At 43.0% G+C, this 144179-nt stretch overlaps 2 protein-coding genes and 1 non-coding gene across 3 annotated transcripts; all 3 read right to left on the bottom strand.

Annotated features, from left to right (window-relative positions):
• Positions 1-2384: 2384 nt before the first annotated feature.
• On the bottom strand, positions 2385-2456 carry TRNAC-ACA (transfer RNA cysteine (anticodon ACA)). Its single transcript has one exon. It is a non-coding gene; the product is annotated as a tRNA-Cys (tRNA).
• Positions 2457-36287: 33831 nt separating this feature from the next.
• EDEM1 (ER degradation enhancing alpha-mannosidase like protein 1) lies at positions 36288-63553 on the bottom strand. The gene is made up of 12 exons (XM_052639970.1): positions 62955-63553; positions 57509-57581; positions 54274-54377; positions 52903-53074; positions 51694-51877; positions 50440-50614; positions 48374-48494; positions 47740-47910; positions 45659-45732; positions 44673-44769; positions 42380-42583; positions 36288-40066 (listed from the first exon to the last, which is right to left on the bottom strand). The coding sequence occupies exons 1-12, from the start codon at positions 63464-63466 to the stop codon at positions 39977-39979; spliced, it is 1977 nt and encodes a 658-aa protein (XP_052495930.1). The 5' UTR covers positions 63467-63553; the 3' UTR covers positions 36288-39976.
• Positions 63554-72519: 8966 nt separating this feature from the next.
• ARL8B (ADP ribosylation factor like GTPase 8B) lies at positions 72520-123144 on the bottom strand. Its single transcript, XM_052638658.1, has 7 exons — positions 122857-123144; positions 84573-84653; positions 83151-83224; positions 82425-82518; positions 78925-78992; positions 78560-78630; positions 72520-73507 (listed from the first exon to the last, which is right to left on the bottom strand). The coding sequence occupies exons 1-7, from the start codon at positions 122977-122979 to the stop codon at positions 73458-73460; spliced, it is 561 nt and encodes a 186-aa protein (XP_052494618.1). The 5' UTR covers positions 122980-123144; the 3' UTR covers positions 72520-73457.
• Between the last annotated feature and the right edge of the window lie 21035 nt (positions 123145-144179).

Below are 144179 nucleotides of genomic sequence, written 5' to 3'. Positions count from 1 at the left end.
GGGAATGGACGTGCGAACACAGGAGGGGAAGGAGAGGGTGGGATGAACTGGGAGACTGGGATTGACATCTATACCCTGACATGTGCCAAACAGATGGCTAGTGAGAGCCTGCTGTGTAGCACTTGGGGCTCAGCCTGATGCTCTGTGATGACCTAGAGCAGTGGGACGGGGCTGGGAGAGGGGTCCAGGAGGGGAGGGATATATGTCTACACATAGCTGATTCACTTCCTTGTGCAGTAGAAACGAAACATTGTAAAGCAAATATCCTCCAATAAAGTAAATAAATAAGAAAATTAAAACAAAAGGTGTTTAAGGAACTCTCTTCTTAAACTGGCAAAGGAATCTAGCCAAAGACAGTTTTCGTGACCATGCTACCAATTCTCCTCTACCTCCCAGATCCCCTGCTTAGAGGAGAGGTCTGAGTGGCCCCTTTGTGCCCTCAAGTGACCCAGACCCAGGACAGTACTAGCCCTTGAGTTAAGAGGCAGAGCTTGGCCTGACAGAAGGTCAGACTCACACACACATCCCAGGGAAAGTTAAAGTGTGCTGAGTGCTGTCACAGAACTGTGTGCACGATGTTCTCTAAAGAAGAGGAAATTGGGAAGGCTGCTCCAAGGAGGTTACCCTGGTGGAAGGATGAATACCTGTTAAATGAATGGGACTGGGGATGGGTTTAGGAAAAAACCCAAGAATATGTATGAAAACAAGAAGAGGCAGTCAAAAATATCTGGGATTAAAAAAAAAACAAACAAATAACCTTTAAATACCATTCACAGGGAACTAGTTATAAATGATAAAATAAGCTACACAGTGGAATACTACACAGATACAAAAAATGAATGCAATAGAATTAGATATGCTAATATAAGATAATCTCCAAGATACAGTATTTAAGAAAAAAAAGCAAAGTACAGAGCCCTGTGAATTGTATAATCCCACTAGTGCTAAAGAAAAAAACAGGGCATGGGAGGTGAGAAGACTGTGCCTACACACACATTCATAAAACCTTCGCCTAAGTAAGAATACTTCTGGAAATAAAAATGAAATACACTGGAAAGAGTGATTGAGGATACGAGGCAAGAGAAAGAATGTCTTACAACGTGTTTTTCATATTGAGATGCTAATGCGTGCATATTAATTCTTTGTTTAAAAAATGGATTAAGTATTTTTAATTAATTTTTATTGGAGTATAGTTGATTTACAATGTTGTGTTAGTTTCTGTTGTACAACAAATTAAATCAGCTATACATACACACATGCCCACTCTTTTTTAGATTCTTTCCCCATATAGCTCATTACAGAGTACTGAGTAGAGTCTCCTGTGCTATATACTACGATCTTATTAATTATCTATTTTATATATAGCAGTGAGTATATATCAATCCCAAGCTGCCAATTTATCCCTCCTGTCTTCTTCCCTCTTGGCAACCATAAATTTGTTTTCTACATCTGTGACTCGATTTCAAAGTATTTTAAATGTCTGCTGTTAGAGATCAAATAAAGGGAAAACAAATGCCACGTAACAAATTGTTCCTCCTTCTTAGAAAGTGTCCCATCACTAGGGGGCCCAAATAGAACCTTGACTACTGCCAGGCCAGATGATGCAGACAGGGAATGAGGGGGATTCAAGTATTGATATTAGCTGGATGAGATGCCCTTCTCGGTACCAAAGCGCCAGGAGGCTCTCAGACTCTACATGTGAACATCTATAGGCAGAGCTTGCATCACTGAATTCAATGAAAGGAGCCCATCATCAGTACTCCATGAAGTCACTGAGTCCATAACTTATTAGAATGTCGACCTTCTGAAAGTCTGCAAATAAACAATAAAGCCGCACTTAACCAAGATTTAAATATATTTGTGTCAACAAACACACTGTGGGTCAGAATCACTACTTTCAACACTGTCAGGCAGCATCTACTATAAATATTTTTTCTCGCGTAGGCTACTCCTTGGTTCTGTTGAAAATGGCTTGCCCATTGCCCCTGACCACCTCACTCCAGCCCAGGGAGCAGTCATCTTCTCCTTATGCTCACCAGGGCGGCACAGCCTTTGTGATATGATCATTTAGCTTTCCCGGGAAATTTCCTTTGAGCTCCTCATTGTTGGAAAAGAGATTTTCTCCACTGCCTGAAACCCACTGGTGGGTGTAATTCAAGGTATTATGCCTCAGGGAAGAACATTAATAAAATTTGGAAACAATGAAGAAACTGTGGGTTCCGAGTGAATCAGTATGTGATTAGCAGCCCACATTGAAGTGAAGTCGCTCAGTCGTGTCCGACTCTTTGGGACCCCATGGACTGTAGCCTACCAGGCTCCTCCGTCCATGGGATTTTCCAGGCAAGAGTACTGGAGTGGGGTGCCATTTCCTTCTCCAGGGGATCTTCCCAACCCAGGGATCGAACCCGGGTCTCCTGCATTGTAGGCAGACTCTTTACCATCTGAGACACCCGGGAAGCCCCAGCAGCCCACATTATCAGATTTAAAATATGAACACGAGAGCGCCCTGTGGCTAACCTGCAAGGTTAAAATACCAATCCCAGCACCCCGTCCCCTGCCCTGGGCTGTGGCAGCAAATACTATCTCCAAAGGCCTTATGTCAGTGTCATTAATTTACTGGTTGTATTTCCTGTCTATCGGGAACTTCAGTTTTTCATAAAACTATAAATTGATGAATGTGAGATCACTGACTCAATGGACATGAATTTGAACAAACTCCAGGAGATAGTGAAGGACAGGGAAGCCTGGTGTGCTACAGTTCATGGAGTCACAAAAAGTTAGAAACGATTTAGCAGCTGAACAGCAACAATGCGGTAAAGTCCCTAAAGCGACACCAAAGGCATGGGGGTTTCATGAGTACATTTCATGATCAATGAAATGTTTCTTGAGCAACTACCATATACAGCATACATTCAGGGATACGTAGTTGATGTTTCATCAAAATAAGTCATTGTTCTATGTGATATTTCTCTAACTATGGGCTTCTCACACTTTCTACCCTAGTGGAAATGGTCTCCTATCTTTCAAGACTCTACTCCTCCTTCAAGGCACAACTGAATCCTGCCTCTTTCAACAGTATCCCTGATTCCCTGATATCCTTCTCCTTTGAGACCCCATAGTGCTTTGTATGCTCTCGAGAGTATATTCCATGAATGTCATGATGTAATAGTTCCCTGTATTTATTCCTTATTCTCCTTCCCAGAGGGGAGGATCCTGATTGCTTGATCAGGATCTCTGCCCATGCTGTGCCCAGCACAGAGCCTTGGAAACAGCAAGCTCTCAAAATTTTTCAAGTAAAGAAGAGAAATTATCGGACTTCCTTGATAGTCCAGTGGTTAAGAATCCGTCCATCAACGTAGGGGACAAAAGGTTTGATCCCTGGCCCAGGAAGATCCCACATGCTGTGGGGAAACTAAGCCCATGTGTTGCAACTCCTGAGCCTGCACTCTAGAGCCCGTGCTCTGCAACAATGGAAGCCACTCCTATGAGACACCCACGCACCACAACAACAAGTAGCCCCTGCTCACCTCCCCACTAGACAAAGCCCTTCCACAGCAACAAAAATAGATATTTTTTAAAAATTTAACTGTCAGAAAACTAAAGAAAAAGAAAGAAATTACCATGAGATGTTTGTAGAGAACTGAATAGTGGCCCCCAAAATACATGTCTGCCTAGAACCTGGGAATGTGCTTATTTGGGAGAAGGGTCTTTGCAAATAAGTGAAGGATCTCAAGACAAAATCACCCTGCATTAACCACATGAGCCCTAATCCAACGACACAAATTCTTCTAACAGACAGAAATGAAGGCTGAGATGCAGAAGAGGAGGAGGCCCTGCGGAGGCCCCGTGAACACACAGGCAGGAGCCGGAGTGACACTCAGACAAACCAAAGAATGCTTGGAGCCACCAAAGCTGAACGAGGCCAGGGAGAATCCTTTCCAAGAACTGTTTGGAGAGAATGTGACCCTGCCAACACCTTGATCTCTAACTTCTATCTTAAAAAACTGAGAGAATCCATTTCTTTTGTTTTAAGACTCCAAGCTTCTGGTAATTCGCTACAACAGTAATAGGAAGTGAATAGAGATAGAGTTTCTGGCTTTAAAGCAAATAGTTGGAGGGAAAACACTGGCAGACTTTATACAAGGATATCCACACATAAAAAGACAACAGTAAAATCCAAGGTTACTAGGTGCTACATAAGTTGCACAGATTTCAGATACAGGTATTCATTCATTCTGTAAAAATCAGTTAATCACCTGTTATGCTCCAGGCTCTGAGAACACAGCAGTGAGCAAGGTGGGACTGCTCCCAGCCTCACGGAGACTGGGAAGAAACTGCAAAACCCAACAGCCCCGCCAAACCCAGGCAGGTGATAGAAAGCAATAACATAGTGTGACTGGATCTTTCATTCAGTTTACCACTTATGATAAAACAGGGAAACAAACACTTCTTTACTTTAAAAAAAAAATAGCAGCACGACCATGATGATAAATTACAGCAACACTCAGGTTTCATTTGGTGATACAGTAGGGGGAAGTGGGGACTGTGGCAAACTAGAGACACACCCCTGCTAAAGGACAACTTCCTCTCCAATCCCAACTACTGTCATATAGAAATGGCAGCTCAGTGTTAGGATTCCTATTTTTAAGAGAAATCAGAAATCTAGGTTTTTGACTGCCTTGTCCTTTGAATGAAGGCTCAAACATTTAAAAAATGACAAACTGGAAAAGAGACTAGTACACAGAATCAAGCCATTATGCCTCTAGCACCTTTGGCTCAGATATTAAATGAATTCAAAAGAAGACTAGCTCTCTCTGAATTGTACCAATCAAAGAATGCACAGAACCTGGAAGACCTGAGATGAACCCTGAGAAGTAGGAATGTTCTTCACAAAGAGGGAGAATACTCCAGTCTAGGGGAGTTTCTCATTGAATGTGAAGCTATAATCAAAGATCATCAAGGTATTTCCAACCCCCAGCTGGGTCATAAAGATAGGGATGCATGGGAATGTTGCCAGATAAAGAAGACACAGATGTATAAAAGGTTTTTTAAAAAAAAAGCTAGTAAAGAGAAATAAAAGAGCCTTCCTCTTTAAACTCTATGCTTATGTAGATCACGTGGAAGAGAAGAGGTTCCTGAATCTTTTCAAGCTCACACATATTCAGAGGAAAAAAAAAAAAAATTCCTGATGATCATTTTATAGGAATTCTAAAATTCAGAGACATCTTGGAGAGAGAAGGAAAAAGAGGAGAGTGATTGACAAAGCTAAAGATCATGTGTACATTCATTTATTTATAGTGTGGAGCATCCGCTAAGAGCCAGGAGTTATTTTAGGAGCTGAGGATGGAGCCCTGAATAAAGTAGGCAAACCCGCATCTTAAGGGAGACTCTATCCCAGTGAAGGAAGACAGGTATCAAATAAACGTGTAAATACATAATGTGTCACTTGCGCCAGCCATGGGACTCTCTGGGGAAGAGTTTCAGACAGAGGGAACAGTGAGTGCAAAGGTCCTGGGGTGAGACTGACAGCCGCATGTTTGAGGAATCATGTAGGGGGCAGAATTCTCCTCCCTTCCCTGATTACTCCCATGACTATTCATTGGGTTGGCCAAAAAGTTCATTCGGGTTTTTCCATAACATCTTACTAAAAAAGCCAAATTAATTTATGGCCAGCCCAGTATGTTAAAGTAATTCTGCCACTGACATTAAGATTACTGATCAAAAACATTACTAATCATTTGGCCTTCACTGAGGTTTATCCAAGTGGACCTAACCTAATCTTATGAATATTCCAGAAGCAGAGAGTCTTCTCTGGCTGGATGCAGGAGGGGGAGTCAGAGAGATTCAGCGCATGACAAGGATCCAAGGTACCCTTGCTGGCTTGGAGACGGAGGAAACCATGGGGCAAGGAATCTGGGTGGCCTCCAGGAGCTAAGAGTGCCTCTTCCTTGACAGCCAGCAAGGAAGCTGGGACCTCAGTCCTACAACCACAAGGAACGGAATTCTGCCAGTAAGTAGAATGAATTGTGGAGTAAACTTTTCCCCAGAGCCCCCAGACAGAAATCCAGCACACAAGCTGATTTTAGCCTAAGCTGCAAATGTGGTTGAGCCCACTTGTAGTTCTGATCTACAAAAATGTGAACTAACAACGCATGGCATGGGTGTTGGGGGTTTGAGGTGCTACCATTGTAGTAACTGATGCTGCTGCAACAGAAATCCAACAGAAACAGCAAGGGCAGGAGCAGAGTTAGCAAACAGTACTGCTGAGAAGATGAAATCTGAGAGAGAGCCAGAGGCTAGAAAATCCAAAGCTTTGTGCGCGTTGGTTAGTCCACTACATTTCAGGCAAAGAAGGGGCACAGGTTGGAGGGTTTAAACAGAGGAAACATGACCTTGACTTGATCCTGAGAGTTCAGTACTGCTTGATGAACTGATACCCAGAGAAAGAATTCCACTGATAGAGTTCCCGAGGAGCTCCAGAGGCACTGGTACATCCTGGATTATAAAATATTCAGAAGAAGCCAGCAAAACAAATGGAGAACAAGCAGACAGTGTGGGAGATGGAGCATATCAAAAACAGCATTTAAGATATGCCAGCAACCGAGAAGAGTGAATCCATCAAGAGAGATTACATGAGGCAGCCTGAAACGCAACCACGCTTCCCACTTTGCTCAGTTCCCACGTGCACTGGAGAAAATGCTTTTGGTCCACACATTTCTCGAACAGACATATCTGTGCTATATAGATTCAGCCTCAGGAATATCTCAAGCTTTCCCCTATGCCACTCTGGTAAAAGATTAATGTATGATTAAACCTGATGATTAGCCATGGCCAGGAATTTGATAGCTAATAGTCAGAGCCTTGGGGGAGGGCACCTTTTATTAGCAGTCGAGTGCCTTGCAGCAACTGCCTGCCAGAGGGAACTGGGGGATTGGAAAGATGACTAAGGAGCCCCATGGTGGGAAAAATTAAACCATAGACCCATGAGATAATAACAGCAATAGAGAGACAGGCAAAGCTTCCCACGCACACTCACCAAGTCAGAAATACCTCAGGTATAATTAAACCCTTCTCCAGAATTTAGCACCTTTTTGTTAGAAGAATCTTTACTTGCAGTTTTCAGCATTCTGTTGCCTTGGCAGAAACCCTATCTCTTGACATTTGAGAGGTTTCTGTACCCTTTTTCCAAAGAACAGCACTGGCGAGGATGCTTTTGAAAATATGGTTTGTAGCCATGGATGACTTTACCATTGAGTTGTGTGTATACTCCCATCCCACCTGACCCCAGGCACAATCTGTTCATTCCCTCTATCTGCCTTCTCTGCTTTCGCACCCGCATTTCACCACAATCCTGGGACTGACCAGGCCTTCGGGACCTGATTGTAGCAGGGTGCCATGAGATCTTCATGTCTCATGGAGCTTGGGATGAATGCCTTTGTGTGTCCCCTGTCAGGACTGGCAACTTGTCCTCAACCCTGGCTCCTGGGAGGCGTGGTTTCCTAAAGCAGGCTGAGCTTCCTCAATCTGGGGATGGCGACTTATGCTGTCTTGACTCGTGTCTGATCAGTTTTATTCCCACTGCCAACTTACCCTGCATTTCTATTCTTGGCTATATTTGCTTTCTCCTGGCTACCTGCTCTCCCTGTTCAAGATCCATGTGTCAGCTACAAACTGGCTCTTGCCAAGAGCATTTGCCAGCAACTGAGCAACAACAAGGGCATTTGCCATCTGCCTCTGAGGAAACTGAACCCTGGGCTGCTGCAGCTGCTGACCTTCCACACCCACTGAGGGGAATTCAGGGTAGAGAGTGAGGCAACTCTGCTCCAGGGAAACTGGTGGAAGAGGTCTAGACAGACTTAAATGTTTCCAGGAACTGATTTCATGGTCCCAATCCTTGCATCTCTTCATAACTAGAAAAGCACTAAATCCCTTTCTGGTAACATCAGCTCCCCATGACTAGCAGAAAAACTTTTGTAAAGTAAACACTTGATTCCATTGAACGCCACCCTCACCAAATTCTATTTTTCTTTTAATTGAAGGATAATTGCTTTATAGTATCTTATGGTTGTCTGTCAGACATCAACAAGAATCAGCCATAGGTAAACCCATGTCCCCTCCCTCTTGAACCTCCCTCCCATCTCCCACCCCATCCCACCCTTCTAGATAGTCACAGAGCCCCTGTTTGAGTTCCCTGAGTCATACAGTAAATTCCCATATACTGACCTTTGCCACTACCTCTTTGGGGCAGTTTATCGGAGCTATCTGACGTGCTGTCTCCCGGGCTGCAGTGTTCATTTAGCCCTAAATCAAACTGAACTCGCAACTCTTACACTGTGCATCTTTTTAGTTGACATACATTGGGTCAGAGCCTAATGCTACTGAAATCAACTGTAACTGGGAATTCTCTAAATTATGAAAACTCACCTTTCAATCACAAAGGGGGGTTGTGATGATTTGGAAGATAACACCTATAAAGCATCATGCAGGCGGTTGGCACATGATACTAGCTGAACAAACCTGAGCTGTGTTTAGCAGGAAAGCTGGTAAAGGGGTGAGAAACATAAGGATGAAACTCAGAGACAGTGTTCCGGGAGGAGAGGAACCTTAGGCTGTGCAAACAGAATCTCAGAATCCTGCTTACATGCATGGGGCTGTCCTGGTGGCTCATTGGTAAAGAATCCACCTGCAATGCAGGAGATGCAGGTTCAGTCCCTGGGTTGGGACGATCCCCTGGAGGAGGATGTGGCAACCCACTCCAGTATTCTTGCCTGGAAAATCCCATGGACAGAGGAGTCTGGTGGGCTACCGTCCATTGGGTCACTAAAGAGTTGGACAAGACTTAATGACGAAACAACTTACATGCAGAAGGCCATGTGTAGTAGACCCAGTCTCATGAGCATGGGTTCAGTCCTATAGCCACAGAAACAGAGATTGTGGCCCTTGGGAGTTTACTTAAAGCCATACAAGGGTGAGCACTCTGTGTTTGAAAATTCTAGGGATGGAAAACTCACTTGAACCCTGTTTTAGTGTTCTGTGTGACAGTGATGACAATTACAATGTCTTTACTCAGTGACTATGTATTGAGTGTGCCATGTGGTAGATGCAGAAGGCAATAGGGAGATAAGCAGTCACTATGCACCCACCATAAAGAAGTTACTACAGCCCAAAGGGTGGTGTGAGTAGCCGGAAGGTGTCTTTCAGATACAATGATCCCAGAAGGTCTTCTTGAGAAGGCAACATGGGAATGGAGATTTGAGGCAAATGAGAATTTATCAAGCAACAACACGACTTCCCTGGTGGTCCAGCGGCTAAGACTCTGCACTGCCAGTGAAGGGGGGTCAGGTTTGATCCCTGGTCAGGAAACTAGACCCCATATGCCACGAGTGAAGATCCCACATGCTGCCACAAAGATTGAAGGTCCCACATGGCACAATTAAGACCCAGTACAGTCAAATAAATATTTATTTAAAAAAAAAAAAAGCAATGGATGGGAGTAAGGGAGAAGGAGGATCTCAGATGGGAAAATGGCAGTAATCTTTTACTGGGTTCTGAGTTGCTATATGCCAGCCCCAGACATGTCACTGCATGTGACCCCGAAACTCTGAAAGAAAGGTGCATTTTTCTCTCGAGGAGATAACTGAGGCTCCAAGAGCTCAAGTCCATCACCCAAGGCAAGTGGCAGCACTGACTGCTACCGCATCACATCAGCATCTAGCTCTGATGCACAGCCTGGTTTTGGAAACCCTGGTCCAGAGCAAGGCATGGACCAGACTATTAAGAACAGAAAGATGAGGCTTCTGGGCCAGGGGGAAGGCCAGAGGCCACCATGATTGATTTCAAATAATTTTCTTAGAGAGAAGTAATGATAGGCATCATGTTCCAAGTGATGCCTTTGTGCCAGATACCACACTAAGCCTTCCACAAGCACGATTCATGGTCTCCTCCCAACACCCCCTAAGAGGAAGCCCTGTACTCTCTGCTATGTGGATGAACAAAGGGAGGTGACACCCCCCTCCCTAACTTCTCCCCTTCTCCCTCTGCACCATGTCCCACACAGACCCAAGCAGAAGCCAAGATTTCGACCTGGAAATAGGGACTGCAGAGGTGAGGGATATGGTGGAACTTTCAACCATGTCATATGAACAATGAATTAAAACTAGCTTAACCTGGAGAAGTTGTTTTTCTGAAATTCTCTCACTTTTTCAATGATCTAACAGATGTTGGCAATTTGATCTGTGGTTCTTCTGCCTTTTCTAAATCCAGCTTGAACATCTGGAAGTTCACGGTTACATACTATTGAAACCTGGCTTAGAGAATTTTGAACATTACTTTGCTAGCATGTGAGGTGAGTGCAATCGTGCAGTAGTTTGAGCATTCTTTGGAATTGCCTTTCTTTGGAATTGGAATGAAAACTGACCTTCTCCAGTCCTGTGGCCACTTCTGAGTTTTCCAAACTTGCTGGAATATTGAATGCAGCACTTTTAACAGCATCCTCTTTTAGGATTTGAAAGAGCTCAACTGGAATTCCATCACTTCCACTATCTTTGTTTATAGTGATGCCTCCTAAAGCCCATTTGACTTCACATTCCAGGATGTCTGGCTCTAGTTAAGTGATCACACCACTGTGGTTATCTAGGTCATGAAGATCTTTTTTGTATAGTTCTTCTGTGTATTCTTGCCTCCTCTTCTTAATGTCTTCTGCCAAAGCCTTTGACTGTGTGGATCACAATAAACTGTGGAAAATTCTGAAAGAGATGGGAATACAGACCACCTGACCTGCCTCCTGAGAAATCTGTATGCAGGTCAAGAAGCAACAGTTAGAACTGGACATGGAACAACAGACTGATTCCAAATCGGAAAAGGGGTACATGAAGGCTGCATATTGTCACCCTGCTTATTTAACTTCTATGCAGAGTACATCATGAGAAATGCTGGGCTAGAAGAAGCACAAGCTGGAATCAAGATTGCCAGGAGAAATATCAATAACCTCAGATAGGCAGATGACACCACCCTTATGGCAGAAAGCAAAGAAGTACTAAAGAGCCTCTTGATGAAAGTGAAAGAGGAGAGTGAAAAAGTTGGCTTAAAACTCAACATTCAGAAAACTAAAATCAAGGCATCTGATCCCATCACTTCATGGAAAATAGATGGAGAAACAATGGAAACATTGACAGACTTTATTTTGGGGGGCTCCAAAATCACTGCAGATGGTGACTGCAGTCATCAAATTAAAAGATGCTTGCTCCTTGGAAGAAAAGTTATTACCAATCCAGATAGCATGTTAAAAAGCAGAGACATTACTTTGCTGACAAAGGTCCGTCTAGTCAAAGCTATGGTTTTTCCAGTAGTTATGTATGGATGTGAGAGTTGGACTAGAAAGAAAGCTGAGCACCGAAGAATTGATGCTTTTGAACTGTGTTGTTGAAGACTATTGAGAGTTGCTTGAACAGCAAGGTGATCCAACCAGTCCATCCTAAAGGAAATCAGTCCTGAATATTCATTGGAAGGACTGATGCTGAAGCTCCAATACTTTGACCACCTGATGCAAAAAACTGACTCATTTGAAAAGACCCTGGTTCTGGGAAAGATTGAAGGCAGGAAGAGAAGAGGCCAAAAGAAGATGAGGTGGTTGCATGGCATCACTGACTCAGTGAACATGAGTTTGAGCAAGCTCCAGGAGTCGGTGATGGACAGGGAAGCCTGGCGTGCTGCAGTCCATGCGGTCACAAAGAGTCGGACACGACTGAGTGACTGAAGTGAACTAAACCTGGAGAAAAGAAGAATGCAAGAGATGCTCACATCAGGGATACGAAAGTCTTTCACTTATGGAAGCTGGACTAGATTTGTTGACCCCAGAATACAGAACTCAAGTCACTGGGTGCACTGGAAGTTCCAGTACACCATCCAGCTCCCCTTACCAGAGCCCTCATCTCACGCCCAGGTGGGTGGGACTATTGGCTGCCAGGGTCTCACGGTAGCACCCTTTGGGGGAAAATACCCACTGCCAATGGTCCCACAAAGCCACTGAGTGTATGCTGTGTCCCAGCCACACGATTTGGACCCAAGTTTTTTTTTTATTTTTCATTGGAGGATAATTGCTTTACAATTTTGTATTGGTTTCTGCCATACATCAACATCAATCACCATAGGTATACATATGTCCCCACCCTCTTGAAGTTCACTTCCACCTCCCACCCCATCTCACCCCTCTAGGTCATCACAGAGCACCAGTTTGAGCTCCGTGCCTCATTCAGCAAATTCCCACTGGCCATTTTACATATGGTAGTGTGTATGTTTCCATGCTACTCTCTTCATTCATCCCACCCTCTCCTTCCCCCACTGTGTCCACTGTCTTCTCTAGGTCTACATCTTCTTTCTTGTCCAGCTGGACACCAGTTTTCACATACACAATGACCATCGTAAATCCAGCCCCGCCGCCCCACCCATCCCCGCCATTCCCCCACAGTTCACTTTAAAATTTGGAAAACTCAGCAGTGGCCACAGGACTAGAAAAGGTCAGTTTTCATTCCAATCCCAAAGAAAGGCAATGCCAAAGAATGCTCAAACTACCGCACAATTGTACTCATCTCACATGCTAGTAAAGTAATGCTCAAAATTCTCCAAGCCAGGCTGCAGTAATACGTGCACCGTGAACACCCTGATGTTCAAGCTGGATGTAGAAAAGGCAGAGAAACCAGAGATCAAATTGCCAACATCCGCTGGATCATGGAAAAAGCAAGAGAGTTCCAGAAAAACATCTATTTCTGCTTTATTGACTATGCCAAAGCCTTTGACTGTGTGGATCACAATAAACTGTGGAAAATTCTGAGAGAGATGGGAATACCAGACCACCTAACCTGCCTCTTGAGAAATCTGTATGCAGGTCAGGAAGCAACACTTAGAACTGGACATGGAACAACAGACTGGTTCCAAATAGGAGAAGGAATACGTCAAGGCTATATATTGTCACCCTGCTTATTTAACTTCTATGCAGAATACATCATGAGAAACGCTGGACTGGAAGAAACACAAGCTGGAATCAAGATTGCCAGGAGAAATATCAATAACCTCAGATATGCAGATGACACCACCCTTATTGCAGAAAGTGAAGAGGAGCTAAAAAACCTCTTGATGAAAGTGAAAGAGGAGAGCGAAAAAGTTGGCTTAAAGCTCAACATTCAGAAAACTAAGATCATGGCATCCAGTCCCATCACTTCATGGGAAATAGATGGGGAAACAGTAGAAACAGTGTCAGACTTTATTTTTGGGGGCTCCAAAATCACTGCAGATGGTGACTGCAGCCATGAAATTAAAAGACTCTTACTCCTTGGAAGGAAAGTTATGATCAACCTAGATAGCATATTCAAAAGCAGAGACTTTACTCTGCCGACTAAAGTCCGTCTAGTCAAGGCTATGGTTTTTCCTGTGGTCATGTATGGATGTGAGAGTTGAACTGTGAAGAAGGCTAAGCACCGAAGAATTGATGCTTTTAAAGTGTGGTGTTGGAGAAGACTCTTGAGAGTCCCTTGGACTGCAAGGAGCTCCAACCAGTCCATTCTGAAGGAGATCAGCCCTGGGATTTCTTTGGAAGGAATGATGCTAAAGTTGAAGCTCCAGTACTTTGGCCACCTCATGTGAAGAGCTGACTCATTGGAAAAGACTCTGATGCTGGGAGGGATTGGGGGCAGGAGGAGAAGGGGATGACCGAGGATGAGATGGCTGGATGGTATCACTGACTCGATGGACACGAACCTGAGCGAACTCCAGGAGATGGTGATGGACAAGGAGGCCTGGCGTGCTGCGATTCATGGGGTCGCAAAGAGTCGGACACAACTGAGCGACTGAACTGAACTGAACTAACTGAACAGTGTAAAAGACTGCAACTTAGAGATGAACAGATGCCCTACTATCCTGATTTTCTCCAGCAGATAGACACAAAACCCAAAAAAGGACACACCAAACATAGCACCTGGGAAATAAAGGATCTGGAGTTTCTCCCTGTTGGTAATATTTTTACATCCCTGAGGCTTTCCTTCACTTGGATAATTTACAGGTCAATGGTTTCCTTTCTCTTCACACACCTCATGTTTGCCTCCTCACTTTAATCAGGGAAAGATGGAGGCAAAAGCAAAGATGTCTGGCTACAGCAAAAAGCAGTGGTGAAAAGCACTTAGACCAAGATCAAATATTTATGGTGTGGCAAACTAGCTAACTGATTATGATATCAAAGGATAATAAATCATTTTTTAAAAAGGAGAAAAAGCAATCAATTGAACAGTATAATTTGCCTTTCATCAGGTGCTGATTTCTTTTTTCTGGTGTTCATCTAACAATGATCGTTTCTGACTTTCTTTTGTCTCGTTTAAAAATACATTTCATGTCCCTCCCCCAAGGCAGTCAGATGTGCAGTGTTTTAAACGAGGTTTTGTGAAGGAGACATCGAATTTTATATTTTGTACCCCTGTGAAAAGGAACACATGTAGTTCTCTGTAGCCCCTGTCTCTTTTTCAGCGGTTCCTGCTGTTGTTACATGATTGAAAAATTGATTGAACTCAGAGACCAGAGCACTTCAAAGAACAGCCATGTTCAAACTACAGATTTCAGCAAATGAGACTTATGCAAAATTAACAGTAGTCAAATAGCCAGTATTTCTCATCTGTAGCTCCCGCTACCCCCTCTACCAAGCCCAAGTGGGCAGCAGGTAATAAATGTAGGTAACAAAAGAAATGTAGAGAACAGGTAATGTAGATAACAAAAGAAAAATGATAATGAATAATCGGACATCTCTGCCGTCAATGTTTTCTAAAAATCTGCTCTTTCAGTATTTTAAACAATACCACCATCTCGTTACATTTTTAAAAAATTTTATCACTTCAATTATAAATTCTTCAACAAGGTCATACTTAGAAAATAAATTGCCTGAAGGGTTATCATAAGACTGTTAATTTCCAGTGAAAATAACCTGATTCTTACAGAAAGCTTAGTACATGTGGAATTTGTTTTTCTGATTTTTAAAAATGTATTTATAGAAGCTTTGCTGCTGCTGCTAAGTCGCTTCAGTCACGTCCGACTCTGTGCGACCCCATAGACAGCAGCCCACCAGGCTCCGCTGTCCCTGGGATTCTCCAGGCAAGAACACTGAAGTGGGTCGCCATTTCCCTCTCCAATGCATGAAAGTGAAAAGTGAAAGTGAAGTCGCTCAGTCGTGTCCGACTGTTAGCGACCCCATGGAAGGCAGCCCACCAGACTCCTCCATCCATGGGATTTTCCAGGCAAGAGTACTGGAGTGAGGTGCCATTGCCTTCTCCATATAAAAGCTTTATCAAGATTTAATTCACATACCACATAATTCATCCATTTTAAGTATATGATTCAATGATTTTTATTAATATCAGAGTTGATTTTTTTTTTTAAGTAACCTGTCTTGAGTACTTCTGTTGTTTTTTAATTTGTCTTTTTAGAGAGACTGCCCTAAAGAATTTTTAACCTCATGAACTCTGAACTCAAAGAATCAAATACTGCTTTTCTCCCACCTTGTGGCTTCTTTGTAAATTTTTATTATTACTTTTGGAAGAATTCTGAAGCCCTCTATGCCTAATGTCAGTACAGAAGTAGTTTAATTAGATTATGAAGAAAAGAAGACATCTTCACTCTGAAAAGCATAGCTGGGCTTTGCTACCAGAAAATAAAATTTTTGTTTCCCTCAGTTTCCCTTACAGATATTTCTGAGCTCAGCTCATTGCAGGCTGATCTCTGTGACTTCACATTTGCTCAAGGCAGGTGATTTACCAGTAGTAGCACCAACATAAATTAATGAAGCAAAAATCTTTATAAAATATCAATGAACCAAGGTTCACTTTACACACTGTGCTGCCTATTATGTGTGTGTGTGTGTGTGTGATTTGCATACACGTATCACACACACATTCAGTCATTCAAAGCATGGCTCATAAGTCTGATTGTGTTATGGTTTCCTTTTATAAGAAAGAATTAAACATGAACACTTACTGTTCATTCAATTCCTATACATCATTCCTTCTCACTCTAGACTTCCTGCACCTCTTAGAGGGGTGGTATCCATGAACCTGTGTTTTAAACAAACTTTCCAGGTGACTCTGATGGCCCAACATTGGGAAATCAAGGATCCTCTGCCATATACTGAAGACAAGATAGTCATAGCAAGCAGTGAATGGCTTCATGGCTGATACTCAGGGAGATTGATACACTGGAGTTGCATCCCAAACTGCTATTGTCTGAAAGTGTGTTTCCTACCAAAACTCAAATGTTGAAATCCTAACTCTGAAAGCAATGGTATTAGGAGGTGGAGTCTTTGGCTGTCAGTTAGGACATGAGGGTGGGGCCCTCATGAATGGGATTAGTGCCCTTATAAGAGAACCCAGAGAGGCCCCTCACTGCTTCCACCACGTGAGAATGCAGTGAGAAGACACCACCTATGGACCAGGAAGAGAACTCCCACCAGAACCCAACCGCTCTGGTACCTGATCTCAGATTTCTAGCTGCCAGACCTATGAGAAATAAGTTTCTGTTGTTTATGTGCCATCCAACTGTGGTAGTTTGTGACAGCCACCCCCAAAGACTAAGACACCAACACAACTTCAGGAAATTGAGAGCACCATCAGGTAACATGGACACCTGTCCAATTCACACTGGAAGCTGTCACCCCTCTTTTAGCCTGGCCCTCTGCCACTGGACTTCTAAGAGAGATGAAAAAGTGCATTTGTCAAAGACAACCTGTGACTCTCCAACCTGGAAACCAGGCAGGCTTGCAGGTTCTTCAACCGCAGAGCAGAATTGATGCTGATGGCTCTGGAGGCTGGGTCATCACAGATGAGGGTGCCCCTGCCCCAGGTCTACCTACCCCGAGGCTCCCATGCTCTGAGGAAGCCACACCAGTTCCAGGCACCACACATGTGCAGGAATAAGCATTCAGCAGAGTCCAGGCCCTGTAGTTCCATCACCACCAAACTGATTTTTCCCAGCTGAGATTCCAACATCCTGGAACACCAGTGTGCCATAGAAAGGGGACTATACCTTGTCTGCTTTCCTGACACACAGAATCCATGGGTATAAATCACTATGTGTAACAGCAATTTATTACACATCAGAGGGCCTGGAGCAAAGGAACAGAATACCAAGTGACCTATGAACATGATGAGAGCCAACAAATTCTATCAACGCCTGGAGAACAGGGTGTTGTCAGCCAGGCCAAGCACATTGTCCTAAAATAACCAGATTTGGGCTGCTTTCCTCTCTGGTCTAAACAGTACTTCAAGACCATGGGATCACTCCCAGACAGAACTGCAGGACAGAAAGAATTAGCAAGCAGCAATAATGGCTTTGCTCTCTCGTGTTGGCTGCCAGAAGCCCTGTGAAGGTATATCTGGATATGCCCTGCTGCCGGGAGCCAGCGTGAGGAACTCCGCCCATGGCAAAGGTCATGAGGAAGGAGGCTTGGCATACGCAAAGGCGTGATCAAGCCTCAGGAAACCCCCTGTTCCCCAGCATCTAACCCCAAAACCAGAGTCTGTTTTATGCTCTCACCTACACCTCTGACTTTACGGGGGGCTCTCCCCCATAACCGTTTCTCTTGGAGAAGGAGTAAACGTGCAGCTCCAAGGCAATAAAAATTCTTGTTCGTGACAAGAGTGTTTCAGCTTATGGACTCCTCTGAAGGTTATCTAGCCCGCCTGTATAGGTTCGTCCGGCCACATGTGATTGTTTACAGCCTCCCAACCTGAGAGGCATGAGATGTTTTAGACTTACTAAAGGCAAATTCTTTTGGGGAGTTAGAAGTTATTAGTATAATGGGTTGGTTAGGAATTATATTGGTGAAGGGTTTTTCATTTGTTGTGTCAATAATTGCTGCTAATACCCTGCTCTGGGTGGGACAAGGATGTCTCAGGTCAAACCTCTCTGCTGACAGACTAGCTTGTGTGACAGGATTATCCATATTCCTGCCACTACCACATGATTGTTTACTACCCCTCAACCATAAACAGCACAGAGAGTTTTGGAGTATTTTGAGAGTCTTAATTAGCACAGGGCTTTTTCTTCTTGTTGAGTCAATGATTGCCGCCAGGCCTCCATATCCTTAGGCACCTGGGAATATATTAATCAATGTATTTGGAATATAGCAAAGGAAATATAGTAGTTTTTGATGTTAGCAATACTAGACTTTTTGAGTTAATGGATTTTCTCTTTTGTAATAGATCACTGTACTTTGTTATAAATCACTGTGTCCTTGCTATGTAAAAATGTAACTTTATCATATTTTAAGACTAAATAGATCTTAAGGGGAGCATTGATGAAAGGATTTTCATTTGTTGGGCTGATGTTTGCTGCTAAATCTCCATGTTCCCTACCTTTATAATGAATATAACTAACATATAGGAAAAATAAGTATTAAACTTAAAGCATATAGGAGAAATAAGTATTAACCTTTAAGACTAATCATGTTAACCTTGGGTTAAATAAATTCTTTTCTTGATTGTAACTCACGACACCCTCACCCTATAGGAATGTAACTTTATTTGGAGGGTGGTGCCTGGTTTAAGAAAAAACACCCTTGGAAAAAATAAGTTTTTTGGTTATCAGAAAGAAAGGATCATAAAATGTCAGCAGGTCTCACTCATGGCCAGAAGATGATGTACCTTTTTTATACATTTATGTGAAGCACCTGACTTTGATAAAGGTCAGGACTGCTGACTCCCGCGTGACTCTATATTCATCCCTATGTGTAACAAAAGGTGTATAAGCAAACCCCAAAATAAAGAAATCGGATCAGTTTCTGGAAAGACTGATTCCCCCATGTTGCTTCTTTCTTGCTCCCGTTTTTCTGGCTGAATTCCCATCTGGAGCATGGATGCTATTCCACGTAATCCAAGTTATTCAGCCTCTTTTTCTCCACTAATCTTCCTACTACACTATCCATTTCTAATCTCTCTATATCTGTGATTAAATATGTATTTTTCCAAAGACGCCGACTCCGTCCCCACCTTCAAATCACCCTGGATCCACCGGGGCTGGACCCCGGCACCCTGCTCCATGGGGAGAGTATGGTTTCCTCAATGGTCTGAACATCAACAGACCTCAGGGCTTGCTGACCCCGCACAGCAAGGAGTGGGACAGGAATTCTTGCAGGCACAAAGGGTAACCTGATGCCTTTTACTGTTTTCCCCTGGGAAGAAATTGTGAGGCTGTGGAGCTACCCAGGCACTGCTCTCTGGGGCCTTTTTTGAGGATATAAACACAAGCTTTATATGTATAGTAGCACACTACCAATAGTCCTACCAATGAATACTCAAGGTTGCCATCATTTAACCCCTGCCAGATGGACTGGGATAAACCATTCCTCCTTAGCAGCCCCCAAAATAGCAAGACTGTTCCCCTCTTTCACAGAAGTAAACAGCTCTAAACAATTTTCTACCACTGTGCTGAGAACTGAGTATTGATCTTCCTCCCTCTCACATAAAATACCTGTCCCGAATCTTCCCTGGTGGCTCAGTGCTAAAGAATCAGCCTGCCGATGCAAGAGACTCAAGTTCGATCCCTGGGTTGGGAAGATCTCCAGAAGGAAATGGCAACCCACTCCAGTATTCTTCCCAGGAAGACCCCATGGACATAGGAGCCCGGTGAGCTGTCGTCCATAGGGTTGCAAAAGGGTCGGACACAATTTAGCGACTAACCAACAGCAACAATCTAAGGACAGCAACTACGTTTTTTGAGTTTCTGATCTATTCTCTCCCCTGCTCGTTCTGTTGAAATCACAGGGAAAGAATTCTGGGGTAGATTAACGATGTCTGAAAAGGATGGGAGAACAAAGACATAGACCATTGATTTGCTATCCTGCATCTATTTTAAAACAGGATTACTACAAAAATCACCACAAAAGTCAGTCATAAACGAGAAGGGAAAATGTAACAAATGCTTAATTGTTTTAAAATATTGTTCTTTTTACCCCAACACTCAAGGAAAGAAAAAAATGTGCAAACTGTGTCCATTTTAGTACACTCCCAGATCCTGCTACTGATTCTAGTGGGATTAGAGTTAATAAACCTCTGAGATGGAAGATTGAGTTGAAGTTGCTGGCAATCCCACTTCATATCATTACAGATAATATGTACTCACCAAAAGTAACTGTATTATTCTTCTGACATCTTTTGTCTAATTCAGAAACGGGCAGTTCTAGCCATGAGACATGTATGCTGCATGCCAATATATTCAGAAGCCGGGCAAACCCCTCAGTGCTGGTTGTGCATGAAATAGGATGTGTGCTTGGCTCTGCTCTGTTTTAGGGGCACCTGCAGGTCAAGAACAGCCTAGAATTGCAGACCTCAGCCCCTGAGCACTCGGTCTCCAGAGTGAGCAACAGACTGGCCGTGCTTTAGGCAAGGAACTTCAGGAGCCCTGGATGTTGTGCATGCGTGCTTCCTCACTCGTGCATGTGTGCAGTTGTGTCCAACTCTTTGTGACCCATGGACTGTAGCCCACCAGGTCCCTCTGTACATGGGATTCTCCAGGCAAGAGTACTGGAGTGGGTTGCCATTTCCCCCTCCAAGAGATCTTCCTGACCCAGGGATCGAACCTGGGTCTCTTGCACTGCCAGCAGATTCTTTACCACCTGAGCTACCAGGGACGCTCTTGACCTGGATGCTAGATGAGTGCTTTCCAGCAACACTTTCTGTGGCAATGATGTTCTATAATCTGCCTATCAAATAAGATACCCCCATGTGCTTATGGAGCAATCATTGTGTGGCTAACGCCACTAAGAAATATTAATACATTAAAATTTTTAATATAAATTTAAGTAGCCTCAGTGTGAGTTTGATCTAGTCATTTAATTTCTCCAGCCCTCAGTTTTACAGACCTCCCAAATCCATCTACTTCTCTCCATCTCTCTGCCAGCCCTCTCCTCCTCTAATGCAAACTATTCTGGCTGTTCCTACCCAGGATAGACACTATGGCCTTTTTACCAAGTTCAAGCTCGCTCTGCTTGCTGTTCAACAGGTCAGTGACTCTTAGAGAAGAGGTGTTGAGGCAAGGAAAGTGACTTTATTTGGAAAGCCAGCTGACCAAGATGACAGGCTAGTGTCTGAAAATAATCATTGGAATCTGGATGCCAGATTCTCTTACAGATCAGAGGTGGGGGAGGGATGGGGGATGGAGAGAAAGCTGGGTAAAAAGGCCATCAGTCCTGTAAACATCTCCTAGAATGGCAAGCCTCAGGCAGGAGATGTGTTAATTTCTTCCTTCCAGCCATCCGCAGGTGGACAGAATTCTGAACAAAGGCATTTGAGTTTAACAGTCAGGCAAAGGGGCAGGATTCTCTAAGGCAAACCATTCTGTATGATTATAATAACAAAAGCAACGAAAAGCAAGTCAAAGAAACTGTTCCAACGTGGAGTCAGAATTGGTTTCCCAACAGCGTAATTAATCTCCTTGCTGACTGTGGATGGTGAACACTAATAAAAATAAAAATTGAACTAAAAAATATCTGTCAATGGCTTCTCAATGTTTTCCAAATGAAGTACAATCATCAAATTGGCCAGCTGATAAAGTCCTGTGCGGTTTGCTCTGGCCAGCTGATAAAGTCCTGTGCGGTTTGCTCTGTCCTACTTTCCCAAAATCTCACGTTGAGGCCCTTTTCACCTGGGTTTCAGCCAATCTGACCTGTCTTTGTCCCTTAAAACTCTATACTCCTGCCTGCCCCAGAGCTTTTGTACATTCTTCCTTTCCCATTCCTTGCCCTCCCTCACCTTCCCCCTCGCTCTCTGCCATATTCACCCTTGCGCATCCTTTAAAACTCAACTCAAGCAGTACTTCTCCAGGAAAGCCTCCAAGACTTTGGTTTCAGCCATGCCCAGACTTCTGGGATCTTAGTTCCTCTACGAGGGATCGAACCCAGGCTCTTGGCAGTGACAGTGCAGAGTCCTAACCACTAGACCACCAGGAAAATCCCCAGGAAGGACTTTTTTAAACCCAAGCAACACAGACTCAGCAAGGTGATAGCAAGGGGCACTGCAGCATCCGCCCAGCCCAGCTCTCCCTTCCCTGGGAGGGGCCCCTCCCCTGCCACCCTGCCCTCCCCACCACCTCACCCCTGAGAGTGTTGGCTGCTAGAGGCGCACAGCTGCCCTTTTTCCGATAATTGCCCTCAGGTGGCAGGAATTAGCTAATAGAAGGAGGCCCTCAGAAAAGAGGCTGCTATCTACATAATAAGCACTAGATATCATGAATACTTCATGGAAACAAAACCACCAACAGGGCAAAATGGTTCCTGGAGGGAGGCAAAAAAAAAAAATCTTATTTTTATGCATAAAACCCAACTATATCTACAGTACATAAACAGGTATCTAGTCTATCTGTGGCATTAAAATTTCATTGTGAGGGGTTGGAGAGGATTAGGGGAAAATGTCTAAGAGGCACCTTGTGTGCATGCTCAGTCCTGTCTTACTCTTTGTGACCCTATGGAGTGTAGCCGGGCCAGGCTTCTCTGTCCATGGGATTCTCCTTGGCGGGGTGGGGTTGGGGGGGGGGGGGTAGTGGGGATGGGGGGTGGGCGGTGGGAGGAAGAGGCAGGGAGGGCAGGGGCAATAATGCAAAAAAAAAAAGTTGAAGAATGCTGCCCTAGATGGATGCTAACTATGGGGTGATGATGTTTACTTGCTAATTCATGTCTGACTGCAACCCCATGGACAGCAGACCTCTAGGCTTCTGTCCATGGGATTTCCCAGGCAAGAATACTGGAGTGGGTTGCCATTTCCTTTTCCAGGGGATCTTCCTGACCCAGGGATTGAACCTGCATTTTCTACATTGCAGGTGGATTCTTTACCATGGAGCTACCTGAGAAGCCAACTATGGTACCTGTGGGTTCCAAATGGCCTCTTCTGTAGCTCTGGCAGATTCCAGTCTAAGGACTGGTCAGTCCAGACTGCTCTTCCAGCACCCCCACAGCGGAAGGCAATGCTTCCAGCCTCCTCTTGTTAGCAGCTCATTTACACCTGGACAAGCCTGGTGATTCTTCTCCCCTACCTCCCTCACCCATGCTTTGCATATTATTAAAATCAAATCATCTTGACGTCTGGGCTGAGAGACTTTTACTTCTTTCCTCATTGAAATCTATTTTGAAACTGATGGATGTGTGAAGAACATATGCAATGTAGATTAGCCTCAGAATGACTGATTTTTTCATAATTCTGAGAAAAAGAGAAATTATTGCCCTTAGAAGGTGTCATCTATCTGCATACAATTTGGGTTAGAAAGAAAACGTCCGTCCTTATCAGGACGTTATTATATAGCTCTCAACCCAGCACCAGGAAACAGTGTAATTTGAGACAATGAATATCATCAATGCCATGAATTCCACGTAATTGTATTTCATTGAGAAAAAGAAGAATGTGTCTCCTTGCGCGTCTTCGGGTGGGGAGAGGCGGGGAAGAGAGAAGGACTGCACTGTACCATCTGGACTGTCAGAATAGAGATGAAAAATAGCATAGCCACTCACCCGGCCACGGGGAATGCAGTCACATGTTCAGAAATGCAAAATATGAACACAATTAAGCTAAGGTAAGAAGAAATCAGCCTGACAGCTAATTATTCTCTGCAACCCAGCCTGCCCTGACTGAGCTCCTACTGTGGGCCAAGGGCTGTGGCAGCTGCCCGGTAATTTCACTGCCCTGGTTGAATTCCTTCCACCAGTCCTTGTAAACAGAAGAAGTCGAGACTCAACCAGCCTGCAAGTTAAGTGACAGAGCCAGGATTTGAACCCTGTCTCCCAAGTTTGATATTATAACTCAAGGGACTGGAAGAGGCTCTAGATGAATAAGTAAAGAACTGGCTCGTCAAGCTGAAAAGTCTAGGGGTAAATGCTTCGGGCATGGCGGGATCTAACCACAGTGATCAGGCTCAAATGACACGATCAGGATACTCGCTGCCTCTCAGCTCCACTTTCTCTGTGTGGGCTTTTTTCTCAGGACAGTTCATCCTGTGTGGCAGCCTCTGAAAACCCCAAGCCTAGAATCCTCACAGCTCAGTAACTTCAGTCATTATTAAAAGTGGTTTTTACATTTCTTTCTCTCTGCGCTAGTTTCTAGGAAAAGCCTCAAGACCCAGTCTCTTTAGGGCCGCTTGGAACCTGTTGCTGAAGCCATCACTGTTGGTGGGGGCAGGACAGGAAGATGAATGCTCTGACTGGCCAGACTTTGGTCACGTGCCCACCCAACCCCCAAACTGTTATGCCCGAAGTCCGAGTCCCCAAAACTGAGAGAACTAAGACGTCCACGGCAATGCAAAAGCATAAAGGGGTTTATTGCTAGCTCGAGCTAGGGCTCCCACCGGCACCGACGCAGCGGCTATAGGGAGGGAGCCCCGAGTCTTGGGCTGCACTGCTTTTATAGGGAATTTATTCAGGTAAAAGGGTACAAAAGGGGGTGTTCAGGCAAGAGGACAACTGATTGGCCACTTTAGGGGGTGTTTAAGTTGACAGATAACTGGTTGGTCACTTCCATCCATAGGATTTGTGTGTATACTCTTGATTGGTTTTTACTTCCAAGGTAAATCACAAGCTCCTGAACGTAAAGTCAGAAGGTTTAGCCTAGGGGCCAATTGGCTCGTGTACAGTGGGGCTAGGTTAGGTAATCTGAGGGTTGATTGGCTATGGGTAATGGGCTCAGGTTGGGTAACGTCCAAAGTTCTTTTGCCCGGGACCTTGCGGGATAGAATTCTTTTACAAAATGGAGTAGCTCAGGCCCTTCATCCTAGGGTGAGTGGGACCCTCCTAGGGGGTAGTCTCCCGGAATCATGACCCAGGTTTACAAGAATTCAAAACCTAGGCCTAGTGCAACCTGTCAAGCCTGCCATGGCTCCAGTCTGGTTCCCCAACACAAACCGTGGGTGAATCTTTTAAAAAGTGTAACAGTGAAGATCAAGGTGTCCTTCCTAGAACAAGGATTAAGAGGGCAGCAATGCACAGTCCTCACCTCCCCCACTCAAAATTCTATCCTCTTAGCCTATCCTTAAAGCTCCTGCCATGTGCTAACACTATAGTGTAAATTGGCTTATTTCTGCAAAGGCACATTCTTATCAGCATATCCTGGGTACCCAGAAGAGCACCTGGTACATAAGAGCTGTGGAATATTTGCTCAGGAAAAGTATGAATCAATCAAAAACACCAAACCTGCCTCTCAACTAAAGGGTTTATGTGATGGGGCCTCTTCAACGGGAGACTAAATGATCAGCACCCCCACCAAGTGCTTAACAAATGCTCAGCACCTGTGCATCCAGGCAAGCAGAGAAGAAGCCCCCACTCCCATGTCTCCAGCAGCCAGCAGAGGGATGGGAACACCTGCCCCAGAGGGTTGGGAGGAAGCCCCACTGGCCACCCCATCCCCCCCAGGAGGGGGATCTGCCACTCACTAAACAATCCCTGAGGCTTCATCATTGACCAGAGACATATTGTTACTTGAACATTTTTGACCAGAGATGGATCAATACGTTCTTAGAGAATGATATAATTAACATCACTCTGCAAAGTTGTTAGACCTTAAAACTGATCAAGCCTTTATTATATGAAACTTTCCATTGTCATTATCATTCACATTTTGCTCTGTTATGCTTTTGTTACAACCTTGTATATATTATACACATGTTTATTACCATAAAATTTTCAAAAATGACACATCACAAAATTTCTCATTTCTAAAGGAGCCCCTCCCCCCAACACGAAGATCCACTTTGTCAACTGCCAGGTAAAATAAATGAAAATATTCTAGAGGAAATAGTACCCACAGAACTTCAGAAAAAAGTGCTGCCCGTAAGTGTAGCCTGCTCTTCCACAGACTGGGAAAGCACAGTGAAACATGGTGTATCTGTAATAGCCTGTTCTGCAGACAGTTGCCTGCTATACAGCCTGCTGCTAAGTCGCTCCAGTCGTGTCCGACTCTGGGCGACCCCATAGACGGCAGCCCACCAGGCTCCCCCGTCCCCGGGATTCTCCAGGCAAGAACACTGGAGTGGGCTGCCATTTCCCTCTCCAATGCATGAAAGTGCAAAGGGAAAGCGAAGTCGCCCAGTCGTGTCTGACTCTCAGTGACCCCATGGACTGCAACCTACCAGGCTCCTCCATCCATGGGATTCTCCAGGCAAGAGTACTGGAGTGGGGTGCCATTTACAGCCTATCACCCTCTAACAAAACACTGGATGCTTTAGTAAGACATACAGCGACTCAAACGCATTAGGTGCAAAAAAGTTGTTGATAGTTATTCAAACGCGGTGTTTCCATATTCACGGACATAACAAATCACCAGCCACAGGCATGGTGGTGCCTGTGTTAGTTTTGATTTAAAAAAAAAAAAAAAAAATCCCCTGGTCAGCAATATGTGAAAGCACAGACTGCAGAATCCACCCCCAGGAGATCCTATTCCATAAATCCTCGGGGAGGCCCAAGAATTGGCACTCTGTGTAAGTTCCCAGGTGCTGCTTCTTCTTCAGGAACCAGTTCAAGAACCGAGCTTTTCTGCAGTGAAATTTTAATGCTAATAGTATTTCCAGTGTTTGGTCAGCAGCTACTGAGTGCCCTAGGGGTTCACGGGGTGGTACAGCAGGGAGTTGGCTAGAAAAGACAAATTTGCTCATTTTAATCAGTCCCTAAAAGGAAGCCTAAGATGCAGGAGAAGCTTGCTCTCCTGCAGAGATGCCCACCCCCGCAGCTGACTTCTAGACTCATTCTCAAACTGTGGTCCTCTGACCACTGACCTCATGACCCCCCGAAGATGACTGTCTAAAAGTAGCTTCCGAGTCAGGAATATGTTTAGGAATCATACCAGGAGATATTTTTAAGGTGCACAGAAAGAGATTTACTGTGAGGGATTGGCCTCACCTGGTTATGGAAGCTGAGACATCACAGGACCTGTCAGCCACAAGACAGGGGTGCGGGAGGCCGGTGGGGTAGCTCCAGTCCAAGTTCTAAGGCCCGAGAACCAGGGCAGCCAGTGGTGTACGTCCCTGAAGATGACTTATAAAACCCAAGAAACAGCAGCACTAAGGCCCAAGGCAGAGAAAGATGATGACTTTACCCTGCAGACAGCGAATTTTGTTTCTCTGCCCTTTTATGTTAATCGGGCCTGCTGTGGACTGGATGACACCTGCCCATATTCGTGAGGGTGACCTGGATGGCTCAGCCAGGTACCAGGGCTGGAGGTGACAAGAGGACCCATGGTCCAGCCATGCTTTCCTGAGGGACATCTCCACAGAGGCCTGGCCCAGCATCTCCAAATTCAACAGGTTCTTATTTAAATAGGAGACCCACTGCATCAAGGACTGCTGGGTGGTACTTGAATGTAACTAGTCAGTAATAAGAATTCCCTGAGTTCTCTTAGAATCAGGCCGTACAACCATAGAAACAGCTGATACACGAAAAAGCTGAAAAAAGGAAAGGACTCATTAAGCAGAGGCATCCACAGCATGCCAGGCCCTTTACACACACAATTGCTTGAATCCCTGCCAGACCCTATGAGATGGGTATAATTAGCCCCCTTTTACAGATCTGAAGATACTAAGGGTCAGAGACGTTTACTAACAACAGCTAGCCCAGATAAGAAGCCAGAATCAAACTCACTGTATTGATTCCAAATACTGCCCTCTGTCTGCCAAGTGGGATAATGGAAACAAGGCAGGCAGTAACAAGCAGGAGGCTCAAGGACTCAGAAGCTTCTAGCATCCAGAGTGAAGACTGCTGAGAGACTGTGAAGGGGGACAGACGGAGGAAGTGGCGGTCTGGGAAACTCCCTGGACACTGAGACCCACCCCCATCCCAAGCTTTCCGCAGAACAACGTACCTGACCAATTTCATATCAAGCTGAAAGCAACTTCCCGAGATGAAAGTCAAACCACCCATCTGAACCCTGAGGAAGGCCTGGGGTGGAAGTTTCCACAGTTCCACGGTTCTTACTTCCCCTTGTTCTGAAGTGTCATCCCCTGACTCTGACTCATGGTGTTTCCCCAGTTTCACTGTCTGGAAAACAGCAACCCCAAGACACGTAGCCCTGTGAGTCTTAACTGAATTATATATGAAAAAGCGTGATCCTGAGAGGAAGTCCTACAGAGATGCCCAGTGTCATCATTGTCATTCATATGTCAATGAGCAGAGCATGCCAAGAATTTGATATAAGCTTCCCAAGGACCATGAAATTACATTTTTGCACACTGTGTTTAAAACATGCCAAACACTATTTTTTTTTTTCCTGTACCACTGGTGGCTAAGACTGTATATTTTTAAGACACCATAAGGAAAAGTGAAGCAAGAGTGGTCTCTTGTGGAAGTAAACAGTATGTACAAGAATTTATAGAATGTGAATCACAGGGGGTGGTGTTTCAGAAGCGAATTGGTGGGAAATGGCCAATTTTCAGAGCGGGTGGTTTTTGAAGGTGTAGACCTGAAATCTGAGCCTACTTGGGATTCTTTCCTTGAGGCCATGAAAATTTGGTTCCTCCTGTTGGCCGCCAGCCTTCCCCCTCCACACCCCTCCATCAGCCAGGTGAGTCTGAAGCAGGTATTCCAGAGATATGCTCTGAGATTCAGCCTTCCAGTGAGTTTCACTGGCTTTGCTTGGGGCATGCAACTGCATTTTCTTCAAACATTACTGTCGAAGTGGGGCCACGCTACTAAAGGCTTTCCTTCCTGGATACCCACTCAAAACGGGGCTGCACAACACGGATGGACCTAGAAATTGTCTTACTGAGTGACATTAAGTCAGACAGAGGAAGTGAAATATTATATGATACCACTTGTATACAGAATCTGAAAAAAAAAGTGATACAAATGAACTTACAAAAGAGAGACAGGCAAAAAATAAACCTATGATTACTAGGGAGAAGGGTGGAGCCGGGAGAGAGACTTTGGGATTGTCATGTACACACTAATGTTTTTTACATGGACAGGAACCTGCTGCACAGCACAGGGAACTCAGCTCCCTGCTCTGTGACGACCTAGATGTATGGGATGTGGGGAGAGAGGTTCAAGAGGGAGGGAATATGTGTATAACGAAAGCTGATTCATTTCATTGTACTGCAGAAACTAACAACATTGTAAAGCAACTAGCTCCAATTAAAAAAAAAAAATACATACCTCATAGTTTGTTTTTTTTTTTAAGGACCTACTGTATAGCACAGGGAACTTTGTTCAATGTTATGTACAATCTAACTGGGAAAAGAATTTGAAAAAGAATGCTACCCGTATAACTGAATTACTTTGCTGTACACCTGAAATGGACACAGCATTGTTAATCAGCTATATTCTAATATAAAATCAAAAGATTTTTTTAAAAAAACCTGGGCTGCAAGCCATCGGCAGCCCCTCGTCTTGGTTTGTGTCCAGGAAAGACAAGGAAGGACTAAGGCTGGCACAGGAGGAACAAAAGTCAGAGGCTGGGAGGAGCCTCAAAATGCTTGGGAGATTTCTCAACAAAGGATGCACGTTGTTTTCTGTCCCCCTATTTTGATGAACATTTTGCCACTTTTTTTAGGCTGTGCCAGAACTGGATGATGACTTGTGTTTCAAGATTTGGGAAGCCAATTTCACATACAATGAGTTTCTCTATTATGAAATTCGACATAAACAGAGATCATCTAAAAGATGCCAACCATACAAAGAATAAAAGGTGGGCATTCGTGCAGCCAAGAACGAGCCCAAACTAAGAACGAACATTGCCAGGATGCCCATGTGCCTCTCCAGGCACACCCACTCCAGGGATGAGCCCCAGGCTAACTTTTATGACGATCATCTTACTTTTCTTTGTAGCTCTCACATGTGTATTTCTAAGCCTACATTTATCTTGAGTTGCCCTTGAGCTGCATATAAATGGACCTGTTGTGACTCGCTTCTCTGCTCTGTAATATTCCATTGTACAAATTGACTCCTTTTGATGAACATTTGGGTTGTTTTCCATTTTAGCACACAAAACTGCTGAGAACAGTCTCACCGTTTTTGTTTAGTCACCAAGTCTTATCTGACTCTTTTGTGACCCCATGGACTATAGCCCACCAGGCTCCTCTGTCCATGGGGTTTCCCAGGAAAGATACTGGAGTGGGTTGCCATTTCTTTCTCTGGGGATCTTCCCAACCCAGTGATGGAACTCGCGTCTCCTGCACTGGCAGGCAGGTTCTTTACCACTGAGCCCGCAGGGAAGCCCCCAAGAGTGTCATACCATCGCCTGATTCCCTCCAGACTGGAAGTTGGGCGCACATTTTCTGTAAATGGGAAGATAGTAAATATATGGAACTTTACAAGCCAGACAGTCCCTGTCTCTCCCAGCTGTCCAACTCTGCCATTGTATCATAAAAGCAACCATGACCAGATGTCAACAAATAACATGACTGTGCTGCAAAACTTGAAACAGCAGCAGATGGCAGGCTGGATTTGGGCTATAGTCCAATAGTTTGCTGACTTCTGCTAAAGATGGCCTGCTGAGGAGTGGAAACACTGGGGCCGCCCCATTGCACAGCTCCATGGCAACCAGAGTGCACACTGCACATCCTGCTGTAGCCCAGGCTGCTGAGCCAAGGGCATGTGCACCTGACTGCCGCGTGAGGCCAAACTCTTCCCCGAAGTGGTTTTGCAAGTCTGCATACCCACCAGTGGAGAAAGATGCCCCCTTCACTCACATTCCCACCATCCTTGGTATCAGTCATTTTTGGTGAATTTACAGGTAATACAGTAGCTTGGGTTTGCATTTCACTAGTAAGTGGCTGAGTCCTAATTTCATGCACTTCTGACAGCCACCTTACTCTTCTGTAAACTGAAGATGAGTCCTTTTTCCTTGGGCACTTGAGTGGCAGAAGTCCTGAGCTGCTGTATCTCCCTCTCGTCCCTGTGCCCAAACCAGGCTTACACACTGCAGAGGCAATGATGTTGATACTTCAAATGATGTCTTAGATGTTTAAAGCTTTCCTACTGAGGAGAGACAGGTGACCAAGACTGGTGATTGAGGAACTTCCCTGGTGGTTCAGCGGCTAAGACTCTCGGCTCTCAGTGCAGGGGGCTTGGCTTTGCTTTCTGGTCAGACAACCAGATCCTACATGCTGCAACTAAGACCTGGCACAGCCAAAAAGAAAAAAAAATACTGGTGGTTGAGGCTGAGGCCATTTGGTGGGGGAAAGGGACAAAGATAGATCATATTAGAACCCTGAGCCCTATGAAGAAGGCAGCATAAGCAGCTGTCTAAGTGGTTTCCAGGGGACCCTGGATCTTATAAAACTGGCTTGGCTGTGGGATGTGGAAAGTTAGGATGTATGTGCAAGTGGAGAGTCCCTATTACCACGCCTCCTTCACCAAAGCTTCAAGTTCTGGGTTGTCTGTCTTTATGCGGGTTCATCTGTATCACATATTATTTTAAAAGAATTCATAAGCTCATGTGAAAGACTATAGACCATTATTCAATATTCGTCAACTTACAGAAAGCCAATCTGAGAAACAGCCCCCCAGTGGATACACAGTCATCCCCTGGTATCTGCAGGAGATTGGTTATGCAAAACCAAAGGATGCTCAAGTCCCTTCTGTAACTATTCATATTGAAGTTGTCCCTCCATATCTGTGGATGCAGAACACCAACTGGTATGATATAGCTAGGGTTTGAGATCTGGGTGCCGAGACCACCCACTGGCTGGGTGACCTTGGGCTGATGTTCCACTTCTCTGGAACTATTTCCTAATGTGAAGAATGGGAGTAACGATGGGCCTTCTCTCATTGGCTTAGTATTGGTGTTAAATGAGATAATACATGGGAAAAGCCAGCTACGTTTCAGGGAAAGAGCAAAAGCAGTAAAGGCAGGTTGGTGCTGTCTTAGTAGTTTTTTTTTAAATGCAATCAGAAATATAGTGGACTATCCCTTAAATAAATCCATGCAAACTCTTCTGCCTCAGGACCACTTGTCTTCTATTGAAGAAGTAGACTTGGTTTGACTAGATAAGGAGAGGTCAAGAGCCCAGCGACTTTCCCTTGGCTCTGGCTGCCAGGAAGCTGAGAGTCCATGACCAGAGGGTAGAGGGGATGTGTTAGGAAAGGGGTACATGAATGTGAGCCACAAAATGTGCACACTAAAGTGAAAGTCATTCAGTCATGTCCGACTCTTTGAGACCCTATGGACTATATAGTCCATGGAATTCTCCAGGCCAGAATACTGGAGTGGGTAGCCATTCCCTTCTCTAGCAGATCTTCCCGACCTAGGAATCGGACTGGGGTCTTCTACATTGTAGGCGGATTCTTTAACAGCTGAGCTACCAAGCAAGCCCCATGCACATATTAATGTAAGTGTAAATACAGACAGTAGTCAAAGAATATGTAACCAAAATATGTATGAATGAAAGAGATCAATCAGGTGACTTTAATTAAAACATTATTTTATGAATTTTGTTATTTATTCGTTTTTAATAGTTGTGATTTGCTGTGATGTCTTTTCTCATCCTAAATACATGTTCACTTTTAGATTCACTTTTATAATTTTATGTTCTTCTTCTTAAAGGGGTGGCTCTAGAACTCGGATCAACCCCGGCAAGACAAGGAAAAGTTGAGTGTCCTTCCTACTAGAAGATTTTCCAAGGGATAAGGCTGCAGGGAAAGCTCTCAAGCTGTGGTCCTTACATTGGCAGCATCAGTCTTACCTGGAAACTTGTCAGCAATGCAGATTCTCAGGTCTCACCCCAGGCCTAGTGAATTCTACACTGTGAGGTGCAGCCCAGTGACCTGTGTTTTCATACATTCCAGGTGAACTGGAGGCACTCTGAAGCCTGCAACCCATTGACTCCAAGGGAATCAATTTCCAGATCCTCAAGGTAAAAACACACATTTGTACTTTTACCTAAAATGGACCAGCTTGAGACCTGATGTATGATCTACCATCTCTCAACACCCACAGTTCCGTCTTCTACCTTATCAGAGGGCACGCCTCTCACAAACCCAGAATCCACTACTCTGGGTGCACAGCCATGGTGTGTTTTTATTCTGGGGCACCAAAGGGTTCCTTTCTGTTGGGCTTCCCTGATAGCTCAGTTGGTAAAGAATCTGCCTGCAATGCAGGAGATCCCGGTTTGATTCCTGGGTCAGGAAGCTCTGCTGGTGAAGGGACAGGCTACCTACTCCAGTATTCCTGGGCTTCCCTGATGGCTCACCTGGGAAAGAATCTGCCTGCCATGCAGGAGACCTGGGTTCGATCCCTGGGATGGGACGATCCCCTGGAGAAAGGAACGGCTACCCAACCCACTCCAGTATTCTGGCCTGGAGAACTCCATGGACTGTATAGTCCATGGGGTCGCAAAGAGTCGGACATGACTGAGTGACTTTCACTTCAAAGGGTCCAGGTGAAATATTTTTCATGTAGCAACCTGCCTTTTCCCTTCCTCCTTGTTGGCAAACAATGCCTTGCTCCAGAGGTTGTCTCCATACATTTCATTCCTGCAGCAAACTAGAGCACAATCTCCTGCCAGCATCTCTCCACCTTAGAACCCGGAGGGCAGATGACTATTACTGGACATGCATTACCACATCTATTAGGACTGAAAAATAAAGCCAGACTTTTCCGGTGAGCAAATAAGCCACAGTGCCAATTAGCTTGAAAACAAGGATCAACTTAGCCAACTAGATTAAATGATGCATGTATTTTTCTAAATTGGATGTGTTAAGCCTGCAGCTTCAAGGTTCTGATGAAAACATATTTAAGGGAGGTCATAAGATAAAGGCACTTATTCTTAAAAATGTATTACCAGAGATATGTTGCATTGAATATTATTTCTAAATTTCCCAGCACTCTTGAGTATTTCAGGTTATACAGAGTGCCTCTAAATTGAAAAATAACAGATACAAAGAATAATCATTTGATAAATTTTGGAAGGCCTTTCTGAAATACATACCACAAAGTGCAAAAGTAAATGACTCTTAATAACTGAACAAAGCTTTTTGCAAGTCAGTGGTTTCCAATTCTCTGCTTGCAACAAAACTGAAAGAAAGCCCAATTAATTTGTCCACAAATGAATTCTTAAAGATAAGTCCTCATCATAAAGTATTGGGTAATTTTTTGGCAATATTGCTAAGTTCAAATAATTAAGGTATCTATATCCACAGATATTTATATGTAAGAGCTATAAAAATTCTTTGTATTCCTATCCACTTATTTCTGTGAAGGAAGTTACACCTATGAAAATAAGAAAAAAGATGATAACTGATACTGAAATTCATCTCATTCTGTGGTGATGTTCCAATGGTGTTCATCCAGATACATGCAATTCAACTAGAGAAGGGAAAAAAAAAAAACCTGTTATGTAATCAAAGGAAATTTTTTTCAACAAAATCCTATCCCATTCATATAGTAATTGTAATGTTAGCTCAATCCTGAAAAAAATGTTTTTAATACTTAGAGCTTTATGATCATAGAAGATGTTTTAAAATTCCTATTTAGCAAACTATAATATATTTTGTGGCACACTTTGTGTGCACAGCAAAACTTATAAAGGATTGAAATATGTTCAATCAGTATAAAATTCTGTGGTGGAAAAGAAATAAAGAAGAACATGTTTGAATGTACTTTTATTTTCAAATATTTTGGCCACGCAGGACAGTATGTGGGATCTTTGTTCCCTGACCAGGGATTGAACCTGCATCCCCTGTAGTAGAATGGTAGGTAACAAACTTCAATGGTTTTTAGATTTAAATAAATATATTTAAAAGAGTAACTTTCAGTGTTGTTTTAAAACATCCCTAAAAAATCAATTTAAGGTGGCTCAGATAGGCTTTCCAAGGACAGAAGCCAGATCTTGGCTTCCATTCGGTCTTCTCGCTAAGCAGGTGTCAAGCTTTGCAAACAAGCGGGAAGTTTCCTTCAAGAATTTGACCAGCCTGCCATGGAAGCTGCCCTTAGCCCTGCTCCACTCAGAGCAGGGTTTCCTCAGTGTTTCCCATGATGCAAGAAACCCTGGCCTTGGAAAGGTGGACACTTAAGGAAGACCAAGCTCTTCCAGGAGGGCATTTCTGTCATGTGGAGGCAGTACAGACCCCAAAGTGGCCACATCGCCTCCTCACACATCCCCTGCTCAGGCACAGAGGTTATTCTGAGCTGTGGGGCAAGACTCTGGGCCAGGCCTCTCCAGAGGAAAATGAGGAAAACATATTCCTCCCTGGGATCCCTGTTTAAAGGCTGTAGGACTGGTCCTTGGTACCAAATCTGATTTGGTCATGATTATACTAAACATGCACACAGAGCCTGTCACGTGCTAACCCACTCAGTCCACCCTATGCATATGGATTATCATCATCATCCGTGTCACGGATGGGAAAACTGAAACCAAGATGATATAACTTGCATAACTGGGCGCAAAGCTCATCAGTGGTAGAGCTAGGACTTACCTCAAATGGTGTGGATCTGAGGTCCAAACCTCACCTTGATGCTCTGCAGTGGCATCCACACAGGACACTCTAGTCCACTCGCTCCATGGCGGGCCGAGGACTCAGGCTCCCAGGGCTCAGCCTCTTGGAGAGGGAAGGCGGGGCCGAGGTGGGATCCATGGTTCTTCAGCTGTCCGCAGGTGCACTGGGCCGGCCTCGGCTTGTTAGGCAGACTAACCCATGGGACTTCATAAACATCTACCCTGCCTTACAGGGGCATGCGTTCTGGTATCAGCAGGCACTTTCCATCTCGAGACTACCCTTTACCCTGTAGCAATTCATGATTTTTACAAAGGCCCATCAAAATTGCCACGACACAGAACAGCGTTGGCAGGATCTCACAGGGGCCAAATCAGCAACCTCTTCTAGACACTGTCATGACTCAGGCAGCAGTAGGCACAGGGGCCACCCCTCCGAAACCCTCCTGGCTCGTGCTTCCTCTGGACCGTGAATCCCATCTTAACCTGTAAGAAGTTGGGAGAAAGGAACTGCCGTGCTTAAGGTAACAGAGACAACTGCTTCCAGGCTCTAGAAAGACTCGGATAAATGACAGCAAGAACTGCAAGTGAGTCAGTGCCTGGGAGAAAGAGGCCAAGGTAAAGAGGGTAGAGACAGAACAAAGGTCACCAAAAGTGGCTCTGACCCACATGTGAAGGACGGTTAAGTCATGGCGTGGCAGACAAACTGGAGTGGTATTAGTCAGGGCTGAGCTGTAAAAAAAACAAAATAAAGTTTTTATTCATCCACTTTTATGTTTCCCTTAAAGACTTAGCTCCCCATGTTAGCCCTCTATATAATGTGCATATGTAAGTACATAAAAGAGAAATGAAATGACAACTCAAAAAAAAAAAAAAGAATTCTTTTAATAAAAATTACTCATAAAAATCCTAATAAATTTCCAAGAGCAAGATATTTCTTAGTACATTTATAAAAGAACATTTGGTCCTTTTACAAAAAGCTCCCTTTTAATTTAAATACATTTCTTATTTACAGATTACACATAAAATATCATCTATAGTTGCAAAGCATATTGCACATTACAGACAGAAGCATTTGTGTATTTCAATAGGTTTTCCCAGAGATTCCAACTCTAGATTTTTGTCCTTTTGTAAAAACAGATTTACCTTTCTTGGGCATAATAAATAAAAAATACAGCTTGTGTTTTGCTATTTAAAACTAAAAATACCTTTCAAAATATTATTTCTCTGCCTCTCAGAAAGAGGGAAGGGGGTAATGAATCGGGAAGGTCCACAGGTACTTGACATTCTCGCCAGATTCACATCCAGATTCAAGTTGGGAACACAACCCTGAGCCCTGTAAAACCTGGAGACACAGCCCAGACACCCCCCTCTTCTCACTTTCACAAGAGTCCCTGCCCTGCAGGAACAGGCACTAGAGAAGGAGCTGGATGTCTGGGAATGCAAAAGGAAAGAAAGATAAAATTTTTTTTTTCCCTAAAGTTCCTGTTCAGCCATTGTAGGGCTAGGGCAATCATCCAGCCCGACCTGTTAACCAGCATTCAATTTGAAATCAGCAAAAGAGAAAGACCTCTGGAAAAAGGAATGTCTGATACTGCGTCTGTGAAACCCAAAGCAAAGGATGACAGTTTGCAATCATTCAATCAAGTGAACTAAGAAAATGGCTGAGGGGTGTTTTTCTTTGGTGGGGGACACGGCATGGAGGTAAGAGAGGAATTCAGCTGAGACCTTCAGACTGCACCATGGCACTTATCCAGCCAGAGAGCTAGAGACTAACTTCCACCTGAACAGACACCATCCTGGAGCATAACTACCTAGAAAACTACTGAAGTGTGTGTTCTTGCCCTGTGACCCAGGACAGCCTCAGAACCTGGGGATGCAGAAGCTCTGAAGGACAGACTTGAACATGGAAGCTGATTTTCACCCAGGCCAGGACAATCAGAGAGCTAGCAAACACTTCCCTCATCACCTCCTCCAGGAAACAGAATCTCTCAGTTATACCATCTCAACCCACGAGGCCTGCCCTGGAATGATTTAGAACTCTGGGGGGATAGATTTCAACTCAACCCACAAAGGTAGCTGTAAGGTAGCTTCCCACAAAGGTTTGGCAAAACCATTTTCACTGAGTCAACTAAAACGGAGTCTTTAGACACTAGCTGCACATGGGAATACAAGGATGGTGTGGGCTGTTCCAAAGTATGGAATGCTTGGGATCAGGGTGTTCCCAGGGCAAGTCACAGAGCAAGGGACTTCCCCTGACACTCCTCTCCTCAGCCCTCCCCTCCCTGACATCTTCCAACACAGAATAGAAGGAACAGCAAAAACCCTGCAGGATACATCACAGTTGTCGACATTCTGATCTTCAAAAAGAAAGCAAGATTCGAATGTGGCTCAGAGAACCTTCTCTTGTAACTAGCAAGAAATGGCATTCTGGCATCTATTCACTGAGGGCAACCTGAAAGCTTGGCAACCAGGGTGAGAATGAGCCCCTCACCCTTGGACTCACAACCGGTACAAGTCCAGGGCCTGGAAACTGAGACGGAACATGTCTTTTGTCAACCTGTGGCCCTGAGATGCTTCTGAAACACTCAGGCCCTGGCCCCTGGTCCAGAGTGGGAGGGACGATGGGATGCCTGAGCCCACAGGAGGGGGTCGTGGGGGTGTGATCACATCACCACGTGATCACAGAGGACCCACTTTCTCCCCTGAGGTGCCCCATTCTCCCAAGAGGCTCACTGATAGGCCCACCTTGGCTTACCTGGAGAAAAGGCACAGGGCCACTTGTGCATGTGTGTGTATTTAAATGGATATTTTGGTTTCAATGAAGCAATGAAACACTGAAAATATATTGGATATTCTCAAAGAAAATTTTCTATTCAGTAGGTGAGACACTGTGATAAACAGAATGCTTCTAAAATGAACAAAAAATGTAAAATCAGAAGCATTTGATGTGGGTTTTTTTTTCCTTTAAACAATTTGCACAGTAAATGTTAAAAAGACAGGCATTGATTACTGTGACATTTATTACTGAAAATCCCTTTTCTAGAAATCTCAAAGAATTGAATTATATATCCATTTTAAAAAACAGTAACACAAGTTTTCAAGAAGAATAAAACTCTTCTCTTTTGAAAGGAAATGCAATGGCTTACACAGCCCTCTCTTCTAGCTTTAAAAAGACTAAAATAAAATCATTTGAAGTGTGCCAGCAGTAACAAGGGCACCACACAGGACAGGTGAAGTTGGAGGTTTTGAAGAGACTTCCTACCCTCTCTACAGAGATTCGTTTCAACCTCTGACGCTACAGGAAAGCCAAGTTCAGGGTTCAAGCCCACCTCTGCTTTCTCTGAGCACTCTGCACAAGTTCAAAGAGACATAGTCCATTCTTGCTAAGGAAATAATGACAACAAAGAAAAGAGGCGCTTTAGCACGACTTCCTTCGTATATATGCTTGCTTAAAATAGCAGGCTGAAAGGCAAGGATGGGCCAAGAAGTTTTCAGAATCTACCTACCTGATACCCTGTCCCATCCCGCTTTCACTGTGGTCTCACCATGGCAATACGAAACAAGCCTGCTAAAACCATAGCAGCAGCTGTGACATCCAGTGGCCCAAACAAAAATATAAGGCACTAATCGAAAGCCTGTATTACACAAAGAAACGGCTCAAGGACACCAGGAAGTCATCTGGTCGTTTCTTTCTCCCTGACTTGGCTAATTGGCACTAGACACAGGAAACAAAAACAAAACAATCCCAACCCAAACGCAGTCAAAACTGAGAATCCTTGGTTGGCAGATACAAGACTCAGATGATCACAGGTATTTTTCTCTCCCTAAAAGGCACCTGGTTCTGAAACCGTGGGAGATCCTCAGGTAAGCTCATGGGAAACAGAGACCACCACCTGGAAGACCTACTTGTTAGGCTCTTGAATGGTGATGTGACAACCTAAGAGGCTGCCTGTTAGAATTCGGCTCCCTTTGTGAGCAGATAATCTTGTCACTGTGACAATCACACGGGGCACAGACATATAACTGGATTTTTCCCCACGAGACTGACAGTCACAGGGAGGAGACCTGGGAAGGAGCCCAGTGATCCAGAGAGAGGATAACTAAACAGAATAAACAGAGCGGTCAGGGGAGCCGCAGGGCCTGTTGCACAGAAATTCATTCACAGTCCTCCGGTGGAGAGGTAGTCAGGCTGCAGTCACACGAGCGCGGGCAGAGGAGACTCGACTCGACAGACCCCGAAGCAGGAAGCTCTGAGGATCCAGCCAAAGACACCCTGTCCACGGTGCACATCGTGAGAGGCCAACGTCTACGTACCTTTCCACTTCAAAGTATATCCTTAAGACAAACAGGGCATTTTATTGAACAGAAGAGAAACACTAAAGTGTGCAAGGATCTACCAGATGTGTGCGGGGAGCTGGAAAGAAATTCCTACACCATCGTGGATGGCCAGACTTCCATCCTCCTCCACTTCAGGTTGGGTCTCAGCCTGGCCCGGGGTTCAGCTGTTTGGGGTCCGGTTTCAGATGGAGACCACACGAGGGAGGGCAGATCAAATCAAGCCCACCATCTGGTCAATCTGCCGCATGTAGATGCTCTTCAGGGGCAGGGCGTATCGCCTCTCATCAGGGACCCGATTGCACTGGAAAGAAAATCAATGCAGTACCATTTGAATGAGTTAGAACCCTGTGTGTTAATCCCTCAGAAGGGGTGACCAGATGACCTCCCCTGGGGTTTCTCATCCCGGCACTGTGGACTCTTTGGGCCTATCCTGGGCACTGCAGGATGGTTAACAGCATCCCTGGGCCTCTGCGCCTATATGCCCCTCACCCCTAACCCCCAGCTGTGACAACCAATGTCCCCCGACACTGCCCGATGTCCTTTGAGGAGCACAGGTACCTCCAGTTTAGGACCACTGATGTAATTTACAGATGAAGATGCGGAGACCCAGGGAAACTAAAGACATGCACCCAGGGACTTCCCTGGAGGTTAGGACTCCACGCTTCCACTGTAGGGGGCACAGGTTCGATCCCTGCTCAGGAAACTAAGACCCCACATGCTGCAAGGTGTGGTCAAAAAAATAAAGACATACACGCGTGCAAGTACAGGTGGTTCGGACTAAAAGCTGTATTCCTTGGGTGTTTAATCGATCCAGAACTGCAAAAAGAAAACAAACTTTGGCTATTTGAAACCTGTTGCTTTTCTGAGTTTACATGATTAAGAGTGCTAAGCTTTCTTCTCCCTCTCTCTCAGAGGGGACCTAAGTTTGAGAGCCAAATGTGCTGTATGGAAGCAGTTTCCACATACATTCATGCCCCTCCTCAGAAAAACACTTTCCTGCTGCTCTTACTGGAACTCGCTTGCCCAGGGCCTCATCTCTGCAAGATCCAGACTGATGGGTCCTTCAGGTGGTCCCCACCCTCCCTCCCAGCTCCTGCTTTTTGTAGGAGCTGTGCCTTCTGCCTGTCCCTCTGAAACCTCCCCCTTATCATTCCAGCAGCGACTGAGAATCAAGCTCCCGAGTGAAGCCCTCCTTGGCTTGCCAGCAGGCTAATTCCTCCGTCTTCCATGTCCCAACAGCACTTCACACAGCCTCCTACTGACGAGCATTCGGGGGGGCAGATCTCCGTCTGCACCAGACCCTGAGCCCAACCAGCACTAGGACCACAATGACTGACCCACATCCCCGGCGCCTGGCACGACAGGATCTGGTTTGTGAAGTGAGCATCTCCTTCAGTCCAAGTCTGGGTTCCACCATGTGCTCTGCCGTGTGACCTGAACCTTTCAGTGCCTCGCTGCTTCCATCAGCAGACACACTGACTACCTACCCCTCCCAGGGCTGCTATGAGAATTTCTCATACTTAATTTCAGCACTTTGATTGGTGCTCAGCACATGCGAACTCTATAAATGCTGACTCTGATGGTTACTTTTCCTTCTGCCCTTCCCTTTCCTTCTCAGTTATATTTTATTCATTTAACCTACACTCCATGGCCTAATGGAAATTTCAAGAACTTTGCTCTGCTCTGGCCTGTTGATTTAGTTCAGAGACTGATAATAAAGACCTTCAATGAGTCACGAAAGGAAAAAGTACAGTCTGGGATGAGAGGGCATGCCCTAACCCAGGTAGCCTGGGGGGAGGTGGCAGGACTCTTGGCAACTGAGGCTCTTCCTGAGGAGGAAGCTGGCATACGATGCATTGTGAGATCATGAGGTTTGCTCTATCACTGGATGCAGCGCCCACATCCAGACCATCCTTTTGGGCTCAAATCAACACAACTACCTTTGGCTGAAAGGAAAGACTTGAGGATTTGTTTCCAAACCTTCCTCACTGCTCTCGGGGATAGTCCAAGCATGCCCAGTTGAGCAGCGGCCCCCAACCTTTAAGTGAGGCCAGATACGTCTTGCACTTTAAGAATTTTTTTGGCTCCACCACATGGCATGTGGGATCTTAGTTCCCTGACAGCTGGTCAACCATGCACCCTGCATTGGGGGAGCAGAGTCGTAACCACTGGACCTCCAGGGACGTCCTGACCAAAGGGACGCTATGCACAGGCTCCCTGGCCCTCGGGCTCCTGGTGGGGCCGGCCCATGAGAAGTTCCAGCGGATCAGAAGCGCTGTGTTCACTTTGCCAGGCCCCTCCCCACACAGTCACAGAAGCCCGCCCAGAGCAGCGGCTCCTGCCCAGAGGCCGCCCTGGGCACAGGCTTCTCTGCATCAGGGTTCCCGTGACCACCCTGTCTGCCAGCACCTCAGCCCGGGGCACTGGCGGGCGGCTGCCCCCACGGTGTCCTTACACCCTGACGGCACCTCAGAAACGGCCCCCTGCTGAAACTTCTCAAATTACCCAAGCTGCAGGTGCCAGGAATATTCTGTCAGGACCCCTGAATGACAACATGATGAGTAGTGTTTTCTCTTCCTCCACGGACAAATCACCCCCGGAGACAGCAACTTACATTGGAGCTGGAGTTGATGACGTTCAGCTCCTGAGGTTTAGGCCTGTGCCCAGACTTTCCCACTTGGTCCGGCCCTCCCTCTTCAGAGAAGAACTCCTTCCAAGGTGACTCCCGGAGATGTTCGTCAACAGATATAATGTGTCCCTCAGTGGTAAACATGTATCTGGTTCCAGATTTGTGTACTGGGTTCTCCTCATCAAAGAGCTAGTGGGGGAAAAAAAAAACAGATACAATCGTAGCATGTTTGGAATTAATTCACAGGGGTGAGTCCAGACTACTTAGAGATAAGAATTTGCTAAGCTCTCAGACCAACCCAGGCTGTGAAGTGTGCATGTTAAGTGGCTTCAGTCAGTGTGACTCTTTGTGACCCTATGACTGGAAGCCAGCCCCGCTCCTCTGTCCATGGAATTTTCCAGCCAAGAATACTGGAGTAGATTGCCATGCCCTCTTCCAGGAGATCTTCCTGACTCAGGGATCAAACCCGCGTCTCTTATGTCTCCTGCACTGGCAGGCAGATTGTTTACCACTAGCAGCACCTGGGAAGCCCGTGGGGCAGAATCACCAGTTATGTTTAAGTTCAGATGCCTGAACTTCCCTGACCCCACCTAGGCCTAGAGGTTAGAAAGCCCAGGGCTAAGGCCCCAGTGACATTAGTCTGTATAGGCCCCAGATAATGCTCCTCACCCTGCTCCCCTGAGAGTTCAAGTGCTGGGACTCAGGAACTGGCCCCCACCTCAGGCCTAACCTGTAAAAACTCCATAGAGAAGGAGGTACATGGCTTATTCTTCACTGGATCCCCAGGGTCTGGCCCTGACACACATTCCTACATGGGCTCTGTGGGAACAGGGCACCCAAGGCAGTCCCTTCCTTCAGCAATGGGCATGGGGGTGAAGAAGGGTGCAGCAAGGGCATCTAGAAAGAAGACCTAGCCTAGTAGGGACAGGTCAGACTGGGAGAAAGCAGGTGTGCAAAAAATGACAAACGAGACAAAATGGGACAGATCTCTTCCAGATGGGAAAAAACCTTACAGGCATCTCAAGTATTGTACAAATGAGAAAAAAACACTCAGCAGGAGCGAAGGAGAAGAACAGGGCCAGCCCAGGTTCTCCCCCTCCCCCCATGACCAGACCAAGTTCTTTCCCTTCAAACGCCCTGGGGGTCTCCTTCATTCATTCGCTCCAGGATTTGCCCTGTGAACATCCTAGACGCCAAGGCTGAAGGACGGGATGTCTGGAAGAACCATCTGAGCCACTTGGCAGAATGACAGACTCCTGGGACTGCTTCTGAAGCTTCCAACTCAACATAGCTCTAATCTTAACAGGGTGACTCCAACCCAGCTGCCCCTGGGCTTGGAAACCACTGAACTAGATATGGGGAACCTATCACCACTGATGGCTATCCCCATGCTGTTTCCCAACCAGGACGTCCCGACCTTTGGAGCCTGGAGAGCAAGAAAGCAGCCTCAAGCCCTGGTGCAAATGCCTCACACGTCCACAGCTGAGTAGCCAAGTGGAAAGAGCACTGGACAAGGAGTCAGGACTGGTTGCTCAAGCCTCGGCTCTGCCACGTCACCACCCCCAAAACCCAAGCAAGACCCCTGACCTCCCTCCAGAGATGGCAGATCCCAAGGGGAAGAATGAACACCGACCAGATGATCCCAAAGGTTTCTTCTAGATCCAAAAGTTCAGCTCTACCCAAACAGGTGGGCATGTGTGTCTGGACAGAGAGCTGGCTGGGCTGTGGGTCTCATGGGAACACACATGTCAGGGAAAATGAGATCTGAGACCCTGCTCTTTTCCTCAGAGGAGCCTTCCGACCCCCAGGCTCACAACGGTCCTCTAAGAACTGCTGTCTGCACTCCACACGCTGCATGACGCTAGGTCTCCCTGTGTGTGTGTGTGTGTGTTCTGGGCAGTACTTCCTCCACGAGGCCAGGAACCACAGAGGACACATCAATGTGCTTTTGTTCTGACAGGGTGGCACCCCTGGGCCAGCGAGATGCCCAGCACGGAGCAGTGCCTGCTCATGTATGTTAGATGGAAGGCAAAAGGCATGCCCGCTTGCTGTATAGCACAGGGATATGCTCTGTGATGACCTACAGGGTGGGATCGGGGTGGGGAGGTAGGAGATTCCAGAGGGAGGGGACATACGTATACTTATGGCTGATTCATGTTGTTGTACAGCAGAAACTAACACAACATTGTAAAGCAATTATCTTCCCATTAAAAAAAAAGAAGGCAGGCCTGCTTTCAGCAGAATGAAACACTCTGGGTCAATCTCACAGCACACGTACCAGATACAAGTATTTACAGGTCTCGCTGAGGAAGAAGCTCTCCATCCGGTCCTCCTTGGACTTGTCGATGACATGATGCAGCGTAGCGTAGCCACACCTACGAAACAATCGACTCATCAGTCCCACAATGCTCCCTCCCACCTGCTTGTTCATTTAAGAGGCAGAAGCCATCTATTAACAGAATAACCAAATGATCAACCGCCACAGGGGAAAATAAAATAGGGTGGGTTTAAAGGCTACCTTTTTTGTAGCCTCAACTGACTGACTGCAAATTCGTTAAAAAATGGTCTGGCAGCCAAATCATCAGGTGAATGGTGGGGAAAGGGGTACAAGGGTGGTGGAGAGTGTTTGCCAAAAGCGTGACAAGACACCAAGAAAACTGATTGGCAACAAATTCCAAAGGACTGATTTACATTTCCTGTCCCAAGATTTATAGACTGACTTCTCATTCGGATGGTTTAAAACAGCATTTTCTAAGAAAATATTTATTTTCTAGGTTTATTTATTACTAGGTTAAGAAAAGCAGGTCACAAAATTTAGTTTTTATATACATATACACACATTACAGACATATATAAATGTATAAAAAAGAGTGTCGGACTCTATACTTAAATGCTAATGGTAGTTATCTCTGCACATGGAGATCACAGTGATAATATTCTACTTCTATATTTTCTATACTCCCTAAACTTTTTAGTATATGTATTTTTTGTATAACAAGGAAATAAGTTACTTAAAAAGAGCCCATAGAGTCCCCTGGAACTCTACAGGAACAAAGGCGAAAAACAATTTTTTGTGAATTAAAAGAATTTTTTAAATTCACACTATAATGGGCAGGTTCTACTACACAAAAAGTAAGGAATCTCCCTGCAAAATTAACATTAAAGGTCTGTTCTAAAAAGTAAAACACAAAATAGAATATTATTACCCCAGAACGACTCAAAATAAGTGGTCAACAGGAAGAGGAAGGAACTTAGGAAACTAACTTGACTTTTGTGTACTTTTCCAGACTCTGCAGAATGTCCATTCCTACATGGAGGTAGAAGGGATTCTTGGTTGCCTAGAGAGAACATGAGAGAATGTGATCCAGCGGGGCCTGGGACACGCCATCCACACACACGGTGCTGCCTGCAGGGCTTCCCCGAGGAAGCGCAGTCACTTTATCCTGCAGGGTCTTGCACGTTAAAGGACTAAGGTATACTGTGAATTCTGGTCAAAGTGCACCTCCAACCTGCTTAACTTGAATGTCAGACTGGAGATGGCAAGAAGGCCTGCTTCCAGGGCAGATCAACCCCCTGCCTTCGGCTCTCCTGATCCCCACCATGACACAGTACTGCATCTAAGGACAAATCCAGTTTCTGTGTTGTCTCAGAACTCTTCAGAAACATCAGCCGCGAGCACAGGAAAACAGGACTTTGCCTCCATTCCACACGCAGCGCTGGGAAGAACTGCCGGACAAGACTTCTGAAGCATCTGCAGGGGCCTCCACGCTCTCTGTTCTCTAATCGCCCCCAGGACGCAGACCCGGGGCTGCTGCCTCTTCTGTCACAGGCTCACAGACCGTTTTGTGAGGGGAAGAGGAACTCTCTGGGAGGACTAGACCTTCCTCCCAAAACTACGTTAAAAGTTGGGGGAAATCTACAGTCCATTCCCAGGGCCAACCCCGCAGCAGCAGCAGAAGCAAATGACCACAAAGTCCCTGTCTCTGGATTAGGAGAGTGCAGGGAGAGGGCAAGGTGGTAAAGCCGAAGATTTCTTTGGCTTCTAAGAAAATAGGCAATGTGAGGAAGAAGCTGCAAGAGGAAAGAAACAGTGACAGAAGCCAAGAGCCTAAACCCAAGGGCAACAGACCTCAGCTTAAGGGGAGGCCTCAGACGGTGCCGAGTCACCCCTGCAGCGTGAGTGGCCTGACTCGGCCCTGAGTCCAGGGAGGCAGAGTCACAGGCTGGCTCCTCCTCTGACAGGTTACCTACAACTCACGAGGTCTCTCTATCCCCATGAGGTCAATTACCAGCTGCACAGGATTTCTCCCTCTTGTAGAAGCAAATGGCAAGGATTTGGTGGTTTTTTTTTTTAAAAAAAATTATTGAATAAATCTAAACTACAACACTGGGAATTCTTCAGTGGTCCAGTGGTTAAGAATCCACCTTCCAATGCAGGGACATGGGTCTGATCCTGGGTCAGGAAACTAAGATCCCACATGCCACGGGGTAACTAAGTCCATGTGCCACAAGCACTGAGCCTGCACACTCTGGAGTCCATGCTCTGCAACGAGAGAAGCCCACGCACCACAAGAAAGACCCAGTGCAGTCAATATAAAAAAATAAAAATAAACTACAACACTAATCCTGCTAGCAGAGCTCGTAAGATCTCCTTGCAAGGGCCTGCCCACTACGCACATCATTATACGGCTGCTGAACACACGGAGGGCCAGCCTCTCAGAAAGTGAGCAGCTCTGGTGCTGTATTTGCAAATGGCTGACAGCTCTCGGTGTGTACATATGCACGGCGTGCACAGAGGTATAAGTATCTGCCTTAAACTGTGGGGGAGAAGATTCTTCAGTTAAAGTGACATTTCCTCCGGCATTCAAGTAATCTCACAAAAGAGAAAGACTGTTGTTTTTTTTTTGTAAGGATTAAACAAAAATAGGTATTCAGATGAATCCCAGGTGATTCCCTTTCCAGCTAAGAAACAGACTTCGTTCATCTGAATAATTTACACAGCCCAGGGTCCCACAGTACATGAGGACAGAAATGCATCCCCCCAGGAGAGTTCTTTGGTCCAGTATATTTGGAAAACAGTGAGTACTAAATCTGCCTCTTGGCTGTTTTAAGGATGGGGGAAACAAGTCCTGGAGTGAAGACAGGCGCCAGCTTTGCAGAATGTGGGTCACACGTGTATGTGACCATGGATGCCTTCCCTGTCCTGTGGAACCACAGTTTACACTCCGCGCTCACCAGGCTCTGGGCTGGCGGTCACCCCAACAGTCACTGTGAAGTAACTTGGTTCTCCACCTGCCAGCAAGCACTCCCTGTGAACCAACTGCTCCAGGTCTTCCCAGCAGTACCTGGTAGAGGAGATACGTGGACTCCACCAGTTCGGGCCTCAGCGGGTAGAAGAGCACGTCAGGGGCCTGCAGCTGCCAGTTGTACCTCTCGGGGAGGGCCCCGTAGCGCTTCCAGATGGCGTAGTAGAAGGCATGCAGGCAGATGGCGTCTTCCACATCTCCTATCAGAACCTGCGGGAGAGACGCAGGGCCCCAGGCTAGGGTGGGGCTCTCACAGTGGCAGGATGTGACATGGGCCCTGGGCTCCCCCTTCACCCACTGGCTATCTGATCCACAAACACAGCTGGAGACAAACCCAACCCAAAAGCTGCCTGTGGGGCAGACGCCACCCCCCATCTGGCCATCAGCACACATCCCTGAGGCCTGCAGAGGACAAGAGGCCAACTCCTCATGAGCAAAGCATCGACAACTGAGAGATGGACCATCCAGAAATTTTACACCCTTTACTCTTCAGGCATGGCTTTGTGCTGGTTCAGTGTGGAGTAATTTTCAAAGAGAATAATGGACACATACTGTGCCATGAACTGCCCAAATCTGAAGGAGCCAGAGAACATCCTGGAACCATAAAAAGAAAAGAGGGGGCGGAACCCTTTCCAATGACTTCTTTCACTGAGCAAATGGAATTGTGAAATACCTGCAGTCCAGGGAAGAAGGCCTGCAGAGAGTCGATCCACGTGTTCATGAGCTGCCCACTGAACATGTTCACATTGACATAGAGGGGCGGGTCCCCTTCTCCCTCATTACAGGCTTCCCGACTGAGGAGCCAAGCAGAATGGTCAGAGAAAAGGAAGAGACACAGCTCTAGCCCTGTTCCTCATCAGCCCCCAGCAGCTTCACTTCAGTGGAATCAACATCAACCTTTGCTCCCAACACATTCTTTAAACCTTTGGAGACAGACGCCCTCTCCCTGTCAATACAGTACTCTAGCACGAGATGACACTTCCTATAAGACCAAAGTTCTGAACTTGGCCATCGTAACACATTGACTTGTCACTGCACTTTGCAGAAAGCACTTTGACATGCAGGTTTGACTAATATTTCCATGTAATTTGGTATATTTTCCAGCCAATGCAAAAGCATTTCTGTACAGGGCTTCCCTCATAGTTCAGATGGTAATGAATCTGCCTACAATGCAGGAGACCCCTGTTCGATTCCTCGGGTGTGAAGATCTGCTGGAGAAAGGATTAGGCTACCCACTTCAGTATTCTTGGGCTTCCCTTGTGGCTCAGCTGGTAAAGAATCCGCCTGCAATGTGGGAGACCTGGGTTCAATCCCTGGGTTGGGAAGATCCCCTGGAGAAGGGAAAGGCTACCCACTCCAGTATTCTGGCCTGGAGAACTCCCTGGATTGTATAGTCCATGGGAACGCAAAGTCGGACACGACTGAGCAACTTTCACTTTCACTTTCAATTTGGTATATACAGTGAGTCAGTTTTGACCTGAGTGGGGAAGCCTAGTTCTTTCTGCACAAGAGTCTTGTCTCTAATAGAATCCTACACCATGGGGCCTGGGCCTGGAGGAGCACATCAGAGCAAGGAGCTGAGGGATTACCACTCGATTTAGTAAATGCAGGGGCTTTAAAAAGCAAAAAGGACTGAACTCTGGCCAAACAGCCTCTTACCTAAACATAGCACTCGCATGTTCATACAACAGCTAGGGTGGAAGTGTGTCTGAGAAAATCCTACCAAGCAGGCAACTCAGTAGCTGTCACTTGCACTGGCCACTTAATAGATGCCAAGTGCACAGGGGAAGACCCAGGAAGAGAGAGGAGGCATAGGGTAGAAGCTGCTGCAGCTTCAAATGGCGCTTCTCTGCCATCCTGAATGCACAACCGACAAGCAGCAACCAGTATTGTTTTTAACAAACACGCCATTTTGCTGTATAATAAAAACTAATGCCACACTTGTAAACCAACTATACTCCAATAAAAATTAATTTAAAAAAAATAAAAAATAATTACTAAGAAAACAAACATAGAGGGGGAAAAAAATGTGGTACCTGTCCTCCCTCTCATCAAGTATAAAGACGGAACCTAACTTCTCTGGAAAGTGAACCAAAACAACTGTGCTACAAGACAGCTCTACGTACAGTTAAAGCCTGAGAAACCCAGGGACGTGTCACTCCTTGTGGCAGCTATTAGTGACCCCTGCCTCTGGGCTGTCACACCTTTGTGCCGTCCCTCACACACTGCATCAGCTTTGGTCTGTGTGACCAACAGTCCAGCAGAAGTGCTGGTCGTCATTCCCAGATTAGGGCGTGAAAGCACAGGGCAGTTTCTGGAGGGTCTCTTTCTGTCTCTCTCAGACCTCTCTTTCTGGGGCAGCCAGCTGCCATGAGCTGCCTATGGAGAGGTCCATGTGGCAAGGAACTGAGACCTCCGGCCACAGCCAGGGAGCAACCGAAGCTTGGCAGGGAGCCCTCCAGCCTGGCCTGAGCCATGACATGGCTGCAGCCTCCACCCAGAGCTTGTGGGCGACCTCGTGAGAATCGGCGAGAGAACATTCGCTGTTTAAGCCACTAGGCTTCAGGGTAATCTGTTACACAGCCGTAAAGAGCCAATACACCACTTCATCCCCAAATGACCAGCTAACAACTAGGAGGCCGTAAAATGAGGCCAGAGACCAGAGCCCATGAATTGAATACCTCAAGACACATTCTACTTGCTCAACGCAACAAGGAGACAGGCGGTGAGGAGACATACCCTCTTCTTAAGTAGTTCTGAATACTCTGATATGCAGCATTAAACATTTCTAGGTCTTCTTTTTCTCCAAAGAGAATGTAAGATTTCAAGAGGTATTCATAGAAGGAGTCCAGTCCGGCACCCAAGCCACTCTGCTTGCCGACCCAGTGGCCCGTCTGAATGTTCACAACATTGCCTGTGAAAATAAGTGGAGCTCGTCAGGACCCAGGGCTGAGGGGCAGGAGGCCTCCTACTTCAGCCCCATGGCTCCTCAGTACCTTCATCCCGCACAGGGAAGAGGAGGCAAGGGTACAAGGCCTCTTGCATGATTTGACACATGGAAGGAAGACTGAAAATATCTATATTAGGATTTAAAAGTGCTGTATACAAAAGTTTCATGTGACAGGCTACAAGGGCTTATGGAAAATTTTAAAGTTGACAGTTTGGGGTGACACTGGGTGACAAATGGGGCGACTATTTTATTTTTCGTGTTGTTAAATAAAACAAATTTGTGAGAAACGAAGGAATAATCGAAAATCACTTTTAAATGGCAGTACTTTTGCAATGACACTCTAGGCTCCAGGATCCCCAATCCAGTTCCCTCCCAGTGACAAGAAAATATTTCTCAAGATAAGACAGTTATAAGAGGCAACAACCTATTTTAAGATAACATCTTGAGCTAGTAAAATACTAATAATTATTGAAGATAAATAATGAGTACATAGGGGCTCATTATTCATGACCCTTTTTCCTGCTTCAGTAGGAAATTGAATTTTTCAGTATGTTTGAAATAATTTTTTAATAATGTCTTGACCAAAATTCTGGAGGAAAAACAGAAAAATCTAATAGTGGTTTAATCTGGCTTTCAACCTACTATCATACAGTGAGATTTCTGTAAAGGAGAAAGTCACGCTACCAGTTAACTCTAAATTCCTATATTTGGAACCTCATACTGAAGCAACATCATTTGCCTCTGAGGCAGCTCTTTTTATAGCATTCCCATTAACAATTATTTTCAAGTGGAATATGCCAAGGGATTCAAATCGGAAGGGAGCCCTCAGACAGGAAAAGCATGATTCCATGCCATCAAACCTTCCAGCCTCCCTCTAAGAGAAAAGTCACACGGAGAAACACTGAGGGGACCCCTCTCTGAGCTGACAATTTTCAGGTTCCATGGCACAAGGAAAAAGGAGTGGAGAGGAGGAAGGGCCCCAGAGAAGAGGAAAGGAAAGGGGGGGATGCTCTCGGCACCAAGACCTGACAGCGTTCCCGCACCTAACAATCCCGTGTCGCTGCTCCGCAAGCTCCAGAGGGCTTTCACTGCTCGCCTGGCCACCCACTCAAACGTGGAATCCCCCAGCAGTCGGCTTAGAATCCCAAATTCCACCAGGAGGGAGCCGGCACCGGCCGTGCACGTCTCATTATTGCTATCGGGAGGAACGCCTGTCTTTAGATTCACCTGTGGATAGAAAGAGACAAAGGATTTGTGGCAACAGTCAAGGAACTCACGTGGCTAGGAGGCCAAGTCACAGTGACCACACTCCACTAAGGAACCAAGCTTACTGCAGGCTGAGTCAGCCCCTGCCTCCTGCTCTACACCCGGGACAAACATGGGAACGAGTTTAAGACACACAAACAAGATGATACGAACACCAGAGCCCCGTGTTATTCATAAGAGCCAGTCTTGGGGGAATCACATAATGCTATTTCACTAATATGCCTCTTATCAGCAGATTTCCAGGTTCTCTTCATGGTTATGCAGCACCAGGCTTTGGCATGGGGGACAAAGGCAATCTGTGGAATCATGTAGAAATTGTAAGTGAGCTGCTATGAAGCCAGTCCTGTTCAGCAAACATGAACAAATCTCAGGCTGGCAGAGAAAGGGCACCCAGTGAGAGCGAGACAGCCTGTTCCATCATGGAGGCTCCTGAGGTCTGGCAGTTCTCCACTGGTTACCCAGAGCCTGACTCAATCCCCAGAGGAGCTCTGGGCTCAGCAAATCAGACACCACAAAGATAGAATCTTCTTCCAGATCTTGCATTTAAATCAGCAGCTAACTTACTGGTCTGTACAGGCTTTATTTGAAAGGTCCCGGTGAAACAACATACACTGAACTCCTATGGTATAGGTGTGAGGGTGTCTGGGGAAATGGACCCAGGTCAGAAATGAAGACAAATTCCCCTCACTGTTTTGTTGTAGCACAGGATACAAACCCCACCTGTAAAAGGGGCTAAGAAGACTGAGCAGAAGAACATAACTTCCTTAAGAGCAAGGATAAGTCAGATATGTCCTATGCCCAGCACACAATAGGTGTTCAGTAAAGGCTGAATGAGTTAAAACCGATGTATATCGTATTTAGGGCTAAATTCTCTCAAGGACATGGATTTCCTCTCCCACATCAGCCCCACTCCTTCCCACAAATAAATTCATCAACAAAGAGTGTTCATTCAGTCAGGGGGTGAGTTATGGAAACCGTCCACCTACCCGAGGGTAGGGGATGCCAGTCTTGGTGTTTTCAAAGGCAGGGAGGAGCCTCACGGCCAGGTCATGAGCCATGTGCAACAGCTCGTTGTCATAATCCTTAATCGTCATGTCGCCAAAGGGCTGCTTGGAGTCGGTTATTATTCTGTGGGCAGAAAGAAGGCTCCCCAGGACCCTAATGACAGGAAGAACAAAAGAATAATAATCATGTTGGCTGTCCAATCTGGTTCAGAATGACGGCAACAGGCTCGAATCCCCCATGGACTTAGCACTGCTGGAATCAGAGGGCCTAAACTTACTGACCCCCTGACATTCTTTCTGGCCCTTTACAGGGGACAATCAATTGCTAGCAAAGCACACTACTGAAAGGGAGAAGGTGATCCGTTCATCTGAGTCTACTGAGAATATCCACTTCTAGTGATAACCTTGTTTGGTCATCGTCATCATCTCATCACAAGGGAGCGGCCTCATCAGTCCCAGCATAAATATCACTTTTTAGTACTAATAAACTACTCTTGGTTTCTCTCACTTGGGGGAGAAAACTTAGCCAAACAAGAAAAGAGAAAAGAGCAAGATAACAAATACCAAGTAACTCTTGTAGCTCTGGCTGCCAAACAACATGAAATTCTCCAACTTCTGGTGCAGAGGCAAGGAGAGGAAGAGGAAGAGAAGAGGAGAGAATGGCCCACTGAGAGGCGGGGGCCACCAGCTTACATCCCCAGCCCTCAGCGGCCATGAGTTCATGTCCCCTCCAATGAGCTGAAGTAGACTGTGACATTTTTCAGAACTTTAAATAAATGCTACATCTGGAATGTTGTGCAGTGACACAATTTTCAAAGTTTCAGTGGAAGAGGAAAGCCATCACAGTCTATCAAACTAAAAAGGTGAGATATAAAGCATGAGTCAATACATTAGTGGGAGAGATGGAGGAAGTTAGGGGGGTAGGGGGGAGGAAGGAAGGAGAGAGAAAGACACACAGGGAGCAAAGTGACCCACATGGTCAGCAGTGGTTTTCTGCAGGTGGTAGGTAGAGATGAGAAACTGATTTCTTCAGAAATACACAGGGGTTTTCCTAGGACACAGTGAAGGAAATGAGACCACACATAAAGTGAAATCATGAAAAACTCTTTTAAAGGGACACCTATCTTAAGTACACATTAAAGTGTCTTTCTATTCAGCCCCAAATGGAATTACTTTGAAATGGCCAATTGTTTCAGTTTTAATCCATCCAAAAGAGATGAAAAGGGGACACTGAGCCCACGAGGTCTACATGGACTCCCCAGCTGGACCCTGTGGCCCATGAACCCTCACAGGGATATTGCCCTCACTCACACACACGAGACCGGCTTTCAGTCTGTTTGACAATCCTTTTACCTTATAGTGGCCTCGAAGACCTGGACGGTGGAATCTTTGTCAAAGGAAACTGTGTTGATCACTAACTTGACTGCTTTCTGGAACTCGGATGAATTTCCCATTATCTTTAAAAAGAGGAACACAAGCCATTATGACGGCATGAAATGACACTGAGGTTACATGATCGCAGGAGCTGGGCCACATCATCTGAATATCTGTATGTGCTGTGGTTTTGCCACTCATGGGAGCAGAAACACAAAAAAGCCTCGTTATCTCTTAGAATACATTCTGGGACAGATGGCAAGCCCATTTCCACCAAACTGAAGAACTGTATCTGCAGACGGCAAAACTTTGACAATAACGCCTCATAAAATCATTAGCAGCCATCACCACCCCTCCTCATCCTCCCTCAGCTTCACTCTGATTATTTAGCAAAGCAGGCATTACAGTTCCTGAAGTTCCTGAAATGAGTTAAAACCAATCCCCAAATAAAAGAAACAAAAAACACGATATTCCCTCTGTTCCTCAAATAATTCAACAGCTTGGGCGCTTGGCGCCCAGGAGACTAAAACATCTGGGAAACTGACTCTTTGCTTGTTACCCAGATGTCTGAACACGTTGAGAAATAGTGGTATTATCTTTGGGAGGACAGCATAAGGCCAATGCCATTCAAAACCAACACAACACACAAGTAACCAGCCTTACGTCCTTTGTAAAAAATATTCTAGAATTATGATTCCTATTTTTGGGTGTGTGGATATGGTATCATTCCAAGCTTCTCTCTCTTATGTGAAGTGCAAATTGAGCATAAAATTTGATAAATTAACCAGAACTGAAATGTTTTCATGCTGTTCAAAATTTTATGACCACCCTGGGACTATAATGACAGCATAAGGACACATCCAAAAAAAAAGAAAGAAAAAACAAATGATGCCATTCAGATACTACTTTTTCAAGTGTTTCTTATCTCCTAGTATTTATTGATCTAGTGCATCTTTTTGTCTTTTTCTCCCCCTCACTGTTATTTTGCTGTTCCATGCAGAGAAAGTACAGTTTCTTTTCTGGCTTTTAATTTTGTTTTTTAACAAGATTATGCAATCCTGCTGCAAGTTGCATAAAGTAGTCAAGGGACTGCTATTGTCTGAGTGTTTCCCAAATACACCTGTTACAGTTTGTTTAAAATGTCAGCAAAAGCAAAGGGAAACCTCAACAGAAGTAACACCTGAAAAAGAAGGCTGCAGTGTACATCAAAGACCAGATATTTCTACTGTGAAAACCACAGAAATGGGTCTGTTTCCCTACAGATGTTCACCAGCAGCAGAATCTGTTAGCAGCTGCAGATGCTGATATGAGCTCAGAGCACGTGCAAGACAGAGGAGGAAGGTTTCAGGGACACATTGTAATTTACCATTTTAGAAGCTACAGAACAGAGTAATGATGCTCTGAAATCGTTCACTCAGGCTTAAGAAGAGCTGGGTTGGACAGAAGCATTACACAGGCTTCTTTACTGCAGAACTTCTCACAGCCTTGAAAAGGCTGGTGTCCACAGTGGCTTTCTAAGAGTGGGCAGACCGGGAGGATTTCTCAAGTTCATTTGAGAACAGAATTCTCCTTTGCAGAAGCACACCCTTGGAATCTGTGTTGGGAAATGTCAGATGCATCAAAATTCATTTTCTTAACACCTATTTGTACTCCCACCATGTATCGGACACCATGAGGTGTGGACAGAGTGCAGTGATGAACAGGGGCAAGGTCTCTGTACTTCACAAGCATGGCAGAGAGATACAAAGATACAATGGGACCAAATGAGAGGGCTCAGGGAGAAAAGGTGGCCTTTCATAAGCTAGATATATATATATGTCTTGGATTTTTTTTTTTTTTTTTAAAGCAACATTTGTAGGCTGAGTCAGCCTCTGGTATCTTCAACGAGTTAACTCTAATTAGGATGAACATGCTAGTCTGGGTGGCTTCCCTGGTAGGTTTAGCAGGAAGGAATCTGCTTGCCAATGCAGGAGACACCTGGTTTGATCCCTGGGTTGGGAAGATCCCCTGGAGAAGGAAATGGCAACCCACTCCAGTATTCTTGCCTGGAGAACCCCAAGGACAGAGGAGCCTGGCGGGCTACAGTCCACAGGGCCGCAAAGAGCTGGATACAACTGCGTGACCAAACAACAACACTAGTCTGGGCCCATTCTGATTGGTGACAGTGGATACTGACAGGTAGCAGCCATCTCTTGAGAAGGAAAAATTAAACAGAAGGGAAACTAAACTGCTGTGCAACTACAGCCTGGCAGCATGCAACCCTGGACTTCCTGCAGACCGTGAGCCCAGGAGAACACACACAGACTCCCAAGCTCTCCCCAGGTTCTGGTAATTTTGCTGCTGGCCAAGATCTAGGACAGCTGTCATGCAAACTTAGCTGGAATTACCCAATTCTAACTCCTGACAGTTTTAAACTCTTTTAAGGACAGTTAAAATGCAGGATTGGGAATCGGCTAGAGTAAAAATTTTCTAATGGTAAAAGTGTGCTGAAACAATGAAGAAGAGCCAAAAGGCAGTAAAATTAGGTTTATAAGGAAACTTTAACATTCCGCTGGAATTACAAGCCCTCACCATGATGCAGAGCACGTGCACAGGGCAGCCTGGTAACAAGAACCGTGCAGGGGCCGGCCTGTTTTCCACGTGCAAATGTGTCCCGAGGTCTCCAGCTGAGGGAAACCGATAAGGCCTGAGGAGGTAAAGGCAGCCTCCGAGTTGGCAGCCCAAGCCTGGAGTGGGCAGTGTCCACATGAAACTCAGAAAGCAAAGAACACAAGAGTGTTCATACAGAGGGTCTCTTGCAGAGGCTGGGACCAGGGCTTGGACCTGCTCTCGGGGAGTCAGGAGCTGTGGGACCTTTCAGGGGATCTTCTCCCCTGGAGATCTTGACTTTCACCTCAGAAATCTTAACTCCAGTAACTGTAAACTGGTTCCTTTAAGGAATAAAATAGTGGGAAACTAGGACAAAAATAGGTTTCCCCAAAATAATCACACTGCCTTCTCCACATTTTTAGGGGGATCACATTTCCCCTCATTTCACCTTCAGTGTTTATCTTGCTCTCTGTGTTAAGCTCATTAAAATAAACAACAGCTATGAATACATTCTGAGTATCACATTTCTTGGAATTCTCATCCCTGGGGGGAAGCAACGGTATTAACTCCAAAATATCTTAATTAACTTCAAAAAATAAATAAATAAATAAGGCCGAACACTTACTGCAAGGGTATCCAATGCATCAACCAGAGTAAGGGAATAATTCCCTAGCACATCATTGATGTTCAGATTTGAGCTGAAAAAGAAATGAAATGAAAATTACACAAAGGTACTTTAAAAGAGGGGGGGAAAAAGACAACAAAACTAAACACTCATTAGAAACTAAAATTGCTGGAAGCCTTTATTTATTCAGGGACTCCTGTGGATGGATCAGTTGGGCAATGGTCCTTCTGCCACACAAGGGACAGCCTCTACAGAGTCGCAGGAGAGCAGAGACGCACACATTTATACTATGGTATAAAAAAAGAGCATGGAACAGGAAGCAAGGAGATGGAAAGCAAGAGTCGTTGCTCTGTCTGAGACCCAGTTGTATCGCCATAGATGATCTCTCTGTCTAGCTTCAAAAAGCTCTGATTTCGAAATCATTAGGAATGAAAAAGGAGAGGCCCTGTCACATGACCTGCCTGTAACTAAAACTTGAATACAGAAATCAGACACTGCGGCAGATTACACACACAAAGCAGCAAATAAATACCTCAACTACGGTCCCCATCTCACTTATCTGCCCTTTGGGCAGGGGAATAAATTAACTGCTTTCTACATTGTTTCACTAACATCTCACCCAAAGAATCCTCCCCACCCCCACTCCCACCCCAACCCCGCAGCTCCATCAATCTTGAGGAGTTTTAACAGGATGGAATTCTAACAGAAATAAAGGCAGGGCTTCTCTTATCGAGAGCTGTCTTAATGCTTCTGCCACACACCTCCTGCCCCACAATCAACACCCATCGCCCATTCTGAAATCATCTTCAGACGCCAACTTCAGGACCGCAGTGAGCTTAACTGACAAGTTGTTTGTAACGCTAAAAAAAAAAACCACCAAGACGACAATAACATATCTGGGAAAGGTGGGGATGGAGAAAGACTGAAAGTCATCAAGTCGGTTTGACAAATTCTAGGGGGCTCAGTTATTCCCATCCCATTCCCACAGACCCAGGAAGTACTAATACCTGCAGAAGCTTGAAATGATTTGAAACTGAGAGAAATGAAAAAGATGTACATAAGGAGGGAAACAGGATGACTGTTTTAAGGTTATGCGTATCAAAGACCACAGTGAAAAAGCCCTCGTTTTATTTTCAGCAACTGATGCTCCGATATTATGATATCTTCCACCCAATCCCCAGACCACGTTACCTACTCCTTGGGTGTCTCTAAAGGGTCCTGTCCCACACTCCTGGGGACAGCAAGCATCTCTGTGCTCCTAATGCGTTCTCTGCTCTCTCAGAGGCCTCCTATCTGCCTTAGCTGGGGCCCACATGGCGTAGGCGCAAACAGCTCCAACACTTCACATCTTCTCTTGCCTGAACCTTGGTTTTATGTTGCTTATGCCACTTAGTCTAGGGCAAAGAAGGTATAGCAAAACTTTACCTACATTTTGTGCAGCAGGCTATCTAGAAGGGGCTGTCTAGGAACCAGAGCGAACCAGTGTCTCACAGCCATGAAGCCAGCACACAGCACGGCTGAAGAACTGCACCTGCTGCTTCTAGCCGTTGATTCTTTCTAAACACACGTACACGATTGTGAAAGGTCCTCTCAAGATAAGAGATGCGGGTTCAAATCTGCACTTCAAGGATGGTGCCAGCCAGAAAGGGTATAGGAAGTGTCAAAAGCTGGAGAAGGGTAAACAGACAGACAGATCCTCAATTCAACCAACTCCAGATCATTCTCCTGGACTTAAATATTTACCTCCCTTGCTCTGCTGTTCAGAAACAAAGAGCTGGCTGCAACCACCCATCTCAGCAGAAAACAGGGCCCCTCATCACTCAGCATCCAGGTTAGATGTTGGGTGAACTGCGTGTGACCACCTTCCCGAGCAATACCCTCTTCTGCGGCATCCGTCACCCTCTCCACCTGCCCCAGCCCCTGGAAGGAGTGACTGGTCTGGAGCCCTGTACTCCGTCCCATGTTTTACTGTGCTTTTCCTTTTAGGACATAGCTAAAAGGGACTCAGGTTTAAAATACTTCTCAATAGAACACCCTTGCAGTCGCTGACAAAGAACCAGTACAAGACCTGTCACAGGAAAAACTGTATTTATGAAAACTGGCACTTCCTTCTCTCCATTCAGTCAGACAAATCCACTCAAAAGATCTAAGGCATTCATTAAAACACCTTTAAATTATTTTCTACCATATCAGGGCTTCCCTGGTGGCTCAGCAGGTAAAGAATCCCCTGCAATGCGGGAGACCTGGGTTCGATCCCTGGGTTGGGAAGATCCCCTGGAGAAGGGAAATGCTACCCACTCCAGTATTCTGGCCTGGAGAATTCCATGGACTGTACAGCCCATGGGTTCGCAAAGAGTCGGACATGACTGAGCAACTTTCACTTTTACTTTCTTTTCACCATATCACTGATACACACTCTTTTCAAATGTGCCAAGAGAGAAGAAAAGAAAAATGGAGAGGGGAAGGAAGGAAAAGATGAACATCACAAAAGCCTCTTGGCCTAACACCACCAAACGATCAAGATTCCATTCAGGTTCTGTAGAGACCTTCTTGATCACCATTCAGCCTGGAACTCAAACTTCTGGTACAGTGACGGGTATTTAAGAATCGGTAACAGGTTGGGCTCAAAAGAGCTCATCTTTCCACATAAGCGGCTGCCAAACCACGACGGCACCCCACTTAATTCATCATATATGGCTATATTCATGACCCTCATCCCACTTTGAATTTTTAAGGTTCTTCTCAACCCAGAACAGAGAAGATGGAGAGAACTTTGGCCTTTTATAGAAAACTTCTGGTGATGCAGCTAACAATGCTCACATAGTGTGTTCAAAATTAAAGGTATGTGTTAAAAAAAAAATCCCCACATATATTTAACCTGTTCAGAAATCTACCTGGTGCTGGGTAGGCACATAGGTAATATAACAAACAGTCCCTGTGTTCCAGGGATTTTATAATCTGGGGAGACAAGACACAGGGAAAGGAAGGTGAACTCACAACACTATTCAACTGTCATGCAATATTAAAACGTGGAACAGCAGCTTCAAGGGAAGGACCCAAAAGGAGAACTGAGTAGATCAAGGACAGTCATCTTCAAACAGTTCAATGATGTCACGGAAAAAAAGACTTGAGCCTGATTCTGAACAGGCCAGGATTTCAGGAAGGAAGAGGAATGTGGAGGAGCCATCCTAACCGAGAGGTGCCTAGGAATCAGTCCATGTGGGAGCCAGTATAGGTTTGGTTTGATTTGCTTTCTTGTTTGAACTACAATAGCGTTGGGCAGAAAGCAAAGAAGGGTCACATACCCAAGGTCTGAAATAACATTGTTGGTTCATGAGACTGCAAATTTTTAATATCCAGATTTATTTGAAGGGACCTGAATTTGGATCCTCCAACCCAAACTGGGGATGTGAGAGGAACTGAGTTTGCATAGTGATCTGTAGCTGGACAGAAACAGTTGCTATTTTTAAACAGTGTTCCGGTTTTATTTATTTCATGTCAATACTTCTCACCCAGCTCCAGTCAAACAACACAGGCAAGTTAAGCCTTAAGTAAATGTGACTAAAAAGAAAAGACACGTATGTTTAGCACTCGCATTTCATTTCTGTACTTTTTACATATTATTCAAATTGTTATTTTATTTTTTACATGAATCATGAGAATTCACTTGACAACAATTATAAGAATACATCTGCTTAAAATAATTATCTGGAATATATTTATTACGGGCTATTTATTTCAGAGATGTAAATGTGGCCTACTGTTTCCTCAAATATACTAAAGTGTGAGAGCAGCTATGTTAAAGGAAAAGGAGGAAGAAAAATCAACTTTTCACTTTACAAGTAGCCAGGGTCTACTCAAGGCTGTCATAATCCCAGAGCTCTTTCATCTCCTCAAAGACACCAAGACTGACTAACCAAAACATTTATTATTAACCTATGGGCACAACTTCTCATACAGTATCCCTTCGATATTTCTAACTCCGTCTTTCTAACAGCAACGTATCTATCTGTCTCAAAGCGACCTGACCCCAACTTATCCAGACTGTCACTGAACAGTCAAACCAAATCAATCATCAGCATATGTCATCAGGAAGCAAAGAAAGTCAGTTAAGCAAAACAACTCAATTTCCTCCAATCTGGAAGAGCCCAGTAATATTTTTTAAATTTTTGAATTAAAAATTTTCTCCCAGAAAAAATTGAGATAGAAAATACACTTCTGTGTATAAAGCCTGATACAGTGAAACATGAAAAAATAACTCATCAGTTTCCTACAATTCTAGAAAGGCCCAGTCCTTTTAAGTTAACCTGGGATGTGCCCATGGCTTCACGAAAAATCATTCTCTCCAAATGCAATTTAAAACAAGAATTTGTAGATAATCAAACCATTTTTAAAACTCTTCAATCCCCTTTAGTGTATCGGTTCCTTTTTAGGACCTAAGGACTGAACTTGGCTGCTTCTCATCAGGTGAAGGAAATCACAAGCCTCAAATGTCCAAAGAGCCCAGCAGGCCAACTCCTCCAGTCCCACCCGAGGGGAGCGACCCACAGAAAGACAGTCACCTATCCAGTCTAACAGGGTCAGTGTCTGTCAAGGCACACTGGTTCCCTCCAGCTAAGAGGTCCTCAGCTGGGAGTACTGTTCTCTTGGACTCTGAGGTCAACAGCGGTGACCCTTGAGCTCAGCCTCTGCAAACACGGTTGACAGAACGGGAGGACTGGCAGATCTTTCCTCACAGCTCTGCCACGAGAGTGAGGGGGATTATGGGACAGACCCTACAGGGCAAGGAAGGTCACGCTGAGTATCAGGACCCTAAATCTGGACCACTCAGTCTCTCTCTCCCCCTCCCACCTAACCATCCTCAGCCTAAGGAGCAATCCCTGTAATAAAGGAGAAAGACTGTAGCCCTGTTCTGCCTACAACTCACTGCATGGCTTTAAAAGTCCCTTCTCAGGATCAACTCCTGAATTTTTATATTTTTATACAGTTAAGTGGAAGTTGGCTAGAAGTGGGGAGATAAGAGCTCGTCTTGAAGCTGCATTTCAGTTTGATTTGATGTTCACCTGGAGAAAGGGTTGGAGATGGATGTCTAAGCGTCCCCCTCCACCCCCGGCCCCCAGCCCAAGCCAGTCCTCGGTAAGTGCCACTGTCCCTTCAGATCTCTGGGCCTCAGTTTCCCCATCTGTAAAAGGGCTCAGGTGTCCAGTAACTCAGAGATTCCAGGAGAATCAAGACAGAAGACAGCCACCGGCCCATCCACGCACCCCCCTGGCCCAGGGCGACCTCAAAGTAGGTGAGCCGAGACGCCAGGCGCTGCCCCCGGGAAACTAAACACCCGGGCAGCGCCGGAGGAACCCGGAGGACCCAAGGCGGCACCCGCCGGGAGGACGGAAGGAAGCGCGCGCGGCGCGCGCTCCGGGGCGTCTTGCCGGCGAGGGCTACTCACGGGTCCCCGCGGTCGGGTCCTCGCCCGCGGCAGTGGATGGGGTTGAGCTCGTCCTGAGGAAAGGCGTGCGCCATGTAGTTGTCGTAGCCGAACACGAACATGCCCCGCGCCAGGTCGCGCATCTGGGCGCGCAGCTGCGGTGGGAAGGCGCTGCTGTAGCGCTTCTCATACTCGTCCCGGCCGCGGCCCCGGCCGCCCAGCACGTAGCCCCAGTGGGCCGGGCCGCACACGCCCTGCCCGGGCCGCCGCGGAGCCCGCCGCCGCCTCCCCTCTGCCGCCCCGGGGGCCGGCGGCTGCAGCCACGACGGCCCCGACAGCCCCCCGGGCCGGTCCGCTGGCCCCGAGGCGGGAGATGCGGGGCCGTCGGGACCCCTCAGGCGCTGGAAGCCGAAGCTGAGCGGGAAGCGCTGGTAGAAGCCCATGCTGGGCCCCAGCCCGAAGACGAGCCACAGCACTCCGTGGAGGCCAAGCCGAAGGAGTACCAGCCCCAGGACGAGCGCTCGCCATTGCATGGTCGCGAGGGCGCCGCGGGCATTATTTTGAAACGCGGGGGGCCTTCCCCGCCGACCACCGCACCCCACGCCCGCCCCGTAGCTCCGCTCACTTCCCCTTTAAGGAACTCCCTCGTGACGCACCAGGAACTGGCCCATTGTCCCCCCACCCCTAGCACCTCGAGCCCGGCAGGCCAGTCCCCGCATTCGCCCGCCCAGTCGCCCGGATTGGCCCGGCCCCAGCCCGGCCTCGCAGGGAGCGGCCCGGGACTCCCCACCGCGCCAGAGGCCGCCCGGACGTCCTCAGAGCCGCGAGGCCCCGCCCCTCCCTCCCGCCCCGCCCCCGGCCCGGCGTCCGGCCCCGCCCCCTGGGCAGTCGGAGTCGGACCGGCTGGCGTGGCGAGTAGGGGCCGCTCCGGCTCGGGACAAGGCAACTTCCAGCCAATGGGAGCGCGGCACGGGAGCAGCCAGCTGCCGGACAAGGACGTGGCCACGGGCCCGCCCGGTTCCTGTAGAGCCTGTTTCCCGCGGACCTGGAGAGGAAGAAAACCACTCCAGCTCTATGTTAGGGATGGTGACAGATAAAGGACGTAAGGAACGAGGAGGAACAAGGACATTTCTGTAGGGCAGGGTTTTTCATTTGTCTATTACCTGGTGGGGGTGATGATCCTACCGTTTAGCTTAAGACTGCACAAAACGGTGTCCTGATTTCTTTTTGTTAATACATCCTATTTTGTACCTTTAACACTTTATTAAAACACCCTAACTTGTAAGAATCTCTCACAGAGATTGTTATTCCCAGCTCCTGTCCACCGAGGTCCAAAGGAACGTCCCGAGAATGTATGTATAACGAGCGCTCTTGAGCAATTTTTAGCAACCGTCAATCTCAGGAAATACTGAGGTAGGTTATATTGCCTTTGTCAAGGAAAGAATCTTTTTTAAAAGGATCAGGATTTGGGGGGGAGGAGTCAAAACTGCCGCTGCCACGACCGAAGTATTTTTCCAGTATCTATTTGTGGCTCAGCTGGTAAAGAATCGGCCTGAAATGCAGGAGACCTAGGTTCGATCCCTGGGTTAGGAAGATCTCCTGGAGAAGGGAAAGACTACCCACTCCAGTATTCTGGCCTGGAGAATCCCATGGACTGTATAGAGGGGTCGCAAACAGTCGGACACGACTGAACGACTTTCACTTTTCACTTTTTCATTTAACCATGTCGCTTCTTGCCCCTCCCACTGCTACCATCTCTCCTGTACACTGTCGTCATGACCTAACCTTTGGGGTGTGGGAAAGATTCCTGGTCAAATCTTTTACCCCTCTGAATCTGCTTCCCATGGGCTTCTGTGGTGGATCAGCGGTAAAAAAGACTGCAATGCAGGAGATACAGGTTTGATCCCTGGGTGGGGAAGTTACCCTGGAGAATAAAATGGCAACCCTCTGCAGTATTCTTGCATTGGAGAATCCCGTAGACAGAGAAGCCTGGTGGACTACAGTCCATGTGATCGCAGAGTTGGACATGACTGAGCAACTAAACCACCACCACCATCTTTCCATAATTAGTAAGGTAGCAAATGTCAGCTCCAAAGGATTATTGCTTTCATGGGATGACAACAGTATGAGGGTTTTATTTTCTTTTGTTTGCTGAATTGGAAATGTCTGCTAAGTTTTGCCCTCCATAAGTTTAAACCATATGCCTGTTATACTGAGGTTCCTGAAAAGCTTGAGAAGCAAGGCCTGATGGTTAGCTCAAATCAGACTGGCTGAGGGACCAGGGGAGTGATTAAGAGGATGATGAAGCTGTCATGTGGCCTACTCATCACATCCTCAGGGTCAGGGGATTTCTAGGAACACAGAGGAGGTATAATGGGGACTAAGAAGGAACGCAAAGAAACATCTGATTATAATACAAGGTAGCTGGCACATAGTAAGGCCCTTTTTGTTGACTGAGTCTTATTCCTGTCCAAAATCCTGCCTGCCCAAGCGTTGAAAACAATGTAAAAAGAGTTGTAGCCTGGATCTTTTGCCTACAGATTCCTCTCTGTGAAAGGCACCTAGGGACTCTGCTGAAAGTCCAACTTCAGGTCTTGATCCTTAGCTTTCAGGTCTGCCTCCTCCAGAACTTGCAAAGTAAATAAGAATATTAAGGACCATGTCATATGTTTCCTAACTTATATTGCAAATTTGAACTCATCACAGTCAACTGCAGACCACATTGGTAATAACTCCTATCTTCACATTAGATACAAGATCTAACAAAGACCAGGACCCCCCTGGTGGCACAGACAGTAAAGAATCTGCCTGCAATGCAGGAGACCCAGGTTCGATCTCTGGGCCAGGGAAGGTTCCCTGCAGAAGCAAATGACTACCTACTCTAGTATTCTTGCCCAGAGAACTCCATTCTTGCCTGGAAAATTCTGATGGGTTCATGGGGTCACAAAGAGTCAGACACAACTGAGCAACTAACAAAAACAAATCTTTTTTCATAACCAGAGAAAAACCATTTGCCTTTTGAAAGATGCTTTTCATGGTCAAACTGACAACAGTTGCCAGTTGTATATGTTGAGCGAGTTTCAAAATAATTTCACGTGTTCTCATTTAATCTTTGTAGAAAAGCTTGTAAGCTCTGTTCCATAAGCCATAAAGGGAAGAAGTCAGGTTGAGGGGGGCTCAAGTTCTCCAAGCTAGTTGGCTCCAGGCAGAAAGAATTATTGCCCTGGTTTCTCACACTTTAGTCCCAGAAACTCACTGTAACTAGCTGGCCCTCAAAGGAAAAAAAAATTGGTGCTTCCCTACTCTTCCCAAACCAACAATGCTGACGCTAGTGTCCTGCACAGCCTAAGATTTAGGGGTCAGACTCACAGTGTTTCCTTCTCCAATTAAACTGAACAGTAACAAAAATCTCATGCTAGCCCTTTAGACTAGACTCCCCTCAAGGTAAATGTAGCTAAGATTGGAACAACACCCAGCTCACACAAGAAAACCCAATCTTAAAAATCATCTCCTTAAGTAACTGTCTTGTGATAGATGTTCCCATACATAATCTCACAAAAGCATCAGGGGACTAATTAAAGGGAACACTGAAATGCACTATGGGAAAAATGGGTAACACCAGAAATAACAGCTAAGAACCTAGACTCAGAAGTCGAACTGCCAGGTCTTCAGGGCAGATTATATAGCACTGCCCTTGAGTAACCTTGGGAAGTTATTTTTCAGGACCTGTTCTCTCATCTGTAAAATGAGGGTGGTAAGATAGTCCATACCACATACGGTTTTGAGAATTAAGTTTATTTGTATATAGTATACCTACAACAGTGCTGCATACGTGGTGAGCCCTATCTAGTTACTAAGTCATGTCAGAATCTTTTGTGACCCCACGGACTGTAGGCAGGCTCCTCTGTCCGTGGAATTTCCCAGGCAAGAATACTGGAGTGGGTAGCCATTTCTTTCTCCAGATCGTCCCAACCCAGGGATCGGACCTGCATGTCCTGAGTGCAGGCGGATTCTTTACCAATGATCCACCTAGGAAGCTTGAGCTGTATTATTATGACACATGAACTCTGGGTTAAGACCTGCATCTAATATAAGTACCTGGAACATAAACAGCTGAGGTCTGTTGGATGAATTAAATAACTAAGCCCCTATTATCAAAGCAGTATTTTAGGAGGAAACCGAGTATAAAATAGGACAAGGGCTAAAACTCACCATAGTCTAAGAACAGTTGAAAAAGCTTTGAATCAAGTCTAATTCCAGCTCTATTTAACTCAACCTGTTCCAGCTTCCACACATCAGGGTCCATTCAATCTCTGTCCGACTTTGATAGTTGAAGATGACTGCTTACATCTATTTCAGTTCCTTCAAAGATATCCTCCACTGTAAACACACATTACAGTTTTGAGGATCAGTTTTGTAAGGCTGCGTGGGTGAATCAATACACTAGCCTCCTGAAACTGCAAAGCCAGAAAAAACTCTGGCCTTTTGATGACCCTAAAGAGCAGTCTCAGAGCTTCCTATGTGAAATATCAGGACTAGAATAGTCTATTAAAAGGAAGGATTTTAAAAAATAATAGTAATAATAATAAAAGGAAGGATTTTTCCCCTCTAAGAAGTTATAAGTGATTTATTACCCCAAACAATAATGTAAAAAAAAAGATGATGACTTTCAAAATTCTTACTGCTTCTTTCTGAAGCAATACATGCTTGCTTTATAAAGGTGGGGTAAGGGAGAATAAACAAACAATAAAGAGTGGGGGGAATACCTGTAACCCCATGATTGATTTGGTAAAGATCTAACTCCATAATTCAGTAATACTGTTTCCTGAGCTAGGTAAGAAAAGCTAAATTTTACATTTGTTTTAAAACTGGACAGTAGAGAATTATCATCCGTACCTCTTGTAAGGGCATTAGTCTCAAAGTCTGTCAACATACTAGGTTGGCAAGACACAGGGACAGAGACTAGTGGAAATAAAAACTAGTACATCCCCTGAGGGGGCCAAAGTGGCAATTCCCAGAGAAAGTGCAAAGGCATTTACCCTTTGACCCAGTCATGTTTCTGTGCATTGCTGCATGTGGACATAATGATCCACTGGAGTAATGTTTATAAAAGCAAAGTTTATATTTCTGTTTTTTCAATAAGAAAACACCATAAAAGATAAATTGATATTAAGAGGGATGGTAGTGGAAGAGCGGTAACTCAGTCACGGGTGAATAATGGGGCTTACATATGAAAAAAATCAAATTATTGGGAAAATAAAGAACTTAGAAAAAACGTGGTGAGCTTCCTTGCCCACATGTTCTAACTGCCAAATCAAACACAGCATGTTTCCAACAAGAAATGATTTTCATCACCACCATTCATATGCCACATCCCAGCCCTTTTATTGATGCATCCAGAAAAAGTAGGAATGATACAAATTTGTAACTCTTAAGGGTGAAGAGAGCTAGCAATTTCACAAAGTCGCTACTGGTTAAGATGATTTCTTTTTCCTTAGGGGATTATACAAGCAGAAAAAGAAGTCATCTAATTCATGTATTGGTTAATAGTAGAAAAGATGGACTCTCTTAATGTAGAAACAAGATAGTACATTATGTAATACAGACTGTACAAAACGGAAGGCTGTAGATTATGTAAGAGCTGGTTGGAGACATACTATAATTAGCAATCTGTTGATGTTCTACTCCCCCAGCTCAAAGGGAGCATAATTTTTGTTGGGGGATTTCCCCCTCCCTTACTATTTTAAAGGAAGTATTTTCTAACTGCCCCAGGTTTCTCCAAGCTTTAGAAAAATTGCAGCAGAACCCTAGCAACACAGCAGTTATAAAGTATTAAACATTCACTCTAAATATGTGCCCCCAAATTGGTAGTATATATGTGGTTTATATTTTTCCACATTGTATACCAGAATATATTTTTCTGCAGTCTGGGAGAAATGATTTAACATTTTTAATGGCCTTCAAAGCCCATGTGGCTACAGCATTTCCTTCAGACAAAATGTAAGTTATGTCATTCTGTAAAATGTCTGTGATCTCTAGCCCTTAACTACGTTGAAGTTACGAAATTTAAGCCTTTCTGTAGGAACACACAACACTAACAATCACTGGGATACCAGGACCAGTGGGGCATTTTCATCTCTTCCCTGCCTTCTGTCTCACCACCATCCAGATCTCTAGGCTGCTAGAACCAGAGCTCGTTAGTGGAAGAAAGGATAGTAGAAACCCTCTACTATTCATAAGGGAAAACTGCAGAGCCAAAAGGGGTTCAGCAACTCACCAGTCACTTAATCGTTAACAGCAAAGAAAAGAACTCATTCTCTTAAACACCCATCCAGCACATGGAACCAAGCTAAGGAAGCATTTTAAGGTGACAATTTTTTCACACCACAATCCTTTGATGAATACAAGACCTCCAAGTCCCAGTAAAATGAGGTTAAGGTATCCCCTCCTTCTTAATTTCTGCCAGGAAATCTACATTACCTACATCACCGGCTACCTTGGGATTTTAAACTAGAATTACCTTACCGGAGAGAGCTTGTTAATGAAATGGAATAATGAATGACTTTGGCTGTTGTTCAGATTAAGGAACTTTCCATTGAGTCTGTCTGGGACATCAATGACTCGTTTTCCTAAGAACATTCAAGAGGCAGCCATTACAAAAGTACCTATTTTTCTTCATAGCTGAATTTTAAACAGAAATTGTGTGGAAAATATTTACTAATCAACAGGAAGCACCTGCCATGGGTTGCATTATTTGTAAAACTGCAAACTGAAGGGAAATCAGGCAAGCCTAGTGTTTGCTTTTGGAGAAGGAAATGGCACCCCACTCCAGTGTTCTTGCCTGGAGAATCCCAGGGACGGGGGAGCCTGGTGGGCTGCCGTCTATGGGGTCGCACAGAGTCGGACATAACTGAAGCGACTTAGCAGCAGCAGCAGCGTTTGCTTTGTCTTCAAGTATGTTCACTGATGTACATGTTGCTGATGGTACAACCTTTAAAGTTTGGAACAAAATGAAAATATTTCACATACTGATATAGTGGTTCCCCCAATGACACATTTCTAGAGAAAAGCATTCAGCCAAGTGGGCTTCCCAGGTAGCGCTGGTGGTAAAGAACCCACCTGCCAATGCAGGTAGACCCCACAGATGTGGATCTTCTGGATCCAGAAGATCCCCTGGAGGAGGGCAAGACAACCCACTGCAGTATTCTTGCGTGGAGAATCCCAGGGACAGAGGAGCCTGGTGGGCTACAGTCCATAGGATAACACAGAGTCGGACACAACTGAAGCGACTTAGCACACATGCACACACATTCAGCCAACTGGGATGTTACAGATATGGGTCCAGCTACAGTAGAATTAATGCTCCAGTTCTCAATCCTCCAGTCCCTGAAAAGGCTGAATTATAATACCAAAGCAACATTTCAGTGTAACTGGATCCTACAGGAGAAGAATACACAAGGCAATTAGTTCCTTAGTCAAAAACAATAAACCCAAAAGCAGACAGTCCAATTCATCCCATTTACTTGACAAAATCAAAGGGACTAATTTTAGAAGTCTCAACTTTTGAAAGTAAATATAGACTTAGAACTGAGGGTAAAGTAAGCTAAATTTATATCCTCTTCCCACCCTGCTCCTAAAACACTCCTCCTTCAAAATACCACTTTAGTAGGAAGCTGCTGAGGACCAAATTGATAGCTTGACTATATGGCTCCACCAATTCAATAAAAAACTTAAACCTGATACCCAGTTACTTCTATCCTAGAAATGTAAAAACACACATCACTGACAACACTGTATGGTTGTACAGAGTGACAATGTGGATATGGAAGAAAAGCCAAGTTGAACTCCTCTGAAAAAATACATAAAATCATTTCCCCAATAGCTTTGATGGAATAAATGTTCACGTTCACAGTGTGAAAGATAACATACTAAACAAAACAGATCAAATGTTTTACTTTAGAAGTGTGCCTCTTTGGGAAAACCACCATGTTTGATACTTTAAATCTTTTCATTCTGGAACTGAAGTCAGTAAGGAGACATGTCTTGCAATTTCAGTTTATTAATAGTTTTGTTACGATTTTAAAAACTGGATTACAAAATGCTTAACTAGCTCTTGCCACTTATTTTCAAAAAGTCCTAAATTTGGTGTATTATGACAGTTTACAAGATCTTCTTGACTTAGGGATTAAACCTAAGTCTCCGCATTGGGAGTGGATTCTTTACCACTGAGCCACCAGGGAAGCCCATTACAGGTAATATCATTGCCTCCATCCCACCCCACAAATCGCAGTGTCAGTCCTGTGAATATTCAAGTGCTTATTTCAATTTTAACTGGCCCACAGACCCACTTCTTTGAAAGCTGAGCTTATTTCCTTCTAGCACATGGTCTATAGACTGTGTTCATGGTATCTTTCCAACTCCTTTCCAATGTGTCAGCACCTTCCATTATGATGCATATTTTAAGTTCAAACTGTCAATACAACCCTCAAAATGCAAGTTTATTGAATAAAACTGAGAAGAGCAGTAAACAGACAAAAAAATGCATCCACCTAAATTAAAAAAATTCACGTATTTACAAAGTTCGATAACTGTTAGGTTTCACATGCAGAAGTTAATGCACAGGAAAATGTTGGTAGTAGTGTCTGGCTGTCCTGAAATGCTGGAAGCAATGAAGAGACACACAAACACATTACGGTTTAGCTGTAGGTCAATTAAACGAACCTATGCGGTCCCCGCAAAGTCACACATTCTAGTTCTGGTTCCTCCTTTTAGGCACAAGCAAGTTGCCACATTCTTTGTAATGGTTCACAGTGACCATTAATGGCGTTGATATACAGTAGCAAGTTTACATATCCCTTTGTTTACAGAACCATCCATCCCATCAGGGAAGTATGCAACATGCATCAAAGAGTAAGAACAGAATTTTAAAAGCTGAGGTTCTACTCATAAAAATGTGAGTGGAGGAAAGCAAGTAGTGTCTGTGCAACACGGTGCAGAATATTTTTGTACAGAATATTTTTAAGGCCATGGCAGTCTATAAATTAAAACTGTTATCATTAAAAGAACTTACAGTTGACTGCACTTTGAGTGCTCAACACGTTTGGAAATGCACTGTCTACATGAGTGCTGCTTAACAAAAGAAACAGAATCACACACAGTGTGAGGCAACACATAAGCAGGTGTACCACAGACTCTGAGCTACTACAGTGGGCTATGTAAGTAACGATTCACAAGTGATCCAGTTTTCATATGTCCCTTTATGTGTATGGAGATCACTAAGCTACAGAACATGTTCATGGAAGTCTGTACACATCTCCGTAGCACAGAAGCGAACAATAGACAGCATTGGTTCCTCCGCTCTCTGTGTGATTATTCAACCACCTGCAGACACTGGGCATGATTGCATCAGAGAAAGCAGGCAGGTCCAGAGTTGTCACAATAATCAGGATGTCCAATGGCGCCGGACAAAGCAGTGCCAAAGCTTGTATCGGTAAGAGAGAAAAATAAGACTTTTTGTCTCTAAGTATCTATTGTGCTGAAAGTCAACTTTACGACTGGATATAAAAAGTCAAGAATAAGAGTGTCATGCAGCAACACTGGTTTAATAACTGGACAGAGAAAGAACAAACAGGTGTGTGAACAGTCTGACATTCTTAACACGTTTTATTATATTGGCTGGAATGCTCTAAATTCATGAAAGCTTTTGAGAAAATCTTCTAATTCCCAACCCCTTAAAAAAGTGTGTTGAACCAGGAGAGAAAAAAGGAGAAAAAATATAGAAGTAATGATCTGGACAGATACAAAACAGTATGCCTCAGTTCCTCCTGTACCCCCAACTGCTTTCTGGAGATGAAAAATTCTCACAGAGCAGAATGTGTTTAAAATTCATTGCCTAAGATCTTCCCAGTGTAAAGAACCAATAACAACATTGATCTGGTGCCTCTGCTCACTCTTTGCAGACCATTTTTTAAAATTCCTAAGGTGTAATTATACATTTCACATGCATTTGTGAGATATATAAACATTATGTTTCTATCCCACATGAGTCAGGCTAAAGGTTTGCTAAATACTGTGTGTGGCACTAGAAACTTCATGCTGTATCAAGTCAGTATCAGTATTAAGCTACTGGACTCTATAATGAAATATCATAGATAGACATTTACCGAAAACCAATAGAAAAACCTGGCCCAGAAAGACCAGAACAGAAGTATGCAATTTTTCTTGATTTAAGATGGTCAAAGTGTGTTTTGTTTTGTTTTTAAAAAAAAAAAAGCTCTACACACTGTTAAAGACAAGTATGTATAAGAAGTCTTTTTGTGTGTGTTGACTTTATCATGACAACTCTAGCTGATTCTTTATGAAGGATTAGGGATACACATCTTCAGCAGTGCACATGAGAAATAAACTCTGAAAAAGGCAATTTCTTGGGTTTAGGAAGGACCGTATTCTGGGAAGTACTTCAGAGGAACGGACAATAATTCTAGGATTAGAGCCAGGAAGGACTGGAAGACTTCAGGAGATGCTTCAGCTTCTTCTAGATTTTGAATGTTGAATAAGCCACTGAAGTGTGATATCTAAAGATGGAGGGAAAAAAAGTGAAGATGTTAAGACATCAAAGTGAAGAAACGAGATATCAGAGATAATATTTAAAATGCGGCTATTTCAAAGCATACGTCAGGCCTGCCCTCTTCTTTTCTGCCTCTCTACTACTGTAATACACAGATATCTGTATCTGTACTACTCTTCTTCATGACCTGACCTTTGAGAGGTTAATCTGGAAACACGAGGAACTGAACAGTCTCCAATTTAAAAGTTAAATTGTGTACAGAACAGCATGCGCCTTTCTTTATTCATTCAAAAGTTTAATGATTGCCTGTGAGATCAGGTATTGTATGTGAAGTCGCAGGAAGGCAAAGAGATGGGAGAACCCCTCTCTACTTTCCAAGTATCATTTGGGTTTGGAGGATGGCCCTCACAGAATTCCAGGCACAAGAAAGCGCAAAAGAATAAACAAAGGCAGGAAACTGTGTTGAGCTCTGGATGGATTACAAGTGATAAGAGGTGGCTGAAGCACAGGGATGGGGAAGGGATGCCGCTCACTGCTGAGGCTAAAGCAGGGGTTCTCAAGCTCACTCTGACATTGGGGGCTGGATATTCTTTGGTAGAAAGGTGGAGGGGAGAGTCTTTCCTGTGTATAGTAGAATATTTTGCAACATCTATAACCCTGACCACAGGATGCCATTATTACCACCCCCACCCTCAGCTGTGAAAACAAGTCATGTCTCCAGGGATCTCCAAACAGCCCCTGTGGAGCACAGCTGTCTTCAGTTGAGCACCACAGGCCTAGAGAGAGCCAGATACCCTTATGTGCCATTCTAAGAGGCTCAGAAGTTGCGATTTTATTCTCAAATCAATAGGAAGTCATTGGAGAATTTTAAGCAGGGAAGCTACACTGTTTATTGTAAACTGTAAGTTCACTGTAGCAAGTTCAACGATGGCAACAGAGGAGGGCACCTGGGAGGGCTGCCGGTATAGAGACTGATCATTCACAACACAAACAGCAGAGGGACGAAGGCCTGAACCAAATCGGGTGTTTTAAGAACAGAGGAATAAAATGGGAAGCATATTTAAAATACAGAATAGGACTGACCAAATGCAGTGGGTGAGAAAGAATCTTTTCACCTGATTAAGTGTGTGTTTATCATGCAGCTGCTGACTAACCCAGTGGCTAATGGAAGAAGAGATGTGGAAAAGAAAAAAACTAAGAATCTGGCAGAGAGCACATCAGGTTTGAGGTACAGAAGGTTAACACATGGAGACGTTCAGCAGGTAGTTTCAGCTATACAGATCTGAGGAAGAAATGGAGATACCACTGTGGAGGTGGCAACTGAAGCTACAGTGGCTGAGAATAGCCTGGAAAAGCACTTTTGACAGAAGGCGGCCCCTAAATCAAAACACTGAATTACTATCCCTTGAGTTCTTTAAAATGTGTTACCCGCATAAAGGATACGTGAGCACCTACTAAAAGCAGCACTCTCTTCTCCGAGCCTGGAGAATATTCAATCTCCCAATTTTCCAGCTAACATTCATTACAGAAACTGTAAGCCAAACACTGTATATAAAGAAGAGCCTAGAGCTGAGATGTGAACAGACACAACCTGTTCAGAGCTGGGGAAACAATGTTGAAGCAGGTCATTTGCACTTCAAAAGGAGGCCTGCAGTGTGTAATATGAGCGAAGCCACAATCACTAGGACTGAAAGGAGGCAAAGGGAAATTTGAAAGTGAAATGACTAGGTTTAAGTATTTAAGAAACACACGGTAAAAGCAAACCAACCAACCTATGGACACTGGACTTGAGTCATACCCTAAAGACAGATGAATCCTTAAGACCAGACTAAAAAGGCAAAAAGTAAGATATTCAGATGAAACAGCAGTTACCACTATGATAAAAAAGGCCACAAGTATCAACCATCTTCAAAAAGACCATCTTCCCTGAAATAATCTACCCTATGCGTAGGGCTTCCCTGGTGGCTCAGAAGTTAAAGTGTCTGCCTGCAATGAGGGAGACCCAGGTTCAATCCCTGGGTCGGGAAGATCCCCTGGAAAAGGAAATGGCAACCCACTCCAGTACTCTTGCCTGGAGAATCCCATGGAGAGAGGAGCCTGGTAGGCTACAGTCCATGGGGTCACAAAGAATCGGACACGACTGAGCGACTTTACTTCATGCGTAGTTTGAGGACATATTACTAATTAAACTAAGGGACCTCATGCTCCCATGAGAAACCTGCAAGTATAACATACAACCCAACCCATGTGCAATGAATACTTTCGGGAGCAATTTAGAAAATTCGTAAATTTGGTACTAAAATATATTACAAAAGCTGAAATTAAAGACAGTATTCTGAGATTCTTTACTCAAGAAGCTTGACTTGGCTGTTGCACTTCTCGCTCCAAATAAACAGGCTTTACAAACTAATTTTGAATCTAGTTAACAGTGGATCCATTTCCTTGAGCTTGATAATAATATGAAGTGAACCAAGAGTTCTATGATCACAAACCTGGTGACCATGGAGCTCTGAAGTAAACTGTGAAGATTGGGCTTAAAGAGCATTAAGAAGGTCTCACCAGTTCTCCTGCATTTCCTTCATAAATGAGCAAAGTATCTGACTAGTTTGTCACAGCTGAAAATAAGGGTTTTAAGGGAGTAATGGATTTACAGAAGCGCACAATGTACTAAAAATCATGGTTAGTATAGAATAGGGTTTCTCAATCTTGCCACTACTGACATTTTAGGCCGAACCATTCTCAGCTCTGGAGGCGATAGGATGTTTAAGACCACTATGGTCTCCACCCACTAGATGCCAGCATCATTCTCCTCATAAGACAACTGGAAGAGTTTCCAGGGGGAAAAAATGCCAAATGTCTCTGGGAGAAAAATAATCCCTCTGTGAAAACCTCTGCTGTGTAAGTAAATGGTCTCTTGGGGACACAGCTTAAAACTTAACAACAGTTCCCCTCAACATAGGAAAAACATTTTAAATAAACTTGAAGTAACCCTAAGTGCTGGAATGGTCTGTTCTCAAATGAGCTAGATGATCCCAAAATAACAAGTCACTTATTCTATCTAATTAACAGAGGAGAGTTTGTGTCCATCAGCAATGTAGTGGGCTCAGACTGCTCTGGGTGGTCTTTAAAGGAAACCCAGAATCAGTGAGAAACACCATCAGTACTATAAGCGAATTAGAGCAGGTTTGAGGGGAAAAGGGCAGGAGCTGAGATACAGACTGGAAATGACTGGGAAAAAAAGTTAAGTACAGTAAGAAACAATACATATTGAATAAAGGCTAAAGAAAAAGTGTCAAAAAACCTTTTAAACACAGTTTTGGCACTACTGATTTATTACATTGTATTCTGATATACTTTTTTAATTGATGAATTGTCTATGGAAGAATGGTGAGCGAGAAAGAATTTGAAGATGGGGAAGGAGCCATGAGCCAAGAGAGCAGGCACTCTCTAGAGGCAGGAAAGGGCCAAGAAACTGATTCTCCCCTCTACAGTCTCCAGAAGGAGCGCGCCTGTAATGTTAGTCCTAGACTTTAGCTCAGTGAGGTCAGTGACAGGCTTCTGACTGACAGCAGCAAGAGAAAATGAATATACTCCTGTGAGGTCCCCCACAAGCTAAACACTGCAATTCATTTTTTTACTTACTCTTGTAAGAGAGTTTTGAAGTTGCTGCCACCATCCCCATTTTACAGATGAGTACAACGCAGAAATCTAGGAGTTTAAGTGCTCTGTCCAAGGCCAATGAGAAAGTAACTTAGGACCAGGTGTTCCACGCTGAGGCTGCCTTACGCCAAAGCCCACGCTATTTCTAGCCACTACGCAGCCCTGATGGAGAGCCTCTTTTTCTATAGTGACCCACTGAGAGAAAATTTTTCACCAGTGACCACCAACTGGGAGAAGTGAAGGAGCCATGAAAATCCCTAGGTTCCTACCCATCTGCTTCGAGGCACACGCATCAAACTCTCCTTTCAGACTTCAGTGGAATCTGTCATGTCAGACAAGACGGCTTCAGAAGGTTTTGTCACAAAGTTATCTTTTACTAGGGAGTATTTTTTATTGCACTGTTACTGGTCTTTTCACTTGAGCAGCTAACACTGAAAAGCCTTTCATCTTGTCAAACATTTCTCTTTCTTTTCTTTTTCTAACTTTCTGATCGTCTCCATGCCAATATACTTGAATTAAATAATCCCTCACCAAATTAACAGACTGAAGTTGAGTCAGACATATTTATTCTTTACGGATACTGTACTGGATCGAATGGTGACCACTAAAAATTCACATCCACCTGGAACCTCAGAATTTATTTGGAAATTGGGTCTTTGCAGACATAGGATGAGGTAATTCTGGATTAGGGTTGGCCCTAGTCCAGTAACGTGTCCTTGTAAGAAGAGAAAATAGACCCTCAGACATACACACAGAGGAGAAAGCCAGGTTGAAGCCAGAGGAAGAGGGTGGAGATACAAAGCTACAATCAAGAAGAGCCAAAGACTGCTGGCAGCCCCACGCCAGGAAAAGGCAGGGAAAGATCCTCCCCTAGAGCCATCAGAGAGAGCACAGCCCTGCTGACACTGATACCAAACTTCTACCCTCCTCAACCTGAGAGAATGAATTTCTGCTGTTTCTAAGCCACCCCGTTTGTGGTACTTTGCAGTCCTAGGAAATTAATACAGAACATTAAGTAGGTAAAGGGTTATTTTTGGCTTATATGCGAGTGCTAACATACTGCAGTAATATACTGGTTTGATAAATGAAAAATCCTTACAGTGCCTGTAAACCAACTTCTGTTAAGTCTTATTTCAAGAACATCATTCTGTTATAAAGCACAGTTAGACAATTAATCTCATGTCTTTATTACATTTACTTCTTTAAATAGCACAGAGCAGATTCAGGATACTGTATTCGTTGCTGAAAGGTATAATGTCTACTCTTTTTCCTGAGGCAAAAGCAATAGTACTTTATAGGAGAAATCAAGTAAACAGAAATAAAGGTAATAAACAGTAAGAAGAATGAGACATCCCTTCTATTGATATCAACTTCTCCACAAATATCAGTCATTTCTTACCTATATTATCCTTTTCTTTGCAAGAAATTGAATAGCAGCAAATTTCTCTATCCTGAATAGCAGACAGATTCCTGGAAGAAGCAGAATTAGGAAAGTAAGTCTGGGCTTTTAAAACAATTGTCATCTTATCACTCTATGCTCAATATTATTCATTCTTTTAAATTCTTATACTGAAGAAATTGTTATTACTAATAAAATTTTACAGGTTACTTCTCTAGTATGTCAAGTTTATCTACCCCAAAACAGGGCTATGATCATTACTAAATAATGGAACAAAGCTAAACAAAACCAAAAAATAGTATATTTTGTGGGCAAAATAGAACCAGTTTTTTTTTAAAAACCCATCATTCATTCTTAAGACATACATTTTTTCAATTAGCTGTTTCTCATCCAAGGCATTAGGAAGATCTCTCTTGTTTCCAAGTACTAACACCTTTAAAAAGAAAAGTCACTGAGTAAATTTTATGTAAGAAAATGTCACAGAAGCATATTCACATGTGTACACAGTAAAATTAGGAGGTTACCATAGTATTAAAAGCATATTTACATGACCAGTGGCCTATCTCATTCACTTCATAATTCAAATAAGCATTTACTCTAACTTCTATTAATGCCACGCAGATGTCTAATTCAATATGTGGCTACCAACTTCTATTTAGCATATTCTAAGTCTATGGTACACATCCTGTTATTTCTTAACAAATCTTTACCAAAATGTGAATATGATCTTAACTGCTAAGCGTGGAGGCATGATTTTCAACCACTGTTACCTGTTAGGCATTAATCTAACAGGTAACATGTAAATAAGACTTTAAAATTCTATATCCATCCTATAAAATATCATGTATAAATATTAAGGCAGTGGGTAAGTTTGGGAATCAGGATTAATACAGCAGCCATCAACTCTGAGAACAAACGTGTCCTGTGATTTCTAGATGTGCTTTGCAAAAAGAGCAAAGTGGAGAGGGGCATCCCAAAACCATTCTGTCTTTCCCAGGTATCTCCTTTCTGCCTTACAAAAAGCAAAAACTATGAGTACACATAATGTATTTGATAACATCCTTACTCTGAGTCAATGTTCTCCGAGAACTTGTATCTTTGACCAAGCCTACGAAAGTGCACACCATGTCTACCTGTCACCTCGTCAAACACGTGTCAAACCTATGTCTTTCACTTGAATGCAAGTCCCACCCCCACCCTCAACTCCAGACACTGTGACTGATTCTACCCACAGGCCCCAGACTCTTATTCTCACAAAGAAGAAAGAGCCAAGAAAAGATGCAGAGTGCAAGGAGCACCAGGAGCTCTCGAAAGAATGCTGAAATCATAGGGGTCAGAGAGCCAAAAGCCAAATCTCAGCACCCCTGGGCAGCCTGTCCTCTATTCTCCCATTCTTACCCCTTTCCAAACTCTGGCAGCTCAGAAGGTAAAGAATCCATCTGCAATGCAAGTACCAGGTTTTGATCCCTGTGGTGGGAAGATCCACTGGAGAAGGGAATGGCAACCCACTCCAGTATTCTGGTCTGGAGAATCCTGGGGACAGAGGAGCCTCACGGCTACAGTTCATGCGGTCACAAAGAATCAGACAGGACTGAGTGACTAGCACTTTCACTAGTCTTACTAAGTCACCCCAAGTTCTCAACTTGGATCTATGTGAGTTTAAAAAAAAAATACACCCCGGTCACTTGTGATCAGTTCTCAGTTTTGGGACTGCCTGGCATCTTAGCCCTCTTCCTACATTTAAGAAGTCTTTCAAAAAAAAAAAAAACAAAGAAATCTTCCACCTTATGACTCTGCCTCCCAATAAAGCTACTTGCTTCTGTAGATAATTTCTTTTCCAGCCTTCTTTTCTGCTAGAGAATGGACATATAATCTACGAACCAAAACTCTGAATGCAGAGCCAGTTTTACAAGAAAGCAGGAATATTGAACCCATTCTGCTACAGAAGGAGCATCAACTAAATGACCTTCCAACTGGAGCAATTGTGTCTGGTGTTCACAAACTGCGTGGGGTCACCAGACTTACTGTATGATGTCAATCTGGATGTGGTCCTAGCAGCTGCTCAGCTGTCCCAGTATGTTTTCTCAACACGGTTATGGGAAGCCTTCTCAAGACTCTGTAAACTACCCAATATTGTTTCAATGAATTCCTCTCTACTTAAACAGCTTTCTACTGTTTGCTACTAAGAACTCTCACGGGGAACAGGATTTTTTTTTTTTTTAAACTTATGGTATGCAATATTTTGGTCATCTGATGCAAACAGCTGACTCACTGGAAAAGTCCCTGATGCTGGGAAAGATTGAGGGCAGAAGGAAAAGAGGGTGTCAGAGGATGAGATGGCTGGATGGCATCACCAATGCAAAGAACATGAATTTGAGCAAACTTCAGGAGATGGTGAGGGACAGAGAGGCCTGGCATGCTGCAGTCCATGGGGTCACAAAGAGTCGGACATGACTAGGCAACTGAACAACAACAGGCAGAACTAGTTAATATAGAAGAAAAAGGATAGGCCTTGAAGTCAGAAATAAACAGATTCAAAACCTGGCTGTGTAATACACTGGTCGCCATGTGATCCTGTGCAAATAACAACTGTTACCAGGAGGAATCACACCATCAACCTCAGTACACTGTGATGATTAACTGAGATAACATACTTCAGAGATCTGACCCTCATGACCTTGTCATGAGGGTAAAGCCTGGGCCTTTTCCAGCATTCTTTCACTCAACAAATGGCACCACCTTCCATCTAACCATATTAGCCAGGAACTAGGAATTACCCTGTTTATCTTCCCTGCTAAGTCTGGTGGACTGTCTTCCTAAATAGCCTCCACATCTATTTCCTTCTCACAACCTTGTCTATGACCACCCCAATCCATGGTACTCTATTTTGCCAAGACAAGTTCAAAACTGTCTTGAACTTGAAAACTGTTTCAATAGCTTCCTAAAACTGTCCTCCTTATGCTAAACTGCTTCAGTTGTGTCTGACTCTTTTCCACTCCATGGACTGTAGTCCGCCAAGCTCCTCTGTCCAAGGGATTCTCCAGGTAAGAATACTGGAGTGGGTAGCCATGCCCTTCTCCAGGGCATCTTCTCAACCCAGGGATCAAACCCGCGTGTCTCCTACGTCTTCTGCACTGGCAGGTGGGTTCTTTACCACTAGCGCCACCTGGGAATAGTCCCCGTACAATCCATTTTTAAACTGAAACAAGAATGATTTAGATAAGCCTGAGCATTTAAAACACCCAGTCCCACCCAGCACAGCCTCCTGAAGTACCCTTGCTATCACAGGCTCACAATGCTCTACCTGCCCACTCTGCTCAGTGCTCTGGAGACACCAGCCTCCTCGCAAATCCCACTTCCTCCTGCCTAAGAGCCTCTGCCTGCAACTCTCTTTTCCTCCAATTGTCACATCCCTCACATGCCTACACATCCCTCACATCTCAGCTCAAGAAGCACTTCTTGGGGAATCTTTCCTTCTTCTCTCAAACTATATCAAATTTCTCCTTCATAGCACTTATCAGAGCTGCATTATTCAAGCCATTTTCCTATCATCTACCTAGCTTCCTATTAAACCATAAACCCCATGATGGCAGGAAGCATGTTTCTGTCTACTTCTGTTCACTACTATTTCCCCAGGACTAAGCACTGCTTCTACTACATACAGTTCACTAAACAGCTTAAGAAATGACTGAATAGCACACTGCCCAGCATACGATGGCTACTCAGTAAACATAAGCTGTCCAGACTTTAAAACAAATAAGACACTCTACTAATTTCAAACATAATTAACAAAAATGCATAATTAGACTTTAATAATATAACTACAAATATTATAATCATATAATGTGAAATTAACCATACTTACTGGAATTCCTTGTAACTGCGGTTTATCTAGAAGATTATGTAGTTCATTTCGAGAGGCTTCTATCTTTTCACGATCTGCAGCATCTATCATGTAACTTAAAAAAAAAAAGTGATCTCAAAATGCCTCCACCATATTCTTTGATGATCACAATGAACAAACTTTTAATTTTCTTAATTTATACTACTGAAACTGTTGATCAAAATTAAGTCCTAGATTTTGAAAGGCTGTCACCCGAAAATACTTTTTAACAGACTGTCCTACAGATACAAACTACTATATACAGAATTAGATAAGCTTCCAGGATATATTATATAGCACAGGAAATTATACCCATTATCTTTCAATAACCCATAATGGAATATAACCGGCAAAAATACTTAATCACTATGCTGTACACCTGAAACTAATACTGTTAAGCAACTATACATCAATAAAATAAGCAGAGAAATAGACTGTTCTTTAGGGGGCTAAGACATGACAGTAAAACATGTATATCCATTAGCTCTTAGCAACATAGAGAAAAAAAACACTCATTTGATGATTTCTTTTTTTAAAGTCTGATGTTAATGGGAAATTATATTAAGAAAATACCTAAAAATGACTTTACTGCCAGAAATAAAAATTAAGCCTTTAAAAGTATGAAAAATGACTTATTCCCTTGAAACCTAAACAGACTATAAGGGGGGATGGGGGACAGGGCGTGGGGGTGGAAGGGAGGCAGCTTACACAATAGCATTGACTCCTCTGCAGTACCGTTCCCACATGCTCCGGAAGCGGGGTTGTCCTCCTATGTCCCAAATCTTCAAATCAAGATAGACAAATCTTAATAACAATGTTTCAAATAACACAGTGACGAAAAAAGCGGCAGATAGAAGGGAAAAAATGAAGCAGATATGCTCAGCTCCACAATGTTAGAGCCAAACTGCTTTGGAAAAATTTGAGCTCAAACAAGCTCTTGACCTGGAAGTTCCTGGGGACATTTCTGAACTTGAAGTTCGTATTTAATACGTTTACATTAGATCTAATAGGTGCTGCCTGAGCAAAGATTTCATTTTGGGGCAATACTTTCTTTGCCTGTTAACCAATAGATTTCCAATACTGAAAACCAATTTTTAAAAAAATAGTACCCTTAGAATCTGCATGATCACACATCATCCACATTTGAAGTCCAAGAGAAAAAAGAAAAACTCTTCATTCAGAATCTATTAAAGTTTAATTGTCTGATGGGGTATATATATTAGAATGTAATCATTTTAAATTATTCTGTATGTAACATAGAAAATATTCCTACTTAGGTGCTTTTCTTATATAAAATTATTTTATCCATATGAAAACCACCAACTACAGTCATTTCACTATTATGGCTACTCTGTAGGGCTATGTAAAGGTCTTAAGTCATGATGTTTATCTTCAAAAGGCTTCCAATTTAGCTACAGACACTGGATGCATCCATAATGACATACGCATGAGACATTAGAAGCTTCATTAGATAAGCTACAGAAAGAATTTAGTAAACAGCTTCTGTGAGCCACAAGAACTGGGTAAAACGGCCATAAGGGTTCAGGCTATACAAGCAAAACTCCCCACATGAACAAAGCAGTCAAAAATAATAAAAATAAATTAAAAACCGGTCCAACAGTCCACAACACAAACCTATCAAACTTATTCTAGAAACAAAATTATGTTAAACTAATTAACTTTTTACTGTTTTAAAGTTTCAATTTTGGGGCTTAGTAGTAAAGAAAGGAAAACTAGGTTACCTTATTTGCTACCATAAATACAATACTAAATTACCAATATTATAAACAGTTACTCTCTTTCAACATAGATTATTCATGAAATATATGCAATATCACATTCCAAACACTATGAAGATGGGATTTTTCTTTCCTAGGAACATCTAAATCCCAAATATTACTTTTGCCAACCCATATGCAAAGTTTTTCATGAGACTGAACATTTCAGCACTTTTTTCTACATTTTTATCTATTAGAGAAAGAAGGAAAAAAATTAATTTACACTCTTTTGGAACATGCCCAATTAAGAACTGCCAATACTCATGTAAAAACCAAAGAAACAAACAGAAAAATTCCTAATTTGTATGTGCTATTAACAATTTACATCAAGTACAGCAAGCAGCTGACGTACCTTTATTGTGACGTTACCTTTAGTTACTTTTCTCATGTTGAAGCCCACTGTAGGTATCATATCTTCACTGAACTGACCTGACTGAATGAAAGAAAACATTTGAAGTTAGACTAATTGTTACTTATTAAAACTGCAACACTGTATAACTTTTCACATCAACTTTACTTCTGTACCCATATTCAGTTCAGTTCAGTCGCTCAGTCGTGTCCAACTCCTTGTGACCCCATGAATCGCAGCACACCAGGCCTCCCTGTCCACCACCATCTCCCGAAGTTCACTCAAACCCACGTCCATCGAGTCGGTGATGCCATCCAGCCATCCCATCCTCTGTCGTCCCCTTCTCCTCCTGCCCCCAATCCCTCCCAGCATCAGAGTCTTTTCCAATGAGTCAACTCTTCGCATGAGGTGGCCAAAGTACTGGAGTTTCAGCTGTAGCATCATTCCTTCCAAAGAACACCCAGGGCTGATCTCCTTTAGAATGGACTGGATGGATCTCCTTGCAGTCCAAGGGACTCTCAAGAGTCTTCTCAACACCACAGTTCAAAAGCATCAATTCTTCAGTGCTAAGCAAGTAACTATTTTTCAGTGATGGTAACCTTAAGAAGATACTCCTGATAGCCATAGATTCTGAAGAGATGCATTTTTTTTCATTCACATTCTCCTTTTAAAGATATTTTTGAAACTAATGCAAATTTTACATATTTTTAAGAAAAATACTGTACAACTACTTAAGAAATCTGTTGTGTAAATTTCCTCCACCTATACATACATTTTTTTATACAAGGTAGAAGTAAATCAGAAGCAAACGGTCAAAGTTTTCTATCTGTAGCACTGAAGTTATATTGACAATACTGTTAAAATTCACTGTTGCTCTTCTGAGTCAGCTTTTTAATAATGCTTACAAAATGTTTTTTCATGAAGATGATCCTCCTTTTATGTAGGATTCTATTCAATTCCATTCTTTTTGGTTTATGACCTTCTTGTCAGAGACCAAAATTAAGTCTCTTCTAATACTATCTATATTTTTAAATGTTTATCCATCTGGAATTTGATTACACAGTGTAACAAAGGTCTATTTTACAAGTGGATCTATAAATCCACACTTTCCTGACTAGATTGATGTGAAATGGCAAATTTCATATAGTGGCAGTTCTATAACTGAGTCCTCAATTCTTTTCCATTAGTCTTTTTTTTTCCAATTGGAAATAAATTAGGATTACACGAATTACTGTAGCTTATCTATATATTATTCTAAATAGCAGATCAAGAATTCGGAATGTTTAGAAATGCAGTTCATTGCTCACATTTGAAATAGACTTTAGAAAGTAATTATCTCTGTTACAATACTGGCTGCCCTTTATCAACTCTTGATATTGAACCAAGTCTCTCCACCCAAGCACATATGTCTGTCCACTCAAACCATTCTTTATATCCTCCAGTGAAGTATACCTAATGAGTCACATTAATACTGATTTTATATATTATGTATTTTGCGAAATATTTTTCAAATGATCTGACTTGGGAATATAAACTATATCAACACAGGGCTTGTTAAACAAATGGGACTATTTTAAAGTCCCTAACGTCGGCCAATTGTTAGCCACACATTCATTTCAAAATGTCTACAAGTACTGAGCACAATGAATTCCAATTTCACAAGCTAATTTCTTCTACATAACCCCCAAAATGTTCTACTTCTTTTTCTTTTCCCCTACTGTTCAGTGGCATTTGGGCTAATTTCAGAAAAAATATTAACACAACCATAATCACTATTTTATTTACACCTGTGAAACAGTATAATTTTCAGAACTTTCACATATATGATTTATATGTGAAGATTTAGTTGTGATATCAAAACTACATATATCAAAAGTAGCCATGACAAAACGTGATTAAAACATGGACAAGTGAAGTGAAGTCACTCAGTCGTGTCTGACTCTTTGCGACCCCGTGGATGGTAGCCCACCAGGCTCTTCTGTCCATGGGATTCTCCAGGCAAGAATACTGGAGTGGGTTGCCATTTCCTTCTCCAGGGGATCTTCCCGACCCAGGGATCGAACCCAGGTCTCCCACATTGCAGGCAGACGCTTTAACCTCTGAGCCACCAGGGAAAACATGGGCAAAGCTAACATCAAAGGCATGCTCTATAAAGGAAATAAGCTAATAACTTCATTAACACTTCTGTTCTGCAAGACACAATGTCAAAGAGACTCAAAACAAGCCACAGAGTAGAGGAGAAATATTTGCAAAAGACATCTGATAAAGATTATTACTGGAAATATACAATAGAACTGTTAAAACTCAACAATATGAAAACAATCCAACTAAAATATGAGCCAAAGATCTCACCAAAGGAGATACACAGATGGCAAAGAAGCACACGAAAAGGCGTGCCACATCATACGTCACTAAGAAAATGCAATTCAGAACAACGGGATACCACTGCAAACCATTTAGAGTGGCCCAAATCTGGTATTTCTTGATAACACCAAACGCAGATGAGGATGTGGAGCAAGAGGAACTCTCAGTCACTGCTGATAGGTTTGCAGAATGGTGTAGCCACTTTAGCAGACAGCTGACAGTATTTTACAAAACCAAACGTACTCTTACCATACAACCCAGCAATCACACTCCTTGGTATTTACCAAAAGGGCTTGAATACTTAAGTCCACACAAAAATCCACACATTAAATGATTACAGCATCACTGTTATAATTGCTAAAACCTAAAACAACCAAGATGCCCTTCAGTAAGTGAACAGATAAGACCGGTACATCCAGACAATATAGTATTATTCAATACTAAAAAGAAATGAGCAACTAAGTCACAAAGAACATGGAGGAACCTTAAATGCATATTTAATGAAAGACCCAATGTGGCAAGACTACATACTGCATGATTCCAACAATACGATATTATGAAAAAAAGAAAACAGTAAATAAAAATATCAGTAGTTGTCAGGGGTGGGAGAATGAAAACAATATGGCAGTTCCTCAAAAAACTAAAAACAGAATTGCCACATGATCCAGCAATTCCAGTTCTGAGTATACACCCAAAATAACTGAAAGTAGGAATTTGAGATATTTATACAACCATGCTCACAGCATTATTCACAACAGCCAAAATGCGGAAGCTACCTGAGAGTCCATCTGATGATGCACAGATAGACAAAGTGTGGTCTACTCCTACAATGTAACACTGTTCAGCCTTAAAACCTTCTTCATCCTACACCACGGAGGAACCTTGAGGACACTGTGCCAAGTGAAGCAAGCCAGGCACAAAAAAGACAAAGACTTCATGATTCTATTTCTATGAGAAACCTACAGTAGTTAAATTCATAAAGACAGAAAGTAGAATGGTAGTTGCCAAAGGCTAGAGCGGTGGAAACGGAGTTAATGCTTAGCGGGTATGGGATTTCAGGTTGGGTAGATAAAAAGTCCTACAGATGGAGAGTGGTGATGGCTACACAGAAATGTGAATGTACTTATTAGTACTGAATTATACACTTAATAGTTAAGATGGTAAATTTTATATCTTGTGGATTTTACAATTATAAAAAGATTGTGTGATGCAAATGAAGGCAATCATTATCATTTTATGGAACAGGAAATAAATTACCAAGGTCACACTGCTCAACAGTGGTTGATTATTTTTCTTAAAGTTCACCATTGTGAATTATAATAGGCTTTAATTAATGAATATCTGAGGAGAGGTCTGAGATAATGCCTCATTTATTTGGTATCATTAGGAAAAGAAGCTATACCTAATGAGGCAGGCAGAAATCGGAGCTGAAGTTTTTAGGTACCAAAACTTCTAAAACAGCTTGCACACAAAGCTTCCTAAAGTGCAGTACATACTTGGCTAACTTTTCACAATCCTTGGAATATGACTGAATGTATTCTTGGTGTTTCAGGGTAATTTTACCAGTTGTAAAACAAGAAAACTAAACTCCATAATCCTCAAGGGCCCTTCTGGCAGTAAAACTGTACGACTAACGATCATGATGTAGGGGCTGCAGTGTACTCAGCTGACCCTGAACTGTCTCAGTTGCTCATCTCTTTCTTCACCATTACTTCTCACTGCTGGCAGATGTTAACCATAGTTTCCCTCACTCACCTGCCACCAATAACCTGCAAAGGCTGAAAATTAGGTAATCACATCTTTGGGTTTTTAATTCCAAATGCCCTGAGTACAGCACAGTGTTCAAAAAACATTTGTTGGCTTTGATGAATGGATTTTGTGGAATAATAACTTATAGATTTGGAAGCATTTTCTACTTCTTTCTTAGTGTCAAATCTTAATTGTCACTTTTCAAAGCTTGTGTTGAATGACTAAGCCACTCAGTTGGCAGCTGTGCTCTAAATAACAGAATTTATTTCTATGCTGTCAAAACGCCACTGAACTGAGACTAGCAATGTAGGAAACAAGTAGACGTTTTAAAAATACTACTTAATTGTGTATCATGCTCTGTATTTTAACAAATACTTAAATAGCATGAAGCACTGTTCTAAATACTCAGTAAATATTAATCAATATTAACTTACTTAATCCTTATAACAATCCTATGAAATATTTAGCAATATCCTCATTTTTCAGATGAGAAAACCAAGGCAATGACAGGTTAAGCCATTTGCTCAAAGTCACATTATTTTTAAGATCTGTAAAGAGAAATAAAAAGATGCTTTCATACCTGTCTTCTTAAATAGCATATCAAATATAAACTGATCTTCACTTAACACAAATTCAAGATCATGAGTGGCACTCACAGTGATTCTGGGACAATGGATGAAACTGCAGCTACTATGCACACCTAGAGTCACAAGGTTGTATCTCTGGAATTTGTTTGGCTGGGACGAAATAAATTTGAAGCAAAATAAGATGGTAAAATACCAGTTACACTAATTACTAACCATACACAAGTCATCTTACCTGCAGGATTAAGCTATCTTACCAGAAGAAAAGGAAATTGGAAGACTATCTCCAAAATCACTTACAGCTCTAGCATTTATGGTTTTATGTTTATTCATCAGTTCAATTCAGTTCAGTTGCTCAGTTGTGTCTAACTCTTCAAGACCCCACGGACTGCAGCACGCCAGGCTGCCCTGACCATCACCAACTCCCAGAGCTTGCTCAAACTCATATCCGTCGAGTCGGTGATGTCATCCAACCATGTGATCCTCTGTCGTCCCCTTCTCCTCCCGCTTTCAGTCTTTCCCAGCATCAGTCTTTTTCATGAATCAGTTATTTGCATCACGTGGCCAAAGCACTGGAGCTTCAGCTTAAGCATCAGTCCCTCCAATGAATATTTAGGGTTGATAACCTTGAGGATTGACTGGTTTGATCTCCTTTCAGTCCAAGGGACTCTCAAGAGTCTTCTCCAACACCACAGTTCTAAAGTTATCAGTTCTTTGGCCCTCAGCCTTCTTTATGGTCCAACTCTCACATCAATACATGACTACTGGAAATACCATAGCCTTGACTAGACAGACCTTTGTTGGCAAAGTAATGTCTTTGCTTTTTATTTTATGCTTCTTCACAGGCCTCTCATTTAAAATATACTGCTATATTTAAAATGGATAGCCAACATGTACATCATGGATAGTTAAGTCCCTTCGCTGTTGAAGTGAAACTACCTCAACACTGTGAACCAGCTATAACCCAATATAAAATGTTCTTGGTGTTAAAAAAATTAAAATTGAATAAAATATAGTTAAGTGATGAATGCCTTAAAGAGTAGGAAAAATGTGACTTTTTCTCCCCACAAAACCATTAGTATACCAAAGGCTAAAAGCAGACATTGTCCCATAAAGTTCATTCGTGTCAACTCCAGTACACAGAGCTTACCTCAATTTATTACTGTGCATCGCAGGAGTAAGGCAAAAAGAAAAAGAAAAGGAAAGAGAAGAACCAAGGTAACAGTTAACTCCAGGAAGGCAGAAACATGAGGCAGAGGGCCTGTACTAGTGAAAGGACACTTCACTGACAGTAAGAATGGGGAAGATGTTTATTCTTTGTATCCAGATTAAGGTAGAAATGCACCATGCAAGCACTGGCTGCTCATTTACCACGGTATCTGATACTTGTGAGAACACAGTGAAATACCCAGACTTCAGAGCTTTAAAATAGAGATTCCCAATGCAACAGATTCGGTTTTACAGTTGCTCTCAGAAATGGACAAATGCAGAAATCAAGCTGGGAACAACATGGGAGAAGTTTCGCTCCGCTTGATCTGTTTCTCTGTAGTAGCAGTCTGATCCAATTCAATAAACTTTAAACACAAGTGGAAAAATACCTGCTTTGACAAATCTCTCACAGGTTTTTCTCTAAGAATCTTCTTATTTTTTGAGGCTTTAGTTGTCAAGATACTTTGTAGAGTCAGAGTGAAATAAGGAGCAAAAACAAGAGACTCACTACACTTCTCCTCTCAGCGAGAAGAAATTACTTTCACATGCTAAGCAGAGCAGTCTTCTTTCTTTTTAAACAACGTAACTACGACACAAATCGTTTAAATTGCCAAAATTTACACATTTGACAAATGAGAAGATAAAGCAAATAAATATACAAGTAATTCACTTTTCTTTCCAAGAACGTTTAATTGGAAAATTCTTATTACTAATACCCATTTTCCTAGTTTGTATCATTGTTATGGTTCTTATATTTCACTAATTAGCGAAATTACTGCTAATAATATTACTCTTACATTTCAAATTACAATAGTTAAAAAAAAAGAATGGCAACCCACTTCCGCCGGAATTATTTAAAATGAAAGGTAGATCTAGGAGAATGTTTTGATGAGGAATAAGGTATTTCCATTCCTTAAATGGTCTTAAAGTATACCTCACAAACCACTTATCAGCTGCAGAGGGAAAAACAAGAAATTATACAATGAAGAAATCAAGACAAAATCTTGACTTCACATGGGCTTCTCAAATGGGCTTCATGTGCCCACAGAAGTATTACCATGAAGACACAACATCCCTCCATGTATTTCAACTGAGAAGGCACAAACTAAATCTAATCATGAAGAAACATCAGACTGACCCCAAACAGAGGAACATTCTATTTAAAAGGCAGGGGGAGAGGAGGGGTTTCAGAGATGCCAATGTCATAAAAGATCAAAACTCTAAAATGTTTCAGGCTAGACAGAAGGTGCTAAAGAGACATGATGTCTAAATGCAGTACCTGACCCTAGATGGGATCCTCTACTGGGGAGCAAAAAAACTATCAACAACATTACTGGGTCAACTGACAAAATAGTGATAGATAACATCTATGAGACATCAATTTTTTTAAAACATAATAAAGTTGGCAACTAAATTAGTCATGTAAGAGAATATTCCTAAACTCAGAAAATACAAATGTCAACATTTCTGAACAACGGGCATGGCATACAGGTCTTACTCCTATAGGGTGACATGCACAGCACGCGAATGCTACAGCGAATGAGGGGGATGTCTGGCCTCAACAAAGGGCATATAAATGCTTCTTGGAGTGCTTTGATTCCTGCAAATTTTCTGTAAATTTGAAATTGTTTCCAAAGAAAGATTTCTTAAGCAGGATAATCAAATATCACCTTCTTGTGTATCATATCTAGGACACATCTAGAATTAAAAAAATAAATTTCCTACTATAATATTAGTGAAACTCATGAACAGATTCAACCTTAAGAAATTATGACAACTAGTTCAGGAACAAATCATTGCTTATCTAGTTCTGTCCTTCAATGTTCTAAAAGGATACTGACTTACAAATGTCTTCTAATAGAAAAATCCATATTTAATCATTTCTATATAAAGGAAAAGCCTCAAGGCTTTGAATTGGCATTTTAAAATCTACTCTGATTTTCTATATTTTAATATTTATGTATAAGCTGGGAAATGAATTAAACACAATGTGCTCTCCCAAGTCTAAGTTCCTCTTAGTCTGGGTGAAAACTATCCCACTTAATACATACCCTTCTCTTCTTTCTCAGCACTTCATAGATTCCACTGTGAACACATATGTCATATCTGAGGCTATCTTTTTTTAAGGGGCTAGAAAAAGTAACAATCATTCACTATAGCTGTATTTCAAGGATCATATCGTGTCATTTTCTTTTTAGAAAGCTTTGGACAATTTTCCTTAATTTCAAAAAAACTGTAATTCGTTTTCAGTTTTAAGTGCAAACCCAGAATCACTTCCAACTACAGACATAATTCCTTCGCACAGGACATCAGTTTAAAAGGACATATTTAAGCTTCATTTGAGAGTTCAATCTTACTAACCAAAGAATAATATCTCTCAAAATCCCAGTTGGTTCTGACTTCAGTTTGTTTTAAGATGGAGGGATTCCCTTCAGTCCTTACCAAACAAAATAAAGTAGCACGCAAAATTTTCAGATTTCAGGTTTCTTAGGGGCCTGGTCAATTAAGGCCTCTCATCTTCAAATGGCCCAAATTCTGAAAAAGAGCTATCACTCCAAATAAACTAAACTCCTAAGTTATTTTTCTGAAGCAAATCAAGTAATAAAAACCTTCAGCAAAATCATAAATTTATAATGTTATCCTTCAAAAAAGAACAAAATTTTCAACAACAGTCAAAAAAGCTTCTCACTCTTCAAAAACACTAGCCAAAAAGATAAAAGCATCCTTAGGATCTGGCATGGACAAGCCCCCTGTGTAGACTCTGCTCTAGATGTCAATATTTTCCATCTGCTCTGCCAACTCCAACTGACTGGCAGCGCCTTCCACCTGGGCACAGTGAGTGTTGTGCTCTTCTTCATTCATCTGTCTAATCCACATAAATGAGGTATTTATGAACTCTGGTCTGGATGTTCTGATGGAGGCAAGCCAGTTCCAAAACTCTGCTGCATAGGTGATCCAATCAGCAGCAGCGGACACAGATAATGGATCTGGGCTCTCCTGATTCACAGACATCTATGACTGTTCACTCCCTTCTTTATGGTCCAAACGAGCCGCTGCTGTTGTTTAGCTGCTCAGTCACGACCAATTCTTTGTGACCTTATGGACTGTAACCCACCAGGATTTTCTGTCCGTGGGATTTCCCAGGCAAGAATACTGGAATGGGTTGCCATGCCCTCCTGCAGGGGATCTTCCCAACTCATGGATTAAACCCACGTCTCATGATTCCTGCATCGGCAGGCGGGTCCTTTACCACTAGCACTGCTAATACCAAGACAGCTACTCTGCAGCAATCTCCTTTACAAAGACAATTCCTGAGGATTAAAATGTCCTCAAACCCACAACTTCTATTAGGAGCCTGAAAACCTTCATTCCTGAAAACCGCTATTCCTGAAGAAAATTCACTTCAAAAAGTCTCTAACTACTATTTCGTATATCCATCATAATTTTCATCATAAGTTGCATTAACAGCACATTAGTAATGGTTTTACACATCTACTGGGTTGATCAAAAAGTTCGTTCAGGGTCTTGTACTATTACCATCTTACGGAAAAACTTAAAAGAACTTTTGTGCCAACACAGTATCTCCAAAGAACTGCTGAAGAAAACTCAACTTGTTTGTAGAACAATTTGACATTGAGCATCCTAGTCAACCACTGGGCAACCCCAGGTCACAGTGCAGCATTTTTCACTCCGTCAGAAATTCTGATGATATAACAACAATGTGAAAAAAGGGCTCCCAAAGAAATCTGTGCTGGAGAGCTTTAGCATATACACAATTTGCTAACTTGTCATTAATGTCTGGATGTATTTCTCCCATGAACATCAAGAGTCCACTATACATCTGTAAAATACACTTGTATCTTTACATAAAAAAAAAAGATTATCCTACATAATCTACACATGTGGGATCAAGCAGATTCTAAAGTCAGAGGCGTGAGGGTCAGGGGCGGGGGGGGGGGGGGGGGGTGGGGGATTAGCATCAGTTCGGTTCACTTCAGTCACATCCAACTCTTTGTGACTCCATGGACTGCACCACACCAGGGCTCCCTGTCCATCAACCAATTCCGGAGCTGGCTCAAATTCATGTCCATCAAGTCAGTGATGCCATCCAACCTTCTCATCCTCTGTCGTCCCCTTCTCCTTCTGCCTTCAATCCTCCCCAGCATCAGGGTCTTTGCCAATGCATCAGCTCTCAGCATCAGGTGGCCAAAGTACTGGAGCTTCAGCTTCAGGATCAGTCCTTCCAATGAATATTCAGGACTGATTTCCTTTAGGATGGACTGGTTGGATCTCCTTGCAGTCCAAGGGACTCTCAAGCGTCTTCTCCAACAGCACAGCTCAAAAGCATCAGTTCTCTGGTGCTCAGCTTTCTTTATGGTCCAACTCTCACATCCATACATGACTACTGAAAAAACTATAGCTTTGACTAGACGAACCTTTGTTGGCAAAGTAACGTCTCTGTTTTTTAATATGCTGTTTAGGTTGGTCATAGCTTTTCTTCCAAGGAGCAAGTGTCTTTTAACTTCATGGCTGCAGTCACTATCTGAGGTAATTTTGTAACCCAAGAAACTAAAGTGCGTCACTGTTTCCATTGTTTCCCCATCTATTTGCCATGAAGTGATGGGACCAGATGCCATGATGTTCACTTTTTTTGAAGCCAGCTTTTTCACTCTCCTGTTTCATTTTCAAGAGGCTCTGCAGTTCCTCTTCGCTTTCTGCCATAAAGGTGGTGTCATTTGCATACCTGAGGCTATTGGTATTTCTCCCTGCAATCTTGATTCTAGCCTGTGCTTCATCCAACCCAGCATTTCACATGATGTACTCTGCATGTAAGTTAAATAAGCAGGGCGACAATACACAGCCTTTATGTACTCCTTTCCCAATTTGGAAGCAGTCTGTCGTTCCATGTTCAGTTCTAACTGTTGCTTCTTGACCTGCATAAGGACTTCTCAGAGACAGGTAAGGTGGTCTGGTATTCCCATCTCTTGAAGAATTTTCCAAAGTTTGTTGTGTTCCACACAGTCAAAGGCTTTGGCGTAGTCAGTGAAGCAGAAGTAGATGTTTTTTTTGGAACTCTCTTGCTTTTTCTATGATCCAACGGATGTTGGCAATTTGATCTCTGGTTCCTCTGCCTTTTCTAAATCCAGCTTGAACGTTTGGAAGTTCTCAGTTCACGTACTATTGAAACCTAGCTTGGAGAATTAGTTTGCTAGCGTGTGAGATGAGTGTAACTGTGTGGCAGTTTGAGCATTCTTTGGCATTGCCTTTCTTTTTAGATTGGAATGAAAACTGACCTTTTCCAGTCCTGTGGCCACTGCTGAGTTTTCCATATTTGCTGGCATATTGAGTGCAGCATTTTCACTGAATCATCTTTTAGGATTTGAAATAGCTCAGCTGCAATTCCACATTTCAGGCCTTCATACTATCATACTGGTTAAGTCTCTAGACAATTCACCTACTTTTTTCATTTTTACTTTCCTTTTTAACAAATACCTTTTCATTAAGAAAGTGACAAGAAAAAAGAAATAGAAGGAATCCAAATTGGAAAGTAAAATTGTCATTGTTTCATATAACATGGTACTATATATAAAACAATCCTCAGTTCAGTTGCTCAGTCGTGTCCGACTCTTTGCGACCCCATGAGTCGCAGCATGCCAGGCCTCCCTGTCCAGCACCAACTCCCGGAGTTCACTCAAACTCATGTCCATCAAGTCAGTGATGCCATCCAGCCATCTCATCCTCTGTCATCCCCTTCTCCTCCTGCCCCCAATCCCTCCCAGCATCAGAGTCTTTTCCAATGAGTCAGCTCTTCCAATGAGGTGGCCAAAGTAGACACCACCAAAAAACTCATCAAGAATCCAGTAAAGGTGAAGAATACAAAGTTAATATACATATATCTTTTGTGTTTTTACACACTAACAATGAACTATAAGAAAGAAAGCAAGGAAAAAGAAAATCCCATTTACAACTGCATCAGAAAGAACAAACTATCTGGGAATAAGTCTGCCTAAGGAGGTAAAAGACCTTTACTCAGAAAACTATTAGACACTGATTAAAGAAATGGAATATTTGCTGTCCACCTAAAACTATCACAACAGTGTTAACTGTCTACACCCCAATACAAAATAAAAAACTTAATTAAAGAAAAAAGTTGAAGATGACACAAGATGGAAGAGGACATATCGTGGTTGTGGATTGGAAGAGTAAATGTTAAAATAACTACACTACCCAAGATTATCTACATATTCAATGCAATCTCTATCAAAATATCAATGACATTTTTCACAGAATTAGAACAAATAATTCTAACATCTGTATGAAAACATAAAAGACCCCAAGTAGCCAAAACAATCTTGAAATGAAGAACAAAGCTTGAGATGTCACACTATCTGATTTCAAGCTACTCTACAAAGCTACAGTAACCAAAACACTATGGTGCTGGCACAAACATAGGCACATATATCAATGGACAGAACAGAGCGCCCAGAAATGAACCCACACTTGCAACCAAGTCTCCCTAAAACCAAGTTCCCTTACCAAGTTTATCATTACTCTCTCTATCCAAAACCTTATTCCCTTTCATGTAATCTCTGGCTTCAATTCTGTGCTAACTGAACACTAATCAACCAGAGTTGGATGACTAAAACTGCTATTGTTGATAATATCATTAATGTCCTAAAACTACTATCACACATATCATCACTAACATACGAACTCAGGTTGTTCTCCAGGGCAAGATGAGCTAACAGGCCCCCAAGCCATGGACCATTTGGCCAGATAATCATAAACCAGACTCCCAAATCTACAATTAAGGAATGTCACAGAAATGTCACAGGACAATGATTAATCTCAGCCTCTTTGTTCTTCCTTCCTTTAGAAATCAAAAAATAAAACCTAACTCAGTACTGAGTAGAGTGGCTCTGAGGCCTGCCTCCTACTCCCTTGCTTGGCATCCTGTAACATATCCTGACTTTGCTGCAAACTACACTGTCAAGAGTCTGACTTTCTGCACCACGGGTACATGTGCCCTAGGCAAGTAAGTAATTTCCTGTATTTAAAAGTTTCTTTCCGTCTTTTGGTGAAGAATTGGGTATTAGGCAACTAAAATGAGAGACTTATTTTCCACTGTATGCCCTTCTGTGTGCACACATAGAGCCTATTTCAAAAAAAAAGTATAAAAACAAAAGTTTTTTCTTCAAATCCTGAAATAGACGTCCATGATTAAACTTAAAAGAAAGATTCCTAGAACCAACCAAAAGCTACAAAATCAATGAGTTATGTAGGTAACAAGAGTCCCTTATCTTAAGGAAAACACTGGTGGAAATCACAACAAATATGCAATCCACAAATGGTAAAATGAATTTTGAACTCTTTAAAACAAAATAAGAAAGTCAAGTCTTTATTGATCTATTGAAGATCTATTAGAGTAAGCCAGAATCAAAAGAATAAAAACAAAGAATATTTTGAATGTAATTAAAAAGGCCCATCATAGAAAAGTAAAGCCAGATAACTGATTAATAATCATTTGAGTATAGTTTAAATTATCCCAGTGGCTGTAGATTTACTATAAGAAGTCTTGCTCATTTTCTCAGGTAATGGATGTTTATGTTAGTCTTCTGGTTATGCCTGTGACTCTGGAGAGAATCATACTGGGTTATTACCCTGGTCCTAGCACTTGCCTAGCTGTAGGTCCTTCTTGCATGTTCCTTACCTTTGCAATGTCCCTCTTTCTCCAAATGTAAAATGAAGATAACAAGTCTCTATCTCAAGTTAAATAAATTAAAATATATACACCATTCAGAACAACGCCTGCTTCAGGCACTGGTTACAGGTACAGTGGAAGCATTGAATATTTGTTACCATCAGCAAACATCACACAAGGTCCATGAAATGTGATGTCAGAAAGTAGTTCACAGTGTTCTGGTTAAGTTTAGGTAAACACACTCCACCCTGGCTCTTTCAGTGAATGTAACTGAAAACCATGGACTGAACACATGCAGCAGCTAACTGAGAACTCTGAAAGGAGGTGTAGCAGATAGATCAGACAAGGAAATCAGAACTCAAAACACAAGCAATCTGATGCTATTTCCTAGCTGCTTTTTCCTTCCCTCTCAATCTCCCAGAGCCTGGATCAAAGGCAGCCCAACTGTCAGAAATGTGTACCAAGCATGGACAGAGAAAGCTCAAGGAGGAGGCTTCTGATTTTGGTGTGAGGACTGTATGGGCGCTTGTGCATGCGTGTGTGTGTTTCTGGGTGGGGGAGGGGGGAGAGGGTGGATAACAGGACAGACAAAGTGGAAATCCTCTGGGTTTTTTTCTGTCGCCTGCCATAGTCCCCAGACAAATCAAGTCTGGAAGCCATGAGCACCTAACAACAGCTATGCCCAGGCAAGTACCTTGAGAGAAGGGAATCTTCTCTAACCAAAGGAACTGTGGTCCAAATAGCACTTGGGAGTGGGATGGACAGGGAGGTGGTAGGAGAAACAGAAGGAGAAATCCCTGTTGAGGTTTTTGGGCAAGGTCTTCATTCTCTCTTCTACCACTTAGTCCTTGAGATAGATTCAGTTGAGGGAAGGACATAACAAAGCAGGGAGACTGAACCCATCTACCCATCCATCCCCCCAACTTTCTGGCAGTGGGGGGTGGGGAGGGGGAGGGGGTGGGGGGTGGCGATGGGGGTGGAGTCAGGACAGTATCAGAGATTCATAAAGGAAAGGACTAGGTAAATGGACCCCATAAAGTTGTATACGAACTCCTGAGCTCATCCTCACACTGTGATATGTGACTCTGACCCTGAACAACTTATCAAAAGCCTTGAGAGCTAAACTATGATGTAGACCACTAGCCAGATTTCCAGTTAATCCCCTCAGCAGTGTAAGGCAGGAATGATCCCAAAAGTACTACTGCAAACTGGACTGACATTAGAACCAAAGCCCACAGAAAAAGGCAAATTGGAGCCTGTGGCCTGAGTCTGGGTCAACTGCCTGCTAAAACAAAATAACAAAAAACATTCTCCAAAGAATTAAAAAAAATCCCAGAGTCTCATTTGTAAGTACCTAGAATAAGTAAATATGTAAAGAATGAAGAAAAATTTCAACAAGCAAGGGGAAAAGACAATGAATAGATGCCAACATCAAGATGGCCAATATATTGGAAATAACAATAGCTATCATACCCATACTCCAAGAAGGGTACATACTCTTGAAATGAATGGAATAGAAAGCTTCAGCAGGTAAACAAAAGCCATAATATAGAACCAAATGGAAATCTTAGAAATGAGAAATACAATAACCAAAATTTTAAAAAAACTACCTCACTGGATGGGCTAATAGAAGAATGGAGGTAAAAGAGAAAACTCAATGAAGTTGAATATAGATTAAGAGAAATTAGCTGAACTAAGAAAAGATGGGGGGGAGGAGTCAACAGAGTCTCAAGGATCTTTAAGATAATATAAAAATGTCTAACATTCATGTCACTGAAATCCCAGGATAAGAGAAAAAGAATGGTACCACACAAGACTTCAAATAGCCAAAATCATCTTGAGAAAAAAGAACAAACCATCATGCTTCCTGATTCCTAACTCTATTACAAACCTGCAGTAATCAAAACAGAATGGTATGCACATAAAAAGCCACAAAGATCAATGGAACAGAATAGACAACTATGAGATAAACCCATGCATATACACTCAACAACTAATTTACAACAAAGGAGCTAAGGATATACAATAAGAAAGACAGTCACTCCAATCAATGGCACTGGGAAAACTGGACAACCATAAAACTGGATAGTGGTCCAGTCTCACTGACCAAAGAATGAAAGTGGACCACCATCTTACATCATACTGAAAACATTAATTCAAAGTGGGTTAAGGACTTTAACATAAACCTAAAACTGTAGCACTCCTGGAAGACACAGGCGGTAAACTCCCTGAAAGGTCTTGCTGACAATTTTTTAAAATTTAACATGAAAAGTAACAAATGCAAAAATAAACAAGTGTGAACTATATCAAACTAAAAAGCTTTTGCAAAGCAAAAGAAACCATCAACAAAATGAAAAAGCAATGTAGCAAATAGGAGAAAATATGTACATATCATGTAACTGGTAAGGGGTTAATATTCAAAATATAAGAACTCATACAACTCAACAGCTAGCAAAAAAGCAACTGGTTAAAAAATGGACGGAAGATCTGAAGGCATTTTTCCAAAGACATACAGACAGCCAATGGGCAGATGAAAAAGTGCTCAGTATCAGTAATCATCAAGGAAATGCAAATCAAAACTACAGTAAGAAATCACCTCACACTTGTTAGAATGGCTATTTTCAAAAAGACAACAAATAACAAGTGTTGGCAAGGATCTGGAGAAAAGGAAACTCTGCTTTTGGTGGTAATATAAATTCGCACTATTGGCCACTTTGAAAAATGATATGGAGTTCCCTCAAAAAATTAAAAACAGAACTACCATATGACCCAGCAATTCCACTTCTGGGTACTTGTCTGAAGAAAATGAAGACTTTAACTCGAGAAGATATATGCATCCCCATGTTCAGTGCAACATTATTTATAAAAGGCATGATCTGGAAACAACGTAAGTATCCAGCGACAAATGAGAAGATTTTTAAAATGTGAGACAGTTATATGCACATGTGTTGCGCGCGCACACACACACACACACACACAATGGAACATTATTCACTCTTTAAAAAGAATGAGATCCTGCCATTTGGAACAGCACAGGTGGACCACAAGAGTAACGCTAAGTGAAAAACGCCAGACAGAGACAAATGCTACATGATCTCACTTATACGTGGACTCTAAAAACAAAACAGCAAAAAACATAAGCTTACAGATACAGAAGACAGACACGTGATGGCCAGAAATGGGTGAAAGGGTCAAAAGTCACAGAATTCCAATTATAAAATAAGTCATAGGGATATAATGTACAGCATGGTGACAAAAGTTAATAGTATCGTATTAAATATTTGAAAGTTGCCCAGAGTAAATCTTCAAAGTTCTCATCACAAGAAAAAAAGTTTCTTGGCAACTATGAAAGGTGACAGAGGTTAACTACACTTACTATGGTTATCATTTTGCAAGGCATATGAATATTTAATCATTTTGCTTCAGATCATACAACTAACCATTGTATGCCAACTACAAAACAAAGGAAAAAAGAGAAGAATGGCTGAAAATGTTCAAAATTTGGTGAAAGACAAACAGAGATTCAAGAAGTGCAACCAACCCAAAACAGGGTAAGCGCGAAGAAATCCATACCCAGAGACATCATAACCGAACTGCTGAAATCAGACAAAAAAATCTTGAAAGTAGCCCCAGAAAGAAATGATATATGAAAATAGCAATTAGAATGTCTATGAGTAACAATCTGAATGATTATGAATTTCTCATCATAAGTAATAAAAGTCTATTCAAAAGTGCTGGAGGAGGGGGGAGAACTGTCAACATAGAACTCTATATTCAGTGAAAATGCCCTTCAGGAATGAAGATAATAAGGACATTCTCAAAGGAAGGAAAACAAAAGGAATTTGCACCTGACAGACATGCTCTAAAAGAAATACTAAAGGAAATTCTTCAGCTATAATAGAAACTAACAGAGGAAACCTACAGTTTAGTAATTAAAAGAAAGCAACAGAAATGGTAATATTTGGATAAATGTAATAAACTATTCACTTTCTCTTTACTATAAAATATTTGATAGCTGAAAGAAAAAATTGTAACATTGGTATGGTTCTCAACGTATACAGATACAATATGACACATATAACACACAGGGAAGAAAGTAAACAGATCTATATGGTGGTAAGTTTCTACTTTCCACATGAAATGATAATTTTTAGTAAATTAGGTATATTTTAATCCCAAGGATACCACTAAGGGAGCTATACAAAGAGAACAGTCAAAACCTCAAGAAATTAAAATTCTAAAAAAGTCCAAATGAACAGAAAACAGGGAAGAGGAAAAAGAACAAAAAACGGAGACAAACAATACAAACAAAATGGTAGAAGTAAATTCAAGCATACCAAAAATGAGAGTAAAAGTAGTCTAAACACACCAACCAAACAACAGATTGTCAGAATATATGTATTTTTAAGAGGATTCAACCACATGCTATCTTCGAGAAATCAGCTTCAAATAAAATGACAGAGGTAGGTTAAAAAGAAAAAGGACAGAAAGAGTATCACCATGCAACCATTAACCAGAAGAAAGCTGGAGTAAATATATTAATATCAAAATAGACTTCAGACTAAGAAAAATTATCTAAGATAAAGAAGAACACTAAGTAATGATAAAAGAATCAATTCACCAAGAGCATGTAAGTCCTCCATGTGTAAGCACCTAACAAAGCTTCAAAATACATAAATTTAAAACTAATGAAATGAAAAGGAGAAATAAACCCACAATTACAGTGACTTTGGAATTACTCTCATGCTAATTGAAAGAACAAATAGCAAGAAAACCAGCAAGGATGCAGTTAAATAACCAACAACAAACGAGGTATAACTGACATTTATAGAACACTCAAGGGCAGAATACACATTCTTTTTAAGTAAACATAGAGCATTCAAGATAAACCAAATACTGGCCATCAAACAACACTGGAGAAATGTTAAAAGGTTCAAGTCACAGAAACTATGTTCTCTGACTACAATAGAATTAAACTAGAAACAATTAATACAAAAGTTATCAGGAATAACCAAATATAGTCTATGGGGCAAGGAGGAAGTCTCAAGGAAAATTACAAAATATTTTAAACTAAATAAAAAACTTATCCAAAGTTGTGGGATGCAGCTAAAGCAATGCTTAGAAGGAAGACTCAAATGTTTATATTCTTCTCTAATAAGAAGAGCCTCAAATTAACAACATGAGAAATTTTTTAAAAAAGAACAAATATGTACAACACGGTGACTATAGTTAACACTGCTGTATGGTATATTTGAAAGCTGTTAAGAGAGTAAAATCCTAAGAGTTAATCACCACAAGAAAAAAAAAATTTTCCCTCTTTTTTTTGTATCTAACTGAGATGATGGGTCTTAACTAAAGTCGTGATAATCATTTCACAATATACGCAAGTTAAGCCATTATGCTGTATACCTGAAATGTACCCAGTGCTTATGTCAATTATATCTCAATAAAACTAGGAAGGCAGGGTGGGAGAGAAAAAAATATCCAAAACAGGAGAAGGAAACAATAAGAGCAGTAGTTAATAACACTGATCGGAAAATCCTCTGACGTAAGTCAAAGGAACCAAGGGCTGATTCTCTGAAGATAAATAAAATTGATGAACAACTGACCAATAAAAAAGAGGGGATAAAAATTACAAACAGCAACAATGGAGATATTACTAAACTCAACAGGTAGTAAAGGGATAATAAGGAAATACTATGAACTCTATGCACACAAATTTAACAACTCCAGTGAAATGGACCAACTCCTTAAAAGTCACAATCTACCAAAACTTACCCAGGAAGAAAAACTTTTTAACAGTCCTCTACTGACTAAAGAGGGCTTCCCTGGTGGCTCAGTGGTAAAGAACTCACCTGCAAATGCAGGAGACATGGGGTTCGACCTCTGGGTAGGGATGATCCCCTGGAGAAGGAAATGGCAACCCACTCCAGTACTCTTGCCTGGAGAATTCTATGGACAGAAGAGCCTGGCAGGCTACAGTCCACAGGGTCACAAAACAGTCGGACACGACTTAGCGACTAAACAACAGCAACAATTTATTAAAGAAATGGAATTAGTAATTTTAAATCTTCTTAAAAAGAAATCTCTGGACCCAGATATTTTCACTGGGGAGCTCTACCAAAACAATACCAACTCTACAAACTCTTGCCTAAAAACAAAAGAGGGAGGAATATTTTCCAGCTCATTTTATAAGTTCAGCATTACCTTGATACCAAAAAATAGTTTACAACATACATAAAAGTTGATACTCTGTCCAAAAATAAATATAAATTCTAATTTTCAAAATACAGCAAATCACAGTTCCACATATAGAGCTGTTTCTCTGAGAGTGTCTTTTCTCTTTTGACTGTATCCATGCTTCAGTTTTAAGCAGTGTTAAAATCTGTTCCAACATTCACTACATAGAGAATTAAAGACAAGATTACTCTGTGTTGGAACTTATCCATGAGGCTTAGTTCCTGAAGCACCATGAGAGCATTATTTTTAAAACTGCCACACATGGTCCCCAAAGTGAAGAAAACAACTAATCACATCCCATATTGGAAGATGATGCCATGACCACCTCCACCTCTGAAAGAACATGACTAGGAAGGTCACTGGGAGCCCCACGAGCTCTGTGTTGCAAACTCCCCTCATTTCTCTTAGACAAAACACCCATGAAGAACTGAACTGACTCATTCAGAACTCCCAGGTCCAATAATATCCATTAACTACTTTTGCTTCCTGTTCATCTCCATTTCTTTAAGGGAAGTTACACGGGTGTTTTTCTGGGCCATGTAACTGTTGACAACATTTAACACAATTTTCTGAGTCTGCCTCATTCTATTTCCAGGGAAACAAATTCACTGTTCACTGAAACTGTTAATATCTATTAGCGGCTTTTTAGATCTACAATTAAACAAATGCCAATTACTGAGAAAGTACCAAGAAACTGTCTCCTAGTTTAGAATTTAACCCGTGACTCTTACTGCTACTTGGAACCCTTAAATGTTAGAATGAAAAGTTCTCTAAATATAACCAAGGGTTACAGCATATCATGCCAGATGACAGCACATGCATGATCTCTTATCAGTTTCCTTTTCCATCTGGAAGGTATAAATGAAGCTACTGAAACCCTGCTCCACAGGTTTTTATTTCATAAAACGGGCAAGCCTCCCTTATCTTTTAAGGACTAGCCAAGGCATTCTTGACAGCAGTAGTGAAGGCAAGAAAATGTTTCTAAACATAATTGTGATGTCAGATTCTGAGAAAACAAACTGTGAGACCTATCCTTAGGATACATTAAAACATGAATTTTAATTTACCAGCCCTTTATTGCCTACTTATAAAATCTTCCAGCCTTGTGGATTTACAGCCTTATCTCACCCACTAATAACATCATGTGGCTTGCTTTGTCGTCCCCCACTGTAAAATGTTTTGCAGCACTGTTCACCTTTTAAAAACTTAAAGTCAGTAATTCTGCCTCAACGTTTTAAACTAGAGTATATCAATTCCTTTAGCTATCTGTTTATCTGCGTATCAGTAGAGACATCTCTGATTCAATTTATCAGTCTGGCAGTATATATGGCTGCACAAAATGCCATGGTCTGAATACATTCTCTCTCAGTGGTTATTTTTTACCCTCTGGCTCGCTGGGTGTCCCCAAAGAAACATTACGCACTGTGAAGTTATTCCATTAGCCCAGTCAGTATTATCAGGATTGCTTCATACTGAAACGCAGCTCTTAAATGGTGGCCAGGCATGAACACTGCATCACTGCACACTGCTCAGTTCCAAACCGCAGTGCCTTCTAAGAGGCTAACATCGTATTTATTCAGTAGCTGTCTGCAGCCCCGCTTACTACCATCTGGGTGGGGAGTTTGGCAGGGAAGGGAAATTGCAAAAAGAGACTGAAGTAACAAGAATATTCTCCAGTGATATGTGTTTACTGCATCAAGAACGTATTACTTATTAGCTAGGATACATGCTGTTGGCTTACCCGATTAATAACAAAAAAGATACCAACAGTGGCACATCTTTCATTTTACTGGCCTCATTTTACAGAAAAGGAAATCAGAAGTCAAGGTCTCAAGATCACATACTCAGCTAAATAGTGGCAAAATTGGAATCTGAACCCAGATCTAAATTTCAAAGCCATAATGTTACTCTCTACCCAAATATAATACTTCGAGTGCAGCAATTACACTCCAGCTAAAAAAAAAAAATACTTCCGGCATTTGAGGGTTATTTGACAGGCAAGGGTCATTATTTGTACAGAAGCTAGAAACAATGTTAGGATGTTCAACAACAAAAAACACACTTAATGATCAACTGAGAGTTTGTAAATATCAAATGGATACTATGTTAGTAATCTACTAGCATGTGCAATAAAATAGCAACTTGGAGCCATCAGAATCTCTTCCACCAAGCCAAAACCAGTGACCAGAATTACAAACAGGAAGACAAGCCAAACAGACTAGCAAATTTTTCAAAGGGTTACGCCAAACACCCTAGCACATCTATAGTGGATTATGGCAAAGGATAGTCTAGTATTTTAGTTTCTCTCTCACAATAAAGGAAAACACATCAACATTCAGAAACTGGTCTTCTGAGCCCACTACACCTCTACCCTAAAACTCAGAAGTCACTGAAACAGGATCCCCGCTCAGTGCTCACTAAGGAGTGAGGGCTTTCCATTTCACCTACCATTTAGCTGGAGCACATGCCCCTGTCTGAATCCCCAAATGTAATCGCCAAATGTCACATCAACCACAATGATAATTACCAACCCTGGAGCACTCTATCCCAGGGACTGTGCTGATTATCTTACCTCATACTGTGAGTGCATGGGATACCTAGGGTCACTCCCAAATTGCCAGTGAGCAAACCGAAGCTTTGAGGGGGTCACAGAACTTGGGCAGATCAAGAATTCAAATTGAGGCAGGTCTGATCCAACACACTTAAACATGACCCAACACTGCCTCACTCTGTTAAGTCAATAATTAGGAAGCAGCTATTGAGTCAGGCCCAGAGCTACACTTACAGGCCACAACAATAATAAGGAAGCTTACAGTCTGGAAGTAGACATAGAAGAACAGATAAGGCACAAATACAATGCTGAACAAAGTACTGTGAAAACAGAGCAAGAGGCAATTAACTTTCCCAGGGAGAAGAGCTGGGGCAAGGGTTCACAGATGTGGGCCCTAAACAATATATAGACAGAGTCATCTAAGGGAAAAGGAATACTGGGAGCTAGAAACTGTAATGTAGGCCAATAAAGAAAGGTGTAGGCCAAAAAAGAATGGGTGTCTCATTCTCCTTCATTACCAGAGTCTAACATGTACTCCAAAGGCCTGATGCCTTCATCCTTCTCCCCATGTCCACATTGCTGATTTTCACTGGCAAATTTAAGACCTCCTCCGAAGTGTCACAAAAGCACAACACTAAGATTCAGAAATGCTCTTAGGAACAACAAAATAGGGACTAGTAAAGCAGACAGGTTAATGCGTCTGCCTCCAATGCAGGAGATGCAGGTTCGATCCCTGGGTCGGGAAGATCCCCTGGAGAAGGAAATGGCAACCCACTCCAGTATTCTTGCCTGGAGAATCCCATGGACTGAGGAGCCTGGTGGGCTGCAGTCCACGGGGTCACAAAGAGTCAGACACGACTGAGTGACTTTACTTACTTACTTAAAGCAGACTTAAAGTATACAGCACCGAACAGCCAAAGAAAGCTGCAAATGGACCACCGCAAGACCCCAGGTAATTTCCAAACTAGTCTCAGCCGCAGGACTTGGAAGAGCAGTACTCACCGGGTGGCAAAGCAAGCCTCGAGGATTTGTCTGTAAACATGGACTCATCGCACCTCACCATTCTTATGGAACAGAACAGTCAACCTAAGAGTTGAAGTTGAATTCCAGCTTTATCTAAAACCTGTGTTATTACACCTTTCTTTACCTTATATAATTAATATCCACTCAACAAATGAGCCAATAAAAAAGTACAGCGCCTTGTGTGTGAAAGCACTTCTTAAAACAGTTTATTTAACTAAATAAATGAAATGAAGAGATTTTATTGAATGCCCTGTGTAATGGAAATAAAGGAAAAGGATGATAAAGAAATAGTAGGATGTTTAGGAACACTCTTCATGTTAACCACCGTTGAGAACGACATGGTGTTGTTGGCACAGCCACCTCCTGTCTTGTTTTACGGTAATGTCCAAATGTTCCAAAATGAACTGGTGTCTGTGAGCACTGCGAGCACCATAAATCCACGACAGACCACACACACCAAGTGAGTTTCTAGGCAGACATCAAACAGCCTGACATATGAGAGAAAAAATGGTATTCTGAGCCTAATATTATCCACAAGCTTACCCAACACCTAAGAAAAATCCCAACTTAAATCCCAAAAAAGCAGATACCCATGTTTGTTGTTGTTGTCCAGTTGCTCGGTCACATCCAACTCTTGCAACCCCACGGACTGCAGCACCCCAGGCTTCGCTCTCCTTCACCATCACCCAGAGCTTGCTCACACTCATGTCCGCTGAATTAGAGAAGCCGTCCAACCACTATATCCTCTGCCATCCCCTTCTCCTTCTGCCTTCAACCTTTCCCAGCATCAGGGTCTTTTCCAGTGAGTTGGCTTTCCACATCAGCTGGCCAAAGTACTGGAGCTTCAGTTTCAGCATCAGTCCTTCTAATATATATTCAGGCTTCCCTGGTGGCTGAGGGTAAAGCATCTGCCCACAACGCGGGAGTCCTGGGTTTGATCCCTGGGTTGGGAAGATTCCGTGGAGAAGGACATGGCAACCCGCTCCAGTATTCCTGCCTGGAGAATCCCATGGATGGAGGAGCCTAGTGGGCTACATATATAGTCCATGGGGTCAGAGAGAGTCAGACATGATATATTCAGAGTTGATCTCCTTTAGGATGGACTGGGTGGATCTCCTTGCAGTCCAAAGGGCTCTCAAGAGTCTTCTCCAACACCACAGTTCAAAAGCATCAATTCTTCAACATTTAGCCCTCTTTATGGTCCAACTCTCACATCCATTTCTCTGGTGGCTCAGACGGTGAAAGCATCTGCCTGTAACGTGGGAGACCCGGGTTCGATCCCTGGGTCGGGCAGATCTCCTGACAAAGGAAATGGCAACCCACTCCAGTACCCTTGCCTGGAAAATTCCATAGATGGAGGAACCTGGTAGTCCATGGGGCCGCAAAGAGTCGGAAACAACTGAGCGACTTCACCTTCACTTCTCCCTTTCTCACATCCACACATGACTACTGGAAAAAGCATAGCTTTGACTAGACAAAGCTTTGTCAGCAAAGTAATGTCTCTGCTTTTTAATATGCTGTCTAGGTTGGTCATAGCTTTTCTTCCAAGGAGCAACCATCTTTTAATTTCATGGCTGCAGTCACCGTCTGCAGTGATTTTGGAGCCCCCAAAAATAAAGTCTGTCACCGTTTCTATTGTTTCCCTATCTAGTTGCCATGAAGTGATGGGACCAGATGCCATGATCTTTGTTTTCTGAATGTTGAGTTTTAAACCAGCTTCATCACTCTCCTCTTTCACTTTCATCAAGAGTCTCCTTAGTTCCTCTTTGCTTTCTGCCATAAGAGTGGTGTCATCTGAATGTCTGAGGTTACTGATATTTCTCCTGGCAATCTTGATTCTAGCTTGTGCTTCCATCCAGCCCTGCATGTTGAAAGCACACAAAAAACACATACCAACTTTTCTCTCCAGAAGAAAGACACTAAACCAGGTATGTTCCAGGGACAGAAATATCCGCTTCAAATTAAGCAGCAAAAGCTTCGAAGACTGTTAAGAGTCTGAGTCACTGAATGCAGCTGTCTAAAGGACCTGTTATGGACAGCCTGCATTCTGGGCACAGATTAACGTCCCTAAACACCAAAAATAAGTCAAGATAGTCCAACTGCAATTCAAAGTAGTGGAGATACCCTGCTTGGTCCTTGTGTACAAAAGATTGGCAAGACATGGAATGAAATTTCAAAACTCAGTTTTAGTTCCACTGTACTTAAACATAGCACTAATTTCCAAACATCATTCCCTTTATATCATTAATTATATAATACATTTTATAGTCAATGCATCCCCTTCTCTTCACCATACCCTCTCTTCTCTTTGTATATACAAATGTATATAACCCCATATGGGCTACTTGTTCATCACACAAGCACATTTCCCACCATTCACTTAAATCCTTAAAAAGGTCTGACTACGAATTTCCCTTGGCTCGAACCATCTGATTCAACTGCTCAACTGTACTCACTCCACTTTCATAATAATGCTCACTACGTTCCCTGACTCCCTATCCCCATTTCATTCTCTCTCAACTACATCCTCGTAATAAGCTGGTAACTTTTTGATGGTCTCTACGCTGCTACTAAATTAATCCTTGGGAAACACAGTTCTTCATTCCCTTGAACAAGAATCTTCAATGCCTCCCCATGCCTACAGATTCAAACTTAGTCAAGGCTTTTTGTGAACTAGATCAGCCTATTTTTCCAGTCTTCTGTTTCTTTCCTTCATGCAGGCAGACTACAGTCCTATGGGGTCGCCAAGAATTAGATACAACTGAGCATGCACTCACATGGGTTATAATTAATCTGACAAAAGTTTTTGCCCTCAAACATGTCTCTGCTTCTCCTTTGCTTCTCCTACTGTTCCTTCACGGCACTGGACGCTCCAGGAAGGGAAGGAAACGTGTCTGTTTTGTTCTTCGTTATACATACGCTGCCTAGAACAATGCCTCAAACAACTACTGAATGAATGAAAACTACTCTAATCAAAGCTTAGCTTGACAGCCATTCTCAGCACGGTCCCACCAAAAGCCAGCAAACTGCCTTTCTAGAACTCCTCTGATGTCTTCCATGAGGGTAGGGAGATTTCCAGAGCATTATGAGAAAATTTTAAGACAGTTAATATTTCTAACCTATACATGACTACTATAAGGCACATATTCTACTATAAATAACCTTGTCTGGTACATTTATAAATCATCTCCTACCTACCACAATGCCCTGCACACAGTTTGAGTGTAACAGAACAGACACACTAGTTTACTGTTAAAATCATTCATTCATTTACTCAACATTTAGAGAGCTTGTTATGTGCCAGGCACTGTTCTTTGCATTGGGATGCAGCATTGGAAAAAGTAAAAAGCCCGTATGGAACTTATATACAGAAAACAGATGAAGACAAAAAGCAAGATAACTTCTGATGGTGGTATAAGCGTGGTGAAAATTATGATGGAGGTAATATGAGCAATCCTGACTGGAGAAGATATCCATCCTTGGATTCAGAGAGGAAGAGATCAAGAGTTCTGCCTTGACCTGACTGAACTTGAATCAGCTATCACCACGACAGAAGGTAAATCAAACAGCCTAGACTACACGAGGCCACTCAGTCTGCACAGCACGATCCATCACTGTCATCAGGAAAGCATGTGCTGGGCGTTATGCTAAGTGAAATAAGTCTCCCAGAGGAAGACGCATATAGGCATCTAAAACAGAGCAAAACAAGCCAGACTTGCAGGCACAAAACAGATGGGATTAGGAACAGACGAAAGGAGGTCAAAAGATACAAACTTCCAATGACAAAATACGTAAGTCATGAGGTGCCACGTACAGAAAGGCGACTATAGTTAAGAACACTGTACTGTATATTTGCAGTTGCTGAGTTAATCATCATCATAAAAAAAAACTGTAACGATGTAAGGCTAGTGATGTTAGTGATGTGAACTGGATTTGCTGTGGTGATTATTACACAATATGTACAAACACAGAATCACTGTTACACACCCAAAATTCATGTTACATGTGAACGATCTCAATTTTTAAAAGTATACATTTGTATATACAAAGGGATGGGCGGAAATGTGATGGATATCCAGCTTAATCTTAACACTAATTAAACCTTAATGGTGTTATTATTATTATTTCCTATTTGTATCAGCACTATTTAAACAATATGGATTTAGGGCATTTTTTTTTAAAAACAAACATTCTAAGGTTTCTTGGTTTTTCAAATTTTTGATTGGAGATTAACTGTTTTACAATGTTGAATTGGTTTCTGTTGTATAACAATGTGAATCAGCTGTAAGTACACATAAATCCCCTCCTTCTTGAGTCTCCCTCCCACTCTTCCCCACTGTTTTAAGGTTTTTAATTCAGCCATAGAATAAAGAAATAAAATCAAAATAAGGAAACCAACAGCTAGTGGAGTGAAACAGGTAGATTTTGGAAGGGGAAAGAAAGTGAATTTCCTCCCCTCAATTTCATTCTATTCAGAAATGACCAAATCTATACATTTGCTAAACCATTCTCCTGACAAAATGACCTTTCATGAAAAGAGTAAAGAAAAAGTAGTCCTGGTGATGAGTGTCTAAACCAGACCTTAAGGTACCTTCAGAGAGGAAACACTGCCCAAAGCCCTTTCTGGCCCAGTCTGCATGCAGTCTACACAGCCCACTTCTCATCTAGGGGACAGGCCCATACAGATACAGCACTGTCAGTTGGGACTTGCAAATGTACAGCGGTCAACGGTGATTTAAACCCACTTGACCCTTAAATCCCGGCTTAAAAATTACAACAAACACATGCAAGAAACAATACTATAGTCTTGTCCAAAATTAAAATTGTCTTCTGCGCATACACTTATACAGAATACCTATATCCTAGAGGGCAGGTACGACTCAAAAGGGCCATTCTTTTCTCCCTATTAGGTTCAATCTACCTTTCTACCTTTTACATCTCAATTTTTCTTCTGGGAAGAGGCTGAGATCTTACAACTAGCTTACATTGGAGCCTTATACTTTCATTTTATCCTCTGGTCTCTGAATAAAAGGTCCAATTCCGGGTATAAGAAAACACCACTACACTCTCAAATAATAAGGTTCTCAGTGCTTATTTACTCTTTAGAAGCATCACAACTGAAGAACAGAGAAGTTAAATGAGTTGGCCACAGTCCTGCTATTAGTCAGTGGTAGGATAAACAAAAGAACAACTCATATTTCCAATTCCCAGTTCAAACTGTTTTCACAACAAAAACTGCAATTACCTACACACACATACACACACACACACACACACAGAATTATACAAGTAGATCCATCAAAAATTACTAGCCTATCCAGGAGGCTAAAACATTTTCCTACCAGCCCACTTCAGCTATCAAAAAAATTCAACATGATAAAATATAACATGTTCAAGATTTTTCGAACAATTAAACAAAACAAAAGCTTACTTCCTAAACAAAAGCTACAGTTAAATATAATCAAGAGAAATATAAACACTAACTCAACATAAAGCTGATGATTACACCCAACATTACTCCCAACACACAGCAGTCACCATTTTTTTTTTAGTTACCATTTCCTGAGTGCTCTCTATGTACAAGGCACAGTGCTAAGCACAAGGCTAAGCACTTAACAAACATTCATTTAATTCTGAAAGCCACTCCAGGAGGCAGTTCTTTGACTACTACTTTTTACAGAGAAGGAAAAATGAAGCACAGATGCTAACAAAAGTGATGTATAGCTAAGTCAGTATTCAAACCCAAATCTGTCAGACTCCAGCACTCTCATTTCTAACTACGCTACACTTCGCACACTGAAATATGAATATGGGTTCATAAAGACATTTGTTCTTAATTTTGTATTTTAAATGCAATGTTTGTCTACTGATAAATACATCTGAGTACCGAGCATGTGCCAGTGTTTAAGGCACTTTTATACTTGAGAGAACAAATAAAGAGAATTTCCAGGGAGAGCACATTATATAAACAGTAACCTAGCAGCTAACACATGCCTTAGTCTGATCACTGTTTAAAGTGTTTTACAAGTATTGAAAGTGAAAGTGAAGTCTCTCAGTCATGTCTGACTCTTTGCGACCCCATGGACTGTAGCCTATTAGGCTCCTCCATCCATGGGATTTTCCAGGCAAGAGTGCTGGAGTGGATTGTCACTTCCTTCTCCAGGGGATCTTCCTGACCCAGGAATCAAACCCGGGTCTCCCGCATTGCAGGCAGACGCTTTACCATCTGAGCCACCAGGGAAGTTATTAACCCACAAGTATTAACCCACAGTAACTCTAAGAAATGACTATTATTCCCATTTTACAAATAAGGAAGCAGATACTGAGTTGAATAACTTACCAAAAATAACACAAGAGTCAGGATGTGAACCTAGATCATCTGGCTTTCAACTCCTAACCTCCCTGCCATTTTAACTCAAGTAGCCACTTAAACACATTCTAAATAAACTCAACTATACCACATTCATATGCCAAAAAATTTAGGCTCAAAATATATTCTTACAGTAATACTATTCTGGCGGAAGCTTAAGTAATTCCTATCAAGTAAATTGGTACAAAGGACATTTTTAGAATCAGTTTGCCAATCATCATTCAATTTTTTCTTCTTAACAACAATTACTTTTCTAACCCCAGTCTAGGAGAAAAGGCCTCAATTTTCAAGATAGGTGTCACTACTTAAGATACCTAAATCCTAAAATTATTTTGCCAGTATTACAATTTTTTAAAATTACAGTATTCTTGGACATCATTTCTAAGTGAACCCTAAAGCTTTACTACTATTTTAAATTTTTTAAAGTTCCTGTCAGGATATGAAATAAGAATGTTCCTCTATTAGATAAAACTGGGCAAACTATGAAATCAGATCCAATGTCTAATTTAAGAAACAGTGTAACCTTAAAAAAAAAAAAAAGGCACAACAGAATATAAGACCTGTGGTTTTGACTTTGAAGAAAGAAATGAACTGAAATTACTCCATTACAGATTTTGTCCCCTCTCAGAGAACTAATATCCTTAAATTATCATTTGATTTTGACCTATTCAGCAAACAGGTTAATACTTTTTCCTTTTTTTCATACAAGAGCTCAGAAGACATGAATCAACTTTTACAAGTATAAATGATACTCAAGTTATAAGTTTCAAAATTTAATATGCTTTTGTTTCAAAAAGTGATCTACCTAGCAAACTTCTTTAGACTCTGGTTTAGAAAAAAAATATTTCTAACACCCCTCCCTTCAAAAAGCAGCATCCCACTATAGCAGAGCAAGATTAGTTAAGGACTCCATGGAAATACATCATAATTCTGGAATACTAACTCCTAATGCAATCCACCAGTAAGTTTAAAACTAAACTGTGATAGCTAAAGGGAATGAGCTGTATTTTTATGGGTTGTCTAAAAGTTCAATTAAAAAAAGAAAATTGAAAAAGGAATTATGTTTTCTACAGTCTTAGTCTTAGCAGTTGCTGAAGCATAAATGGTAGTTCTTAAAACATGAAAACAGAGCAATTATCTGATAGGATAGTTTAAAAATACTGCTGGTTAACTTTATAACAAAACTAAGTATGCCCTAAAAATACCATAGGACAGAGTGCTTAAATGAAGCCCAAGTTTACGTAGTATATAAAGTCTGTTCAGAAGACCTTCTAAGTAGCAGTACATACTTTCTGGAAAACAATTCTGGCCATCTGACATGAAATATGTTCATGCCCTTGATTCAGTGATGCCAACTCTGGAATCCATCCCCAGGAAAGGCAGATCAAATTGATGTACAACAGCAAAACCCTGGAAACTACCCAAATGTCCAATAATGAGGAAATGATCGAATACACTATGGTATATCCACAAGATATGCTATAACAGAATAAATTATGAAGGCATTAAAGATGGTTTTAGAAGAATGCGTACATGATAATTAAAACAAACCAGGATACAAACATTATAAATAGTATATCAAAACTCAAAAAAAATTAGTGTTTGGATATACACATTATTTTTTTAAAAAAAGATGAAAAGGAAATACTTTGATATGCTGACAGTAGTTAACCCTGGATGGTGGGGATAACAAGTGGTTTCTATGTTATAGTATTCTGTCCAAATTTCTACTAATGACTTTGTGATAGTTTGACAATTAGGAAAAAATCTTCTAAAAATAGTAACTATTTTTTATAGTACAATGAATTTTGTATCCATGTTCAGTGACATTCTTTATCTTAAAAGCAACTTAATATTTGAGAAACTTAGTAAGTGCTTTAAGTTGTGAAATATCCTCTAAGGTAGTAATTTAAAATGCCTTAATGCACTCTTAACAGCTTCTTAACAAGAACATTTTGCTCTGGGACTCTAAGCCTGCATTGGAAAAAATAATGACTGAGGGGAAGAGGATAAAGAAGTTTGAAGAAACACTCCTTAGCAAGTTGCTTCCTGCTCCACAATTCCGAATCTCTATCTGAAGGCAACCCGGAAGGCCAGCTCCAACAGTCACAGTTCAGATTTGCTACTGTACTGGCCTCTCTCCCCTTCCCTCTCCTTCCTCTCCTTGACCCTTCCTATCCTTCCCTGTTTTTCTAGTCCCCCGGTCCTGGACGCAGGAATCTGGTCGATGGGCCCTCAGCCTGAGCTGAGGATTGGAGACTGACCCGAATTCTGGTTCTGATTTCTGGCAGGGCCGAGTTCCAGTCCTCCCTTCTCTGGGGGCCCAGGGAAAAGTCTCATAACACCTGGGCATCTGTAGGTGGCAGGAGACGTCTCCCGCCTCCTCCCCCTTCTTCTTTCCTGGAACCTGGCTTCCTTTCCTCCCTTGAAATCTTTGATGTTAGTACTTGGATCTGATTTAAGGGCTTCCCCGGTGGTGCAGAGGTTAAAGCGTCTGCCTGCAATATGGGAGACCTGGGTTCGATCCCTGGGTCGGGAAGAGCCCCTGTAGAAGGAAATGGCAACCCACTCCAGTATTCTTGCCTGGAAAATCCCATGGACTGAGGAGCCTGGTGGGCTACAGTCCATGGAGTTACAGAGTCTGAGAGGACTTGGCAACTAAACAATAACAACAAACATAGTTCAATAACCAGTTATTTAAATGTTCGAATGTTATTTAGTTCAAACGCCTGTTAGCCAGTTATTTAAATGTTCGAACGTAATAATCTTCCACTGTGCTGTGTGCCTCAGTTCAGTTCAGTCGCTCAGTCGTGTCCGACTCTCTGCGACCCCATGAATCGCAGCACGCCAGGCCTCCCTGTCCAGCACCAACTCCCGGAGTTCACTCAAACCCACGTCCATTGAGTTGGTGTTGCCATCCAGCCATCTCATCCTCTGTCGTCCCCTTCTCCTCCTGCCCCCAATCCCTCCCAGCATCAGAGTCTTTTCTAATGACTCAACTCTTCGCAGGAGGTGGCCAAAGTATTGGAGTTTCAGCTTCAGCATCATTCCTTCCAATGAACACCCAGGACTGATCTCCTTCAGGATGGACCAGCTGGATCTCCTTGTAGTCCAAGGGACCCTCAAGAGTCTTCTCCAACATCACAGTTCAAAAGCATCAATTCTTCGGCACTCAGCCTTCTTCACAGTCCAACTCTCACATGCATACATGACCACTGGAAAAACCAAAGCCTTGACGAGACAGACCTTTGTTCGCAAGGTAATATCTCTGCTTTTGAATATGCTATCTAGGTTGGTCATAACCTTCCTTCCAAGGAGTAAGTGTCTTTTAATTTCATGGTTGCAATCACCATCTGCAATGATTTTGGAGCCCAAAAAAATAAAGCCTGACACTGTTTCCGCTGTTTCCCCATCTATTTCCCATGAAGTGATGGGACCAGATGCCATGATCTTCGTTTTCTGAATGTTGAGCTTTAGGCCAACTTTTTCACTCTCCTCTTTCACCTTCATCAAGAGGCTTTTTAGTTCCTCTTCACTTTCTGCCATAAGGGTGGTGTCATCTGCATATCTGAGGTTATTGATATTTCTCCCGGCAATCTTGATTCCAGCTTGTGCTTCTTCCAGTCCAGAGTTTCTCATGATGTACTCTGCATAGAAGTTAAATAAGCAGGGTGACAATATACAGCCTTGACGTACTCCTTTTGTTGTTCAATGTCCAGTTTTAACTGTTGCTTCCTGACCTGCATATAGGTTTCTCAAGAGGCAGGTCAGGTACTCTGGTATTCCCATCTCTCAGAATTTTCCACAGTTTATTGTGATCCACACAGTCGAAGGCTTTGGCATAGTCAATAAAGCAGGAATAGATGTTTTTCTGGAACTCTTCCTTTTCCATGATCCAGCAGATGTTGGCAATTTGCTCTCTGGTTCCTTTGTCTTTTCTAAAACCAGCTGGAACATCTGGAAGTTCACGGTTCACGTACTGCTGAAGCCTGGCTTGGAGAATTTTGAGCATTCCTTTACTAGCATGTGAGATGAGTGCAATCGTGCGGTAGTTTGAGCATTCTCTGGCATTGCCTTTCTTTGGTATTGGAATGAAAACTGACCTTTTCCAGTCCTGTTGTTACTGCTGAATTGCTGTGTGCCTATTTGCCCCTAATTCATGGGCAGATCATTCTTTCCCCTAATTCATGTCTCAAATACACACATACACACACACAGACTGTATATGTGTGTGTGCATGCATGTGCAGTCCCCAAATGGTAGTCAATACGCTTGATATTGGATTTAAAATGCTGTTCATATTCGCAAGAGGAGTATGCTTACATTCAAAATAAATGTTTAAGGAATTAAGATCTCCTGATTCACAGCTCTATGATTCTAATCTCAGGTAGACCTACAGAGGTAGGTAAGGAGAAAATGCACTAGCCCTGGGTTCTGATTTTAGCTCTGCTACTGATTAGCCTTAGGAATTTCACTTAACGTTTCTGGATCTCCTGACTACATCTATAAAACGAGGATAAAAGTAGACCACTTAATTTTTTTTTAACAAACTTAAAAAAATTATTCTAGGTCCAAATTTCTACAATCTTTCCAAGTATCTCCTTTTCATAATTCTCAGAAGTAATAAACTTTTCCTTTGATTAACCTTTGAGCTGTCAACACTTCACAAAAATGTAGAGAAATTTTTACAATACTACTACTTTCAAAAATACACAATGTCTATAAAACTTATCTCATCCATTTTGGTAAATCCTACCAAACATTTCTTCATAACTATCCTATAACCCATCTAAGAGTCTCAGTTAAGAGTAAAGGTTACTCAACATAAATTACACACACAAGACACATGATTTATTATGCAATAACTGCCATAACATCTAGCAATGAGCAGTATTTCATTTTCTAACATTAATCAAAAAATTAAAGACTTGGAGGTGTTTTTTTTTAAGGCTCAAAACAAAGATAACACAATATATACTAAATGTCTCTATATAAAATCAGATTACATGAAGTATCACTTGGAGTTTGAAACCATAAGAAGATGAATTTGAGGACTAAGACTCTCTGTAAGCAAACTGCCTCATTTCAAAGTAGACCAAATCCTACATGTAAGTAATTCAGCTTCACCAACCTCTACAGTAAGTTAAATAACATCTCTCAGTCTTCTTAACTTTTAAGGCAGTAAATATAGCCACATTTTAATGTGATGTTTACAAAAAGTTGATGTTTACCTAAGAAAACCAGTTTCACCTGAAGCTTTTCATACCTGGAAAATTACTTAGAATTTGAGAAATAAATGGCCATCTTTCTAAAGTGACACATAGTGTTCAACACGTCTGAATCTCTGAGTCTATAAATCAAACATTTCATACATAGAATAATGCAGCTGATTTTTTTTTAAATAAAGCTAAATTTACTATTTTAGACATGCTGTTTCTATCTAAAACTCTGTAAATTCACTACAGATTACTAACTTTTTCCTCACCCTCAATATATAAGAACCACAGATTAGGTTAAAGCCTGAGGTTTAAAGAAAAATTTACTGAGGTCTCTTTTTTCCAGGCTTCCCTGGTGGCTCAGCAGTAAGGAATCCACATGCGAACACAGGAGACGGGAGTTTGATCTCTGGGTCAGGAAGATCCCCTAGAGAAGGAGATAGCAACCCACTCCAGTATTCTTGCCTGGGAAACCCCACTGACAGAGGAGCCTGGTGGGAGTCCATGGGGTCGCAAAAGAGTCAGACAGGACTTAGTAACTGACATCTTTTATGCAGCATCTTAAATGCCACAGGCAATCACAGTCATGATTTTTTTCTAACAGAACCCAGTCACATTATGGCCTTTCCTGGTGGCTCAGACGGTAAAGAATCAGTCTGCAGTGTGGGAGACCAGGGTTTGATCCCTGGGCTGGGAAGATCCCCTGGAGAAGGAAATGGCTACCACTCCAGTATTCTTGCCTGGAGAATTCCATGGAAAGAGGAACCTGGCAGGCTACAGCCCATGGGATCGCAAAGAGTCAGACACGACTGAGTGACTAAGACTGCATCTGCAACCCACATTGTATCATTCAGAAAGAAGAGTCTAGGTAATTCCCAGGCAGTCTAGTGGTTAGGATGCAGAGCTCTCACTGCCAAGGGTCAGGGTTCAATCCCTGGTCAGGGAACTAAGATCCTCCAAGCTACACAGCTTGCCCAGAATGAAACAAAAATAGGAGTCTAACGTTAAAATAATAGTTCACTTTGAGTTCAACAGCTTTCCAGATGTTAACAGATGGGGGGAGAGGGAGGACATGCTGTGATTACTTGTCATGATCTATGAATCCACTACAGCAGTCCATATTTGAATACATACACAAATGCAAAGGAATGACCCCAGCTAATTCCCTTCTAAATATTTTTCAAAATACCATTTCTGCATTAAATGACTGTACCCACTACAAATAATACAACACTTACCATTTATCTAGCCCCTTCTATGGGCAGGCATGATGCTAATCACTTAACATCTGCCATTTCATGCACTCGCAGCAACTCTGTAAGAAACCTATTATTAACTCCTCTTAATAGATGGGAAAGCAAGGACTGAAAGAGGATACAAGGCTGCTAAGTGGCAGAGCCAGACTGCAAATCCAGGGCTGTTTGACTTCAAAGTTCATGTTCATTATGTCAAGCTAAACTGTCTACTAAACACACAAGCATGAAAATCGAGCTTATGGTTCCAGGAGTTCCTCAAGATTTACTAAAATCTTTTTTGGTTTCCCAACCATAACTACTTCTCTGTAACAAATACAATTGATTGTAGTAATAAACCTACAAAACACTATAATTAAGTTTTCTCAAAAAGAGAGGATTTAGGAAGACACCAATTCTTATCCCAAAACAGTATCAGAAAATTTACAATTAAATGATCTCAGCTTATCTTTTCCACATCATACAAGGAGTTCGAATATGAATACTCAGCCAAAGCCTGAAGTTTTTTCTTACTAATTTTAGTGGTATTAGATATCCATTCCACTCTTTTAGGCCTGTTGAAAAGAGTCATCTCAAGCCTCCGGCCCAATAACATTACAAGAGCCAAACAAGCAGGCAAGTTTTCCTTATACTTATATGCAATATTCCTCAAAGGAAGTTTGGATGTCTGCTCATCTCTACTTCTCCTTCCTGTTGCTCTATCACTGCAAGGACTAACAGTCACAAGATACACAAGTTGTGTTCTCCAACAAGACAGGCGTGTTTGAATCATTCCAGTAACCAAACCAGTTGGACAGCGAGTCGCCAATAAAATAGGATTTCACCCATCATCTAAACGGTGGAGAAACTGCTGCCATCTCTCTCAAATAGCTCAAAAGTTCATCCCTGACAAGCTCAAGACTGAGTCACAGCAACTCCTGGGCTCTAAATGAAGACTGACGAGAATCGTTCACTCTTATTCCCTCCCCTGCCAACCAAACGAGCGCAAAATTTAATTATCTTCCTTCCCTCAATCACCGATGAATAAACACCACACTGTATATAGGTTCCCAGGGCAATTTCTTTCCCTCCCAGAAACTCATTCCCTGGGCGTGGAATGAGCTACGTTTCTACCCAGTCCCTTCCTTTCTCTGTCTGTAAGAAAAACCATTACATTAAACCAACACCTCTTTTCCAACTTTATGCTGACTGCAAATCTTATCCCCTAGACCAGGGCTCTAGAAACAGAGACCCCACCCACCCAACTTCTTGGCTTAGTAAAAGCTGTGCACTTGTAAACCAACTATACTTCAAATAAACAAAATAATTTAAAAAATAAAAGCCGTGCACTATTATGGACTGGCAGGAAATGCCTGTCTTTAGCTTTACCGGCGAACGCAGCACCATCTACTCGGCCCCTCGGGGAACGGGTGAGAAAACCGATTAACTGGATTACACGGGACAAGCTGCCCACAGAATTGAGGGATGAGCCCACACTGGCCCCTGCTTTCCTCACAACGGTGCTCTCCGTCCCGAGTGGCCAGTTGAGACAATCTGAATTATTTTAGGCTTTCTCACGGGACACACGGACTCGCCAAATTCCACCCCTCGAGAAAGTGACAAGCTGAAGTTAACCCCTGCGCGGCCAGCAAAGACCAAACCCAAACGAAATCCCAGACCCCCACCACCACCACCACCACGAGCCTTAAAAATGTGACAAGGCCAATTACACCCTTTCCAAACCCTGGCTGCGACGAGGACACGGGGACACGGCGCTTGGAAGAAGACGACTAAATGGAAATAACCCTTCAACTACCGACCGCGCCGATACACCAGCCACCAACACGAGGGAAACTCGAGGTCCTGACGCCCGGGCAGGCGACCAGCACGGCTGCCCCCTCCCCCGACACGCACACTCCCAAGAGCCCCGCCGCGCCGAGGGGACCCCCCACCCCCACCCCGCCACCCCCAGCCTGGCCTTCGAGCAGAAGCCGGGCCGGACTCGCGGGCTGCGGCGCCCCGGGAGGGTAATCGGGAGGGCACTCACCGCGATGACATTGACGAAGGTGGTCTTGCCCGAGTACTGCAGCCCCACGAGCGTCAGCTCCATCTCCTCCTTCCAGAAGAGCGAGCGGAACCAGTCCAGCAGGCGGGAGATGAGCGCCAGCATGATGGCGGCCGGGAGGGAGGACGGACGGACGGGCGAGCGAGCGGGCAGCGGCGGCGGCGACGACCTCCACACGAGCGGGCCTCGGCCCGGAACCCCCCCAACGGCTCCTCGAGGCCCCGGCGCGACAGAGGCGGACACAGGCGGGCGACGGCGGCCGGAGCCAGGAAGCCGAGCGGGTCATATGACTCGCCCTACCCCCCACGCTCGTCCCCGCGCCGCCGCCGGCGCCCACGGCAAGAGCGGCAAGGCCTGTCCGGCCAGGCGCGCCCGCCGCCTGCAGCGCCACCTGGTGGAGCCTCCGTGCAGCACCGTGCACCGGCGTGCCGCCCTCGGGCTCCTTTCCTACTATAGTCCTTGGCTCATTCCTGTTGATCCATTCATCATTCATTTTCTCTACAATTGTTTACTGACTGTCGGCTCTGTGCAGAAAGACTTCAAAACTCTGGGGGTTTCATCGTGAAAATCCCTGTCCTACGTAACAAAAGATAGAAGCCACACGTGTTTATCAGTAGGGGAGTGATTAAACTTCAGCACATTCCCAAAACTGAATACTGTTTTTCAAAAAATGAGAAAGTTTTCTGTAAACTGATATGTAATGATGTCCAGGAAGTATTTTCAAGGTACATAAACTAAGGCACCAACTATGCATTATATGATATTTTCGGTATAATATGGGAAAACAAGAATACATATGTACATATATAAAACACATATTATGGTTGCATAAAGAAATACTGGAAGACTAATAAAAACTGTTTTCTATTGGGATGAGGTTTGGACGGTCAAAGGCAGAAATGGGAATGAGACTTCACTGAATATCTTTTTATATCATTTTCACTTAAATCATCTGAGTTGCCCGTTGAAAAGTTTAATTTAATTAAAAGGTACATTAAAATGTCTGCAACGTTTTCAGATTTTAGAAAACCCTCCCTCTGAGGAGCTTACCTTCCACAGAGGGAGAAGAACAGGGAGTGGCGCCTGTTCTAGTCAGACTAGACCTCTCAGAGGAGGCGGCCCTGGCTGTGATGACCTAGAGGCGGTGAGAAGGAGGGCCAGGCACTCGTCCGGAGGAAGCGCATTCCAGACAGAAGGAACAGCAAAGACGCTGAAGCGGAAAGGTGTTCAGAATGCTCTAGGAACAGAATTCAGCGCTGTCACCTCAGATTAATAAGACAGGGAGTGGGAAGAGAGATGGATGGAGGCAGAGGCTGGGATCAGACGAAGGAAGGCATGGGGGCTCTAGTTCGATCTCGGTGTAATAGGGAACTGGGAAGGTGAACCAATTTATATTTTTAAAAGTTTGCTCTGGCAGTTCCGTGCAGCAATGATGGTAGGAAGGCGTTACGGATTGAATTGTGCCCCTGCAGAAGATATGTTGGAGTCCTGACCTTCCAGTACCTCAGAATGTGACCTTTGCAAACGGGGACCAAGGCCGATATAATCAGTTAAGACGGTCTTAGTGGAGTACTGCTGCTGCTGCTGCTAAGTCGCTTCAGTCGTGTCCGACTCCGTGCGACCCCATAGACGGCAGCCCACGAGGCTCCCCAGTCCCTGGGATTCTCCAGTAGGCGCTTAATCGAAAATGACTGGTGTCCTTATAAGAAGAGGAGAAGACACACGGGCACAGAAGGGGAGAAAACCACGGGATGACAGTGGCAGAGACAGCAGTGTCGCAGCTGCAAGCCAGGGGACACGAGAAATGGCCAAGAGACCACCACTTTTCCACTTAATAGAAAAGTCACTTCTTACTTCCTGATTCTAGTTTCATATTAAAAGGAAGAAAAACCTTTATATCGGGACTTCCCTGGGTGTCCTGTGGTTAGGACTTGGCGTTTCCACTGCCGCGACCCAGGTTCAGTCCCTGGTGGGGAACTGAGATCCCGCAAGGTGTGCGGTGGGAGCAAAACCGAAAGAAAACCAAAAAACTAAACCTAAAAACTTTATAATGTTTTGTCATAAAAGCACAGTATGCTGGCTGTACAACAATCAGCAAGTACAGAGGCATAATGAGAAAAAGGCGACCTGCCTCTGGGCATCCTCACTTCCCCATCTCTGATGAAACCCATTTGAAGAGTTTACTTTTTTATTGATCAAATAAACATTTATGGGCTTCCCTGGTGGCTCAGACAGTAAAGAATCCACCTGCAATGCAGGAGACCTGGGTTCGATCCTTGGGTTGGGAAGATCCCTTGGAGGAGGGCATAGCAACCCACTCCAGTATTCTGGCCTGGAGAATCCCATGAACAGAAGATCCTGGTGGGCTGCAGTCCATGGGGTCGCAAAGAGTCGGACACGACTGAGTGACTAAGCACCCAGCACCAGCAAACGTTTATACACATATATGAGGTAGAGAATTTTCTCTTAAGCACAAAAATGGCAACATGTTGTAGGTATTATTCTGAGCTTCCTTTGTTCACCTACAGTTAAATACATTTCATTAAAAATAAAACCATAAATATTCAAATATTCAAAACATCATTTCCTAATTATTTTAATACTGTTTACTATTAGCTATAATTCTTGAAGCTAGGTACATGTATCCACAGAATGGAAATACCATATAATGGAGAACATTTCTTTCCAAAAGTCTGGGTTCATCAATGTCTCATTAGTAGCTTGAGATTAACCACTGGGGATATTTGCACCACTGAAATTGGCAAACACTACAAATTAGGCTCCTCCCTTCCCCAGTGAGCCAGTTATTAGACATTTAGTAGCACACCACTGAAAGTAAGTACATAATTCATAGTATTCAAATGAGAATGAAATAAAATAATTGCAAATTAGATGAAGTAAGGTGATGAAAGGCAAGCTGATTTATTTACAGCGTTTACAGAAGAAGGAACCTTGTGGTATGACCCCATCCACCTATCAGCGGTGTGAACTGTGCAAGTCGCTTAACCTCTCTGTGCCTCTGTTCACTGTAAAGTGAGAGAATTGTTACCAGCCTCAAAAGGTTATTGTGAGGAGCAAGTGAATGAGTCCACATGAAGCTCTTCACATAGCGCCTGGCACAGCATTCACGTTCACAAAATGCTAGTTATTATTTCTGGAACATAGTGACTCCGGACATTTAGTTAACAATATAGGGGCTCATTTTCTCATCTGAAAAACAGGGGTAAAGATACCACCTTGGTCTGCTTTTTTAACCAATATCGGGTACAAAGTCCTATGTGTGTACTCCTCCCTTTGGACTTTTTTTAGAATTAAGTTTTTAAAATGGGAATGCCAGATCATGTGCTCATATACATTCCCAGGTCACATGTAAAGGTCAGGAATCCCAGTGTCCTAAGAATGTGGATGAAGAGAACAAAGCAAGTCAGAATAACGCATGTGCTTTCTATATGACTGTTGTATAAGAAAAGGAAAATTCTATGGCATCAGAGCTAGAGGCATCTTTGAAAACCACACTAGTTTTAGATATCAGAAAAAGAATTTGAAAAAGAAGATACATGTATATGTACCAGTAAATCACTTTACTATACCCCTGAAACAAACACAACATTGTTAATCCACTCTACTCCAATATAAAATAAAAAGTTAAAAATAAAAACAGAATGACTCATTCTTACCAGGTGTGTGAGAAGTTGATCTGTTCCAGCTTCTCCATTCTTTGGCCACTGAACAAAGCTTGCACTGTGTCGATCTCAAAAATAAATAATCAATAAGAAAAGAAAAAGGCAAAAAAAGAAAAAGAAAACAAAACAAAACTGAGACACAGAGGAGGAAATATCACAGCTAGGGACATGATTTTAAGTTGTAATCCCCTTAAGAACAAGGACCATTTTGATCTAAACCAATAAAGTCATTCTGAGAAAATGAGTGGTTAGTGCCTCATCTCTTAGCTGTCTGTTTTGTGAGCCTCACATTTGTCTAATGGGATAATAGTTTTGGACAAAGAAGAAGATGGGTGTGACACATTCCATATGTTCCCACTGGCCTGACTATCAGCCTCACAGCGTCTTAAAATGACAGCACCTGAGCCTTCTCCACAGGACACGGTTGCATCTTGGCCAAGTCAGTCAAGGAGCCAGAATCTTTTCTTAGCCATGGACGTCAGCCCAGGTTATAGAGAGAGTCCTTCGAAATTAACAAGGGGAAGAATGTCATCTTTGTCTTTTAAAAGGAGGGTAGGCCTCAGAAACAGGGAAGCAAGAAACAATTAGGGAGTTATATTTATTTATTTTTCTTTATTTGGCTGCATCAGGTCTTAGATGGATCACGCAGGATCTCTCATCGCAGCATATGGACTCTCTAGTGGCGGCACAAGGGTTTCGTTGCTTCCTAGCATGTGGGATCTTAGGTTCCCCACTAGGGTCTGAACCTGCGTGCCCTGCATTGGCAGGCAGATTCTTAACCACTGAAGCACCAGGGAAGTCCCAGGAAGTTCTTTCTCTTTAGATGGAACACTCATCATTACTCTAAAACGCAGCTAGTTAACCCCATTGTAAGAAAAGTCAATCATTAGAGAATTCCAAGGCTACTCAACACTGGGTGATGAAAAGAGCATTCTGCTGAGAGGAAAAAGCCTTAAATTAAAAGTTCTTCTTCTGGCTGAAACTAAATAATGACCTTGGACAAATCATGTCCCCTCTCTGGGCTTTAGTTTCCAGTATCTCTGAAAGGTACAAAGGGAGGTAAGGAAATGAAATAAAATGCAACAAAGTAGAATAAAATAGAAAAAGAAAAGAATACAGGTACAAAATAGAAGCATTAACTTTTTTGAAATGGATCTATCCTTCATCCAGGTCATCACTGCTTTTTGGTGGAGTTGATTACCAGTCAGTGTTATGGTTTGGGGGATAAAAGTCTAACCAGATAAGAAAGGGGAGGGGTCCTGGAGAAAGAGAACCAGTAAGGCTTTCTTGATGTTCAGTTCAGTTCAGTCGCTCAGTCATGTCCGACACTTTCAACCCCATGGACTGCAGCATGCCAGGCTTCCCTGTCCATTACCAACTCCTGGAGCTTGCTCAAACTCATGTCCATCAAGTCAGTGATGCCATCTCATCCTCTGTCATCCCCTTCTTCTCCTGCCTTCAGTCTTTCCCAGCATCAGGATCTTTGCCAATGGGTCAGTTCTTTCATCAGGTGGCCAAAGTAATGGAGCTTCAGCTTCAGCATCAGTCCTTCCAATGAATATTCAGGACTGATTTCCTTTAGGATGGACTGGTTGGATCTCCTTGCAGTCCAAGGGACTCTCAAGAGTCTTCTCCAACACCACAGTTCAAAAGCATCAATTCTTTGCCGCTCAGCTTTCTTTATGGTCCAACTCTCACATCCATACATGACTACTGGAAAAACCATAGCCTTGACTAGACCAACTTTGTGAGCAAAGTAATGTCTCTGCTTTTTAATATGCCATCTAGGTCTGTCATAGCTTTTCTTTGAAGGAGAAAGCTTCTTTTAATTTCATGGCTGCAGTCACCATCAGCAGTGATTTGGGAGCCCCAAAAATAAAGTCTTTGCTGTTTCCATTGTTTCCCCATTTATTGTCATGAAGTGATGGGACTAGATGCCATGATCTTTGTTTTTTGAATGCTGAGTTTAAACCAGCTTTTTCACTCTCCTCTTTCACTTTCATCGAGAGGCTCTTTAGTTCCTCTTTGCTTTCTGCCATAAGGGTGGTGTCACCTGCATATCTGAGGTTGGTGATATTTCTCCTGGCAATCTTGATTCAAACTTGTGCTTCATCCCGGCATTTCACATGATGTACACTTCGTGTAAGTTAAATAAGCAGGGTGACAATATACAGCCTTGACGTACTCCTTTCCCAATTTTGAAACAGTCTATTCTCTTTCTTGTGCAAGAGAAGCCATTCTTTGGCCTAAGTCATTCTGTGATCTAAGCCTGGCCACAATGTTTGTTTTTGAGCAAGTCTCAGTAATTAATGATCTTAAGGAAACAAGGGAAAAGCAGTCAAGAAACAACAGTTCAGGAACAAAACAGAGTCCAGTTTCTCTTCCAGAGCTATACATAACAATCTGACACAAATCTCTGAGTTCTGCAGGAATTAGGGTCCCCACATGCTGAGACCCCAGACTGGTGGGAACCTAAGGAATGATGATGTTGACCTCTTCTGACTCTCGTGACTTTAATCAACCAAAACGTGGATCCTGGCAACCTTTGCCCCAATTCTAGGCTGAATTCTCTTCTGCTCAAGCCCTTTAATGAATATGCACACACTGTCCAAGTCCCTTGATGAATATGCATGTCCTCAACTAAAGTTTTGCTGTTCAAGGAGGCACCACTTTGGGAAAGATCCCGGTGTTCTCCTTACTCGCTGCAAGTAATAAAACCTCTTTTCTCTGGCTCTTTGGCTTAGTTGTATCTTTGGGCTCAATGCTCACCAAGCGGCAAATCCACTTGTAAGGTAAGAAAACACACATTCTGGAGTCAAGGAGTGGGTTTGCATTCCAGTTTTCTCCCTTCTGACTTTTGGCAAATTACTACACCTCTCTGAGCCTAAATGGAAATAAAATCTACCTGTCAGGGCTTTGGACTTCCTCGGTGGCTCAGCAGAAACGAATCCCCTGCCAATGCAGGAGACAAAATTTCGATCCCTGGGTTGGGAAGATCCCTTGGGAGGGGGAAATGGCAACCCACTCCAGTATACTTGCCTGGGGAATTCCACGGGCAGAGCAGCCTGGCAGGCTACAGTGCATAGGGTCGCAAAAGAGTTGGACACAACTTAGAGACTAAATAACAACTTAGGGTTCTCACAAGAGTCAAATGAAACAATGCAACATTGCCTCTCAGCACAGAGCTCTGTGCTCAGAAGGTGCTCCTTAAATGCCACTACTGATGTTTCTCACATCCGAGATCCCAATGCCTCACATGGAAGTTCCGTGTTGTGTGTTCCTGTGACAGGCACACTACCCAGCAAGTGACCAACACAGTCCCCTCCTAAGGCTTCCCATTCTACCGTCACATGCCCTGGGGGTCCTGTCTGTTTCCAGGGGCACTTTGGAAGCACTTAGGATACATCCTGTGGTTTCAGTGAAGCCAGAGCTTCTCAACCTCAACACTATGGGCGTTTGGGGTCACAGAATTCCAGCTGTGGGCAGCTGTTCTGTGTGCTATAGAATCTCTAAAAGTATCCCTGGCCTCCATCTACTAGGCCCTGGTAGCACACCTTTTCCCCAGTTAGGACAATCAAAAGTAGCTCCAGACATCCCTTAGGGGCAAGGCTGCCCCCAGCTGAAAAACCGCTGGATTCAACGTTACTCTTTTGTGTTTGTTTTTTCCTATTTGCTTGCCACCATCCTGTCTTTCAAATCCAACCTGGGCCAACGGTGTACCGAGAGGTGGAAGCAGCGGCAGTGGCACCCAGGTAGGAGGCCTATTTTATCATGAACCTCGCTCAATACTGCAGCGCAGAAATACTAACTAACAGCTTATTGCTACAGGTTTGCTATTGGGTTTATCTTCTCTAGACAACTAGCTCCTTTCTGGGGACACCCAGCAGCCCTCGCTGCTGTGCCATTGCTCTGGTGCAGTTAAGGTTAGGCTTCTCCCCCTGCACCCATATTCTTACACCGTCAAAAATAACCTGCACATACTTCAGGTTCAGTAACAAATATATGGAGTGTGAAGAAAACTGAAAACAACAAATTATTTTAGGCAAATTTCTCCTGCTGCCTAGGTTGAGCTGCAGATTGGACCTTTGGGAAGGGGACAGAGGATAAGACTGGCAGCTTCTGTTTCCTAGTGTTTTCATCTCCCAAGGCTGCTATAAAGAAGGACAGCAGATTGGGAGTTTAGACACCAGAGATGCTTTGTCTTACAGTCTGATGGGTAGAAGTCTCAGACCGAGCTGTCGCAGGATTGTTCCTTCTGCGAGATGTAAGGGAGCATGGTCCAGGCCTCTCCCGCAGGAGAGGTAGATTGCTGGTAGATTCTGGTAGATTCCTGGCACCCCCTGGCATTCCTTGGCTTGTACAGGCATCACTCCCCCTCTGCCTTCATCCTCATATGGCATCTTCCCTGGTGCAGGCCTGACTCTGTGTCCAATTTCCCTCCTTTTATAAGGACACCAGTCATAGAGGGCCGCCTTAATAACCTTATCTTAACTTGATTACCTCGTTTCCAAATAAGGTTACAGTCTGAGGCATTGGAGGTTAGTCCTGCCTAAGGGGCTACCTCCCATCAGTAGGATGAACATGAAATTTCTCATCCAAAGGGGACCCTTTTGAGAGTGAAAGGGGGTGCTGTTAATAATTATGCCAGAACTTTGAAAGTCAATCAGAACCACCCTGGTCAAACTGGGGTCTACGGTCACCCTACCCATGAAGCACAGACGCAGTGGAGGCAGGGAGCCAGGCGTGGGGACCAGAAAGTGCCGCCTGGACTGGCACGGCCGTGGTAGAGACTGGCATTCTCTGGGCGAGGCAGGTCTTTCAGGCTGGTGGTGTCCCTCGTGGTACCCTGGAAGTACCTTACTTGCAGTTCACTGGATTCAGGCAAATGCATCTCTGTGTTAGCAGGTGCCTTAAGGATTCTTTCCTTTAGAATCAGTGCACTTAGGAGTCCTATCTCTTTTTTTTTGCTGAGATCTCCTCACTCCACCAGGAGGTCCCAACGGACAAGACCTAAGGCAGCTCCACCTCAGTTCTCTCCACTGGAGACCCACATCCTCTCCCTTGGGAACACTCACTGTACTTTGTCTTCACAAATTTTGGGGGTAAGCTCACCCCCAGCGTGGGAACACCTTTTCCTCTTCAATCAGAACAGCTAGTCACCCCAGGGCCACATGTTTCAGATTTCCCAGGTGGCCTCTCTAAATGGTCCCTTTAAAGCCCATTCCCCTCAGTTTTAAGTGAAGAGAACTAGCCTCACATGCCCCCTCCCTGGCTGTAAGGTTGGGGGGAGACTTAACTCACCAACAGCTCTCTTCAAATACTTTTTCTTTCAATTTCCCTCTCTAGGTCCCTTTCCTACCCTCAGTGGGGGTGAAGTGTTCAGCGCCTCCAAGCCATCTCTCTTTGGAGTTCTGCAAGGCAATCTCACACATCTCATTGATATGTGACATGAATTTTGTTTTTGGTGCTTCAGCCAAAAGCCGAACCAAACGGTTTCATCCAAACCGTTTTTTACCCTAGTATTATTAACCAGACTGAGGCCCTCTGTCTGGGAAAGCGGGTTGGCCTTACTTGGCATTCCCAGCCCCTGGCTGCAGGTCAGACACCCGGTGGGTGGTTTAGTGGCAAAGTCGTGCCTGACTCTTTGTGACTCCATGGACTGTAGCCCGCCAGGCTCCCCTGTCCACGGGATTTTTCAGGCAAGAATACTGGAGTGGTTTGCCATTTCCCTCTGTCCAGGGGATCTTCCCAACCCAGGGATCGAACCGGGGTCTCTGGCACTGAGGCAGATTCTTTGCCGATTGAGCTACCAGGGAAGATCCAATCTTCCCTGAGGCCTAGCAGGGGAAGCTGTAAACGTTTGCCGGTGAATGGAGTAATGGCCAGTTTCCAGTCCTCTCCACATTCGGATCTCTCTCCTTTGGCATCGTTTCAGTTTGGCCGTGTTAAACCCCTAAAGCAACCTGTCATAATGCAATAGGCAGGCGAAGAACAGGGAGGTGTAAGTGAACTTCCGTCCGGCTTTGGAAAGGATGCCCTTGGTTCCCGCAGGCGGGGTGCGCGCAGGAAGCTGGGCGGCGGGAGCGGAGGCGCCGCCACCGCGAGGCTCCCTGCGGTCTCCGAGCCGCGCCGCTGCCTTTGAGCTCCAGCTGGCGGCTGCCGGGCGCACTGCAGGGCTCCTTCTGGCAGCTAGAGAGAGGAACACGGTTCCCAAGCGCCGCGGGATCGTCTGGGATGCTCCGGGAGAGTTTCATCGGCTGTCAAGCCAAGTTCAAAGGCGGCCTGGAAGCTTTCAGAATAGATGCGTCAGCCCAAAACACCCCCGGCGTTGACCAGACTCAGGCAGGCGGCCTGCCCTGCGGATGTACTGGGGGAAGACTGATCCTAGGCAGCCAAAGAAAACTTTGTTAATGACATGGGGTTCCACATACTGCTCTGCGCCAGAAATATGCTGTGGAACAGAAACACTTAAAGAGACCTTTCAGAGTTTTTTTTTTTTAAGAGTTCATTATTATTGTACTGGATGTTTGTAAGGGACGATAAAAGCGCTTGGGGAAATAAATTTTGACATGAGCGGTACTTTTTATAAAATAATTTACATTATATATACTGTAAATTATACAGGACTTGCCTGGTAGCTCAGTTGGTAAAGAATCCTCCTACAATGCAGGAGACCCCGGTTCCATTCCTGAGTTGGGAAGGTCCCCTGGAGAAGGAATAGGCTACCCACTCCAGTACTCTGGCCTGGAGAATTCCATGGACAGAGGAGCCTGGCCGGGTTGCCGTCCATGGGGTCGCAAAGAGTTGGACACAACTGAGCAACTAACACACACACACATGCATATAACAGAAGTAGCCTCTGATAGGTACGTGAATCACCTTCACCTCCTTGGACCCTCAGCTTCACTCCTTCTCAACAGTGGTAATCACTATTGACAGTTGGTTGAGTTTCACTGGCTCCATGGACATGAGTCTGAGTAAACTCCAGGAGCTAGCGATAGACAGGGAGGCCAGGAGTGCTGCAGTCCGTGAGTCGCAGAGTCGGACGTGACTGAGCAACTGAACTGACCTGAGTTTTCTTTAGTAATAGTAGTGATAGTAAAAATAATAATGGCAAAAACAGATCGAGGACTCACTTATGTGTCAGGCACTGTGTTAAATGCTTTATATAGACTGCTTCATTTAATCAGTATGTCCTTTCCATGTGATGGATACTTTTACTACACCTGCTTTACGGATGTAAAAACCAAGACATAGAGAAGATGGGTAATTTGCATTAAGTTTGGGCAACTTTCTGCTGATTTTTCTCATGCGTTTATGAAGATATGTGAGTGCATGTGTATGTGTTTATGTACAATTTCTATTAATGAAATTAAGTATAATATGCTTTTGTGAAATCTGCCTTTTTTCACTAAACACGTTAGTGTTAGTGTTAGTCGCTCAGTTGTGCCCGACTCTTTGCGACCCCATGGACTGCAGCCCACCAGGCTCCTCTGTCCATGAGATTTTCCAGGCAAGGATACTGGAGTGGGTTGCCATTTCCTTCTCCAGGGGATCTTCCCGACCCAGGGATCGAACATGGGTCTCCTGCACTGCAAGCAGATTCTTTACTGACTGAGCTACAAGGGAAGCCCCAAACACATTAGAGGCACCTTTAAACCAGAAGTAGCCTTCTAATTTGGCTACTTTCACAACAGCATATTACACTCAAAGCCTATAAGTAGCCTTCTAATTTGGCTTCATTTCACTGAACAAGATAATCTCCCTAAACCTCTGTTTCCATGTTTTCACCAACATAACAGTTCGCTTATGAATGTGAAATACCTGCCTGGTACATAGTAAGTACTCAAGAAATCACAACTGTTAATGTCCTGATTAGCATTCCTAGTTAATTGTCAGGTGTACCACTGTTAGAGAAGCGTGTGTGTATGTGTGTGTTTATTTGTTTTCATTTAATGCAATCATCCTAATGCAACTGAAATCTATTGAATTTAAATGGCTTGCCAGTTCTCTCTGGGTATTTTGCTTTGAGGGCTTGATTTTGTGGGCTCAATAAGAGGAGGGAAATAATAGATAGCTGCTAATTAATGTTTAAGCTACTTTCTAATGAGGCTCAGAGAAGCAAACAGAAAATGCAAAACCGGCGAAATGCCAAGAAGAAATCCGACAACAGGAGATCAAGTCCAGAGCCTTTCACCTCAGGGACTTCCTTCGTGGTTCAGTGGCTAAGATTCCACATTTACAATGCAGAGGGCCCAGGTTTGATTCCTGGTCAGGGAACTAGATTCCACATGCCTCAACTAAAAGATCTCATGTGGTGAAACTCAGATCCAGAGAAGCCAAGTAATAAAATTAAGAAAATTAAGAAAAAAAAACTGTCACCTCATCCCCAAATAGAAACAGACCTATAGACATAGAAAACAAACTTATGGTTACCAAAGAGGGAAGGGGAGAGGGATGAATTAGGAGGATGGGCTTAACACACACACTACTGTATATAAAATAGACAACCAACAGAGACCTGTTGTATAGCATGGGGAAATATACTCAGTATTTTGCAATAAACTATAAAGGAAAAGATGGAGAAGGCACTGGCACCCCACTCCAGTACTCTTGCCTGGAAAATCCCATGGATGGAGGAGCCTGGTAGGCTGCAGTCCATGGGGTCGCTAAGAGTCAGACACAACTGAGCAACTTCACTTTCACTTTTCACTTTAATGCATTGGAGAAGGAAATGGCAACCCACTCCAGTATTCTTGCTTGGAGAATCCCAGGGACAGGGGAGCCTGATGGGCTGCCATCTATGGGGTCGCACAGAGTCGGACACAACTGAAACGACTTAGCAGCAGCAGCAGCAGCATAAGGGAAAAGAATCTGAAAAAGAATATATGTGTGTGTGTGTGTGTGTGTGTGTGTGTTTGTGTATAAAACTTTGCTGTATACCTGAAACTAACAACATTGTCAATCAACTATACTTTAAAAAGTAATTTAACATAAATAAAAAATTTAAAGTCTATGTACCTATAGCTGACTCATGTTGATGTTTGACAGAAAACAACTAAATCCTGTAAAGCAATTATCCTTCAATTAAAAATAAATTCATTTAAAAATAGTCTTTCATCTCATCCATCAATCCCTCTGGCCTCTCAAGCTCGGTTCCTGAGTCTAGATCTGCCCAGAGCCTGTCACTGAATGAGCCTTTACTGAGAGCCTCTTTCACAGAGCTCAAGTGCAAATCTGGATTAATGAGGACATCCCTATTTGGTTTTTGTTTTTGCCAAATCTTTAGAGTACTACAGGATTTCCCAGGTGGCCAGGTGGTAAAGAATCCACCTGTCAATGCAGGAGACACAAGAGAAACGGGTTTGATCCCTGGATTGGGAAGATCCCCTGGAGAAGGAAATGGCAACCCACTCCAGTATTCTTGCCGGGGAAATCCCATGGACAGAGAAGCATGGTGGGCTACAGTCCATGAGGTCACAAAGAGTCAGGCACGCCTGAGCAATTGAGCACACATATAAAGTACCACCCTACATAGTAAATTGCAATTGGCCTCAAAAGCAGAGGTTGCCAGTTGAAGCCATGGATATTTAAGTTCTAATAGAGGATCCCACAGTTACGGTGGTAGGGATTCTAAATTCTCATGTTTTCAAGTAGAAAATGGATTTGTTATCTCCTGCTTATTTCTTCTTACCTTTGCTGAAACAAAACAACAAACTGAGTATCCTTTGAAATTGTGGTATCATTCAAAAAACGTTTGATGGGCGCCTATTATGTGTCAGGCACTGTCCTAAGCCCTAGGCGGCGGGATCTCAGTGAACAAAACAGAAAAAAGAAAACCCCCTTGGAATTTTTGTTCTGCTGGCCTGAACTTCCAAGGGGCCATGAAAACCACAGGCCGTGATGATCTGTTTTCAGTAACCTTTCTGTGACACACATGGTAATGTAATAAAAATAATAATTCCTTATGCCTATTTAACCTATATGAATTGCTTCCTGACCCCGGGGTTTGCAGTGACTCTATGTCTTTATTTTTAAAATAGAATTAGGAGCTGTTCACAGGCCTATATATCAAGTTTAGAAGGGAGTCTGGTATCTGTCTGTTGGGGGTGTTCTCTTGGCCTTGGCATGGAAGATTATAGAGGGGACCTTAGAATCCAAGACGGGGGTCTGCTCAACAGGAGGCATCCTCACTTCAGAGTTGACCAGAGGTACTAATGTTCCAAGCTATCACTTGATGTCATTGTCAGAAATGAATCACCCACTACAACTGTGACCCAAAATAATGAACTATCTGTGTTGCAAGGCACCAACCCATCAGAAGATAAGCAAGCTGCAGTACCAGGGAGGGTGCTGGGACCCCCATCATTCCTGAATTTAACCTTCGTTCATTAGATCATAGATACTGGAGATGAGGGGGGAAGCAAGGGTAGAGTTGTCAGGAGAGAACACTGGAGGGGACAGGGGATTGAGGCAGTGGCTACAGGAACCACCATTACGAAAGTACTTCAATATGTCAACCACCTATGCAGTCACTGGCCCCACTGATGGTCTGTCTGTCAAGTGGGTCTGGTGACGGTGGGAGTGGATTCTTGCTTGCCCCACTTCATGCCCTAGACAGCGCTTCCCTTGAAGAAATGTAGATTATGTTTGTTCCTTTCCTTGACCCAGGGAGCCCTTCACTGCACTCTACAATATTTGAACACAGTTCTTACAGACATCCTCCCATGAGATCACCTTTCCCCAAAGGGGCTGCCTCTGTGAGGGCTCTGCAGTCTGGTGGAAATGACATCGCTTGCTTCCTTCTTATTCCCGAAGGAAACTTCTCAGAGAGTCATTTGAACTTTTGGTCAACCCAATAAAATGCTAATTTCACCCTCTTTTCTAGGCAAGGACATTGGTCCCACTTTTTCTAAGAATGGCCACCACAAAACCCTTGACACACAGGTTGTGCATATACCCTCCCCCATACACACACACACACACACACACACACACACACACCCTTGAAGAAAGCTACCTGTATTTTGTGCTTAGTCACTCAGCATGTCTGACTCTGCGAATCCATGGACTATATCTCACCAGCCTCCTGTGTCGTGGAATTTTCAGGCAAGAATACTGGAGTGGTTGCCATTTCCTACCCCAGGGGATCTTTCTGACCCAGGGATTGAACCCATGTATAGGTTCTCAAACTTCAGTGTGCAGAAGGAATATCCCAGGAAGCTGAAAATGCAGATTTCCTGGGCTCCATCCTTCTTCCCACTCCTCCCAGAGTCTAGTTAATCAGGCATCCAGTGATACACAGATTTTTGTATTTTAAACAAAATACTTCCCCGTAAATAGCTCTGAGGCAGATGATCACATGGAAACAAAACCCCGATTGGTCCTCAGCAAGGACGTCGGCTCCACTTTGTGTTTCGCAAAGCAACGTCAGGTGTGTTGCCCTCTCCCAAGCCCTAAGGCTGAACCTAGAAGTAAATGCTAAGCTCTAGCTTTGGTTGTCACACTCACCCTATTAGTCTATTTCCTGTAACTTGTCCTCGGCAAACATGCCCAGAGATTCCTTTGGAGATTGGAGGGTTTGGTGGTTTTGTTTTGTTTTTTTTTTTTTTGGCTGTGCCCTGCAGCATGTAGGGTCTTAGTCCCCTGACTAGAAATGGAATCCGTGCCCGTTGCATTGAAAGCACAGAGTTTTAACCACTGGACCACCAGAGAAGTCCCAAGATGGGATGTTATTATTGTGCTAGCATGGTTCCTTTCTCCAGCCAAGCAATCTCTCTAGCTCCAATTGCTTCTTCGATCAATGAGGCACAGGAGTCAGCCCAAGTCAAGTACCCATCTTTATGTTTGTTCATTTAGAATACATATTTCCCACAGAGATTGGACAGCTCTTCACCATGCAGAGTGGAATGAAGAATTTCATGCCCCACACAGCCTTAGAGGGTGGAGTTTCTCATGTTCAGAGAGTTTTGGTGCCATTTCTGATCCAGTGAGCCACGGCCTGAGATGTGAGTTCATTTTTCAGATTGTATGACAACTCTTGGAAGAAAGCCCCTCATAGGAATATTTTCCTCAGAGGAGATAAAGGCAAGCAGGCGCTTGAAGTTTTGTGGAAAACTCTCAACTTCTCCATGTGTTCTGGCCCTGGGGTTCTCCGTGGGTTCTGACTGGGGTCGTGTGGTACATACACACAATGGAAAATTATTCAGCCTTTAAAAAGAAAAAAATTATGCTGTGTGTGCCAACACAGTGGGCCTGGAGGATATTATACCAAGTGAAAGAGCCCGTCACAGAAAGACAAGTATCGCATGATTACACTTCTGTGAGGTTTCTAAAAGAGTCAGCTTCTTAAAATCCATGACTGAAACAGCAGTTACCAAGGGCCAGGAGGAGGGAGAAATGGGGAGGCATAAAGTTTCAGTTAGGTAAGAAGGATCAGTTAAGTAAGAAGAGATCTGTACTGCAACATTGTTCCGACAGTCAACAGTAATGTACTGCACACTTAGAATTTGTTAAGAGGATAGATAATGTGCTGTGTTCTTACCAAAATAAAGGAGGTTTTTCATACTATAACTTTGCTTTCCATCATGTTGAACGTTCACTTCTCCAGAACTTAAAAATTCATTGTGTGACTGACCAAATTTTTTTCTTTGTCAAATTATTTCTGCTCAGAATTTTTGTTCCATTTTGAAAATGTGTTTGTGTGTGTGTGTGTGTGTGTGTGTGTGTGTGTGTGTGCATTACTTTTTCAAGGCTTCTGGTCAGCTGAGGACAGAATTTAGCCTCCCAAGGCCTGCTGAGAAGATAAAGGAGTTATTTTTATATATGCTACTGAAACCATAACTATGAAGAAAAACAAAGTGGAAGAACCAGGACCAGAGCTAAAACTGGGGGAGGAGGCATTCTAAAAGGTAGAAGCAAATGGAATTTGGTAAAGGGAGAAAAGGGAAGAGAGAAAGCACTCAAATAAAGAGCAATCCTTCCCAAGGACAAGAGAAGCTTGAAGATGGGAATCCACAGGGTAGGGCAGCTGGGAGGCCATCACGGGGTTAAGAGCAGTGTTGCAGTCATCTATCGTCGGGCTGCAAGTGGCGAAAAACTTAAAACAATAACAGCAATTATTTTGCTTACAAATCTGCAATTGAGGCAGACAGAATTCAGTGGGGACAGCTGTGTCTGCTCCTCACAGCACTGGAGCAGTTCAAATGCTGGACCTGGACCACAGGGGCTGCTTGCTACCTCTGTGTGGTGTCTACAGATGTGACTTCTGGGCAGCTCAGCTTCTTACATGGCAGCTCAGGGCTCCAAAGGGACATGTCTTAAGAAAGAGCCAGGCAGACACTGAAGTGACCCTGTGGCTTAGCTCTGGAAGTCATATAGCATCACATCCACTGCAGACAGACCATCTCCAACTCAAAGGAAAGAATGCACACCTCGCTTCTTGGTGGAACAGTGTCAGCATCACATTTTAAGAAGTATATATGAGATGGAATTTTTGCATACTTATCTTTGGAAAATATAAGCTGCCACAAATTGTGTTTAGACTACATCAAATGATAAAGGAAAACAAAAAATAGTGAAGAGAAGGATTAACAGGTACAAAGATAACTGACCCAAGAAGGAAGAAAAAAAAATTCAGCGAAAAAAGATTTAATTTTTAAATAAGAACTAATTAAGACCATCAAAATTATTAGGGAATATTTTACATCCATAAAATAATATTGGCTGATATGAGAAAGACAGAAGCAGGATAAAAGAATCTGACCAAAATTAATTATTGAATGGACTGACTGAATAATAGAACAGATAAAGTGAGGCCTAAGACAGCAACCTAGAGGATAATCTTGAAAAAAATCCCCTACAATGTAGAGCAAAAGCAAAGAGGTGGAAAATCTTTTTTAAAACAGATTGTATCTACTCAAAGGAGTTGAAAACTTGTGTCTACACAATAGCTTCCATACAGATGTATATAGGAGCTTTATTCACAATTGCCAAAACTTAGAAGCAACCAAGATGTCCTTCAGTAAGTGAATGGGTAAATAGACAGTGATATATCAAAACAATGGATTATTATTCAGCACTAAAAACAAATGAGCTGTCAAGCCATGAAAAGACATGGAGGAAACTTAAATGCATATTCCTAAGTGAAAAAAGGCAATCTGAAAACGTTACATACTGTGTGATTTCAACCATATGACATTCTGCAGAGAGCAACACTGTGGAGACAGTAAAAAGATCAGTGGTCACCAGGGGCTGAGGGAAGGGAGAGAAGGATGAATAGACAGAGCACAGAGGATTTTTAGAGCAGTGAAAATAACTCTGCATGATGTTGTAATGATGGACACATATCTTCATCCGTTTGTTCAAGCTCACAGAATATGTAACGCCAGGAGTGAACAACGATGTAAACCAGGGACTGTGGGTGACTACGATGCGTAAGTGCGTGGTCTCTCTGATTTTTTTTTTTAATTATCATTCCGGTTAGTGATGTTGATAACGGAGGAGGTTATGTAAAAGATTAAAATGTTGAAGAACATAGAAGACAAGGCCAGTAGGTCACAACTGTTATGTACTAGGACTATCAGAAAGAGATGCAGCCACAACAAAGAGGAGAAAGTAATCTCCCTAAATAGAGGAAAATGTCACGATAAAAAAAGATGGGGCCATCTGGGAATCTAAAAGGTCCCTGAGTGCTAAATGGAATAAATAAAAAGTTCATGAATAGAAACACACAATTGAAACCTCAGATTTCTAAGATAAAAAGAAAAAATCCTTCAAGAAATACTCATATTCTTCGCACCAGTACTGTTTATCTACAAAGCAGAGACTCATCACTGTCACTGAACTTCTCCTCAGCAAACATGATTCGAAAAGTCAGTGACATCATGTTTTCTAGTTTTGAATGGATTTTTTTTTGGATCCTAGATTTCTATACACAGCTAACACGAATCACATGCAGACATATTCATACATGCTAGGATACATATACTCTCAATTGAAAAATAAAATTCTAAAATAAATATTTAACTACTATGAGATACTACTATACATACACCAGAAAGGCTAAAATTAAAAAAAAAAACTGTTAAGTATTGGTGCAGATGTGGAGCAACTAGGAACACATACACTGTTGGTGAGAGTATAAAATGCTGCCACCACTATGGGAGAACAATATGGCACCTTTCTGTAAAGTTCACATGTATTTATTTACTCTATAACCTAGCCAAAGGCATTCCTAGGTGTGTAAGTGAGAGAAATAAAAGCATAAGCACATGTCAAGGCTTATACACAACTGCTCATAGTAGCTTTTTTCCAAAGGAAAAAACTAAGGAAAAATCCAAATGCCCATCAACAGAAGAATGGAAAAAAAATACTTTTGGTATATTCATAAAATGAAATTCATCTGTAGAAAAGAACCAACTACAGATACCCACAACAACATGGATAAATCTCAAAAACATTATGTTGAGCAAAAGAAATCAAACACAAAGGACTCCAAAGGTCTAGTTGCATTTAAGTTCATTCTAGAAGAGGTCAAAATAAACGATGGTGCTAGAAGTCAGAATAGGGGTTACCTCGGAGGAGAGGGAATAACTAACTAAAGAAGAGCGTAAGAGAACTTTGCAAAGTAATAGGAATGTTGTTTGTCCTGAGATTTGTACACTTAAGATTTGAGCATTTTCCTCTACATAAACTATGCCTCCATAAAGGTATCTACAAAGGAAAAAATATCAAGAGATAAAATTCACCAGTTTTAATGATCGGGTGTAAAAAGAGGGAGGGATGGGAGGGCTGACACATAAATATGATTCTCAGGAATCTTCAATGCTATCAGCCGAGCCTGAGAATAAAAGGGTTATGAACAGAAGTGTCAGAGCTGGAGTTCTCAGCCAATAGTACATGATGACAGGGTGGACTTTGTTGTAAGTAACTCCTTACCATCAGTAGCTACCAAAGTTGCCAATTGTCTGTTTTAATATTTTTAAATCAATAAGTGAGGATTTTCAATGATAGCCATAAGGAGGGCATTCTAACAAACTCATATTCCAATCTGCAGTCTCTGATGGAAAATTACAAGGTAAAAATTCAGCCACCAGAATAGGAATGTGCATCACCTACAGTTTACCCAAGCCATAGTGACCTTCTGGAGAAATGAAAGCACTCATGTGCTTATAGGACACGTTTATGATTATCCTGCAATAAAATAAACAGAAGTCCAGAACAACATAGTAATTAAAAAGGAGACAGTTTAGCAAAATGAGAAAAAAAAAATTCAAGCAAGAACATAGAGTAAGACAAAAAAAAGCAGCAGTGTGGTTAAGTATGATCCAGAAGAGAGGAAAATTCAAAAGCAAAGAAGGGAGGTACCCTTGAACACTGATGGTCAAGGCATTTCCTGCCAGGTAGCTGAAGTTTAAGGGCACAAGATTACGTTCTCTTCTCTATGGATTCAATTAGATTAATTTAGCTCTTCGGGCTTCCCTGGTGGCTGAGATGGTAAAGAATCTGCCTGCAATGCAGGAGACCTGGGTTCCACCCCTGGCTTAGGAAGATCCCCTGGAAGAGGGCATGATAACCCACTCCAGTATTCTTGCCTGGAGAATCCCCATGGACGAGAGAAGCCTGGCAGGCTACAGGCCATGGGGTCACAAAGAGTCGGACTTGACTGAGCAACTAAGCACAGCACAACTAGTGATTACTTCATGAAAATATTATAATAGTTGTATTAAATTTGAAATTTAGACTCAATCTTGAAATGGATAAGAAAAGAATTATCGTCTTGCCAGTAAAAAAGAAGAAAAATAAAAATTTGAAAGTGTGTGGAGGTGAGAGCTCCATGGAGATGTTCGTGAGTTGATTTCCATTTCCATCACTGGGGAGTGTCAATAGACAAATGTCTACATTTCAAAAATAAACTGAGGTTTGATAATATTATTTTAGGTCATGAAGGTCACCATTATAAAAATTAAAGAGAACGCCTAGCGGGGGAGGAAGAGTTGTGGGTACAAGGGTAGTACAGAAAATGCACTGTGTTCTTCATAACTCATGGCCTGAAAGCAACAGATGCCATCTACAGTCAATAAGATATGAATATGCAATAGTGTTTGAAATAAATATTAACTACCTGTGAAAAAAAGTGAAAATGAAAGTGTTAGTCACTCAGTCATGTCCAACTCTTTGCCACCCTTTAGGCTGTAGCCCACCAGGCCCCTCAGTCCATGGGATTTTCCAGGTAAGCATACTGGAGTGGGTTGCCATGCCCTCCTCCAGGGGGATCTTCCTGACCTAGGAGTCAAACCCACATCTCCTATGTCTCCTGCTTTGGCAGGAGGGTTTTTTCACCCACTGAGCCATCAGGTAAGACTCTAACTACCTGTAGAACTTAAAAATAATGCAAAATTGTCATCTCTGAGAGTGAGTGATGGATTCAAGACAAGGATGGAAGTTTTAAAATGTTAACTTTTTAGTTCCTTTAGATGGCTAAAATAGGGACCATGGTGGAGCAGATATTAAATTTACTTATTATTTTTTTCTTTGAACCGATTTGCAGGGCAGCAATGAAGATGCAGACATAGAGAACAGACTTACAGACCAGGGAGGAAGGAGTGGGTGAGATGAATG

The sequence above is a fragment of the Budorcas taxicolor genome, chromosome 1, assembly GCF_023091745.1.
Source record: "Budorcas taxicolor isolate Tak-1 chromosome 1, Takin1.1, whole genome shotgun sequence".
NCBI lineage: Eukaryota > Metazoa > Chordata > Mammalia > Artiodactyla > Bovidae > Budorcas > Budorcas taxicolor.
This window is presented reverse-complemented; position numbering and strand designations above follow the sequence as displayed.

Coding starts and splice junctions, on each gene's coding strand:
- ARL8B (XM_052638658.1), bottom strand. CDS start 122,979: ATGCTGGCGCTCATCTCCCGCCTGCTGGACTGGTTCCGCTCGCTCTTC. Junction 83,225..84,572: donor AAGGTAACGTCACAATAAAG/GTACGTCAGCTG, acceptor CTTGATTTGAAG/ATTTGGGACATAGGAGGACA. Junction 78,993..82,424: donor CGCAGTTACAAGGAATTCCA/GTAAGTATGGTT, acceptor TTCTTTTTAAAG/GTGTTAGTACTTGGAAACAA.
- EDEM1 (XM_052639970.1), bottom strand. CDS start 63,466: ATGCAATGGCGAGCGCTCGTCCTGGGGCTGGTACTCCTTCGGCTTGGC. Junction 53,075..54,273: donor GTCTTCGAGGCCACTATAAG/GTAAAAGGATTG, acceptor TCCTGTCATTAG/GGTCCTGGGGAGCCTTCTTT. Junction 47,911..48,373: donor CCTTCTTCCCTGGACTGCAG/GTATTTCACAAT, acceptor TCTCTCCCGCAG/GTTCTGATAGGAGATGTGGA.